The 125364-nt window shown below is 34.2% G+C and overlaps 1 protein-coding gene across 5 annotated transcripts; it reads right to left on the bottom strand.

Annotated features, from left to right (window-relative positions):
- Nucleotides 1-28498: 28498 nt before the first annotated feature.
- LOC142337556 (uncharacterized) lies at nt 28499-95061 on the bottom strand. 5 transcript variants are annotated; one of them, XM_075386866.1, is made up of 14 exons: nt 93421-95061; nt 66587-67347; nt 62702-62985; nt 59528-59567; nt 56172-56350; nt 38749-38904; nt 37511-37601; nt 37137-37296; nt 35007-35288; nt 34479-34685; nt 32022-32172; nt 31348-31723; nt 30861-31094; nt 28499-30555 (listed from the first exon to the last, which is right to left on the bottom strand). In XM_075386866.1, the coding sequence occupies exons 2-14, from the start codon at nt 66609-66611 to the stop codon at nt 29027-29029; spliced, it is 3714 nt and encodes a 1237-aa protein (XP_075242981.1). In that variant the 5' UTR covers nt 66612-67347; nt 93421-95061; the 3' UTR covers nt 28499-29026. The 5 variants fall into 5 exon arrangements, with proteins under 5 accessions (XP_075242981.1, XP_075242984.1, XP_075242982.1 ...); XM_075386869.1 differs by lacking the exon at nt 93421-95061 and adding an exon at nt 89228-89430; XM_075386867.1 differs by lacking the exon at nt 93421-95061 and adding an exon at nt 78434-81127.
- Nucleotides 95062-125364: the final 30303 nt, after the last annotated feature.

The raw sequence follows: 125364 nt of genomic DNA, 5'->3' as shown, positions 1-125364 counted from the left end.
AAAAATTCTACTCAAATCAGAAGAACCCAGTGGAATTTTAAAAACACGCCGCTTTATAGGGCCGTGGACATTTGCCACTATTAAGAATACGAGACAAGACAAACAACAAAATCAAATAACAACAAAAACATTAATAACATGCAAGACTAGATTTCTATTTGTGGAAAAACTGATAACAAAGACTAAAGAGCGTCAGATGAAAACGAAATTAAAGAAATAAACTGTTTCATTGTTCATCACTATATAAAGATATGGAACCTGTCCTTAAGGATACTTGGCAACAAGAAGACCAAAACAAACAACAAAGAGCGACCAATTCATAAATTACGCTCGTAACTTTTAAAAACAATTGATTCTAAAGTAATGAAAACCATTAGATATGAAGTGAAATCATTAAATACGTACATTTGTGATATGACCGTTTCTGTACAACTCCTTAAGATAAGAAATTTGGACATGACATTGTTAAGATTTTTTTCATACGACTACAATAAAAACAGCAAAAACCATTCTCATACCCGTTGTAACCATAATCAATTCGCTATAACCATAATTAACAAACTTTGAAAAACTTAGATGTTCAACTGCGCTTTTTTGCAACGCCAATACGTGATATGTGACATGTAATTAACGAAAATCGGTAATTAACAAAATTAGACAAAAAAAAGTACAGAAGATGCAAACTCAAGAAATATTTACCTTTATTAAAACAATATTTTTCAAAGGCACTGGTTACTTAAATTGTTGAAAACTATATAATTCAAAGTCATGAAAACCATCAGCTATCAATTCAAATCATTAAATTGGATCATATCCTTTCTCCAACTGAAAGTTTGTCAAACGTGTACAAACAGGAATTAATGATACGTTCAACAGCTGGCAACCAAAATCATTCAAAAGACTCACATGTTCGTCCACAAAAGCCATTGAAACCTCTTATTATACAGAAATTTTCATACGACTACAAGAAAAATGCAATTAAACACAAATTGAAGATTATTCGATTGAGTTCTTCTATAAAATAGTGCTGAGGACGTTCAAGCATTAATCCATTCCTTTAAAAAACTTCGTATTCAATTGTGCCTAATGTTTGACAACCAGTAAAGTGATAGGTGACCTATCAAAAATTTGTTAATGTGACATAACCAGAAAAAATGAACATGAAAAACGGTCAATTGTCAAAAAATCAATTTTTTTGCAAAAGTAGCAGTATCGAAGCCAAAAAACAACTTCTTGGAGCGTAAAGCCGCAAAAACGATTGAAATGTAAATAAAACTAGTGGCAGAGCTCTATCATCGGTTGTTTATTTTGAAAACAAGTGATTTCAAAAGTCAAAACGACGAAAAGCTTTCAACTAAAAGAGTAAAAACATTACCTGGAAATAGTTTATGAAATTAATCGGACCCGTCAATATTAAGCCTTGATGTGAAAAGTTCTGTTCTGAAAAGAACATAAAAATGCAATAACATTTTTAGAAAAAAGGACAGTCTTATAATACAATGGAAACTGTTTTTGGATTTATTTTAAAATCCAACGATCAGACCACAACTATCCCGGTTATTACTGTTCGTTCATTAAGAACATGCAAGGGTTCACAATGTAATTGATATAGATAATATTAGAAAAAAAATCAATTTTCAGAGAATAATGATGTTGTTTGTATAATTAACGATTTATTTTTAGCTGAAAACGCCAATATTCCAATCCCAGAAACCTTTCAAAGAAAGCGGAGAAGTGAATTAATCTTCTTTTGCGTTGAAGCTAATTGTGTTAGAAATTTTTTTGTTTTTCGCTTCCGTTAAATTTAAGCAAAATTGACTAAATAAGCTTAATTCTTGCAATTTTCGATGAGAAAAGGCTGATTTTTTGAACTTTGAAGCGAAAATTTCAGCCAAAGACTTAGATAAAAAAATTTCATCAACACTCTTCTATGTTTGGAAAACAAACCCACAACGCTTTTTTTAAACAATTTTAACATTTTTCACCAAAACTGACAAAAATATAAGCAAAAAATTCTGGAAAATGTGAAAAAAATAACGAGAATTCGTCTGATATTCAAAAAACTTTAACTCACTGAAAAAAGCGAAAATAAAAACATTGTTTTAACTTCATATTCTACGCTGGACGGGTTTTCGAATGATATCACTCACAATTCTCTGCGATGATTAGATCGATCGGCCAAAAATTGATTGAACAAAAAAAACCCATTTGAATATATAGCTCCTCTCCCATTAAATTGGGTCGGAACAATAACAAAAACGCGATCGTAGTTTTTTTAAACTGACAATACCATGTAAGTTGCTGGCAAACGTCTATTCTTATTGTTCCGACCCCACTTGTGGGGGGAGGAACTATATACTCAAATGGTTTTTTTGTTCAGTCAATTTTGGCCGATCGATGTATTCATCGCAGAGAAATGTGAGTGGTATCATTAAATAGCTGGTCCAGCGTAGAATTCGAAATTAAAAAGATTTTTTTGATTTTAATTTTGTTTGAGGAGTTATCGAGGATTGAAGTTTTGTGTGAACACGGGGATATTTATTCACTTTTAGTGTGATTTTTCTTCAAATTATGTTTATTTTTTTGAAAATAGTACTTCAAACTTAAATTTCTTGCCAAAACATGAACCAATTTCGTGTTCCTTATAGACTAAAGGCGATAAAATAGACTAGTTCTGGTCTCATAGGGAGCTTCAACATCAAAAAAACTCGAAATCCATTTGAGAGCTCTTTTTTTATAAAACTTTTCTACGTTTTTTTTTTTGCTTTTTTAGGTCACCTAGAGTCAAGTCACTTTTCATATCAAGTTTCTGTTAATGACAAATCTCCTTTACAGTCAAATGAAGCCCAATGAACAAAAAATCGTTTCCAAGGAATTGCTCATGTTTTTTTTTAATTCGACGCTGAGTTTTCGTAATTTTAAATGAAATTTTGAACTTATTTTTGAGGTATTACTAATTTTTTGGAGTCTTATGGAATGGAATCAATGACTAACAGGGCAATATGTTTCGTAATGAGATTTAAGTGGGCATATCGAGTGCATTGAGTGGACAGCTAATGGCTGTTGAGGTTTTAAAAATAATTTTTCGGAAATTTTTTTGAGCATTAACCAATCGTAAACTTATTATCGTGAACTGTAAGTCAGTCTCTGTGATGACAGCATCCTCTTCCGTCCCAATGTAATCAATTTGGATCTATATGACGGTTTTATCTTTTTTGTAAAATGACTTCAATGACACAAGAATTCAAAAAGTTTTTAAAATTTTTTTTGGATACTTCCGTATTATTGGTTACTTTTGAAATCTTAACTTTTTGTAAAATGACTTCAGTGACACAAGAATTCAAAAAGTTCTTAAAATCTTTTTGGATACTTCCGTATTATTAGTTACTTTTGAAATCTTATCACATTATCTTAAAATTGACTGCTACTATTGCCTTCAAGAAGAAATTCAGTGGATCACAGATAAATGTTTTAGAGAAAAGCTTATGGTTTCAAATGGCTTCGACTTTTTGTTCTCGCACTTCTCTACTGAATTTTTGGTTTTTGCCTGATTTTGTTGTTCTTTTGATAGTCATAGGACTTGTTGTGATTTCTTATTGATCACCTAAGCATGACAAACATCCCTATACATACTTCTTTTGAAGCATATTTGAGCGTAATTATTGATATCCGTTGAAATTTATTGAATTTAATGGCTGTTAGGAATTTAAAAATAATTTTTCGAAATTTTTTTGTACATTAACCAATCTTAAAATTTTCCTGAACTTTTAGTCAGTCTCAGTATTGACAGAATCCACTTGTTTCTACTGAAACCAAAAAACAAATTTCGTTGGCGGTTGTTTTTATCTTCTAACTATTGATTAGATGACTTTAATAACACAAGAAATCAAAATTTTTGGATATTTTCGTATTATTGGTTACTTTTGAAGTCTTTTGAACACATTATCCAAATATTCTTCCAATCCAATTGGCTTGGAAAAAACATTCAGTGGATCACAGATAAAAATTTCAGAGAAAAGTTAATGGCTTAAATGTCTTCAAAATATTCTTCTCGCACTTTTCTACTGAATTTTGGTTTTCGCCTGTTTTTGTTGTTGTTTTCATAGTCTTCAGACTTATTGTGACCTCCTAATGATTATCAATGCATGACAAACATCTTTTTGAGCGTAATTTTTGACTTCCGTTTAAAGCTTTTGAGGTTAATGGCTGTTAAGACTTTAAAAATAGTTTTTCGAAATTTTTTTGGAATATTAACCAATTATGAACTGTCAGTCAGTCTCAGTTATTTTGGAATCCCTTTTTTTCTAATGCAGCCAAAAATAATCTGGTTAGCGGTTTTGTCTTCTACCTATTAGTTTTAACACTTCAATGCCGCTCTTTTTCATATATTTTTTAAAATTTTTGGGTACTTTTTCTTAGTTGTGGATCCTTTAGAAATCTTATCACATTATTCTAATACTGATAGCTCCCATTGGTTTAGTGAAGACCTTCAATGGATCATATATAAAGTTTTCATTGAATTAACAACAGTGATTTAAATTGCATCGACACTGTCTTCTGGCACTTTTCTTTTGAAATTTTGGTTGTTGCCTGTCTTTGTTGTTGTTTTCATCTTCAATAACTTGTTGAAAGGTCTTCTTGACTAAATATGAATGGCCAACAAACTTGTTGTCCCATGGAGGCATAATTTAGCGTATTTAGTGGATTCCGTTGAAAGCTAATGAAACTCAAGGCGTTGATACTACGAGTTTTGTCAAAAATTTCGTGGTTCTAATGCATTTGTTCATATTTGATTTTTTGAAACTATATTGATATAAAAGAGGAATCCCATTGCTGTTAAAAATTTAATTGAACATAGAATAGTTTTTAGAGAAAAGTTCATTTTTTATTTTCTTTGACACTTTTCTCGCTCAATTTTTTTCTTTAGGCAGCCGTAAATTGCTGGCAAGTCTCTTAAGCTTGTAATTGAGGGTTGAATTAATGATGTGACCCGAATCAGTTAGTCAGTTGATAGCCTTTAGTCTAAAGGTTTATGATATACTTTTTCAAACATTTTTCAAACTTTTCAGTTTTTGTTGTTCTTTTCGTCAAATTGTAACTTATTTTCATCAATGAGAGGTCACATCCCATTTCTTGTATTCCAAAAAATAACATATCAACCGATATTATTTGTCACCGATGCTTTGTTTGTTGGACAAAATGTGTTTTTATAAACGTTTTTTGAGTAGCCACTTTTTGCGCTTCTTTTTCTCTTCTTTCCGAACAATCGCGTAGTATCAGATCCCAATGGTTTACAAATGTGGACTTAATTAATCACTCAGTATGATTCTTATAAACTTAATTAATCACTCAGTATGATTCCTGCAGCTGAAAAAGTAGAAATAAGAATTGAATTAAAAATACCTAATATTCAGATAATAGCCTATGATTTTAATGGTAGCAATAGTTTGTGTTTTCAAAAATCGTTTCTAATTTTTTAGGTTTTTCTTTAGTTCGTTTCTAAGGCTTAAACTACCCAAAGAGAAGGCCTTTTGGTTTTTTAGTAACTTTTTAGTGATTTATCAAGGATTATTTAATTAAAAGCTAAAGATTTTTAAGGATTTTGAAATTTCTTGATTTAAAAAATGTTGATTAATTTTTGAATTTCGCCTCATTGATCATTCTTTTTGTTGACTTGTAACATAGTCTCATTCAGAAAACTTTCCATCCGCTTTTTTGTTAGGAAAAATTAAATTTGGGTAGTTACGGTTTTATCTGACTGCATTTTGACGTTGTTACAATGTGCTTTTAAATTTAGAAGTTCATTTATTGCCGTGAAGTTTTTGTTTTTGCTAATTTTTTTGGTTGTTTTTCTTGTCTCGTAGTCTCTTTAAGGTCACATCTCATTGGCGCTGTAATAAGGCATGGCATTATGTAATTTAATTAGTAGATATGTTGTGTAACGATTGTTTTAATCTCAAACATCTGTTTATGTTATTTCTTCATTTGTTTGACAATTAAGTCAAAAACGTAGATGAGCTCGGGTCGGAACATCTTGTGCGAACGCACATTAACGAGCCGCCTTGTTTTTTATCTATCGAAATAATTGCTGTTCGTTTGCAGAATTAAAGCCAAACTTTTTTTTTCACAATGCTCGGAGAAGCTTTGATCGCATTGGTAGCATTCAGCAGTAAATTATGCTATTTCTTAGGGAAATTATCAGTCAATGGGAGAATTATTTTTCAAATATTGTCTTTGTTTTTCATATATCATCTATATTAACACGGCTGCCCACTTGTTTTTGCTCTTTGGCTCTGAATACGTATGTATTGAATACTTTTTAAATGAGAAAAAAAATTATTCCAAAATATGGGTCTTCAGATATTGGTTAATAAGCGACTTGTAAGCAAATTGACGGAAAATTTTATACTTTCCACTATATTATGGTATGACCAAAAAAACTTGGTCTTCTTAGCCCTGAGCTTGAACCAAGTCCGTAAACCAAAATCAAGACGAAACGCCCACAAATGTAAATGATAGTTTTGTGGAAGAAGGTTATATAGCGGCATTCGTTAATCGCTATTTCAATTCGTTCAAGTAATGGAAAATATATAGACAGCCGGCTTTTTTCTTCTGTTAAAACTACTCAATGTTTGTTCCAGCATCGTTTTAAAAAAAGAAAAAAATGTCCTGTGACTCCCTGTTGAATGAATATTTGATTTAGAAACTCACAAAAAGAAAACTATAAGACTAATTGTTCTGAAGGGATGAAGGGAAATTTGAGTAAGTAAAAGTATCTGAAGATGAGAAAAAGCAAAAGTTATGGAAATTTGGTGTACATTTACTTCTATTTGAAAAACTGAGAAAAAATGTTTTCAGTTGGGGTGGTTATTTCAGATCGTGAACCCCGAATTGAACTATTTGCCAAAAAACCTGAAATAACCAAACAAAAGACCGGCGTTTAATTTTGCATTGTTTATTTTTTTTATTTTTTTAACCAATTGAGTTAATATTCTCTCGACTGTTGAAAAATTAATTAACATACTCTGAGAGTTTTTTAAGCAGATGGAAATTAAACTGAAGACGTTTATATTTCAAAAAATTGTTCTAGCTTAGAAAGAGGCCTACCGAGAGATTTGTAGTTATTTAATGGTTGTTACAAGTGAAAGTTATATTTGTCAAAATTTCCAAAAATTTGAGCTTTTTGATTAAAAAGACTGATCAAGTAATTTAATATCATCAATAAAACGCATCAGTTGCAACTGTTTTGATTGTCGGAATTGGCTTGAGCAGCATGTTTGAAGCTGTTCGATGTAAACTTTCAATTTTTAGGGCGAACGGATAAAAAAATTAAAATCTTCTTTCCGAAAATTGAGGTGAAACATAAATTGTTTCAATTTTCAATTAAAATTGCGTTTAGTTATGAACTTGCTAAATTGGCCAATTTGACGGTCGTTTCATATATGCAATGTTATAGCGTTCAAAACTGCTATAAAAAAGCAATTCTAGCTAACAAAGCTTGGGCAATTTTTAAAGATTTGCAGTAAGTTATAACAATCCCTTCACTTCAACAAACCTACATGTGACCACCAGTATTTGAACTTACGCCAGTTTATTTAAAAAATGGCAGAAAAAATTTGGGATAACATCATTGTATGCATTTTTGGGAGTTTTTTCCCAAGAATTTTTAGAAATTGACATTTAAGCATTTACCACCCAAAACGAAGGATTTATTGGTAAACCACAACAATTCCTTAAAACTACTGATTTGAATAAAATCAATTTCAAATTCATTGTTCGTAATTTTAATGCGCAGTTAGAAATTGGCAGCAGAGTCTCGAGAAACATTTCAGAAAGACATTTTTGTCAAGTGCGTCGATTTTTTGTTAAGTGAATTTTCTAATTCACCAAGTTTTGTAAGGATCATGTTTTTATTTTTATATGTTGAAATATCTGTTTACACGCAAACTGTTATAATGGAAATGAATTTTCACTATCATTCAAAAATCAGTGTTCAAATATGGTTAATTAAACTATGCGAAAGATACAAAGAGGCATTTTTATATTCGACCCATAGAATAATTTTTGTTTTTTGAACTCCAAGTTTGTGGATGTTTTACTTACGCTACTATACAATTTCATCACAATAAATTGTTATTTGGTCAATATTCAATTCTTTTTGAAAACTGAGGTTCCATTTCTAAATTCTAAAAATTTTATTGGTGAACATTGTATAATAGGATCACGACCTTGTTTAATTGCACTGTTGAGAATATGAGTTTTGTATAAACTAAAATGAAATGCAATTCTCTTAACTTTGTTTACATTTGAGGGGTTGAAAACTTATGTGGTAACTCAGATTAGTGATCATCCTTGTTCATATGTTGAACAGAAACTAAACCAAAGTATAAGTAACCCAACGAAAAAGCAATCCGAGTGTAATCTTATGTAACAGTTATGTAGTAATTTTCAGAAATAATAAATTGCCAACCGTTACAAACAAGACTGCACATAGTATTTGCAAAGCTTTTTTGCAGTGCAACAAAGAAACAAACATACGCCATTTTTTCACATAGATCTAGTGATTTCGAGCCAAGTGGACCGTTGTCCATGGCCATGCCTCTCATTCGCTGTGGGATGTAATCCGGAAGCTGCGAGTCGTTTATCGCAGCAGTTGCGCCCAACGGCCGAGCAGGGACAAACTAAAATACGGCTTTCTGAAACATTTTTTTGGCTTACTTGACCTCTGTTTTCAAATTCCGCTTGTCTACTTGTCTGATTGTTTGACCGTTTTTTGTTCATCTATGAACTCGTTAAGTGAAAATAAAAAGAACGTAACAAACACTTAAAACATAGACAAAAGCATAAAACAAATTTTTTTGGAAATAAAAACCGGAAATTTACTACTCAACTCCATCGCCAATTATTTTTTAGCATATGACCTTATCCTATTCAGAGCATGATTACCGATCACATATTTCGTCTTATTTTTTTCAGTGATGTTAAATTTTTCATGGAAAGTTTTTCAGTTGTCAAATTCGAAAATGAACAGTTGGCCAATTTCATTCTGGATGAGACACTTATCTGATTGGCAAACGCTATTTTTTCTGACAGCTCTAAAGGAAAGAAACAGTTTTTCATTGCACTGAGTTTCTAACAAATTTTTGAATCATTGTCTCATACTCGGAACGCTTTAAATTCAACTAAAACTCCCGTAGAGACGAAGATTCTCAACATTTACCTGCTCTGCTTTTCTAAAGTCCTCCAAAATATCAGAGCAACCTAAACTTAACTAACTAAATATTGATTCATAAGAAATAAAAATAGATAAGTAAATATAATTTGTCTTCAAAGGACCCAAAACTTTGCAGCAATAGTTTATCATACTTTTTCAAATCCGATAACTACTTTGCAAAATTTTTTTCAGGGATGCTGACAAAAAACTTCAAATCAAAGGGAACCAAAAAAGCTGCAAGATCTACAAATCGACATTGCCTAGTTCGAGCAACAATCAGAATTTTGACTGTCTGATAAAGCGACTCTGAAAATTTTCATTAAGACAAACTTAAATTTTATTAACAGGTGTCTGAATCTTATCAGCAACAAGGCGGCTCGGTAATGTGCGATGGCACATAAAGTTCCGACCCCGCCCATCCACAATTTTGGCATAATTGTCTAGCAAATGAGGAACAGATAGAAAAACCCAAAAATTATTTTTTGCGAAAAGTCTTTTTCAAAAAATTCTGTATGAACGATAAGATAGCCTCCAAAGCAAATAACTCAGTGGAGTTAAAAATTGATGCATTAGCTTGATGTAATATGTCAATATTAAGAAAGCGAGTCAAGATGAACGTCAAAAACAAACAACAACAACAGCAACAAACATTATTTACATCAAAAAATTTTTTTCCCTCTTAAAAACTAAATTTAATAACAAAGTCAACATACCGTCAGATAAACCTAAAACTAAACAAAAATAACTAATAAATCACCAGAAACCATATGCGACCAGTCCATAAAAAGGTTTGGTAACAATTATACAAAAAAGAACAAAAACATTAAAGTGAAAAATATAACTTATTTTTTTGAAACAGTTAACTTCAAAGTAATAAATACCATTAGGAATCAATTAACATTACCACAAATTTACAATTACCACTGTTTCTAGAGAAGGGCATTAGGACCTGTCCTTATTCATTTTTTAAAGCGGCTAAAATGAACAAGAAAAAAAACAAACAAAATTTCAATTGAAACTTGCCAGAAAACGCTGCCAAAACCCTCGAGCCATATTTTGTCCCTCAAAATATATTCGATTGCGCCTTCATCAAACAGCTATAAAGTAGTACGTGGCCATTCATTAGTAAGACTAGGTAACAAGTAGACAAAAAAGCGAAGTGCTAAAGTATGAAATAATTTCAATTTTTTTTTCGAATAAAAATTACATTCAATGTCATAAAAGGCATTAATTACAAACAGAACTATTTGAATAGAGTCGTTTATTCAACAAAAGGAAGCCCTCGAGACCTGCAGTTACCCAGAATATTTCTCGCATCTACAAAAAGAATGTCAAATAAGACAAAAATCAAATTAATTTACATTTTTGTGAAAAACCGGTGTCGAAGCCACTAAGGTCATAACAAATTCATTAAAAAAAAAATTTTGGGACACCAATCCCTTTTATTCCCTTGACACCCATAATTTCATATTTGACCTGTAATTAAATAACGAGATTAGCTAACAAAAAGAAACATAAAGAGAACAAAATTGCGAAGTTAAAAAGTTTTTTTTTTAATTTTGGAAAACGATTGTTTTCAAAGTCATGAAAGCCATCAGCTATTTACTAATATCAGAATATCGGTTCTTCTATTCTTCCACGAAAAGCCAATGAAAGTTATCACTATGCAGGAAATTTCATACGACCGAAACGACAAAGTATAAATGACAGTTAAAAACAAAATTAAAAAATTCAATTGATTTCTTCAAGAAAGAGGCGTCGAGGCCGTTAAAACGATTATGTATATCATTCAGGATTTCAATATGTTCAATTGTGCTTTATTTTTAACGCTAATAATGTGACAAGAGAACTGTCAATAATGTGATAATGTGACAAAATTCGGAAACGTGAAAAACTGGCAAATATCGAAACAAACAAAAATCTGAAATCTTGTAGTATCAAAGCCAGAAAACAATAACTTCAGGCTTAAAACTGCAACCGAGAAGAAATGTTAAATCAGTAGAAAGAAGAAGCATTCTTTTTTTGCAGACACTAAGCTGGAAGTTGAACAAATTAAGAAAAAAATAGAGGAAAACTTAATTAAGCCATTATTTATTGAAAAGTCAATTATTTTTAAAAGAAACGACCATAAACTTTCAAGTTAAAATTTAAATGGATTAGCTTGGAGCTTTTTAGTAAGCAAACTGGTTGGACCTATCACTCCTGAGCATTGATTCGATATGTTCTGTTTTTTATTTTTAAAGAAAGGGTCCTTTTTTTAAAAAAAAAAGACCGACTGATTCCACCCCGATTTCTTTGGGTGGTAGCAGTCCAAGAATGGCCCAAAACAAGCCCTGCTATTGCTTATTGTCCGTTAGGAACATTTGATTTTCGAATGATGCAGATATAGATAATTTGTTAGTTGAAAACTCAAAATAAGTTCTGCATTTTTGATAATCAACGAGCAAAGTTAGCAAAAAAAGGCAAAGTTTTAACTACAGAGCACTCTCAGCGTACTCTGAAGTAGAAATAGCCCCCCTCTGAGTCTACAAAGATTGTATGAGTGTTGTTTGGAGGTGTACTGCCGGCAAACTTAATCAAAACGGACTAAAGTAGCTTATTTCGTGCTGTTTTTGTTGAAAAAGGCTAAATTTTGAAATATTTATCCACATTTTTTGACCAAAAAAATTAAATCAAAACAATGAACAATGCTTGTTCGTCTTCAAAAATAAAATCAACGACACTATTCTTAAAAATTATAACAAATTTTAGCAAAATTGACGAAAATTTAGGCAAAAATTCCGGAAAATGTGAATAAAAACAACGGGAATTCACTCTACTTCTCTGAAGTTCTCAGAAGAAATTCAAAATAAGAAAAGCCGAGAAGATTTTTTATATTTAAAAATAAAATCAACAACAAGTTTTTAAAAAATGTTGACAAATTTTAGCAAAATTGGCGAAATTTTGGTCAAAAATTAGCGAAAATTCCGTAAAATGTGAATAAAAATCAACGGAATTCACACTATTTTCACAAAACTTTAAACCTCGATAACTCCCTGTAGAAAACGAAAATTAAAAAAATCTTTTTAATTCCATATTCTACGCTGGACGAGCTTTCTAATGATACCACTCTCAACTCTCTACGATGAATGTATCGATCGGCGAAAATTCACTGAACAAAAAAAAAAAAACCCATTTGAGTATATAGTTCCTCCCCCCTCAAGAGGGTCGGAACAATTAGTACCAATGAAACGACCGATTAACTGATGTGGCGATTGAAGTAATTAGGACCACATCAGTTTATATTGCAGAAGTGCACTCTCCTTATAGAATTATTTTGTTAGAACGTTTTGATACTTTTTTCTGCGGTAAAATTAGACAGACACTCAACGAAAATCTAAGTTCATTAGTAACAAAGGAATTAAACTCTTATGTGATAACTTGTTGAAGTTAAGAATTTGTGAACAAATTTTGTGTCAAGTGTCAATTTAGGCCACACAGAACGAAGCCTGGTCCCTCCATTAACAAAAATACAACTGCGAAAAATACTATTCAAAAATCTGCAGAAATATAACCCAGTCTAAGTCAGTGAAATGAGATCACCCTGTTAGATGGGTGCAATTTTGACAATAGTGCTACCAATATCTTGCGTAGCCGGAAATATTTATCTATCTCTACCAGACAGAACCCAAATGAGCTCCAAGTCAGAAATTCCAAAACGCGTTTTTTAAAGCCTGTGGTCAAAAAAGGTGGTCAAAAAAAGCATCAACAGTATTGAGAAGGAGTGAAATAAGTGAGGATTACGCCTGCATTTGAGCCTGAGAGGTCATATCATTGGCATACGTTGGACTACAGTTCCCTCTTTCTCATTTTCTATGGCACATATTTTCTGGCAATTTTGGTTTATTTGACTCATATCACCAGCTTAGTTTTGACTTTTCCTCAGACCAAATTGGTTCCAAAAACCCAAAATCTGTTTATCGCCACACTTCGCGTTTCGAGAAATCACAATCAAATCAAGTGTAATAGCAAAGGTTATCTCTCGAGAAGATTTTCCTTTGAAATGAAGAATGATAGTGCAATACAAGAAGAAAAATTCCTGCAGACAGAAATCTAATACGTGATAATATTTAGAAATCTAATAGAAAGAAGTCTAACGCATAGGAATCTCAATCGTTGACATTCCCGGCACCTCAGTTCCAAAAAACAACAGCCGTCTATCTAAAACATTTAGTACAAAAATCTGAGAACAGCAAAGTGTCGATCAGTCCGAAACAGCTGGAGCTTCTTTTTTTCAGTTGCTTTATTTTTTCTAGCAAATTATTTTTTTAAACTACTGATGTCAAATTTTTACAAAAAAAGTTATGTTCAAAAAATGTCTCAATAATTGCATTCAATTGGGTGTAAATACGTTCAAAAACGTCCAAAACTTCAAAACCTATATGCATGAAAGCATGACAAAAACCAATTGTTACAAAGAATGCCTCAGAAAGAGCAGTGGCCATTCTGTGTTCTACAACTCACGGAGAACGTCGCAAATTGATCAGAAAAAATTCTACTATAGAGCTAAAAGCAGCGAGACTCCTTTGTTGTCATAAGAGTGGAGCACTAAATAATAAATAGAGCTACATAAAGACAGACTACAAACGACACAAATACATCATTGCATCAGCAAAAAAAATCACCAGAACAACGTCACCAAGAGTAACAAGAGGCCTACTAGAGCTTAAAAAGTCTGTGTTCAAATTCAAAAAACGGCCCACGTGTCTGTCAATTACTCCCGCAAAACGGATCCTGCTTCGTCAAAAAAAGTCTAATTTGCTTAGTTAACTTCTTTAGTCATTTTTTAGCCTAAGACTGAACGAATACTTTAAAATTCCGGTACTGCAATATAAGAGACAATAACACAACCTTTTTTTATGAAACCAAGAAACATTTTGAGCCACAGATTATGTCATCGACGACCCATAGTAGAGTAGTCCTTAACGTTGTTTTGCTTCTCAATCCCGCCGATGTCAGTCAAGTTGAAATAGTAAAAACTAGAAAACTTCTCATCTAAGCGTTTCGGCACAAAACTGCCGGCAAGTTCTGAACTTTGTGGCCTGGTATCAGCGCAAAATTTCTTATGTACGTTTTAAACGTTCAGACTCGAGAAAACGGACCAATCAATGCAAACAGTTTTCCGCTGGCGTACAAACATATGTAAGCAAAGAACTGAAAATGAACTGGGTATATCCCAGGGCCAGTTGTAATAGCATAGTTTCTACAAAATTGGATTTAGCAGTTATCTTTGCAAAGCCAAGCTTCAAAAAACCAAAATTACGTGGGAAAGTTTTCTAGGTTTTCAGATGGTCGCACTGACAAAAACTAATCTTCCGTTTACAACCGGAACCCGTCCTGCAATTAATGGTAACCCAACTTACTTGCCCAAATAAATGTTTGAAACACCCTGTTGAACAAATATTCTTGAGAACATCTTTTCTGTCTATGTCAAAAAACTTTAGCGTTTTACAACAACTAAATCACGTGTGGCAGGCTGGAACTTTAATTAGCGAATAACAAAATAACATAAAAATTATTGAAATTAACTATTATAAGCCTGACCACTAATATTTTTTTTAAAAAAGCATGTCTCCAAACTCCTAGTTAACAAAAAAAATGAAGTTTTGCGCAGTTCGCGGTGACATTTTCTGATCGACAAAAATTACAACTTTTGTAAACTGGTACATATAAAATAAATGGCACTCATTTTGCGCAATTTTCATTGTTGATTATCCCTGTGTGTGTGTACTAATTTTTCGGAATACATATATCTCAAAGAAACAACGTTTAAGCACTTATGTCGATATCGTTCAATTCATTTGATGTGAAAATTTCTTTTTATCGTTTTTACTGGTCAGTAGGGTTTCACTTTTTTTTCTAGCGCTTTCCACAGTTTTCAATGCAAAGGGCCGTCCAATTAATCGATGAATGGTTCATACGCAAGCCAATCCAGTAGCTACTCCACTTAAGCCTTCGAAGTGCTCCGCAGTATTAAGCTTCTTTACGGGATGTTTGTTTTTTTTGACATTACTAGTTATTATCTGTCTTGCATGTTATGAATATTGATCGATGAGATTTCTGCCGTATCTATTGTTTCTTTTTGAATTTTGCTCATGTTTTTGTTGAAGAACTAATGTTCCCATCGGTTGTCTTATTTTCTGTCTTCGCTCAATTTTACCTCCTGGGTGCTTTGACATTTTTTCCTATACCCGTCTTGCCTTCAAAGCAGTTTTCTAGAGTAAAGAAGAATTTTTCCCATAGACATGTTTATTGCTCCAAGTATTTTGAATTACTTTTTTTGCTCTATTTTTCTTCAGTATTTCTGAAATGTGTGCTTTTGCTCGTCAAAAAGCGTTTATGTCGCTTATAAGGAAATGTAAAAAAATGATCCAACATAAATCATCGGTTTTTAAGAATTGTCATATTTTAAAGTGGCATGTTTGGCGCGCTTCCAATGTATTTTTACTTTACGAAGATCTTTTAAGAGTTTTTTGTTAATGGTTAGACGTCTATGATTTATAGCACCGCGTTAAATCTCAACAATATAGGATTACATTGAAGATATTTTTTTATGCCACTACGCTTCCCTGGATGTTTACTTTTGCTCTTTTGGTTTTTCGACCAGGTTTATTTGTAATCATTTTGTTTGTCGGCAATTTTTTGTTAAGCATCTCGAATCGACCACAATGTGAAGCGTAAAATACTTCTATAAATGCATTCAAGATTCATGTTGGATTTGGAATCTTGCGTTTATTGCTGAGTCGCAAACTATTTTGTGGGATCTTTTTCGTAGACTAATAATATACAAGGCAGAAAGAGCATAAGTATACTATCGTTCCATAACTTTTTGCTGGGAATCAATTTCCCAGTCACTTTAATACTTTTCCATATTATCTTAGCTTCCCTTAATATACTCTTTTGTTTATCAGAAACTGAGCACAAATATACAGATTATTTGAATTGCCGTCATTTTTAATCATAAAAGAAATAGGTGAAATAATATCAAATCATACAGTGGAGCTTAATAAAAACCTCCACTGTTTGATTTGGATTTTTTCACTACTTCTTTTATGATTAAAAATGACGGCAATTCAAATTTTCAGTATTCTTTTTGCTCAATTTTGGACAAACAAAAGACCAAATAAAGTGAAGCTAAGATAATGTGGAAAAATAGTAAAGTGACTGGGAAATTGATTCCCAGCAAAAAAATTATGGATTGAAAGTTTACTTATGTTCTCTCCGACTTGTATTTTTTTAGTCTCAGAAAAAATTCAGGCGAAATTGTTTGCGGCTCAGCAATGAACGCAAGATTCCAAATCCAACATGACTCTCGAATTCATTTATAGAAGTTTTTTACGCTTCACATTGCGGTCAGTTCGAGATGCTTGACAAAAAATTGCCGACGAAAAGATTGAAAGATTGATGACAAATAAACCAGGCCGAAACAAACTGAGAGTCAAATAGATTCTACATAAAATTGCCTGCAACATAGAGATAAAAGAGCCTTCTATATCCAAACCATAGAGTCAACTCAACACCGTAGGAAACCGATTTGAGCAAAAGAGGCAGCTGAAATAGATTATGACCGTTTAATGTCCGATTGAAAAAGGTCTGCAAAAGTCTGCAAAACTTTATAAAAATATCTATTCAGTTGTAGCGTCCTTACCTAAAACATTACCAAAGATACTCGTTTTTGAAAGAATTCGGGACCATCTCAAGATATAGCTCAAGTTTGCACTCAGTAATGATCAGAATGTAATTTTACCTTGTGGGGCAAAAACCGGAAGAGCAAAAGTAAACACCCAGGGAAGCATAGTTGCATTGTGTAAGAGTGTAATTTTTTATTTGTCCACCCTAAATTACACTCTTTGCAAAGATTGTAAAGAAAGTGGAGAAAAGAGTTTAAATACAGTGTTTTTTTTTCAAAATTACACTCTTACCCTCTTTTCCCTTATAAATAGGAGTGGAACACGTATTACACCCTAATCCCCGCTGATTAGAGGCAGATTAGGTGTGAAAACTCGGCCCGGGATGGCACCATCAATGAAGTATACTCATACGTTTTTTATTGGCTTAATTTTTTTTACGATGTTTGAGAGACTTTCAAAAATAGTTGGTTATTGTTAATGATCATAATGTTTGACTGACACACATTTTAAGAGTAGTTTCATTTCTAATCAAGAATCAAATGATTATGTCTTCAAAATGACCCGAGTGTGTTGTTCCATTTCAGCTGTCCATCCTTCTGTTGTTACATCTTAAATTATGTGTTCTTGAATTACTTATCTTTCTTTTAATTTCAGTGATTAATGTAGTGAAATTTTCACTTTTAGAAAAGCTGCTTTGGGTTTTCCTTTTGTCTTCACATATTTATCTGACTTCTTTAAAGGTTTTCTGAATAGTTCAGTTTAAATTTTGCGAAACAATTTGTTGCTGAAAAAAATGATTTTAAGTGCTAGTTGTTCTCAATGCTACTAAATTTTTAATGGTTTCTAATTCTGATATTCATGTGATAATGCCTGTCTCTTCAAAATTTTGTCTGATTAGTTCAATTTCACTAGTACAAAAGTGGATTTGTCTAGTTTCAACTTGTATAAATAGTTTGGTCCCTTCGTAATCGCAGCGGAACAGCATTAGACTACTGTAGCCTGTTCTCAGCTACCCCTTTTCTTATTATAACCCACATTTCAGACTGTTCTTTTTTATGAGCAGCATTGTTCTTTTTGGTTACTTTGACCACTTTTTTGCGTCTGAAACTTTGACGTGTTGCCATCATTGCATCCATTACATCATGTATGTTGGTTTACATAGTTTTTGTCTGCACTTAAAGATCATTTTTACCCCTTTGTTAATATGGGGGCAATCAAAATATCATCTAGGAAAATGTGTGAGTGAAAACTGTGTTAAAGTTTTATGTTTGTTTTAAAATTTGTGAGTAGCATTTTGGTATTCCGCTTAATTGTCTTTTAGCCCTTAGAATCCTGTTAAAAACTGTGTATTCCTGTTGCATTTCTACCTACACTGTTGAAGTTGCAGTGTGTGCTAATGTCTTCGACTAGTTGCAGTTGGCAATACGTTTTTTGGTTATATGGAGCGGAAACCTTTCGCAATTGGAATTTTTTTTACGTAAGCTTTGGTCTGGATTCTTAAATCCTTTGCAAGTGTCTTGGATTGGATCTGACTGATTGTTAGGGCAATTGGTCATATGAAATGTTCGTCTGAATATTTTTATCTGAATTTTCTGAATATTCTGAATGTCTATTCTGAATAATCTGACTTTATTTAGGAAGCCGGGTCTGTATGTCTGACGCATTTTTTGCGACTCGTTCTTCTGGGTTATGGGAATCGTTTTTCGATTCTTGAAACGCTTTCAAATTTTGTTTCCCGTTGGGAGCGAAAGCAATAGTTACTGGCCTTTTCAGTTCCTTAACCCTGCATATGAATCTGGTTATTCTGATTGAGAGGAGAAACTTTTGGATTGTTTTCCCCTTAATTTTTGATCTATCGATTTTACTTTTTTATTGCGCATTTATTTGTTCCAACTCTTACTGATAGTTCCTCTTCATTTTGTGTGCCTTTATACTCTTGATTGCCTGACATACTATTTGCTGTCCCATTGGATGTCTCTTTCAGTGGATATGTTGTTTATCAATTGTTGTTTTTCTATTATTGGTCTCTTTTAGTTTTTCTTCTGTTTACTGTCTCTACTTCATTTCTATGGATATCTATTTTTCATTTCCATTCGACATCTTTGATACAGATTCAGATATTCAATCAGCTTATAGTGGACATCGTGAAGCCCTCCAAAAAACTGTCAGATTCGCGTAGTTAAACTTGTGTTTTTTCTCTCTCAGTTATTTTCACTTAGATTTCAATATTGCGAAAAGTCTTGATCAAGTTCGAGACGCCAGGATTTGATGCGTACGAAGGCACTGTTTACAGTAAATCTCAGATGTTTCATTGCAAAACATTCTTTTATTTTGCTTTCCTCTTAATGTGCCGTGGTTTCTTTTCTTTATCTTATTATTTTTTGAAACCAGTATAAGATCACTACTAAGAAGATCTTTGAATATCCTTTTAATCAACAAGAGTCCGATTGTTTTTTTGTTTCGTGGCATTGATTGTAATAAATTGGATAACAGAGTTAAATTTTATTTTTTAAGATTCTGCATTCAGACAACTAATTAGTAAAATTGAGTGCGTTAGACAACTTTGATATTTTCAACAATTGTAATTTGCTCTTGCTGCATAAGCTTTCAGTCCAATTTTTCTTAAAAAATTGCTGCTCATTTTAATATTATATATCTTTGTCCTTATTCTGTTTTTTAAACGGATGTGGAGCATTTGTGATTTTCAAAAATTTGTGAAATCAGAAAAACTTGAAAAGATAGGCGTAGGCGTAGCTTTTCTCAAGCAATTTAGTTTTCAAATATGCTTACTCGAGAAACGGTTAATTTTTAAAAACCGTTTGTTGGGCATGTTATCGTTCAACTCACTCTGTTCACTGTATTTATACAACAAAAATAATAGATAAACCAATTCTCTTCTATTAGAAAAACATATCACGAGATTAACCAAACGATATCACGAGAATAACCGATCTTTTTTTAAAAATATATATCACTTCAATGCCACGGGAACAACCAAAAAATAGACTTGCTGTAGTTTCTATTAAAAAATGCTTCTGCTAAATTAGTTTTTACGCAATTGTTGAAAAAAATAAATGCATTTGTCTGCATTGAACTCTTAGACGTAAAAAGCAAGACGAATTTTTACAGTGGTGGAATAAAGAAGATTTATGTGGCCGTTAACTAACAATTGAAAAAATTATTGCTATAGTTTTTGAAGAATAAACTGGTCAATTGTATATTAATTCTGCGGAATATCCTCAGGTATTGTCGTAAAAAAAGTTTATTTCTCATTTTTCGTCATTTTTCAATCTCTTTAAAATTAATTTATCGTCATTTTTCAATCTCTTTAAAATTAAAATCAGTTATTGGGGCACAAATATATGTCAGATTGTTGCAGCAAAAGGTAGCCGAGATACTTTCTCAGAAAAATTTAAAATATTCAGAACGGTTTGGACGAAAAACACAAAACGAAAGAAAAATCAAACACATTTTTTCAACCGAGATCCAAAAATGAATCAACGTTTTCTTTGTGAAGTTCAGTTTTCAGCCAAAAAATTGACAGTAATGGGAATGCTTCCACTCTCTGAAACCAAAATAAATAATGCCGAATCAAATTATGTTCACAATTTTGTTGCAAATGTTACCTACTACAATTTTTATTATGGTTAAAAATGTTTCATAAAAAATCTCAACTAACGAAAAGAGGTTGTTTCCCGCAATTTGATTTTTACTTGACATCGTACACTGGATAAGTTTTATTGACCAACGTCTGTTCTTATTAAATTATCTCATTTGACATAAACATGTGTTTTGATGTCAGTACTTATTTTCTGAGCAAAAAACGTTTTCTCAATTGCTTTTTTAATCGTTATTTGCAAAAATTTTAACAACTGTCATTTTTTGTCGAAATAAACAATCTTTATGGCAAAATACGAAATGTTGTTTGGCAAAATTTTTGCTTATTCTGTAGATATTTAGTGCTTGCAAAAAATTTGAAGCCAACCGTTTGGTGTGTGATTGTATTGGATGTCTGTACATTATTAGTATTCTGTATTCTTCTAAAATATTCTGCACGTCTGTCTGTATACGTTCTTTACCTGATTAACAAACATCCATACAAAAGCTTCTATAAGTTTTATATCGCAGGATAAATACTTGTTGTTTAACATTATAAAGTCTTGTATGGTTTTTTTAAAATTTTGCTCTTGTCATTTGTAGCCTGGATTTTGTAGTAATATGCACAAGGCGAAGGCTCGTATGATCCTGTGCGTGGTGCATAGCGATCCCAGGTTTGCATTCGGAGGCTTGCAAAGATTTTTTCACTGCATACTCTATGATTTTGCTGAAAATTTTGTCTTAGCTATGAATTCTTAACAAATTCCACAAAAATGGCAAATATTTTATAACTCAAGTAAGAAAAGAGGGAATGAAAAACCTGAGCTTTCAGATGCACCAAAAACACCTGTGTAGCATTCCTTACAATTTCATTATCTATTTCCGCTGATCGTTGAAGTTTGTTAACTACATAAATCTATATTTTTTGTACGAATGACCAGTTAGTTTGATTTTGTATTATCAGCCCCTCAGAAATTTAGGAATGAAATAGACATCTTTCAAAATGTTAAAATGTTTAATTTCATTTTGATTGAAACCGTACTGTGTACTTTTCACAAGAAGCTCAATGTGGTCAGAAACTTTATTAAACTTGACCTTAGAAGTGTCAATTATTTTATTTATTAACCTATGTTTTTGTTGCTTTGTGCTGATAATTTAAAGCCAATTCAAAAACATGCTGAAGAAAGCAGCACAAACAACTGCTTTTCACCGCGCCTTTATTTCAGTGGAGTGTTTTCAAAACAATCTATTTGTAGCCAAGATATTTAGTTTAAGAAAATCAGAATAACTCCAATTGAAGCAAGTTTTATATATTGATCCCAATTATGAACTGAAATGGTTTGAATCATTATTATTGAACCATGGAATCACTTGTGAATGTTATAAAAATTTCAAGTACTGATGAACATTTAGCAAAGTATCAAGAAATTAACATGGACAGAAAAATTAATCAAGTAACTAACTTGGAACATATTAGCAAATTCGACAACAATTCTGAGGCAAACTCAAATTACGACAGAAAATTTTGAGAAAATTTTGAGATTTAGAGTTATACAAGAAAGATTCAACCCGGCAACGAACTTCACAGAGTTGAGGAAAAGGCTGCAGAACTTTCATGAGAGCACGGTGCAGAGACACAAGGGACAAAGTGGTTCAGTGGCACTGGCAGTGAAGCGTGACTTCAAGAAGGGACCCAGGAAAGGAAACTGCTTTGTGTGTGGGATCCCTGGACACTTTGTCCAGGACTGCCGGAAGAAGGAGACAGCACAATGCAGCAAGTGTGGTGAGAAGGGTCACCCAGACAGGGCATGCAAGAGACAAAGAGATGGACGCAAACATGAGTCAGTGGCAATGGGTCCAACATTGGCTACACCAGACGAGGAATGCTGGGCATCTCTTACCCAGTGGAAGACAGCAGGCATGCTAGTGGACAGTGGTTGTACGGATCACATAGTGACGAACATCGATGCGTTTCTGGACTTTGTGCCCATTCAATCAGTGGTCAGAAATCCCAACGGAGAGGCTTCCAGAGTGGTGGGCAGAGGCTGTGTGAGGATCAGCATACCCTCAAACAAAAGGGAATTCCAATGCGAACTCAAAAATGTTCTGTGTGTGCCGGACTATTCCTCAAACCTCGTATCAGTCTCAAGATGCACGGAGTGGGGACATAGCTTCAATTTCGAGAGAGGAAACAGCTGCATGAAACTCCAGAAGGGAACTCGGGTAAAACTAACACAAGAAAATAATTTGTTTTACTTACCCTGCAGCGTTCTAGAATTCAAGATGAGTTCCAACAGCGTGAAACTTGACAGTGCAAGGAAGTGGCACAGACTATTGGGTCATTTGAATCAAGCGGATGTGGTCAGGAATGCACCAGAGACAGTGGGGGAACTCGATGATGTATGCAATGTGTGTGCATTGGCCAAGATCACAAAGACTCCAGTACCAAGAGCGGCAGAGACCCAAGCAGAAGAGAAGCTGGAGAGGGTGTTCACAGACGTGATGGGACCTTTCAGAGTAGAGTCACTGTCAGGGTTCCGGTTCTGCATTGTGTTTGCAGACCAGTACACGAAGTTTGTGTTTGCGGACCTGCTTAAGGCAAAGAGTGAAGCACTGGTCAGCCTGAAGAAATTTGTTCTGTGTGGGGACGCCCAAGAAGCTGAGGCAAGACAATGCGAAGGAGTTTCTCTCAGAGCAGTTCAAGACGTACTGCTTAGATGCAGGCATTCTACAGGAAAAGACCATACCAGAGATGCCACAACAGAATGGGTTAGCTGAGAGGTGCAACAGGACACTGCTGGAGATGGCAAGATTTTTTTCTCATTGACTCATGACCTCCCAAGATGATGTGGGGAGCAGAAATTCTTCACGCAGCAAGGATCAGAAACTTGGTTGTGAGACGAGGAGAAGAAAAATGCCCAGCAGAGCTGATGAGAGGTGTAAAACCTAAGCTTCCAATTAGTAAATTATCTATTTTTGGTTGCATAGTCTTCATGAGGAAGAGGGACAGAGAAGTCAGCAAACTTGAACCCAAGGCACTGGAAGGAAAGTTTGTGGGTTACACTGAAGGAGAAAACGGATACCTGGTGTACATACCCAACACACGCAAGGTGATGGCAGTTCGAGATGTGATCATCAATTAGTCTGAAGTGGGCTCAATCCCTGACAACAAAGAAACGGCTGACCTACTAGATGATGGGTTGGAACTGGGAATCTGGCACCCAGATGACGGTCATCAAGACGATGACAACAGAAAACGACAGGACACATCTACTGCAATAAAGGAGGAGTGGCATGACGCAGGGAGCGTGAAAACTCAAGAAACAACACTGAGACAAGAGGCCTCGGATGTTGGAGAAACAGCACTAGATGAAGGATCTACTGCAACAAGAGGGAGTCACAGAGACTCAGATTCACTGGAAGACAGTGACACAGAAGACTTCTCACAGTTAGAGACGTTTGGCTTCAATGAAGTTGCACTGGAACACGCGGACAGAACAGAGCCCAGACGAGGGACACGAGCAAGGAATGTTCCGCAATTTTTTGGAGAAGTCAGGACCCATCTTGCTGTGACTGAGGGCGACTATATGGAACCCAAAACAGTCTACGAAGCCAAGCAAGGTGACGATTGGGACCAGTGGCACCGGGCAATGAAGGACGAGGTCAAGGCACTCCAAGACAACGAGACTTGGAACCTAGTGAGACCACCCACAGACAGGGACGTCATACCGGGCAAATGGGTCTACAAAGTGAAATTGGGACCCAGTGGTCAAGTGGACAAAAACAAAGCGCGCTATGTGGCGAAAAGCTTCAAACAAGTGGAAGGACTGGACTACTTTGAGACTTTTGCGCCTACCTGTAAGCCGGAGACATTCAGGACTCTACTTCAGCTATCAGCGAAGCAGGGCCATGTGATGCACCAATTTGATGTCAAGACTGCTTTGCTGCACTCACCAATCGAGAAAGAAGTGTATCTGGAACAGCCACAGGAGTTTGTAAAACGCGGATCAGATGGGGAGAAGTTAGTATGTCGACTAAATAAATCAATTTATGGTTTGAAACAGGCTGCTAACAACCGGTACAAAGAGCTGGCAAACTTCCTACTGAGACAGGGGTTCACCAGAAGCAGGAACGATCACTGCTTGTTTGCAAGATCAGAGGCAGAGGATCACACCTTCATCTTGGTATGGGTTGACGACATCATAGTAGCATCAAGAAGTATGACAGTGGTCTCTGATGTCAAGAAGGCACTAGAAGCAACCTTTCACATGGAAGACAGAGGGAGACTACACTGGTTTCTGGGTCTAAGAATCAGACGAGAAGAGGGCAAATTCACAGTCGACCAAGAACGCTACATAGAAACAATGCTTGAGAGGTTTCAAATGGATCAAAGCAAACCCTCAAGAACTCCAGCTGATTTGAATTTGAAACTTCAGACAACACAGAACGGAGACAAAGAAGTGAACCAGAGGATCTACAGAAGCTTGGTTGGATCACTTCTGTATCTGGCCAAACAGACGAGGCCAGACATCATGTTCACATTCAACATTCTGTCCAGACACATGAATGCACCTACCAATCAACACTGGATGTGCGGAAAACGACTTCTGCGATATCTTCAAGGTTCAAAAGGCTTAAAACTTACTTACACAAAACAGGCTAGCTATGATTTAGTGGGGGAAAGTGATGCAGACTGGTTTGGAGACGTGAACGACAGAAAATCAACAACGGGCTAATACTTCAAGCTCAACGGACGTGGCGCAGCACTCAGCTGGGGTGTCAAGAAGCAGGCCACAGTTGCTCTTTCTTCATCAGAAGCAGAAAATCAGGGCATGGCAGCAGCAGTTCAGGAAGCACTCTACCTGAAACAACTTCTAGATGATTTTGGCATCTAACAGAAACGTCCAATAGCAATTGGAGAGGACAACCAAAGTTGTATCAGACTTTGCCAAAACCCAGTCATGCACAAGAAGAGCAAGCACATCGAGACAAAGTTCCACTTCATTCGTGACAAGACGGAGGATGGGACTATTTCAATTCATTACGTTCCTACAGACAAAATGGCAGCGGACATCTTCACAAAGTCCTTAACCGTTTCCAAAGTGGAAACATTCAGAGCAGTTTTGATGGGAACAGACTCTACGCAATCAGCTCAAGTCTGAGTGGGGGTGTTAGAATATCGATCAAACTATAGTCTTAAACTTAGTGAGAATTGGAAAGAAAGTTTGACTTACCAGATTAGAAAGACAAGCAATATGACTTCGATCAAAGAAATTATATAAATGAATCGTCAATAAATGGTGCTGAGAATCAATATTCGGTTCAAATTGGTGAATCTAGATAACTATTATTAGAGTTAGATTAAGTGATGTAAAATCTTCCCAGCATGTATTAAATGATGATGATATCTCCGCAAGTGTGAATGAATTCTTAGAAAAATGCAAATGCCTTCCATTTACGGTTCCCTTTGCGACTGATTTGCAGAAGCAAACCATATTGGGTAACTTTTGCGACCCCCACTATAAATCAAGGTGCTAAGATTAGTTTTGTATCTTGACTTTTTCGCACTGATAATGGGTATATATACAGCTGATTTTTGAGTCCTTTTTCATCCCCAAATTCAAATCACAATCTTAATCTAATAATCAGATCTCTCTTGTAAATCTCTAAATTCTACTGTAAAATATCATTTTGTTATTCTCTCATTTTTGAGAAATTAATTCTTTTACTTAGTTAAAAACGCTTGTTATTCCGCTTGCGAAAGTCCAGCAAAGACCCAACAAAGATAAAGTCATAAAACTTATGCGAACTCACATTAAATTTGTTTGGGGTTTTCCACAAAACATTACAACATTAAACATCAATGACACTGTGCTTGCAACATATAGTACAATTTAGTCAAGAAAAAGGGAAAAAGGCTGCTCAAAGTTTAATAGCTCTTATAGAAAACAGGTTTCTTATCATTTATCTTGATAATTAAAAGAAGGCCAAAAAGACAAAAATGAAATCAGTGTATGCAAATTTTTTTTACCTTGTACCGGATTCGATGAAACTTTCATACAGACATTTAGACATACAGACTAATAGACTTGGTTTCAAAATGGAACCGATGCTCTACAACGAAAGCAATTGCTTTCGCATTGTTCGTCCTAACTATTTCGATTGTGAAAAGAGCATACCAAGTAGCCTTTTACACCCTTCATGCATTCGTTTTTTCATGATTTTACTGTTCTCTTGTGAATGAAATTCCCGTTTTAGTTTCCAAGTGTCGATTTTTAATTCAAAATGGTTTTTTGCAAATTAAGATTAGGCTGGAATAAGATCCGAACGCAGTGAATAGATGCCGTTACTTATGGCAACTCATGTTTATTGTTTTTTACTGCTAGAAAAAGAAATTAAAATGAACAAAAACACTTGCCCAAAACATCATTATACTAAAATCTTTTGTATCGAAGTTGTTTTTTCGAACAGTATTTCTAAAATTTAAATTTTCTCGCTTCAATGATCTATGACATTTTCTTGGGTTTTATCGAGGGTTTATGAACAATAATTAATCAATTATGCCAGATCTCTTTTCTTGTTCAAGATTTAAAGAGTTTCTTTTAGTACTGAAAGTCAATACGCAGATAGCTTCAATTTGAAAACATATTTGCTGGTCTGCGATGCCCTCAAAAATTCGAGCGTCTGAACAAAAAAGTGAATTGTTGTGACAAATTTGTGATAATTCATTCTTAAACTAGGTTTTGTCTCAATTAAAACTAGTCAACTACGAATAAGGGAAGTAAAACAACGTCAGGGAACTGATCATGATTCGTCGCAATAACTAGCCAGTCATTTCCGATTAAAATTGGTCCCTCAATGAGACAAGACAATCGGAGTCAAGGCAGCTTCACGATAAATTTTGTGTCTGGCAATGAATATATTTTACTTTACATTTGTTGATCGGAACTAATTTCTTTCATTTCTGAAAAGACGAATTTGAGAAAAGCTAAATTTTGCAAAAGAGTTGAAATATTTTGAAGAGTCAAATATTATATCTATGAAACAAAATTGAAAGTATTGGTTATAACCAAAATTGTAAATTAGAAACAAAAAGAATCGACGCGATTAATCTGTTTATCGTCACACAGATAAAATATATCAATCACCAGAATTATCAACTGAATTAATTTCATCAAGTTTCTCAAATCATAACTAAATATAGATTCTCCAAACTTAATTTTAGCGCTCATATCACGGGCGTTTAACATGTAGAATATTATTGTTGGCCTTTTTGTCCAAGGGTAACAGCAATCGGTTTGGAGTTGCTAACGACAGATAAATGGGACCTGTTTCCTTTTCTCCACCGTTACAAACTCATTCATTATCAATACTCCTGTAAAATTGTTTACTTTTTCAACTCTAATGAAATGACTGGTCAAATGTTATATGATGTTGCTATATTCTTCAGAATCTGAGGCAACATTCGAGACATTTCAGGGAATGCTCCAAAATGTTGCACTTTTGATCTCGTGAGTGCAAAATTTGCAAAATTATTTGGATCTATTACACCCATTGTTTTCTTAAACCTCCCACTTAAGAAATTATAGCACGTTACTGTGTAAAAAATAGCACGAGCGCCTGATGGAGTAAAATTTATATGCCCGCCATGCTGGGGGAGGGGGTAGAATAGATCTAATTGATTTTTGAATAGATCCTATAGAAAAAAACTACCGTTGTTTCTGGAGTAAATGCTGGCAGAAATTAAACCACAGAAGTACAGTTGTTTGTTAACAGACATTTGAGAAACAAATTAAGTTTTTTCACGGTGGAGGAAAGAAAACAGGTGGGATAAATTTAGTAATGGACATTTGTTGATGGGTTGGCTAAAGTAAATTATCACCACTGAATAGTAACCTAGCTAACAAACTCGGACAGCAGCCATATACAAATCTTATCCATTAATAACCCCCCACCCCCGCCAAACTTGGCCACATATTTTATACACTCTTTAATCAAATGTGCAATATTGTAACATTAAGTAATCTTCTAGCGCGGTTTTGCATAAGATAGCGAGTGGGGGCGGGGGGATGGGGGCACTAACGGAGATAAGACCCGACAGCAGAAAGCAGCGGCGGCATTTTAATGGATCAATTAAGTTGTAGGAATGTGTGTTTAATAAGACAAGAAGCGGCCAATCACACCGGAAAGACAGAAATGGGGCAGTAAAATTGCACATTTGGTGAGAACAACTTCCAGCCACAAAATCCCTTACCCTCGCCTTTTCTTCCCATTTTATTAGGACGGCAAGGTCAAAATTTTTGCGACATCTGGTCTCTAGTAAAAGGGGATCCAAAGATACATTGAAATGTCTGCACCAATTGTTTGAAATCAAGTTCTTAGGAACTAAATCGCAGGCAGAACAATCTTAAGAGAGGAGCTATCGTGAACTGTTTCTTGTTCGCAAAAATGAGCAACCACGTATAATAAAGCACTGTCCACTTTCAAATCAGTTGAGCAGTTTTATCATTCTAAATATTGGGGAAATTTAATTCGAAATTGTTCCTCAGCTTTGAGACGCAGTTGCGGGTGAGGAGCTGGTCAGTGCGATTGAAGCCATTGCGTCTTTCGGATCCTTAAACGCTGGGAATGAGGCGCCGGGGAATCCAGCAGGGTTGAAAAAGGGATTGAAGGGAATTGAGGGAGCTGTTACGGTTCCATTAGCCGCACCCGACGCAGCAGCGAACAAGGATCCCGCCGAGAAGAGAGATCCTGCCGCGGCAGCTGCTAGAGTGGGTTGGAGGGGACTGAAGGGGGAGTTTGGGGTGGTACTGTTTGATACCGAAGTGAGAGCACTCGTATTAAATGGCGAGAAGGGAAACGGAATGTGACCTGCGGTGGTTTTGAGCGAACTCGAGATGCTATTGGCTGCCGGGTTTGATGACGCAATACTGGCCAGTTCTGACGTCATTGCAAGGGACGAGGGAGGCGTCGGAGCGACATTTGATGATTCCGAGGAATTATTCTGCGATTTGGGCGATCGTTTTATTGCACCGAGGGAGGAAATGTTATTATTTATGTTATTCAACGTCGAAGCCGGATGCAAATCCAATAGAGGTGATAATGCATTGATATCTTTCGTTGACCCCGTCGGAGATTGTATGGGCAATGCAGCCGCTAACTCGAATGGTGAAATAGACGAATTTTGCTTGACTCCGTTGGTTAAAAAGGCCGCCGTCACCGGGGCTCGAACCGCCGCAGCTGCTAGGGATGCAGGCGAGTTGGTTTTGTCCTCGATGTTGTGAGATGTGAAAGATGAGTTGTTGATATGGTTATTGTTGAGATGAGAGATAATTTGACCCTGTAGCGATAAAGGCAGCTTGTTAGCAGCAGAGGCTAACGAGCAATTGGTTCCAGTATTACTACCCGATGAACCGGCATTGCTAAGTGACTCCTTGCCACTTCCGGACGTTGCAGCACCGGATACGTCAACATGGCTCTGATAACTGGTACCTCGTCCATGATCTGATCCCGCTTCACTCGCAGCCTCGATTCCGTTGGAATTCACTTCAATATCATTGGGCACATCACTGTTTGTTGGCTCATGCTTAACGATCGCATTTTTGTCGCGTGTTTCGGAGACCAAACTAGAGACAGCTTGAGAAGCTATCGAGTGTGAGACATTACCCGGGTGGTTTTCGGACCTTGGCTTTTTACTCGGAGCTGGGTAGTCATTCACAACTTGTGCCATGTTTCTCGATTCGCTCAAGAGCGAGCTCACTAGTTCGTTTTTGATGGCCGCCATTGAATCAGTGTTGAAACCCGGCGACTCGTCTTCGCTACTAGTTCGGGTGTTCCTCGCATCAACTGGGAACTTGATACTTTTTGGTGTGACCAGACCGGAAGCATTTTTCTTTTCCTTGCTGTTCGGTGGAGTTGTGTTTGAACCGGAGTTCCCACCAGACCCAGATGTAGTCGAGGAGGGTTCATCGTTACCAGTGAACACTGAGCACTTCTTCTTGCGTCGGCAGTGTTTGCACCACGACTCTTGTTGCTCCAGACCAAATCTGGCACGGCATTTCTTCGAAGCGGATTCTAGAATGATCAAGTGACTTACATTTTGTGACCCCAAAATTCCTTTTAAAATGATTAAGTAGTGCATCCCACCAAATCAAATTTAACTTATCCAAATGGGACAATTGATAAAGAAATTTGAAGGTCATGAGAACATAACTCCGCCTATTCTCTGAAAACAATCAGATATGATATGTTGAACGCTTATTTCATCATACTAAAAACCTCAGTCTGAACTAAAACGGAGCTAATTTGCATAACCAGAGCTTCGTAATTCCAAAGTTTTTAATTCAATTGAAAAGCATAACAGAAAAGGTCCAACATACCAGGTGTGTGCTCAATGTTGTCCGAGGTTCCGCCCCCACTGGGGTTGTTAGAGTCACTGGAACTGGAAACGAGAGACTTAACAGAGTGAACAGACGTTGATTTAGCACCACCACTCCCCCCTCCCAAAACACCCCCACTGCCTCCTGGTACTGATACCTCGCCAGATTGTTGACCTTCGTGACCTCCCAGCACTCCACTACCCCCAGATCCTCCAGGCAGGCCTCCGGGTAAACCTGAAGCGATTACTTCACAATGCACAAAAAATAACATCTCATTGAAATTTAACCAATCTTGGCTTAGATAATGGAAATCAATTATTGCTTGCATCTAGTTATTCCCAGTAAATTTTATTGAGCGTCTCGTTAATTAACTACTAAACTCTCTACAATAAAACTGAAAGCTGAAAATTCTAATATTTGAGACTTACTTTACACCCGTAAAGAAGAAAATTATAAATTTGACCGCCTCTCTATTACACAGACATACCTCTGGATCCATTGTGGGACGGATGATGCGGCATCAACCCTGGAATCATTCCGTGTCCGTGAGGTGGAAGGTGGCCCCCTCCCTGTATGAACACATCCGCCTGCTGGTCGTCTGTCAGACCCGCCAAGTTCTCCATCCTCAAGAATCCATTCGGAAGTCGTCCCGAGGGATCTGGCATCCCCATGGGGAACCCATCGTCCGGAGGCATTCCGTCGTTAGGAAAACCGGACAGACTTCGTTTCCTTCGCTTTCGGTGTTTACTCGTGGCGTAGTTGTCTCTAGCAGACCAGGCAGGGTGCAAACGTTGATGGGCGAGGCGTTCGTTTTTGGCCATTTCATAGTATCTATTCTGTTCGGTTTTCTCTAATTGGTGCCACTAAATTCAAATACAAAACAATCATAAATTGGAACAAAACGAGATACCAAAACACAATATTGACAAATTTTGAAACGCGCCACAAACCATGAACTCCCTATAGTTTCAACAAATTTAACTTGCATTTTGAATTAAAAATGTTATTTCAAAAACAGTTTCATAGCCATTGCCAGACGTCTGCTTCCAAGATGGTATAGTTTTTGGTTTTAATGTAAAGATTATGTAAAGATCGGTTATAGATTGTCATTATCTATTCATACAGGGGAGGAGTGAGTGAAGTAGTGGCAGTTGCCTTTACCTTTCTGCCCAGAATCTGGTTAATGGCTGCCGATTCCTTCAGAGTGGACTCTTGCATCACCTTCTCTCTGTTCTCCTTCATGAAGAGCATGAATGCATTCAGGGGTTTCTTCACATACGGCTTCGCAGGTTTCGGTGGCTTTTCTTTTATGCTGAAACGTTTAAAAATATTCGTTCTCTTTTTATAATATTTTTCTCTTGTTCTGTTCAGTTTTTAGGCGACTAGCAAATATTTTGAAGTTTTCTGAAATTCCAAAATGTCTATCTGTTTTGTAGTTTCATTAACCGAACCTTCGAAATAAACAATTCAGCTGGCAAGATATGATGCTCACTAAAAAATAGTGGAACTGTCAAATTTTTGTCTAAAATGATAAACTTTTATTCCCCAGTTAATTTGCCTATTTATGTGGTTTAAGTTTTATTGAGGTAAGAGTATGAAGGAATAATCCACTGAAAGAAAGATGAGAGTATAATGGACTTGAAAACATACATTCTTACTTTTAAAGGAATTTGGTTTTTTACAAGATACAGAGAATGAATTGCATCCGCCATTAAAACCAATATTAGGTGATTTTCGAAGGTTAGGTTTGAATCAATTTGTACTCTTAGATAACGACAATATAACTTTTGTAACGAGATCAAAAAATGATTTTGTAACACTTCGCGTTGCCAACAATTTTCTGTTCCCTTAATTGTACACCGGGCAGTTTCCAGTGATTTAGTTAAATTATCGCAGTTCAGTTAACCAGAACATTTACAAGATTGTATTAAACCTCATATTCTATCAACCCTGAAGGTAATTAATACGTGGTTTCTAATTGGTAGACTGGTTTCAATTAAATCCTAATTGAGTTCAAATGACGTCAGAAATTAATTTGCACAAAAATGTACAGCTAAGCAAAAACAAAATGCCGAAAATACTGTCACTAAAATGACTAGCAGGAGTGAGTTGATTGCAACAATTTTCATTTTAGAGCAATTAAACACGATTTAGCGTAATCGGAGCGAGGTGAACTCTTCAGGCAGTAACCAACTGCGTATCTTTACCATTTGCTATAAAATAAATGAAACTAAAATAGCCTCAGAAAAATTTAAAATGTCGAACACAATTTGTCGCAAAAAATTAAGATATACAAAACGCCCATCCCAGAAGTTTTCAATTTCATTCGAAAAGTTCAGACCCACATTTTTCTTTTGTTCAAACTCAAAATTTTCAGTAAAATAAACTTCAGTTCAGCGCTTTATCTGCCGTCAAGTACAGTACAGTATTTTATCTGTCGGCTTTATTATTTATTACCAATTTTCTAAATGTCACATTATTCAACTTTGAACAATTTGTGAATTTCCGCTTGAATAAAATTGAAATCTTTAATGAAATCAATCACAGCTGACGAAATGCCATCATTTCGTTCACGTGTTTTGATCACTCGCCCAAGATAGAAATTTCCCATTGTGTTCCAAAAGAGGCCTTCCCTTTTATCCGGCAGTTGTTGTGTAAGAATGAATAATTGATCACTAGGTGTAGTAATAAAACTACAAAGTAGGCCGGACTTTGCTTTCCGATTACTTTAAAACGGCTCTAAACAAAACGGCAACTAAGGTGTTCACCAAAGCGTATAAAAGAGCAATTCTTTCAACCTCATTTTTTACGTTTCCTTCAAAAACAAAAAGAAATCGAACTCTCCACGTGCCATCTATCAATGAACTCTTTTCAAAATTAAGGAATTTTAAAAAAAACTCTAGATTTTTGTTAATGACCATGTTTTTCTTTTGTATTAAGTTTGTGTCTTTCCCATTATAGCCTCCCACCCTACCCCACCACCGAACCCCCCCCCCCCTCTCTCTCTCCTTAGCTTAGTGGTCATATAGCTTATAGTCCCCATTACCGCAAATATACCATAGTGACGGTAATTTCGTTCGGAGGGAGCTAGAATGGCAAATACCCTATAGTTTAAAGACCCATGTCAGATATCTCAACAAACTTATTTTATTTTTGACCCATGAAAGCTAATAATGATTAGAGAACCATCAGAAGTGCAGCAACCTTAATAAAATTGAGGCGCAAAAAAAAGAATCAGGATATTTTTAAAAGCACTAATTTAAACGGATACTAAAAGAGTCGATTGGTTATGAAACCAACGCCTATTAAGGTCAATCGCACAAGCTGAATACGGTCATTCAATGTTGATACATAACAATGATATGAATAATAAGGCAGCGGTACAATATCCAAAATTTAGCTAGGAGATATCCAAAATAAAAAGGAGATCAACGATTTAGTAGATTTAATGGAGCAATTTGAAGACGCGATTGTCTCTTTATTAAATTACTCTTATCGGGAGACGAAGTGATGTTGAGTGATACTATTAACTGGTTTAATGAATGAAAACAAAAAATTCATAATTAATTAAATGCATTGACGTGTAAAATATTCAGTAAAATCAGTTTCGGTCCTCACCTGTGTTGAGGGTGGTGATTCTGATCACCCATTTCTCCCCCACCACCCGGAGCACTACCGGAACTCCTCAGACCCTCAGGACCCTGGCTAGGGTGACCCAAAAGTGAACCTGGTGGACCACCATGAGGGGGCAGTCCAGCACCCGCAGTGTGTTCCGGTGTTCCAAATCCAGCACCGCCAGCTCCTCGTGCAAAAGCCGGATTCGTTCTAAAACAAAGTTAAGCGCTAGAATTCGTGTTGTTGAAAGCTGAAATTCTTCTTGTTCAAAGCTGAAATTGGTCTTTTTCTAGTTGAAATATTTAAGTTGAAATATTTAAAATTTTCCTAAGCATTAACTAACAGTCACTATAATAGTAAACAACGATTAAATTGTTCTAACATAGAATTAAAAAAACTGGATTGTGAAATATAAGAGTGAAAAAAGTGTGTGACCCTCATTTTCCCGCAAATGTTTTGAAAAGATAACAAGATGCGTCAGATATCTCGTCATTACGGCCCATCGAGTGAAATCAATGTTTTTCATATTACCTTGATAAATCTCCGGCCGAGACAGCAGCCAGTAACTGATGATATGGGTTGGAGGCAGCCGCTGCGGCAGCAGATGACCCACCGGCACCACCCGGACCAGCCGCATGACGCCCTCCCGTGAACATGTGAGCCGCGAACATGGCCAAAGGGGAACTGCTACTGGAGGCGCTAACTGGACCTCCGGCCCCCTGTAGGGGGTTCAGGTTGGCTAAACTATTTGGCGACAGTCCAGGCGGAGGTGCCAGGGGTAGTCGGGGGTTCTGGGGCGAAACTACTGCGGCCCTGAAATCACATTGAACACATTAGAAAAGCATTTAAAATTGCAAATCGTCGTGGTTGTCTTTAATTTAGATTTTAATTAACTTTAGACATTACGCTTCATTTCTTACACCCTTCGTTTTCAGTACTGCATTTCCAAAAAAGTTTTTTGAATTTGTGGTCAAAACTGATTATTATGCTAGCTGGCACATGTGTTCAGATTTTCAATCAAAAATACTAAAACATTAAATCTCCAGATAGTTGATCAAAAATGTTTAAAAAGTTGGCAGAACTTTTTCTATTTCCGTTCTATTTCTTTCTTACAAAACCATACACAGTGAACTCTGCAGCGGCGTTTTAACCCTATGAGCCTGCAAAGATTCAAACGTTCATTACATTTCATGCGTCAAAGCAACCAAAAAATATATAAAAATCGATCATGGTTTGAAAGTGAATAAAGTAAAGCGGGGAGGCATTAAAAATTTGTTTTTGTTAGTTTGTGTATAAAGATGGTTCAAGTTGGTGCTCAACTTTCGCTTGCTTTGAACGCGGGTCACTTAAATAGAGTGAATTACCAATATGATTGATGCAAAAGAGTCGAGATAGATCGTGCCAAAAACGCACAAGAGCGTAAACTTGTGCTGTCCAAATCTCGATATCATCGATTGTCGTGCTGTTAATTAACTTACGATAGATAGGCGGATATTGCTGTTAAATCAACTTTGATTCGAAAACTCTCACTGGCCAAGTGAAGCAGAAAATCAAACAGAGCTGTTTGCAAACACGGCCGCTTTAGTCAAAATACATCAAATTTAAAATAACTTGCGCCAATCTATAACAACAATTACTCAAGCCATAAAACAAACTATGCGAAAAATTCACTCGAGTAAAATAGCTAATTATCATCTAAACCAGATCTATAACATGGCCGCGTAGTTTCATTTAAAAACATTTAACTTGAAAAAAAATTCTAGAAAAAATATTTGTAAAAAACGTTTTTTTTAACAACGCGGTGTTTCAAGTATCTTATAACTTTGTCATAAGCAAAGTTAAGAGATAGTTGAAGTTACGAGAGGTTGGCCCGATCAGTTATTAATTACAGCGCAGTATTTGTAATAACATATAAACCAGGTACGAAGTGAAGCAATTAACTTTTCAAGCTTTTGTTCAACCGACCATCTCACAACAATTGGGTATGCTTTTCTTAATTAATTTTTTAGCTGATTAGATAAAGTGCGCTGATATATTCGCCGATCAACAGATAAGTGCGTTATCATGAGGCAACCTTCTTTCAATATTGTTTTATGGTAATTCATAATTACTTAAATAGTTTTTACGATTCACTGATTCGAAAGGCAAACAAGATTCCAAATAATTACTCTCAAATCTGAACATCAGGCAAACAATTTAAAATATAAAGCTCGTGATGTCCTCAAAAATATATGGAAGTAGGTTTAAAAAAATGAACTGATTAAGAGATCAGGACTGAAAGAACCGATCGTCTATAAATCCATTCCCAATTGTTTTAATTTTTCTTTAAAAAAACAGAAAAAGCAAAAACAATACTCGGAAAAATACGACGTGAGCAAACGGGTAACGCATAAACCTTCATTTCTTAGGTCAAATGTGGACTACATGGTTATAGGAAATTTAACTAATGTCAAAATGTGCAAACCCAATTTTTAAAACTTAATTTCAATCAGGCAAAATTTTGCTCAGACAAAAAACGGTCTGGAAGGGAAGTAGAGCCAGGAGTGTCCTTTACCAATTGCTTCACACTTCATTCGAAAGCAATCAAACAATAATCGGATTAGAGTGCAGATTTGTAACGTCGGTCTATTTGCAAAATGGCTTGTCATAACAATTACTAACCAGTTGGATAGTGCGGCTGATACGGCGGCAGTGTTGTAAGTTGCACTTGATGTCATTTGGTGGGGAGAGGAGGAGGAGGAAGATGAGGACGAGGGTTGCTGGGCAGCTGATGCCCCAGATATCGATGTCGGATGAGGGGCACCATTGGTCAATGCAGCACCTGAAAACACACCACTTGCAAGTCACTTTCACAAAATTTACAATTTATCGGAAAATAATACTTTACTAGGTCTGGTAATTTTAATAACCTCTACAGCCTAACAGAAGGTGTGATTGATCATAAAAACTGTATACGATTATAAAGGGAGTATATATGTTTTGTTCCACCTGAGAACCGAAAAAGTTCCCAAGATTAATGTATTTAGTTTTGTCACCTTTTGGATCGAGTGCTCCGGCGGCTGTGGGTGGAGGAGGCGGAATTTGAAGTCCAGGGATGCCAGAAAATGGACTGTATAATTTGCTAGCCTGAAACAAGCACAACATTCATTAAAAAGTATAGAATGAGTCCACAGATGCAAAACGTGATTTAACACAGTGCTGTACAAGCCGGTTTAAGTGCGACATATAATAACATCTAAGTTGCAATTCATTGTGCAATTTTACGAATTTTGAGATACTTTTTAAACTTCCTTTTTAAAAAAACCATTTTAAATCAAAATACTTTTGTAAACATTTTGTTTGAATTTGTCAAAGCAGAACAAAATCCTACTTTATAAGAATCTTATAAGGAGACGACGGCTTTGCGCAATATATTCAAAAACCTGCTAAAAACATTTCATGTTTAGTGTCTTTTTAATTTAATGCAAAACAACTCATTCAAACTGTTTAAACCTTTAATTACACAGCACGTAATAACTACATACAAAAGTAGGCAAAATTCTACAAAAAATATACTTTTCAAAGCTGTTAATTAAATAAAATATCCTATCTACGAAGCTTTGCCTTTGAACATATCAGATAACGTGATCTCGAGATAAGAAAACCCCGAATTTGGGTACGCATTAGCAGACAAAAAGTAAATTATTTCAAACAAATTTTGAATGACGTTTTAATCACGTGCGGGTTCCTGTGAAATCTCTAGAAACGTTGATAAAAATCAAGACTTCGGTCACAAATTTACTGAAACATTTTATCTACCTACAACAATTTCTTAAACACGATTTGCATCATCTATTCGCGCAATCCTATTTTTGAAGCAACGCCATTACTATGTTACCGACAAAAACCAACTTAAAATTAAAAGCCAACCCCCCTCATTGTATATTTTTTTTTCAGAAAAATGCCGCAAGATTAAGAGGGCAAAAAAAATCAAACCATTTATTGTTCTGGAACATCTTTTATTGCAATATTCGGATGAAAAAACTTGTCGTTTCTTATAAAAACTAGTAAGAGGCTACATAAAAAATAGCCCGTAATTGAGGACCAATATAATTTTCAGGCCATGCCATAATGGCAAGGAACCGAGAAATCAACAGTGCATTAACAACTTTATTTTGCAGTGCAACAAATACAGCACAATTAAGTTAGGAGAATGATAAGTGTGCAATGCTCAATTTCATTTCTCTCAATCGCCTAGCAGCGATTTCGGCCAATTGACCATGTCTCGGTTTACCTCTAAATGAGCAGCAGCTAAAAGCATTTGACTGCTGGCAGCTCGGGCGGCCGAGGCAACAGCCGGGAACGCGCTTCCGGGGGAGGAAGTCGGGGGGATAGGATTACCCCCGGATGCAGAACCCGGGTGATTAGATCCAGCACCAGCAAAGCCCAGCTGTAAATGTCACAATAATTATTCACGGAGAAATTTGAAAAAAAAACTCTTCTGACTCGTTAAAACCGGGAGGAATAATTTGCTGATTTATATCAGATTCAAAAACATGGTATGTTATTCAGCACATATTAACCATAACTTTGATGCTCAAAGTGAGTTTTGAGCTCAACTATTATATATTCATATTTTATACTGGTAAAAAAAAACCACAGGAAAAATTGCGACCTAATTGAGATTCGAACTCTTCGTGACTTTCTCGAATGTATTTTACGAGTATTTTCAATAAATTATCCAGTGAAATATCTTCGAGAAACTGCATGCAAATAAAAATTTATTGGCATTTATTTGCGAATGGATCGACAGTAGCACAGTAGGGTTGTTAGTCCTGACATCTGAAATCCATAATCTTTGAAATAAACTCATTTATTCAACCAAAATATGACCTTTATTTTTAAACTATTTTCTAAGTGAGTACCATTTAAATGCAGTCCTCCATATTCATGAGTTTGGAAACAAGTGTGAAGTCAAATTCATTGACTAACAACAACTTCCAGATCACGAGGAGATCAGCGCAACTTGGACCGTCCTTGTAAACAAATTGTTTACAAATTGTCTGGCGGTATATTTGAAGCCCATATTATAATTTTGTTCAAAATGCACACTACAGTTCATCAAAGCACAACGTATGATCACAAAATGTTTACAAATTTGTAACTTCATGACTTTTGCAAACAACTAATCCTTATGACGTAGGAGGTAGAACTAATAAACAATAAACCTATTAGTGTCAGGTTTCAAAGCAATTAACTGATTAGCTAAATTACCTGCAAGTGGCAAAATTTGAATTTCAAAAGCAGTTTTCTATAGTTCAAGTGTCTATTTCGTCAGTCAGAAATGTCCATTAAAATGTTTAAAAAGATTTAGCAGCCGAATACGTTTTTAAAAAGGAGATTTAGGCGCAATTTGCATGTAAATTTGCGTCCCGTTTGAGGAAAAACAAGAGATAATAGTCTTTCGTGCTTACGTAGTGAGAAAATAAAGCATTTAAAAATTAGACTTTCAAATTTAAATAGCTGCTTGACTTGTCAATTGAAATAATGACGTAACACTTCAAAAGGAACAAAAACTATTTCACTACTTTTTGATGTTTCAGTCATGAGCAACTTGAACTCTTTGTAGATTCCATTCAGAACAAAGTTAAAATGTCAAGAGAAATTCTATGATTATCGAATCAATACTGCTATTTTAAACTTATACTGTAAAATACAACAAAAAGCTTTGTTTTATCTCCGCCGGAAAAATTCATTTTCCATATTAATTAAAACCCCCCTCCAGCCCCTCTTCCCCCAGAAATTTAGTTCTGAAGTATAGGTTCAGTTTGGAATAGGTCACTTTATTTTACGGTATTCACAGCCCAAAATTTTACGTTATTAATAAAGACACTAAAATTTATCTTGTGACTTTAAGAGGATTTCGTTAAAGCATAAAAGATACTCGTGAGAACGGGAAAAATTTCAGCGAGCAATGTGTGGAAAATGTGATTTCCATTGACTCATGGAAGTAAATGTTTGGCCGGAAAACAGTTCATTTATTCCAGGAATGCTATGGGGGTAGGGGTGGGGGAGCACTTCGTCTGAGGGGGTGTTTTGAATGAAGTCTTTCATATCAAAAGATTACTCGAGTTAATCACTCAAACACACTGAAAAGAGCTCCCTTGTCAAAAACAAACTGGAATTGTTGAGCAGGTTGCTCAAGTGATTGGGTAACAAAAGAGAGCTAATTCAAGTTGAATAAGACCCTCTGCTGGTAAAAAGAAGATAATACCCATAAAATATTCAAATAGCCACGTCTGCTCCTGCTGGCTCTTAAGTGGTGCACGCTTATTTCCTACTTTAGTAGCTGTTGTTTTCCTTTGTAATTTTAATCTGAGTAACTTGATTGTTATACTCAATTCACAAACAATCAGTTCCTTTCATTCTACAAGCACTCGTAAGATGGTTGAGAGAATGTCCAAGATCGGATTGATCGGCAGAGATGGCTTTTGATAAATAATACCAAGTTAAACAGATGTTGGCGAAACAAAAGCCACGCCTCTTAACTAGACTGATAGCTTCATTCAATGACCAACATACATCCCCTTCTATAGCTGTCAATCACAACTCAGCTCTGTTTGCAGGAACCGGCTCCAAAACCAAATCTGGGAGACCGTATTTGCTTTAAACTTCACCAAATCCATCCTACGACAATGCTGGACATCATATTATTTTTGCATGGAAATATATTACCACTTTATGCAACTGATGCCAGAAAAGAATAAACAAACATAACACTGATTCCAACAACTTTGCGCTAACTTTTCAAATTCGTGTTTTTAATTTAATATTGACTTTATTTAAGGGATGGCTCTAAAATTTCATTAGATTTCAGCTAAAATTCAATCTACAGAAAACAAATATCTACATAAAATTAGCAAAACAATAGAAGTAAACGAAGAAGTGATGGCAAAGATTCTGATTGTATTCGGCAATCTATCAAGTTGTTATTTTGTTCAAATAAAACTTTGATAGCTTAGTATAATTGCAGTTCAAACAACTGAAAGAAAAACAACCTCCGATAACTCTAAAATAATCAGAACTTTGTGTTTAATTTTTTGTCTTGTCCAAAGCTGAACGTGAAGAGCTTTCCTCTGACGAATTTTGTAAAAAAAAAAAACAGTGCTCTCCCACGCCTATGTTTAGAATATGAGGTTCCCAATTTACAGTAGACCTCCAATTGGGGCAATAGAAAGGCAATTTGAAAACAAAATCAGCCAATTGTGATTCAAGTTCAAATAAACCGACCAACTTCAGATGAATTGCTCTTTCGAACGACAGGGGGTGTAGCTTAGAAATTTTATGGGGGTAAAAAAATTCCGACCTCATAGGGGTTCGAACAGAACCAACGTCCACCACGACTGCAGTCTGACATCTTTACCGCTAAGCTATACCTACTTTGATACTCAATCGCTTTTATTTTAGCAACTAACTTCAATTGAGATCAATTAAATGAGAGCAATTGAGATTACACAAAAATTAAAGTCAAGCGCAAAAAGTCACTTGAAAGCGAAGAATGTTCTAGAATAAAAGTACAAAAACGGTCAACAAAAATTTTGAATAGAAAAGACATACATGTTTACAGTAAATTCTTCAAACTTCATTGGAGAGCAATTAAAAAACCTTCACCGAATGCGCTCAAAATTTCAAGACAAACATTTAATGTAAACTATAAATGATCAAACAATGCTAATTGACGTTTTCTGGAGTTGAAACAAAACTTGATACATAAAAATGACGCGACTAAGTCGATTAAAACAACATCGATGAGAAGTTTAACTGAAATCATTGGCATTCTGAAGAGACAAAAACAAAATATGAAAAAAGTGCGTCAGCTACCGCAATTCTCAGGAGCCTGGTAAAACACATTTGTTTTTTTTTCGATTGCTATCATCTTTCACTGATCGTAAACGAAATTGAACGAAAAATATTATTCAAAAATAGCCCAACAAAAATATTGTGAACACAAACTAGGCGTATTTCGAAACAAGAAAAAGAAAAACATTAAAACTAATCTTCATAATTTCAATTAAAACGCAGTATGATTCAAAATAATGCTGCAAAGATTCAACAATTTATCATGTTGCTTTTCTTGACAGACAGAAATTGCTTTTAAAACCTTAGATTACCAAAATTACATAATTAAACGAGCAATCCAAGAGACACACCTAGAACGGGCAAAAACTATTCTCAATCGTATTTGAACAATCTTAGGTCCACGGTACATCAAAGTATTTTTTAAGTTTCGTTTTCAGTTTTTCTAGTTATTTTAAAGCATTTTGACTGCACCCAGTGATCAGCCCGATACATTGAAAGTGAAAATTGAGCAATCCTTTGTTTGTGACCTCGCTAAACTACATGCAAAATTTTCTTTTCTAAACATCTGCTTTTTAACCCCACGCAGAACTGAGTAAGCATTTGAGAAAATCTTAGCATTGAATTGAAATAGAAGTGTCCAAACAAAAAGATTGAGTCGTGTCAACAAACAAATCACCGAATGGGGCCCAATTGAAAACATCAACGCTCAAACTGATTCGCACAGTTCAGTCCATTGTTGTTTCAAACTCATGCAAACGTATCTCGAAAAAAGAACCGGCCGCAGATTTTTTAGGATTTCCTTCATAACACATTGTTAAATAACCTTCTTTATTTATCTATTTTATTAATCTAACGGAGCTTAGATAGCGAGATTCAATTTATCAAACAAAGCCTTTCTTAGGAGACAAAAGATGATGTTTAATTCTCCTCTCGCATTTTGTATCCTCGATTTGTTGTGGAGCTAGCTACCATGTTCTTCTGTTCATTGGTGTTCATTGATGGTTTATGAACGTAATTGCGTGAATAAAATTGTAGGAGTTGTGTTGGTGTGCATTTTTATATTGAATATTAGTGAGCGTGTGTTTAGCAGGATTCAAATAATTGTTTTTCAATTTGATCAGTCTGCAATGTGAATTAGTCGCCGGCAGGCCGCGTGTTCTAACTAGCAATACTCTAATGTGTATGTTTGTTTGTATGCTCTCTGTTGCCGTTTTTATCAGGCAACGGATTTGTTTAGCAGTTCTGGGAGTGAAATGATCAGAAATCTCCGCCTGTTTTTCGTAAGCAATTTAACTTGTTCACACATGCTGCTCTTTCATCATCAAATATTCTCATAATTCCCATCTTTTATTCAAACATTACCACTTTTATATAGAGTTGCGCATTCGATATAAAAACCACAGTGCGCGCGTGATACTCTCTCTCATCATAAACAATAGCTACCATTCAGCCGAACGCTCTCACAGCAGAATATTTTCCTTAGTGTTAAAAAAAATTGAACAATTCAAACTTCAAAAAATATTCAAAATTAAAAAAAAGTTATACGACAATATAATAAGCAATAAAAATTCCATAACGGTATTTCAGAAAAATAATTCATCTTTTGACAGGCGGAAGATTAATGATCGGACGCTGGGACACGATTTTTAGGATAACACATTTTTAGGGACACATTCGACCAAAACAAAAATTTCCAAAAGAGTAACAAAATCTCAAGAGTAAATACAATTATTTATCAGAAACATCAAAAGGAACATGGATACACCACAATATGCCAATTTGAGTCAAATTTCTGAAGCACCAAGAATTTTCGGTTACGTGAGACGGAATATAACTTTCGGAAGTGCGAGTTAAAATTCTCCGGGAAAAGTTGAGGGGGGAAAGTGGCGGTACGTAAAAAAGTGATAGTAAATATCGGGGATAGAGGGAGCGGTAGGCAGGTAGCCTGCTGAAATCTTTATCTTTATACCGCCTTTGATTCATTAAATATTCATCCCAATCTATAATAAGAGATACTAAATAGCCACAAATTATATGAGCCCCCTACTATATTATATAATGCTCATCTTGATTTCCCTTACTCATACCTTCCTAAGCTAGCCCTTACTGAGCATCAAAGAAGGAATTTAAAAAAACGAAACGAAATAGCAGCAAATTTCACCCGATAAAACAAACTTTTTTACTAAAAAAATTAAAAAAACGGAAAAGGAAAATATACATTATTACGAAAAAACCAAACTGCTTCATAAGAATTAATTTTAAAAATCTGTTTCCAAGTGAAGTTCAAATCAATGAAAGGTGAAAAATAATTGATACATAAAAATCTGACTAAACAAAAAATACGATCAAATAATCACTAATTTCACTAATTTATAGAGAAAACTACAAAAGCTCAAAGACATTTCAGCACATTTAAAACCATGATTAAAAGTTGGATGTCTGATTAAAAAACCAATTTTCTTTTAAATACCTTTCGAAAATCGAATTCCTTCAACTTATTTTTTCTTCAACAAAACTGTCGGTGTAGTTTTGCAAAAAAAAAGCCCAACCAACATACAAAAGCAATTTAAAAAGAAAATGCTGAATATACTTTTTGGTGCGTAGCAAAATTGCGGTAGAGAGAAAGAGACAAGTATGATTTGCAGCCTAGCCATAATGTCTGAGTTGGTTTGACTAGTTGACGGGTGAAAAAAGCCGGAGCGAAACAAAAAATCAAAAGGCCACATCAAATGTCGGTGGTAACTGGCTACGGTTGACTGGATCGCCTTCAAAGGTGGCAAAAATGACCCTTCATAAAGACGTGATGGCATTCGGCTATAAAGTCCATCTTAAAACCTGATGATATTGCTGCGCTTGTCATCTGGTAGTAAGCAGGGGAAAAGGACAAAGTCGTAAAAGTGCCACGCATTGCGTAAAAGTGTCACTATCAATAACAATTACAACTTGTCGCTTTGTAGTCATACCTCACATTTCCCAAATACATTCAACAACCAAATTACGTTTTGCATATTTCATTGACTTGATTTGGCTTTTGAGTTCAAGTAGAGACCATTATAACATCGAGCAAAAGGAAGTCCGTTTTTGAGAAATCAAACAAGAGGTTACCGGTAAGGAGTTATTTTTCGGACAAAGAAAACTTTATTGTGAATTCTACAAATAAAGACCACAAAACGCAAAAATATGAAATTATCATTTCATGCTCAAATCCAGTCTCAGACACTGATCTCTTTCGAGTAATATTGCCTTAAAGTATCTATCTTGGGCGAGCTCTTTCATTTCACGTGAAATTAGCTTTCTGATTTTAGATTCAATACGTGGCTTCTGATATCAATTAAGTGAGTAAGATAAACCATGAATGCCCAAATAACTTATTACCACAAATAACAAGAAAATTATCGATGAAATGCGGTAAAAATTGATCTCCTTCAGACAAATTCAGCAGATGATTGACAAGAAAAAGTCGCGTGCAGAGATGATCGTAATATGAATCTAGGAAAACAGTGAATTATGAAAACTAAGAGAGGCAGGACATATCATGCATCACAACACAAAAACGGTTAAACTAATTACTTGACAAACAATATTTCTACAATAACAACAACTCTTGACAGTTAACAAAGTATATGACCCTACATACGCGAGAAAAAAAAGACTAAGAAAGCAGAAAATAACATCAATATCACAAAGTTTTCATTTATGATTGGCTAGAAGGCAGATGGGAACTGTCATTATTAAGACATTTAAAACACCAACATATTGCGAGCGTATAAGTCATATAAAAACCATACTCCGACCGTTGCAACAGTTGAGATAACAGTTGAGAAATTGATTTAGGAACCATTAGAAAACCAATCAAACCTGCCATTATTGAAAAAATACATGCCAACAAAAGCACAACAGATAAGCAAAAAAACTAATCTTTCATAGATAATTCATGATGATAAATTCATATAGACAATAGGCTAAAAACAGAACACTTATGGGTTTCAATTATTCCTCCCAAGATATAAACCATAAACCACCATCAACTGGAAACACTAAACAGCTTTTTAGAGGCCTCAATAGAACATTAGAGTGACCCCTCATGATTAAGACTATATAAAGACTATAAAAACTTGGGCAAAACAAAAAAACACAAAAATTTTGTGAACACTATTGTTTCAATGCTATAAAATCATTATCTGCCCATTATTCGATTCAAACAAAAAATCAATGCTAGATTACAACACGTTTACCAACCTTGGTAAATTTGCAAGCAAATAATAACAAAGACAGAAGTAAAATTGCCGCAAGAGAAAATCTTTGACAAAAAAAAATTCCACCCATCGACTTCTAACGCTTCACTTCAAAGGGAAATTGAAAAAGTTTGCTCTCCAAAATCTAGTAAAACGGTATCTTTGTTCACTTTTCCGGCTTGAACAAAATCACTGTTCAAACTTGACTATTCATTGACAAAAAAAGTAGGAAAAATGTGCAGATCATGAAAGTGAAGACGGCACCCAATGCAATAATTTTCTTTTGGATTGTAGAAAACTACAATGAGACCTTTAATAGTGTCGCGACTGTTGACATTAAGTAACTGTTCCAATTATTAAACAAAAAACAAAAATAGAGCAAAAGTGAACAAAATTATGTTGAATGGATTTAAATTTTATAGGAACATTTTCAAAAGGGCAAAGACGAATAGCTTTGCCAGATATAAGATAAATAAACACTGAAATGGTTCATGGTTCAACCTAGCAAGCTTCAGGGCAGCGCTCTTTAGAAGGGTTTTCAGTTTTACCCAAAATAACTGAACATATTTCTCTTTTCTTGAAAAAAGTAAATTATCAAATAATTAGCCAAAACTCCGTGTCACTTTAAAAACTGACAACAATAACAATTTTGATCAATTTCTTTCAATTTATTTAGCTTTCAATTTATTTTAACTAAATCAAATTAAAAATTTCAGCAAAAAATAAAAATAGAGAAAATCAGCCGATGTTCAACAAAACTCAAACCTAGGTAACTCTCCGAAAATATCCAACTTCAAAAAACTTTTATTTAATTATTCTACGATGGCTCTACGATAAATATATCAATTGGCCAAAATAGACTGATCACAAAAAACCCAGTTGACCATATAGTTCCCCCTTTGTAGGAAATTTCTCAGAAAAATTCGAAAATCATTTTGAAAATGTTGTTATTTCTATATTACAAAAATGCCGGCAATAAAGTTATTTTATTTTTATGGAACATTTTTGCCAATACCTGGTATTTCCCATAAAATCAGAAATTTTAGCAGAATTATATTTTAATTGCGGAAAACGTAAAAAAACTAATTAAAATCTATCGAAGTTAGAAACTTGAGAACCTGATAACCTCAAAAGTAAGAAACCAAAAATCCTCCATACCTAATAATCTAATCAGCGGTTGACGGGCGTTTTAATAATTTCAGCACAGACTTTAATCAGATTGTTTAGATGATCATTATTGAATAAATACACTCCCTCCCCATCACAAAAGACTCGCTACAAAAATTATTTGACTGTTATTTTTAAGACCTTGTAAATCCTCATATCGAGCATTTTGCAGCTATGAAAAGAAATATATCTGAAACTGATCTATACCACGCCACCAAAGCAAAAAATTGTATGCCTCAATATGATTTATAGCAAGATTACTGAACTAAAAATAGTATGAACACAGTTTATGATGACAACAAATATATGTGGCTCGTGTGAGATCAAAAAAGAATCTTTGGATCAGAGAAACATCAAAGATTATAAAACCACTGATTGAGCAAACAATTCACATCTTGAAAAACGTCAATTCACAAAAACCAGTCGACAAAATCGATTAAAGCATCCTCCAATATCCTGAAATCATAAGAGCGATTCAATCGATAGACAAATAAACCGAAAATAAAACAGCTTTCTATTTTCACACGAACAAATTCTTGTTTCGTAAGTTAGCGTGAACAAATTAACGAGCTCTTTTTATTTCGAATTAATAACGGTCTGTTTATAGCCATGAAAGAATTTACTTCAGTCGTAACATTTAAATATAATCATTTTGTATGTATATTATCATCGCCTTTTGGCATCATAAACGTTTTGTATAATTTTTTGAACATCGAGCGAGCCAAATTAAAGCTCAAAATAATCATAATCAGAAAAAAATATTAATGTCTTAGCCCAAACACGTTTTTTTTTTGCAAATTTCTGCCGTTTTGTCATTCTTCTAGTAGTTACATTTGCTTCTTCGAGCCAGTCATCTTTCCAATATCATATTATCTAATTAAAAAAATCACTGACAAGCACCAAGGCAATAAATTGTTTAAACATTGAAAATTTTTTGATATATCTCGGTCCAATTTTGTCAGACTTATAAAGCTGAGCAAGCGAGTGAGTGAGTGAGTGTGTTTGTGAATGACAGCAGACGTTTGTTTGAATGCAACATGACTGTAATAGAATATAGTATTTAAGCACAGCTTGTGCTGTTTTTGAACTATGGCAAATGAAAGCCATTAATTGTAACTCGTGTCACTTTTTTTCATACTTCAATGCTCCTTTGAAATTCAAGTTGATTTGCACAGACAAACAGACCGATCCGAGAGAATCACAGACAAAGAACTTCAAGAGCTGAAAAATCCACCAAACAAGCACTACCCTCTAAAAGTACTCGATACAGTTCTAGTGTCATCTAATTCTCACAACTCATACACACAAACTTCAATCGCACCATTTTCACGGCCACTAACTTACGCCTTCGCTTCTCAAATTATGATTTCGAAACAAATCAAAAATTCCGAGCCACCCCCCCCCCCACTCCCCATTTTAAATTTCGATCCCTTTCTCGCTCTTCAAAACAATACTTGCAGTTTGATTTATAAAATCTACATTAAAAAACCTTTGAATCCATTTACCAATTCACCATTGACCGCCTTCATTTCATAAATATCTGTATATACGAGGAACAGATATTGCATAATGAAATTGACACATAACATCGGAAAATAATAACCATGCTTGCTCTTAAGATCTCGAAAATCAGGTCAGTTTTTGAAGTTTACCACAAAATATTTGAACTTTTTTACAATGTTTACTCAAAGTTGGACTTGAACAATAATTCCGACCACGCATCACAAATTGACAACTGTTTTAAAATAGTTCGTGACCCAAATATTTCGACAAAAATTTCAGAAGTTGTGGCTTAGCTATACTTTCAAAATAGTGGCCTGATAACTAGGATAACTAATTTTTCCAAGCTCGGTTAAAAGAAACGCGAAAGCCTCTATGTTTTCCAAAAAAAATCAACAAAGATCAATCGCGCACAATTTCGAAAGCTTCTATGCGTAAAAATTATGCGTAACTTTAACTAACAAGTACGACTAGGAGGCATAAAAGATGTACAACCCCAGGATGGGATAGCTCCGAAACTCTGTCGAAATTTGAAATCACTAAAAATTTAATCGCCACATATTTTGAAAATTTGCCTTTTTTGAGACTGTTGATTTCGTGCATGTTGTAAACCTGATGACATTGATCATGAAAGCTGGCCATAATCTGCACGGCTTAATATGCGAAGAAATTCTACATATTAAACTGTTCTCAGCAATTCCCTAGCCATAAATCGTGAATCAATATGACTGATAGATCAAATAATTTGTTCAGATAAATTAATTTTGGCAAGGTAAGTCTTTTGATTGTTGTCAGCAAAATTGATTGATAAGGCACATGGTTTGATCATTTGCAGAGTATCAGTCCAAAATCCCATCTTAAAATATTGGAAGCTCTCCCCTCTCTTTCTCTACCTCTCACTCAAATTCAAAGCTCAAACACAAGTCGACAAACATTAAAGTCGCTGTCGCTTCGCATTTTACACCTAGCTGATCGTTGTTATTAGCCGAAAGAAACACAAGTACGCCAAATACTTAAAGACTACCAAAAACAACAACAACACCAAAAAAAGACCCCAAGTTCAAAAACTTGCAAACAAAATGGAGTCGAGAGAAAAAAGAGTAGTTCAATATAGGTTGGATAACGGGTCTAAACGGCATCAAACTCGTACGATCTGTTCCAAGCTCAATAAATTTAGCAAAAACACCAAAGCTCTATAACGAACAAACACTCAGTATGTTTATGGAAATATTACTTTTGTATCATGTGACTCATGAGTATTCATTTCCTCATTGAGGCCTTTTGAGTATGAAATAATTTTTTCGACCAAATTTTGTTTATGTTAAGGTGAAGATAATTCGACCCAAAGCCAGCCCACACTGCAAATCTTTAGTTAATACAAGTTATCATAACCCCCAAGTTAACAAAATTTAATACTAAGTTAAATATTCAAACTTCAGTAGTAAAGCGACTTTGATTTGATAACTGGAATTAATCGTGGCATAACAGCTTAAGATAATCAAGACATTTAAGATATCAAAAAGGTTTTAGCCACTATCAAAACAAACTGAGCCAGAATTTAACCGAAGAAATGTCAACTAGGTTTAAAGATTAAAGAGTTTTTGAAATGATTTAACTGATCAAATCTCAACTGTTCAACATAGACCAGAATGTCAATCACAGAACAGCATGTCAAATCCCTCCTCTATGAAACTTTGAATTACTTCACGTCATACAGACACAATATATTGTTACTCGTTCACAATTCAACAAACCAATAAATTCATTCAACTTGTGAATGCGTTTGCGGCTTCAAATATAATACCAGAATAATTTGAAAAAAATTTCTGATCTGATTTTGGCTTCGCCCAGTTTTAACCCATCCAGAGTTCTAAAAGGGGTTTAAAGTAAACTTATCACAGAATTTTGGTTGTTTCAAGGCTGCTAATTTTTAGCTTTCGATTGTATATTAATTTCAATTTAACCGTCACTTACGATTTCAATTATTTCCGACTTTTCATAACGAAAGTTGCCATGTGCGGATTATAACCCTTGTAATATAGAGAATAGAAACATCATGATTCAGTACTAAATTACTATGTTACAATAATTCCATATACTATGGTTGGTTCTGAGAAGACATTTGAAAAATGGGATTATGAGAAATTCACATTCAAAGAGCAAAATGTTAGCGAATTCAAAAAATTAGTTAACCATTGAACTAGTGCCATAACACTAGTCTGCTTTCGTCAGAATGTCGGTCAAGATCTCCAAGTAAATCGAAGCTCCCGGCTCATTGAATCTAATGAAAATGGTAAAAACAATAAATTTCATAGCCAAAATTGAAATTTTGGCTGCAAAACCTGACAAAACATAGATAAAAATGTGTTTCAAATTTTATTTAAAATGCAATTTCACGATATCAACTTAGGTTTTGACCGCACAACGTTGAAGAGGGACTGACTCCATACAAGCCGATCTAATTTTTCTTCACTCATTCCTTGGCCGATCGATGTACCGCTGGGGGGGGGGGGGGGGGGGGGTGGTTTCATCAAAATTGAAAAGGTTGAGAAATTATATCGATCAGTGAAGCTTTGATTTATCATCGATTGATAACGTCAAATGGTTCATTTTTTAAAGCCGCAAAACATTACGAATAGAATCAACATTAATAAGAGATGACCAATCTACTTCTTGATATCAGAAGTTTTAGTCCAGACGGGCAACTTAATGTTTCGAGTTGATCAAAATTACACCAAATGCAAGAACACTCGCTGTATGTGAACACGTGGATGAAGAATGTATTCATATATACTGCTTAGAGGCAAACATAAATTCTGCTAATTGTTTGCAGTTGAACAACTTATCTGTCTGTATTTTCAAAACAATCAGAACAAATTTGTAAGGCTCACAAAATTTTATGACTTAATCAGAAACTTTCAATTTTGGCCATCTTAAATTGCCAGAAAAAAAGCAGCTAGTTTCTGAAAAATTGAAAGTTTATTTAAGTGGAATATTTTCCCATTGCCGTAAATCTGACAAAAATGTTTGCTTTAATGAGGATTGCAGCGCATTTAAAGTACCCCCCATTTAATGACTCTCTCATTTTCCCGCCCTCCGCGGGCAAATTGCTCTCTTTAACTGCCTACCCAGAGGGATAACACAAACAATGAGGCGCTTTGTATCCCCGACTGAAGGGGCCTTTCACGAATACTCGTCAATTAAGATATCAAAAATGAGGATAAATCTCGATTCTTAGAAGAACAATTTGTACAAATTTACCACACCTCAACACCACCAGAAAGCGGTTAAAATTTAAAAGACGCCGATAATTACTACCGCTTCTAATCCCAATTTAACAAACATTTGGTATCGTCTCCATCTCAAAACTAAAAACGTTAAAAAATCTTTTTTTTAAAATATATATCGACCGAAGAGAAAACTGGTCATCCCTGATACGAAAAAAAATCTCCTGCATCGCTCAAACTATATGTTAGATTAGCATATATGTTGCTGCCACATCATGCTTAAACTTGATCAATATTTAAAGCAACACCTTAATTTTCCAGCACTTTAAAAGTAACTACCAATATTTAGTTTTAAAATGCTCATCGAACTTTTTTTAGAAAATAGAGCTCTCTTCGTAGAATTTTTCCCCAATGTTCGGCAAAATATTTGCCTGAGTTGAGAACCATTTTTGACAAAAAATAGACCACATTAATGTCAAGTAAAAAAAAATCAATCCTGAATAAAAATGTCAATGTTTCGCGAGCCTTTCTCTCATTTTGTCAAAACGGTCAACAATTTTGTTTGTTGCTCTTAGGCGCTAGAAAAAAATTAATCAGAAAATGATGAAAAGGTGAATTCTGTTCAATGGTTTTAATTAGCAAAGTACAATTATTTCAAAGCAATTTTTGCCTGCTTATAAACAACCAAATTTCAATGGATTTCAATTTAACGACAGATTAAATGTAGGAAACATTTTTTTGCAAATGGTGAAGGAACAACTCTACACAAGAACGTTTATTCAAATGTATTTCACGCCAAATAATTAAAAACTCAATTTTATTAAAGCGCGCGCTCATTTCTATCGGAAATCGCAATTTTGGACACAATAACAAGCTTGTTTTCAAAAGGAAATTCCCTACCCAATTTTTCCGACTCAACTAAGTAACCGTTTAATTTTTTTGTTTTGTTCATCGTTTTTGAAATAACTAAACTACCATTTAAAAAGAATTTCAGACAAAAACGCGAGTTCAAACAAAGTGAAATTGCGCAAATTTTTACCTAGTTATTATGCGAACAAATAAAAGCCTTTGAAATTGAACAAAGCGAAAAACCAAATTTGGGTTTATAAGTTTAGGTAATGAGCACAAAAAGGGAGGCCCCCAAATAAACCCGAAAAAGAGCAAACAAAAAAGCTGCACGCCTTTTGTGTTTTGTATAAAGCCTACTAAACAATTTTTCAAAGGGAAGAAATCAAAGAATTTATTTTTCCTTCTGGTTAACTAATCCAATTAATTATATTTATAACCAACGAGACTTGAGTAGTTATATATTTTACTAGTACCATAAATGAGCCAAATTCAAGCATGCCACACCAATTTCAAATCAATAAAATGCCGACGAAAGTGACAATTTTTTACCAGGAATCTTATGCAACCCAAAAGTCGACGAAGACATTTTAAGAGAAACAAACACATATTTCTAGCAATTTAAATGGACAAGTATTTTCACAGGATCAAAATGTTTGATGAATTTCAGGTTTTAAGTTCCAACAAGAAAAACAGATTTATTTTGTCCACACGGGTAACTTGAGTTAAGAGACCAAAGTTTGATCTTGTGCACATAACTGTGGAAGAAAAAAACTTGAAAGGTCAAAGACACACATTTTTAAAATCTAAATTAAAACAAAAGTGGCACAATTTTGGAATAGAATGAGCTTGAACTGTTCCATTATTAAATAAATAGACCCTCCCCCCTCCCCTCCCCCTCACGATGAACTTTTGATCATTCCCCCGATTTCCGCCCTTATCGCCTGTATTTAATCAGCTCGCGTGAAATACCTTGCCTAGTATTTGATTGACTTGGCCCAGAGACTTGATCGCGGAAGCCAATCGTCTTTTGTTTAAAAATAAATTCCATTTTTCAAACAAATTCCCTTTTTATCACCAGTGTAAACTTTGATTTTACGATATGCTTGCAAATTTTTATGGCAAATTTATCTTTTATATGGACTAAAATGCCGTAATGTAGTCGCTTTTCAGATTAACAGGCATATTAACAGAGTCAAGTTTTCAAAACGAATTTCCTATCATTACGTCAATTTAGCATCTAGCTGTCTGTTTTGTTTTAGTTGTAAATAATTCCAACAAATTCATTAGCCCGACAATTTTTGGTGTTTTCAAGATAGGAAATAGACAATAAGATCTTATTGATCTGTTCTAATCAAGTTGAACTCTCGTATTCTTTTACACCACTGTCCCAACCCCCTCCCCGGAAAAATTATTCCTATTTTGGTATATTTACTGTATCGGGGGGTTTATACCTTCTGGCCTCTTGAAGCACGGAGGCTGTAATGTGAAAAAGACGAAATCTCCACAAAATTTCAATATTTCAATTAAATATCAAAAGCTTTTTTAAGAACTTCATAAACTGAGCACGGGTAAGCTTTGTCAAAAATTATAATGTATGAAAGAGGTTGATTATATCTTTTACTTCGTACTTATTAGATTGTGAAACCTTTACAATGCAACTAATCCGACTCTCTGAAAACTCTTAAAAATCACTTTAATAATTTAATAAGACTAGCATAAAAAAGACTTGCGGTAATCATAATATCCGACAGACTTGTTTTCAATGATTCTCGAGAAAAAATAAAGTCTGGCTTTTTCTTTAAACCAAGCAGTCCCCCCCCCCCTCTCAAATCACCTCACCCACCCACCAAAGTTTAAGAAATAAAAATCAGCTACAACATTATAACTCGACTACTAGTGTCAAAATCAATTTTATTCACATAACCCTACTTTGTATTAGCAAAAATACGTAAAGCTTTTTTCTCTATCAGCGGGACAATTATCAAATGACAACTTCCGAATCCCCCAATTTTTAAACAGCCGCGCCATTAACTGCACAAAATGTTAAGTGTGGGCTTGAGAAAAACATCAATTGTTACACAAATTGCCCATTTGATTCATCACGCTTCGCCGAGTTTTGTCAAGAGCGGCGCGTGAACAACCTCTTGGGCTAAAATGTCGATAGAAAACCCCGCCTTGGCCACTCAAAAGAGGACTTGAGCCTAGCCATCAAACGGGCATTCTGAGAGGACCTTTTAAAGCCATACATAGCAATGGTAGAGCTGTGGTATTGTGGTATTTGTCACTTCATTTTTTGCCCATTCACTGCTTTTTTCGCTAGATTTCAGTCGAAAACGCATAACAGATCAGATTATATCTTAGATAAACAATTTAGCTATTTGAACTGGCAACGGGAATTTGTAACCAACAAAAAAGTTTTAAAAAATGAGTCTGGAATACATTTATTTGGATGATGTCTTTTTTGCGGTTCAAATTTATGAGGAAAAAATGTTGCAATTGGGTTGTAGTTAACGTTTGTTGTAATAAATATACATACAAGTCACAATATGACTATTTCTATTGCATAATTTGAAAATTTTAAAGAAATTGATTTAAAAAATTTAAATAAAATGATTTAAAAATTTTAGATAATTTGAAAATTACACTATAATAACTGATCCAAGAGATTTTGGAAAAATATGGCAAACCAACCGTTGATAGTGTTTTTTTATTATTTTCATGAGGTAGCGGATACCATTACAGCTCAAATTTTCAATGAAGCCCAGCAATTACATTACATATACTATACTGAAGTTATAAAATTTTAGTTCATATGGCCATATTCCATGGCCATGAGGGAAGGTGGAGTACTTCAATTGTGCATAATAATCAAGACTTACAGCCAGGTGTGGATATGGTAGTAGGGGTGGGGGCAATGTCCCATATGGGCTGAAATGGTGAGCCAGACCCCCCATTGAGAGGGCACTTGAAGCTGCCACGGGTGACGTCCCATTCACAGCAGTCGCCGCAGCAGCCAAAGAGTTCAACCCTGATAGCGTAGCTGCGTCAAATCCACCAACTGAAAACAGATCACTCAAATAATTACTCAACTCAATTCTAGTTTTGACTTTCAAAATTGAATTTTTACTCATAATTCTTGTCGCTATTTTAGGTCAATGAACGCCGGCTGCAAATCTTAGATCACTGTTTTTTGAATTAATTGAAATGTATCAAGTCTTACAAAAATACAATGGAAATGTTATTTTCGACTTCTAATTCAACTTCTGCTATGTTCACAAACGCAATTTACTTTGAAATAAAATAATTTTGATTGCTCAATACTTTTCAAAAACATGAAAATTCAATCGCAGGATTCACGGTAACTTCCATTTAAATTTCGGTTAAAGTTAACAACTTCAAAAACTATTTTAAGTTTGTGCACTATGAAAGTTAATACTCCGTTCTCAAAACCCAATTGTGGTGGAAACCCTAAATTTTGTTCAATTTAACATGTTTTTCTCGCTTCGAACCTTGTTCAAATGAAAGCGACAAGTAGCAAGGTAAAACTATGTAAACACATTTCCGCTTAATTACCCGGTTGCTATTTGAAGAGTCAATTAAACTTATCCCAAGTTCATTTCAAAACAATAAATCCAATCCCCCCAATTCAATCTCGAATCTTGACGCGGGATTTATCACCAGCTGGGCCGCTGCATGTATTAGCCCAGCGCCCACCACAAATCACTTGATTCGTAAGTTATATTAATATTATTCACGCTCTCCCTCTACGTCGGGATAATCCTCGGTCTATTAGTCGTAAATGCTAATAGATTTACAAACAGCGAATTATAAACTTGTTCGCAACTTTGCCAAAAACTAACCTTAATAACACTAGCCTTGATCAAATAGTAGGCGGTTCGAGTTATTTGATCCTGCATATTCTACTCATGCCTTCTTTTGAAAAAAAAACACTTGTTATTATTTCGAATGTAGATTGATTTAACCCAAATTCATTTAAAACTTACTGCATTTCAATTTTCAAAGCTGCTGATGCCGCAAAAAGAATTGTAAGCATTGTTTAAACGTTAAAGTCTTATTAGCAGAGCCAGATATCAACTTGAAAATTGACAACTATTAAAATTGACAACTTGATGTCAGCACTTGAATCCGCAATTTTGGTTGATATCGCTACTAAATAATTATCCCGAATATAACTATTCCGATTAACCTAGGTTCTCCTCATATAAATCTTTATAAGCTTAAAATGACCGAATTGATACCAAAAAATTTTGACCCATAAAACAAAAAAATCGAAGCATTTAAACTGAACGCAGTTTCCGCTTTGAATTTCCGAAGCATGAACGAATGATCGCAACAAAAACAACAATGGGGATGGTAAAATTGGTGCATGTGGAAATATATTACAAGATTACGGACGGAAATCGACCAGTCATAGCCGAAATAGTTTAGCAGCTGTTTGAATAACAACAGAAATGTCCGAATGTGCTACCAGAAAACCACTTTAGAAAACAACAGCTTTAAATTTTTTTTGAAAAAATAATTCACATCTTTTGTTGTTCTGATTTTAACTATTCAGAATTTGACCAACTCTTAGTTTTCAATTATATCAATTCGACAATAATTAAATGTCTTCCTTAGTTGGTTAAACTTTTTCGATTTCCTTTAACGGAAACATGTAAAATTACAAAACGAACTTTTAAAAGTTTAAAAAATTACAATAATGACAAGGGAAGAGAAAAAAAATCGCAAAAACTAGATAGATGTTTTTTTAATTAAAAAATATTGGCAATTTTAATAATGTACTGACAATTTTAAAGTTAAAATAAATTGATCCACGCTCCAAATTATTTCTTTTTTCCTTTTTGCTTCAAATTTTCCAAGCAACACACCGTCTTCAATCTGGGATAAAAACTGTAGTTTAATAAAAAAAATCAAAAGTAGCCTCTAAGGGCAACAAAATGATGTTTCTCTTTTTCTCCATGATGCCTAAATATCAAGTGAAAGTTTGACTGAGGAAAAAAGAAAAAGCAGGCCTCACATATATATTTCCCCATTTTTAGAAAAATGTTGGAACAATTATAAGATCTAAGCTAATGGAAAAATACTCCAGCCAAAATACGTGAAATTAGATAGCTTTGGAGTTTTAAAATATTTTACTCATTAAGAACAGTAAAGTTGTTAAAATGACCTCCCTATCGCCAAAGCCGATTTTGGGGAAACTCGGAGAATACTAAATAAAAGAGAACTAATTCGCATTGATTTTCATTGCCATGCTTAAAAATCTTAAAGTAAATCTTAGTTTTTGATGCATTTCAAATGACTGATCTCTCTCAACTTTAGATTATAAATTATAAAGAACCAGTTGGCAAACTGGGTATTTTCCTAAAATCGGTAGACTTTTCTGACACCCACGCAATCTTTTCACCTATTGTGACCAGTACTATCATAGCATGTGCAATTTGAAAGACTTTTTGTAACCATAAATTACTTTGCGGTGATAACATGACATGCTCCATTTTGAGATGTACAGACAAATTGAAACAAGATTGGAACATAAAATATGTTCGATTTTGACAGGTTGTAAAGTTTCAGCATACAAAATGTTCCACTTGACAGGTTATGAACAAATCGAAATGCAAACCAAAACCAGTCAACCGCTATAAGCCGAAACAGGATTAAAGCAGCTTGAAGTTTAATGACCCATCGATTAAATGCCCATATCTTAACCAACCTGTGGGTACTAAATTAAAGTATCGTTTGTTTGGCTTTTGCTGAATGCAAATTTGAATTCGCCATGACAGATAACGCTTCAAATTCGTATATTAAACAAACTTACAATGAAACAACTAAACTATAACCCCAATCGTCAAGTGAATGAGAAAGTTTATTTCAGTAAATCATAATCGTAGAATATTATTTTCGCAATATAGCTTGGTATATGACTTAGAATAGCTTGGTACATGAATTGGAAGTAAATCAGTCATCTATAAGAATTCGTATAAAACTTCTTTTAAGCGTTTTTTTTTTCAGATTTGCGAGTTTTTTTTCAGCTGTGCGTCAATCAAATACCTAAGAAATACTTTAAACTTCTGTATTTAAATAAACGGTGGCCGCTGATTTCAAATAAATTGTTTATGGCTAACGGGTACCATTTACACAATCCATTAGCAAATCGATTTTTTTTTCGATGAGAACTCGAAAAAATTGATTGATTGATAGATTTTAAGAAACTTACGTCGCAGACTTTTGAGGTCCAGTCCATTTGTAGGTTGACCCTGAAACAAGAACACAGTAGCAATAGTTACTGAAGTAATTCAAAAAGAAGATCGATAGCACGAGTTTCAAGTGGGGTTAAAATATAAAAACTCTGTAATTACCAAAAAAATAATTAAAATCAAACCCAGTGTGAAAATTTCCTTCATGTTTGTAAAGCTGACCGAACTAGTTTATCAAACCTTTTTGAATAAATATGATCCAGTTTACAAATTCTCTGATACTCAGGTGCATAATGGAACAATTGCCAGAAAATGTGAAAATTATCGCGAGCTGAATTAAGTTGAAGCAATTCAAAGACGTTTTAGAAATCATTTATTATAACATAAGAAATTTTTATACATTTCTTTCGTTTTCAGGTGAATTTCGTCATGTGCATGCATTATTAAGGCATAATATTGAATGAGCCAACTCAGCTGCGCAAAGTTTCTTTTTGGCTACAGTTAATTAAATAAATCTTCACTACTTCAGCTCTAGTCCTAGTTCGTTAACTAGCTCTATATACCCTACCCTCAATTAGCCCTGGGCTAAAAAAGTATAAGATCGAGAAAATGAGAACTAGCAAGATGGGGCTTCTTTCATTACAATCATAACAGCCCAGTTCTGGATTATAATCAAATTTGTTCACAAGAGTAAATTTGCCCGATCAGGGCTGAGCTGAGCCCGAAATGGCCCCGGGTCAAAAAGGCAATCAGTGGCTTTATTGTCTTACATCGGGGGTCGGGCAGTGTGAAATTATTGGGTAGATTAAAAGATAAATTCAAAGCTCAAAGTCAAATTTCCCCACGAAGCTTGCCAATCATAATTAGGGGTCTTAATCTATTTTTACAGCGACAAAGACGATGAAAAACACCATCGATTGCACCATTGGCGCCATATTGATTTAATGCGCATACTATTATTGTTCAACAACTGATTGAATTTAGATGCAAATTTGGTGAAAACATACTCAGCACCAAAAAAAACCTATTTCAGGGGGTAAAACTACGGTAGTTTCATTTTATTTTTCCTTATTCAATTGTGAACAAATTTTCAATCTTAGTCTGTGTGATCAAACTAATGAGTGTTTTTGCATTGTAATGACATGCTTATCTTAGCTAGTACTATCAAAATATTCAATTGAGTCAATAAGTATATTTTGAAAAATCAATTATGGTTGGCTATAATGTAACTCGTTAAATGGAGAAAAATGTAAAGTTTATAATTACAATAAAAATTGCGTCATCGTAGCATACACTAGCGTCAGCGCACACAAATGATAAAGATCCAGCTTTATCGGCAACTCAAAAACTTTTGGTTAGAAAGATAAGATTTGAAAACACTGGATCAAGTTAAAAAAGCTATTTACTTTAAAAGTTGTTTTACGATAAGAATTTTTTGGTTCATTAAGTTCTTATTTTTGTTTAAACAAACACCTTTTTTATCTGTTGTGAAATCTAACCATTTTCCACGTTTTCAGATGCTTTTTGCCAACAGGACAAATTAATGGAAGACCAAAGAAATTGATCTACTAACAATAATTAATCTTATATTCAGAAGGTTCAACAGGGAAAATTATCCACTGAAAACTGAGAAAACGACAATTGAATAAATAAAATTTAATATCAGTACGTACAAATTGGAACTTTCAAGTACTAACGAGGAGCGCAAAATTATAACTTGAACAAAATAAGTGAATCCTGGAGCCAATTTTTTTCCACAAGTGGCGGCTCCTGGAAAGGAATTCAAATCTTGACGTTCCTAGAAATGAAAATTGCACAAAATATCTAGTGCAGTATAAAAAGCACCCAGAGAGCAAAGTTCCTCCCACTATGGAACAAGGCTGAAGCAAGAAATCTCAAAAAGTATGAAAACACACCTAGTAAAAAAATGATTGCATTTTTATCTCAGCACACTAATTAAGACGAGCGAAAGTGTTCATGATTACCAATAGAAGTTACTTTTCCGAAAAAATCTACCAAAAAAAGATACCAGCGAAGTTTTTTTTAGCTTATTCTGTATTAATTGTTTGAAGCCATTGATTCCCAATTTCGACAATACAGAATATCAATTAAAAATACGGTAAACTATTTTTAATATTTTTGGCGGATTTATTATTTTAATGCTGCTCATTTCCTTTTCCTTAACAAACATTTGCGATCAATTTCAGAAACCTGAATTTGTTATATATTATTTTTAAAAAGTTACTAAATTAGAATTGTTTCAGGTTAAAAAAAGGATACACATTGACTTTGAATAAGACTATGAAGCGATGCGAGCTACTCTGAAAAATACAGAAATAACTAACCTAATTTGATATTTTAGGCGTCAAAAATGACTCATTTCCTATTTCAATTGTTCTTAAGTCTCTCGAGAAAACAATCAAAAACTCATGATAGCAACGTAACTACAAAAGCAAAATTCATTTTCTATGCTAGCGCCTAAAAACATTTCATAACCCACATACCGGAAAAATAATATGAACAAATTTATGGGGTGTGAATAGTTTTGGATTAGTTTTATGGTGGACAGTTAAAGATAAAACTCACCGACTAAGAAGTTTTATGGTTTTCTTACGCTACCTTGACTAAATAATAGGTTCTTTTCCATCATAACCCCTCCCCAATCTAAAGAGGTAAAACATTATGTCCTGATAGTCCTCCGATGTTTATAACGTGCCAGAATTGAATAATGGTTAGTAAAGCGTGACACCATTTCAAACTCAATCGAGCACGATTTACTCGTATAGCGTGAATATTTCGTAAAATTGAAGACCCCGTCGGATTGCAATGTTTTCAATGAATTTCAATGAAAAATTCGGATTCACGTGTTAACAGTAGCGTAGAAAGAAAGATATTGCCAATTTTCTGAAGAAAACTTTACCCAAACTAAGTTTTTCATTTGGAACTAATATCCGACCTGAGGAAGAATATACCTATCTATTATGAGCACATCTGTGTTATAGCATGTATTAATTGTAAGGGCTAGTTCCACCTCTAATCAGTTCACTTAAACCATTACTAAGGCACGAATAAAACAGTGTGAGCAAGAATAGGAAATAATTACTGTCATGTCTACGCTCTTAAGCATTTCTATCTTAGTGAGATCATCGACATGACGGCTATTTAATAAAATTTGGAAAACTATGCTGACTTACATCTGAATTATCGCTGGACGAAGACACACTGTTTGCTATTGTCTCCCTTAACAAACTGTTTTTAATGTCAGCCATGATGTCACTGTTCGCCAACAGCCCACCTCCAAGACCCAGTCCCACGGAGCCCAACTGGTCCATTTCGCCCTCATTTTCACCCTCATCTCCGTAAGTGACAACTTCGTCACTGGCTCCCTGATCTTCGGAAGGGTCCACGACTCCACTACCGGTCACTGGGTCGCTTCCAGAAGCTGTGGCAGTTCCGGATGTTGTACTGGCACTGGTTGCTAAAACATTATAATCAATTTACAATTTTGTGTGTTTTTCATGCACCTTAATATATAAAGAAAAAAAGAACTAAGATAAATACACAGCAACAAAAAAATCGTCAATCTTAGATAAATTAAACAAATTAAAGAATAATGTTAACACCCTCTAACCCGAGAGGACAGACTATGAGGCCCTAGGAGCTACAAAACGCTCACCCTGAACACACAAGATTCGACAAGAATGGATTTTTTTTGAATTTTTGAAATTTTCACAATTTCTCACACCTGTTAAGAATACACCTAAATATTAGAACAAAAAAATTACTTGCCGATAAGAGTCAGCAATATATACAAAAACTCTCACAAAAAACATCTTTGAAGATCCAGTTAGTTTAAAAAAAGTTCCTTGTTTGAGAATTTTGAAATGTTCACCGAGAAAATCTGAAATATCTAAATTATTAACGAATATCCGAAAAAAAACATTTGCCAAAATCATTGAAACCAGCAACTTTTTTATTGGCCTTGTTATACATTTTTGGGGAAAAAACGTGGGATCACATTTTTACGACACAGAGAGCAATGGTGATCTAGAAAATCGTTGACTTCTACTTTTAGGATATATGTCTTAGAAGAAGCCAAATGCCGAACTTGAAAAGAAGTGTTCAGATCAATATGCTGAGCCAACCAGACACAGATCTTAGAGTGCTTCTTGTTCATTCGTTATTCTGAAAAAGAGAAAAAAAGTGCAGATATGAAAAAATTTTCGCTAAGCGAAAGAACCTTTTTTGATAACGTGCGGTTTTTCCAAAGTCGTTTTTTTTTTAGTTTTGACTCAACTTTAAAATATGCAGCATTAGACAGCAATTTCGAAAATCTGACAATAATATTAGACTTCTAGGCCCACATTTGCTCAAACTCTGCCATTTCAACACGTTGGACGCCTTTTCAGCAAATTTTGTAAACTATTTCTTTTCATAGCATCTGTGGAGTTTTTGGTTTGAAATAAAGTACTTAAGTGGTCTTTCGATTTGATAGATTTTAATTTTGGGTTGTGTTTGTTACAGCCCACCTTCGTCTCTGTCTTCAGCTTCCGTCCTTTTTTTGAATTTAAGCATTTGTAATCTCCTTTCTTGTCCAATATTTTGATCTAGAGCAATTGGATAACTATTGTTAGTAAATTGAGTTTAAATAAGAGTTTATTGGAATAAACTGTACAGATTTGTAAATTCTTTCCGGTTTTTTTTCTTTTTTTGCCTTTTCTGGTTGTTGACAAGCTTTTTATTTCTGATAGGCATTGCGTAGTTCGCTGATCGAGCAGAAAAATTTTTAAGGTTCCAAAGAATCATTGGCAAGAGGTAGCAATTGAAATTTTAGGAAATTCTTTTTTTCTATTTGCATTTTTTTGTTCTCTTTCCCTTTCTCTTTCCTCGTTTTTCTCTGTATGTACTGTTCTCATTTTTTAATATCAGATGATGGACGTTTAATGGATGATGACTGAGCGTCTTGCAAGTTGTTTTCCCAATAGTTGTCTCGGATTCGCAACCTGTGAAGAAACTTTATCAGATGTTTTTTTCAGATATCAATTTTGGCTTTTCTTATGTTTTTTAAGCTATGTTTCCACACGACTATTAGATTAAATGGTGGGTTCATTTTAATTATTGACCAGTTGGCTGTAGGCTAAGCGAATGTCTACTTCGAGTCGGTTCCGGAGTTTTGCGGCAAAGTATTTTTTGAAATGTGAGCGAGCAGAAGAACCGAAGTTCGGGAGTCAATAAAGTGTTAAAAAGTTATTTTAGAAAAAAAATTTGAAAAGCTGAGAAAACAGAATGGTTTTTGTTCATACCAGCTTATGAAGCACAGCAAAAAAAAATTTTATGCGCGACTTTTTCGGCTGTTTTCTAACTAATTTTTTATAGAGTCCAAAAGGTTATTTCAAATTAAAGATCATGCTATTCGGTCGTTTTTATAGCTTTGTGAATATTTTTGATAAAGGAGTTTATCGCTAATTTGCATCTTTTTCATCTATTTTGCCAATTTTTAGGCTATTTTAGCGATATTTTACCACATGCATTCTTCTATTACATTTATTGTTAACTGGTTTGAAGCCCAACGCTCTGATAGCCTCTGATACGAACTTAATAGTTTGTTTTGTTTCAAAGTTTTAAAATTGGTTATAAATTTTCTCCGTTTTCAAACCCCTTTTTTTCGTAGTTATAGAAGTTTGTGCGCTTATTTTGGCTGCCGCTTAATATTGTGCGCTTAATATTGTGAGAGAAGTTCTATAGTCTCGATTGCTGAAATAAAGTTTTCCGGTTACGTGTGTACTTATACAATTCATAAAAGTTTTGAATTTTCCTAACTTTTTAGGTTACTTTACTTTTTGGCCAATTTCTTTTGTTATGTGTGAAGATTATTATTTTTTATATGTGTTATATATTATGTGTTATTTTTTATGCTTTCATGCAGTCTGGCAGTAAATACTGATTATTTTAGAGGCTAATTTTTTGGCCAAGACGAATTTGAGTCGTTACCGGAAATCTTCCGTCTGTTTTTTCATTTTTTAAAATCTACAGATGGTAGATTTCCAATGGGGAAAAGAGAAAGTTCTCTCCCTGATTCACAACCAAACAAAATTTCGGGTACTCATTCAAGATATATCTTAGCAATTATCCCCGTTATCATACAAATAATATATCTTATATCGCATAATCATACAGGAATCATATTAAACTCAGGAGCAAAAACTATTCATTTTTATTCCAGGAAGAAGCCTTCCTGGAAATTTTTTTCTAATAATACATGGTCTATGACGCCTGAAACATTGATAGTTGCCGAGAACTCTCCATAAATTTATCTGAGTACGTAAAATACTATTTTGCCAACATAGTTCGCACAGATGCTGATGTGCCCTAATTTGATGATGTAATAGTTTATTACAATATATGTAATAAAGAAGTCTAAATCCGATACTGGCAACTCAACTTTGCTATCATTATATTGCATGTAAAGCTACTTTGGCGCGTCAATAAATGATGACGCAGAATCGCATCACTGATTCCTCAATTGTGAAATTAGAAAAACGTACTTAGCGAACTAAGTTTTATGATTGTTTGGTAATCATATTAGGATTATGATTTCCTGGTAATTATACAAGAAAAGTTACAAGCTATTATATCATACGTGATCCTTATATGGCTACTAGGAAATGTCTACCCGGACGTATTTCAAAGATTATAGCGTCTGTTTAACGAAGACCCTAAAGTTAATTAAATAGTTCCAAAACAGTTAGGCAGCTTTTAACTCAGGATATAGTGCAACTAAATTTAACATTTATTATATCATTTAACTTTTTAATCGGCCCGGCTCATTTGCAAAATAATTTAAAAGTTTCGACTTAATTACAAATTGTTTCTACTTCAAATTTAGAAGTTTTCACCCCAAAATCCTCGCCATTTGGTATCCAGTATTGAAATCCCAAATTAAATAAAACGCTGAGAATAAAGCCTTCAAACATCTATATGTTAGTCATCACTATTGAATCTCTGCAAACAGTAATTGGTTCATACCACCGCCCTCTTTATTGTTTGTATTTGGTTTCAATCTTTATGAAATAACTAACCTGATGCTGCTTCTGAAGACGGCATCTTGTTTGTTCAAGCTGTTTTGGTCGCCACCTTCTTCCTATTCAGTAAGAATAAAAGCCTATTTCGACTAGTGTGTCAGCAATTGTTCGTTTTGCCAAGTAACAAATGCAAAGTAAACAAACAATCCAAAGTTTGCAGAATATATCGTGGTTTAAATTAAAGGAATTAATAAAAAACAATAACGTCTGACTGTTGACGTAAGATGTAAGTTTCGCGCCGAGTGCGATTGGTCGGAGATTAAGGCGAAATATTGGCGCGAATTAGATTGGAACCCAAGCCAATAATTAAGGCTTTGGAAGAGATTAATATTGTTCGGCGTGAGAAAGATAACAAGTAAAGATGTAAACCGCAAGTTGTCTCAGAGACTACTTGAATGCATTCACCCTTTTAGGGTGTGTAAATAATGAGAACATAAAAATACGAAACTACAATTATAAACAATTTAGATCAATTAAGCATAAGAATTGTTGGGATGACATTAAGTTTCTCTAACCAGACATTAAGTTATAACAAGCGTCATCTCAATCTATTTATAACCTGATCTGATAATATCAAAACCGATCAAGGGAATCAACTATTTAATAATTAACCAATTTCAAATCCGGTAATTTGCGCCCCCTTCAGAAGGGTTCAGCAATCTTTGTTCCATTCAAGAATCCAGTGTAGGCGTGAACAGAGATTGCCTTCGATCTTGTTTTCACAGTGCAGAGGTCATTGACCGAAACTGCTTCACACCCTAAAAGCAAACGTGAACAAAGTTGAAAGCGGTCTTTGCAGCAGTGAAGATCAAAGGAGCGCCAGACAGACAGATTACGATTAACTGTCTGGCACTTTGAACAGATTACGTAATGTCACAATCAATTCACGTATATTACGTAACACACGTAGAGGCGCAGTATAATTTTTCAGTGAACAAAATGAAATGTATAAACGCAGGTTTCAAGTTGTAATCAATTTCTCCCTTTATAAAATGCAAAGTTGAGGTTCAGCAGCTGAAATGGGACCGCTTTTTACTATTTTATCAAAACAAGTATTTATTTGGAAAGCGGAAAATGAAATTAAGAAGAGAAAACGAAAAATGAATGATTGATTGTGAAGGATAAATGTGCTAGGAATTTTTCAGCTGAAAAAAGCGCTCGTTTTTAATAGCACAAAATTAAACGCCAAATAATTGGTCGATAAAAATTCTCCAATTTGCCAATTGCAAAAATAACATTGAAAAAGCTAGCGCGTATGGAAAACAGCGTATTTATTTGAATATTTTCAATATGTTGAGAAAATCAGAAACGTTAAGTATTGTTAATATCTTGAGGCATATTAAGATATATTTCCATTTGCAGCCTCGACTTGAAAGCCAAATTAACTGTTAAACAAATTTTTAAACTTTGAATATTAAAGAATGTGAAATTTCACAATGTAACAACGGTGTTGTCGCTGTTAATACTGTTGTGGCTGTTATTGTTGTTGTTGTTATAACCTAAGTTAAAGATAGGGTTTATAACATTTAAACAATTGAGCTTGTCGTTATTTTCAGGAAGACCGTTCAACGGAGTAGAAATCAAGGGAATGTTATTATTGATAGGGGTAGTTACCTCGGTTGAAAAAAAACAAGAGCAAAATGCGTGGATGAAAGGGAAAAGGCGGGAAAATAAAAAGTAAAAGGGGGGCTGGGATAACTTGAGAGATTAAGGGAGGGATAGTTAATCATGGATATAGCTAGACTTGAGAATTGCACCCAACACCACCACCACCCCACTACCCGGCAGTAGTAGTATTAGTAGTATGAGCAGTCCAAGAACAACAACAACAACAATAACAGCGACACAAGTGCGGCGGTGGGAACGAATTTAAACAGAAGAAGGGGAAATGTGAAATAAAAAGCATTTTGAAGTTGTAAAATGACAGGACGCGTAAGTGGTGAATAATTTGTCGCTACTACACAAGTGGGGGCTAACTTCACCTCTACTGTTGGATTGGTTGGGCTAACTTTAACTTGTGTAAAGTAAAATGCCTCGCCTCTTTGTTTTTACTACTTTCGTGGTTATTGCGGCCCGTAATTATAGACATATCTGAGCAGGCTAAGATATATTATAAGTTATATAACTTTTACTAGTAATAATAGCCCGCTGACGATCTCATAACCAGCGGGCCGTATGCCGCCTCTATCCCATTTTATCCCACTTTTCCTTCCGTTCATACTTTTCTTTCCCACTTTGCCAAATAATTTCAACCTGCCTTGCTTTGTATTTTGTTTTGTTGTATAGCTAAACCCGCAACTTGTAGTTGTGAAATGTTTACTCACGGGGCGCGTTATTTCTCCATTTCAGCCCAAGAACAGGAGGAGGAGGAGAAAGCAGAATGGCGCTCTGAAATTTGAGCTTAATTTCGGGCCGCAATCGGTGAATATTAAATAGCCCGTGGTATGATTTCGAAATAGGCCGAATATTTCACGCGGCTGAAATAGGCTGCGTATTATTCCGCAATAACTGTCTGCAGTCGAGGAAAGGCAAGTGGGAGGTTTACCTGTCTCGATCAGAGCTGTCTTGTGTCGGTGAGATAAGCGGTTAGTGAAAGAATAAAGGGAAAGCACAAATGAAATAAAAGCGGCCAAAATTGCTGAAAGACAGAAAGAAAGAAAGAGAGAATTCAGAAGCAGTGCCGACCGACCGCTTTCAGATTGACAAGGGCACAAAAAGAGCAAAAAGGTTTAAGAAGGAACACTAGCACTTGTAGCCAAATCAACACACACAGAGACCAACAAGTGTCACTTTAAATCGACAGCACCTCCAGCCGATTGCTAACCAGAGTCCGAAAAAAAACAATCTTGTAAGAATCTTTTTTTTGTCTGCGGAAGCTGTTTCTCCTTTTCACCCCTATTCAATTTCCATCCCCTGTCATTAGTTTCAATCCCGATTTAATTCTTTATGTAATAGGTAGAATTAATATTCAAAGTTCAGGATATGTAGGGTTTGGGAAAGGATTTTGGGGTGAAAAGTTTGTAGGGATAACTGGCTGAAATGATGTAGGTGTGAAAAGATCTGATACTAAAAAAAGTTTTAAATGAAATGCGGCTAGTAATAGAACCGATTGCCAACTATTATTCACCACTACTATTATTCAATTATCCTCAAAATTGTGGATCCTCCTTTCAAATTATACCTAGTAGATTATATACCTAGTTATTAGTAATAACATAGTCAACTTAAGAAAGTAAAAATAAGCTTTAAATATACCTTTCTGAAAATTTATCAATACAGAAAGTTGCCAACTCAAAACTAAATTTACCATGTTTACGTCGTAATCAACTTTAATTAGTAAAAAAAAGTAAAAAAAAATATTGAAAATTTAGCAGAACTAGAAAAAGGCATGTAGACGACAGAACTGTCAACACGCTTCAGCAAATGTCACAAAGTAAGCTGCTGGAAATCACAAAAATTTGTGCGAAGTATTGAAAAACGCAAAACTGACGTAAAAATTACTGCGCAAAGAAAAAGTTTCGATTTTTTTCTAATCCTCACTTTTAATTTGAAAAAAAAACTACATGTAGATATCTACTGTTGAGAGGTGGGAGTGTTTGAACAACAAAAAACTGAATTTGATGCAAACAATTCTGATGGTGAGAACTTAGTTCATCGTTAACATGGTCATCGTTTTTTGCTGATTAAACAAAATACATAATCTCCCGGCAAAAATTAATTTAGCGATTAATTAATTGATTTAATCGGGATACTGACTAAGCTGAGAAAACTTAACGCCCTCGCATTTCATCAGCATAATCTTGCTTTCCGAACAAAATTAAATGATTTCTTGTAATTCACAGAAGCAAAAGTTGATCATTTTGCAGTCATATTTAATAACCTTACATGGCCCAAAATACGCCGTGAAAAATCCTATATATAGAAAAATTCTTATGTAAATTTAATCTTAACTTTATTTAGTGTGTAGGAGCTTGAAATGACTGTTGTTAAGAATTCCATGGCCAGTTTTACAAGCGCTACCAAAACTTAGAATTGTAGCATTTAACCTCAACCAATGAAAAATGAGATTCAAATTTTCTGTTAATTGTGTTAAATCGATCAAAGCAGCCAACACTGAAAATGCAATTAAAAGAAAAAAATGAATAAGGGTAAGAGCAGTTAACAGTTCGTTTTCAATCGCTTTAGTAAAACATTGAATGTGATTTGTAAGGTTAAAGTTGAATTGAATGGTTCCCATGCTTGAGGTGGGATTTAAACCCTGAAAAGGAATGAGAATTACCAATTATGATTCACACAGAGATTCATTTGCCCAAATGCTGTTTTTATCACTAACAAAAAATCACTATCACCTTCATTATCTACGAGAATCACGAGCAAAATCAAGATTTTTCTGAAACAATTCCATCCGGGAGATTATGTGATTAGTTGGATGAGGTTCAATAAAATTGTTAACAACTTCGTTTACTCATTTAAAATTGTTAGTAATGAATATGACCGAAGTTTATAACACCAGAGTTGTTCCATCCTATGCAAAACATGATGGTAGAAGGCTTAAGTACAAGACGTCAGTCAGATCTTTTGTATCAGGCAGTTTTATTTTTCCAAAGGCTCCTCCAATACCTAATTTGGGGCGAAATGCGAAATGCGAATCGCGTTTAAAAAGGAAACTCCTATTTTGATGAAAATGCCGGAATCTAAAGAAGTAAGAAGTCAATAATAAAAAAGCAGCTGTTTAAAAAATCCAAAAAACACCAAACTTTACATGCACGTTTGGATCCATGGTACTGATAAATAAAAACAAACAACCGGAAGACTGCAGAATCGACTCTACGTTGACTTAGAACAAAGACAACTACTTACTTGATTTAAAAAATGCACTCATTAAGGTACTTACTTTAAAAACCAGCGAAGCAAAGTGAAGAGTAAAAAGCGCGTTCTAAAATCTGATTTAAAAAATAAAAAAGCTACATATCGAGAGTAACCGAAGAAAATCAAAATTGAAACCTTTCTCTTCAAACAAATAATGCTAAGCATACGATAAACAAATCAACAAAGTTTAAGAATGAACCATTTTTTTTAAAAAGTCAATATCTGATAAAAATTTTTTTCGAAAAGTATGAGGTTCTAAAAACTATTCTCAGAAGTCCTTACGATTACCATACTGATACAGGGACTGCCAATAGAATAGACAACGACAAAAAGGTGAGCTGCAACTTAAAAAGAAACCCGAAAATGCAAGAAAGCAAAAAACGATGTGAAACGAAAACGAATTTCTTCAGTGAAAAGTGGCCCATCTAAAATTCAAGCAAATCGCCTCTAGTAACACAAAAAAATCAAACAATTATACGAGCACAAGTATCTTGAGAAAAACTAGAGGACAACAATAAAAACAGCTAAAAAATCCTTCACATAGAAAAAAATGGCAGTATATCTAACCAAACTAAAATAGTAAATTAAATTTAAAAAGGTAAAAACTCCCAAAACGCACATTTGAATATTAAAATGAGCGAGACAATATTTTTTTTTTATCAAAAACAGTTAGAGCTACAATACTGAAAAAATGCTTTGAAGAGCCCTATTGAAAAAAAATTTAAACTTTTGTTTCAAATATTTTTCGTAATCGATACCGATGTCAACCTACATCAAAACTTGATCCGAACAAAAATTTTCAGCATAGGTTCTAAGAGATATTGAATCAGGGCACTACGGCCCTTGTCATAACCTAATTGAAATTTAACTCAATACTTTCAAATTATTGTTCCTCACTGTTTCAAGAAAAAAAAATTAAAGCTGAATTGCCGATATTCAATCCCAAACCCTTATCTTTTTTTGGAACAATTTCATCAAAGCCTTGACAAAACATTGTACTAAAATTTATATAAATAGATTGAGTTTTTAAAAAAAACCTTAAAGATCGACGATAAAAACCGAAAAACTTATCGAGAACGGAATTCACACCCATCAATTAAGAGGCTAGTAGTCTTGACACAAATCTGCGCTCAGTCACTCAAAAATCTAGATACAAGATGATGATTGTTATAAGCTTGTTCAAAAATAAAGCTCTAATCCCTAGCAATTTTCTTTCCAAATAACGCTCAGAAAACGAAAAGTTATGCACTCCTAAGAATAACATCTGAATCACTAAACGACCTTTATCTATGTTGTCTAGTTTTTTTAGACCATTACAATTCAGTTGAAGAAAGTTGTGTGTGTTGTCGGGAGTGCGGAAATTTTGCCTTGTATTTGCTTCTATTATTTTGCACCAGGAACAGCGCTTACAGTCGAATTTGTTGTTCCATTGCTCTATGGACTGTAAGTTGGTGCAATTCAGGTGTAACCATCCTCGGCGGCAGCACCAGACGCCGTATCGATTTCAGTTGTTACGGCGACAAATAGCACGAGGCGAGGGGCGGGGTTTGTGGGACCTGTGGGAAAGACCAGTAGATGTAGCCAAATGGATGGACTTGATACCATCAGTCCTACACGACCACACTGCACAGAATAATCAGCCTTCTTATCCCCTTCCCCCAATGTTGACGATACCCCTCCTGGCCTCCCTAAACCGCGGACCGGATGTTATTCACCACGGCGCAGACGTAGAAACATCGCCGCTCCAGAAGCAAGTTGTGGTTAGTCAGTCACACTACTACTAATTTACCTATTTTTATTATTATACAAATGCAACTAGTGTACGAGTTAAAAACGGCAATAAGCGCCAGTATCCCGCAACAATTAACTGCGAATTGCAGCTCTGTGCGACAGCTACCACAACAGCAACCTTTATCTATGCCTGCTGCAGTTATTCAAGCAAAACGTAAGCCAGAATACAAAAATCGCTTGAAAATATTGAAAAGTAAATAGAAAGTTCAAAAATATCCCAGAACTCATTTCTATGGCATGAAACGTGATCACAATCTCTCAATTACATTCCTGAGAGTCACACATTGCAATTGCCATTGCAAGCAGAAAACAAAACAAAATACGAAAAAGCTTTTATAAGAAATATTGTAACTGACTCAATTTATTATTTCTCTAACTCTCGACTAATTTCGTTTACAAAAACCGATGCTAAACAGTATTTGAGCCCACACAATTGTAATAAAAACGGCCATAAAGGAGCACATCTGACAGACTAGTTACTACTACACATAACACATCATGAATAAACTGAAAGCTAGCACCTCATTTTTTTTGAAATAGTTTGAAGCAAACTAACAGAACACGAGTTTAAGTTTAAAAAAGTAGTGGTTTTCTTGTGTATATTATCGATAATTGTCCATATTGTTTCTGCCTAACTTGAATTTAAAATCCAACATTTAAGTTGATCAAAAATTTTGAAACAAACGAAAACCATTAAAAACATTTACAATATCACTATCTGTGTTCAAGTTGAAGTCAAAAACACAAAAATTTGCATATGTAATAGATGTTGTAAACGTCGGTCTTCAAATAGCAAATTTTAAGAGCAGTTGAGAAATGTAAACAAAAAAAATGAGGCCAAATTTTGCTTTCTATACAAAAGTTTATCAACTTACTATCCGATAAGATATTTTGAGGTTACGCGCTCGACATCAACAAACTACCATAAAAAAAAGAAACTAGCCTATTAAAGAATAATAATAATGAAGAACATATATTGAAAAATAAAGCTTAAACAGAGGACATTTCATTCAAATTCTTGCGAAAGAATTTTAAAAAATTTTCTGAATGTCACTTTAACCGCGCGTCTCTTTGTCATAAGTTAATTGTGAATCAAAAATTTAAAAAAACTTTAGAAATGAGTAAATGGAATTTATCTCTTGACTGGAATACAAAAAATGAAAGGGATTTATCGAAAAAAACAAGAATCAAAATTTGAAAAGAAAACTAAAAACAGAAAGAGGAAAGACATCAGAAAATAGAGCAATAGAGAAAATAGAGCAATTAGTACAAAGTGCTTTCGCACGCATTCCAGACAAATAACAAGGAAAGAAAACATAAAATTGACGCAATTTTTTAGCTACTTTCAAAGCTTTAGCAGGATAGCATGGTATTCAAGTAAATTTGAAGTTGGTGTCCATTTGTTGAGTTACTCCAATTAGTAAAAATGCTGGCCCAAATCTTGTTCAACGTTTAATCTATTATTTGTTCTAAATGTTTACCTTCCAGAAAAACTCATCTAGTCGAAATATTGTGAAGAACTTGATTTGAGATTTTTCACAACAAGGAGAAAACTCGCGTTTGCACATAATGTTCCGATCCCGCTTATCCTGTTTTTGACTTATTGTTTACCCTCTGAGGAAGAGATAGAAAGCTTTCGAAAATTCGCATATTGTTCAACAAACCACTAAAAAAGTAAAGTATTGCCGCGTTAGAGAACCAATGAAACTTGCCATTAGCGAGACAGCGAATCAAGAAAAAGTTAAAAGTCAAATAAAAAACCAACATCAATTACACAAAAAGCCAGATGTTGATATTTATGAAAAGGCAACAACAGAATCAAAATGGCGTCGCATCAAGTGAAACCAAAACAAAACAAATTAACCTGCCTGTACTGCACTATAAAAGATATGACACCTGTCCTTGACGAGACTCCGTAACAATTCAACAAAAACAGCACAAAGGGCATAGTTCAAAAGTAAGTTTCCATTTTTCAAAACCATTATTTCTTAAGTGATTAAAACGTTTAGGTGTCAACTTAAAACATTAATTATAGCTTTTGAAGTATAGTTGAGGGAACAACAGAGACGTGTTCATTTATACTTTTCGAAAAAGCAATTGAGATATGTAACTTTCCAAAATATGTCATAAAACTACGAAAAGAACAACAAAAACACGCAAAATTTAAAAAAATAAACAATTTAGCAAACGACAAGTCCCGGCCGTTAAAACCATAAGCAATTCACTGAAGCCATGAAATAGGTTTTAACAACAAACTTACCTCCTCATTAGAGTTATGTCGAGGTGAGGAAATAATAAAACCTCAAAACGGGCCGATATCCAAATATCGCAATTTTTAATGAAAATTCGTAATATCAAAGTCAAAAACCATTAGTTGATAAAGAAAGCGTTTTGAAAATTGAATTTAGGCTAGCTAGCAAAAAGATGCGCAATATATATCGGGAAACAAAGCTTCATATTGGCAGCATTAAGATAAAAAGTGTCAAAGTCTGTTAATCATTAAAAAACAAAAATTTTCAAAAATTCCAAAAATCATAAAACTTCAGCTAAAACAGATCAACTTGCAACTCCCTAGGAAAACAATGGCGCTGTTTATAAGTAAGACTAAGTCATAAGACAACAAAAAACCAAATATAGACATGAACTCATACTTCACAAACCGTTCTACGAAACCACAGTATTGAAGCTTTGTAAACTATGAAACAGTTTATTGAAGCCATTAAAACTATTATTGACTGGAAACATTCTAAATTTTGACTTGAGTTTCGTTCGATTATTAGTAGCTCCTCTTGATAAAAGCCTCTGTAAAAAAACAAGGAAATAACAGTACCAAAAACACATAAACATTTTTATGGAAACATGTTTTCATCAAACACCTTAAGACAACAGAGAAATCATATTGATTGGTTCAGCAACAAATAATGATTGGTTCAGCAACAACCTGATGAAAACTGTCAATGATTAGCTTAAGTAACATGATTTCAAAAACAAGAACAAAAAAAGAGAGATAAAACCTGCAGCTACAAAATGAAACCATGAATTTGGTTCATTTTTACATCCAACAGAAAGTACTGAGATCTTTCAGTATCGAGAATATATTCAAAAACTATTAGAAGAGAGACAAACACGGGTAAAAAAAAATTTAAGAAATTTTCACAAGCCAACGGTAACACAACCGTCAAAACGTTAAAATATTTACCAACAACATTCAATATGTGCCATTGCGCATTCTTTAAATGCCAATTGGACTTTTGAAATCGCAACGTTTCATTGAAAACTCATATTACCAAGGCCAAAAAACCATTAGTTGAAAACAAAACCAATATAGAAAGAGAAACTTTTCCACACCAAATAGAGGATTGAACTGACTTTATTGAGACTTAACTACAAGTTGACAAAAGTAAGATACAAAAATAGGCAAAGTTCAAAATTTTACATATTTTCCAAAAACAAATATATACAATGTCAAGAGAGCCATAAGATAACAACTGAAAACATGGCTTTGTTTTACTAGTGCCAACTAAAGAAGCCAGTTGGTGTTTTCCAGATACTGAGATTTCACGAGACTACAAAACGTATAGCAAAGGCAGGCAGGAATTCAATTTAAGTTGACAAAAACAAGTTGTCAAAGCCATAAAAACAGAGCTCGTCCTAAAAACCTGTATATATTATGTCCACTGGATCTCAGTTTTATGTAAATGGATTTTGCTTTAACTGAATCTTGAAATGCAATCATTGTTGTCAGTAATTAACCCAAGAAAAACAAAAATTGCGAAAATATTTCGAAATATAGATTGCGCCCGCCTCAATACAATTCGAATATTTTTGATCGAAAAAAACCTTGAACAGAACAATACAAGTCCTGATATAGCTGCGCATCCAACTTAAATAGCTGATTGCTCCAAACATTTGCGAAATAGATAATTATACAAGAAAAAAATTTCAATGTGCCAAAAATAATTGATGAATTTTTGATACTTACCGATCTAATTCAGCGAAAAACTGGCAATATTTTAATTCAAGAAGACTATTACAGGGAGAAAAAGTAAAAATGGCTATCTTCTCGAGTTAAAAAGACTGTGTCAGTAGTTTTCGGGCCTCCACTTACGGCACTTTTAACAAAGTGGGCCTAAAAAGCATATTTGGAGGCAGTTTTTGATGAAAAAGCCCGAAATCCAAAAGTCCGAAATTCCAATAATTTGTGCTAAAGAAACTTGGATCAAACCGTTAAGCAACCCTACTCTATCATAAAAGTAAAATCAATCCCACTGTTTTTGTAAATTCAAAAAAATTTTTTGCAAAATTTGCGAAAAAATGTGAGCAAAAACAACGGCAATCAGTCGAATGTGAACAAAACATTAAACCTCCATAACTCCTTTGAAAAAACGAAATTATAAAAATCTTTTTAATTCCATATTCTACGCTGGTCTTTTAATAATACCACCCACAGCTCGATCGGCCAAAATTGACTGAACAAAAAAACCATTTCAGTATATAGTTCTTCCCTCCCACTAAAGAGGGGTCGGAACAATAATAGTTATTATTTTTAAACATAAACAATTTTAAGATTTGCTATTAGACTGAATGATCTTATGGTATCTCCGAGACGATAATTCACACTTAACTTTTGGACTGATTTCAACATTCCTGATAAAACTTTCCTGCTTCAACGTTCCACGTCTTTTTTTGTTCTGTTACTTTGTACAGTTTATGCCTAAAAACGGCAGAATTACATTTAATTTATTGAAAGATAGTTTTACAAATTGTTTGATTGTTTTTTCACATGTATTGTTTTTTTTACAGGCTGAATTAAGAAAATCGAATGTTGATGGCGAGAAAAATGTCTATAGATTAAGAAGAGAGGAGAGATGGAGATGAGAGAAGGAGGGTAGGCTTTTTGAGTAAGTTGGTTATGGTGCATGAGTTTGAAAAAAAATCTACCATCAGTGCTTAATAGGTACAAAAACGATAGAATAGCTTTACTGAATACTTTTGATAAGAAAATTTGATCACGCAAATTTTTTACATACCTTTTCCATAAATTTCCTGCGTATAAATTTTGTAACAAAAATCACTAAAATTGCAAACCAGTGGAAGTGGAAAATGACAAATTTGTTTGAAGTCAATCAAATGGTAAAAACTGAAAGAAGATGAGATTGATAGGTTATTGAAGCTAAAACCCACCTGCAGGTAGAAAACACGATTGCAACTGAGGGCTGCTTGACTTAATTAGTTATAACTTATTAATATATATAACTTAGTTATAACTAATTATTTATAAAGCATTGTTTGATCTGGTTTCGTTTTCCATATAAACAAAAGCTTTCCCGGGAGGAGAGAGAGAGAGAGAGCGACGTAAGGACGTAAAAGCAGGAATTTAGATTGAGGGTTGTTGGCATTTTGGTACAGGTAATGTTGGGAAAGGTAGGAAAAGGGGGGTGGTTTTGGTGACTGTCGGCACGTGCCAATGAAAGTAATGACATTCAATCCAATTTCAAATCAAAGCAAAGCGATTTCCATAATACTACTACTACATATACACACATGCATACATTTATATAAGATATATAGATTGATAGATTTGTGCCCCCTGTTGAGAACAGAACACGTTATAGTTGAAAAGCATTAAAAGTAACAGCATTGGGGGAGATTTGTGTAGCAGTAATACGGGGTAACGTGCGGCACGCGGGTAGATATTGGACAGTCTTCGGGAAAAGAGACAAGGTGAGGGGGTGGGTGGGGAGCAGGGATGGGTGGGTTAGAAATAGGGGAGGGGGTTGAATTGTGATTTGGGGGCGAGGGTCGGAGGAAATTGGGGCATAAATAGACAGCTAGAAGATAAAATGGATAATATAAGCAGAGATTGATAGACGTTGCAATTGAAATTGCCCTAGTTGTTTAGCGGTTGCTGCTCTTGTTGCTGTAGCTAGTTAAGCTACTGCTGCGGCATTTTGGAGAGAAGAAACAAACTGCTAAATACGCAATAGATGAAAGTAGTAAATCGATAGAATATATTTTGAGAGATAGCGAAATAGAGACTGGCAAAGGTGAAATTCCCGCCGCCCCCGTATGATATGCGCCAGCTTCCAGCGTTTGCACTGGATGGAAATTAGGCCGCCAATCAAAGTAATCAGGTCAGCGCGCAACAGGTAAGAATATTATAAAAAAAACTAAAGCTTTCGTCGAAAATTTCTATAATTTGGAAATAATGGCATTGGATCGAGAGCAAAATTGAAGTTCCGATTTAAATGGTGATGAAGAATGTCTTTAACAAGGCCAAGACCAACAATTGAACCAATTTAAATAAATGAAATCGGTACATTTTTAGAGAGATCATAGATCTCTAAAGTTGATTGATCTCAACGGTCCAATTTTTTCTCGAACTTCAGTATTCAATTCTAAATTCAATTGTCGTTTTGTAAATTTGAAAGTTCGACAAATTGTTAAATTAAGTCTTCATGCAAGTCTTTTGCCAAATTTCAATAAATGATGATGAATTAAAATTGAATCTTGTATATGTTTGTTTTTGCCAATTTGAAGTTTTAAAAGAAACCTCTTCTTGGCTTTAAAAGTCACAATTAATAGTTATGAAGAATAATCTCATGGCCAATTAGATGTACTCGATCAAAGCTTTTTTTTTCAGTAACAACAGCAGCTGTGGCAAAAAAATACTATAATTAATAAAGTAATCTTTAAGAATGTTTCAAATCGATCGGTCATTCAAATATGTTTAGTTGGAGTGTATGGTTAAGCTTGAAGCAGAGACCATTTTGGGTAAATGAAAATCCAAATGAAAACAGTTTGGGCGCTTTTAACAAGTCTTAATCAAAACCCGAAACACATAGAAACGGATAAAACAAATCCAGGGCGGCGTTCCTTCCCCTCAACTTGAAAGAGTAAATAAAGGAGAGTCTAGCCGACTGTGTTTTAAATAAGGCAACGTGAGCCTGCGTGTGTGCGTTAACTAGTACTAACTCAAATAACTAATAGTAGTAGCACTAGTCATATTGGAATAAGTGGGAAGCACTAGAATGTTATTGTTTAGCTGTGATAGGCGGGGTGGGGTGCAGTAGGAAGGGGAAGGGGGGCTGGGTCGGGCTATTTCACAAGTCATAGTGGGAATAGCTTTATAGTGCTCCACAAGCGGCGAGGATTTATGATAAAATGTTGGAAGTTAACTGTGAACGTGTGTTATGTTTATATGTGTATGTACTATAGTACACGCTCTTAAGGCACACACATACACGTATACATACATACACGTAAATACTGTTACTTATGGAAGTATGGGAATACAGTAGTAGTAAAGAGTGGGAGAGAGTATTAGAATTAGTATTAGTAGTAGTGGTGGTATTGGAAGTATTGGCATTAATAGTAATAGTGTTTAGTTGTATATGGAGATCAAAGGGAATCTAAATGCAAAATGCCTCCCCCTCCGTTTGAAGTGTCGGGATAAACAGATAGCAATATAGGATACATACAACAAAGCACAAGAGGGAGAAAGAAAAGAGAAGCAACACAAGGCTACCAAGCACCTCGCTCCTCACATATGCACTTTTTCACTCTTTTTCTCCCTCTCTCTGTCTCGGTCGTGCTCTCTTATTTAGTCGCTCATTAATGACCGATCGTTCGCAAGGCCGATCGAACTATTAAGAACTGGCTCGATATGTCGACCTGTATGCAGAACCTTGGTTACGATGACATGGTGCATCGCTGATGCAACCCATTTCGAATTATTAGAACATTTTTAAGCCTCAGAGTTTTTTTTGCAATGATAAATCGGGGACTTCATTTAAATTCAACGACATTTCTTATCGTTGGACGACTTCTTTTTTAGTTATTCTTAAGTTCTGATGGTTTTCATCATTAAGCTGACGTTTTAAAAGAAACTTATGCCAAGGAAACGTTAAAAAACATCAGAACTTAAAAATAATCCAAGAAAAAACGTCGAACGTTTAGAAATGTTTTCACCTCACAAAGAAACAATCATTTTCAATAAATTAAGAAACAGAAATTAAAGCAGAGAGCCTACCAAGGTTTTTCTCATCATCATTGTCAATTTTAGAGATTTTTTGAAATCAATTTTAAATAATTTTCCGTCTCGAGATCTATACACTGGGGAAAATGGGAAAAATACTTTAAGCTGTCAAAAACTCAGAAAAGGTGTTCTCGTTTCGAAGCTGGGTTTTCGGTTCCAGGAAAACAGATACAGGGCCTAAAAGCAAGCCAATATCAGAACTGGGCATGTATAATTGCAAGTCTATTCTGGTATTTCAAAACTGGGCAGGTCTAATCATCATCATCATCGTCGTTTGTTTATACACTTCTTTCTTCAGACTCAGAAGTGTACTGTTCCGTATTAAGAGTAAAAATGTTCACGGAAAAGAAATGTTTTTAAAGCTATTTGAACTGATCAACTCCATTCTGTTCTCTGATCCACTTGGGGAGTTTGTTCCACAAGACAGCACCTTGGTAATCAAAAGCATCTCGTCCAAGTTTTGAAGACCTTTTGGGTACAACCAATACCACTCCATTCCGGGAAGTTTTTGCTCGTTTTTCAAACACTTCTAAATAGTCTGTAATCAGATCTTTGTGAAAAAGGCTTTTGTATACAAACGGAAGTATTTTAAAACGAATTCTCATGTAAATCGGCAGCCAATGAAGGTCATGAAGGTGAATTGATACAGAGCACTAAGGATGTAGCCGATAAACAAATCTACACGCCCGATTTTGGACCTTCTGGAGAATGGACAATTTTTTCATGCCAAGTCCGTTAAGGATCGAATTGCAGTAGTCTAGGTGACTCATGATTAAGCATCTAACCAGCACTGTGCGTGTTTCGAAATCAACAAAATTTCGAAGGGAATGGAGTATTCGGAGGTAGTAAAAGCAGTTTTTGGCAACAGTTTTTACTTGCTTATCCATGTGAAGGTGTTTATCAACTGTAACGCCAAGGCATTTCAGGGATTTAGATAGCTTTACATCGACGTCTCCGACTTTTATGGAGCTGATACTTACGCTTGAAATGAGAATGGCTTCTGTTTTACTTTCGTTAACCTGTAGGCCAGCATTCGCGAACCAGGATAAAACTTTTTGAATGGTAAGTTCAACGGAATTTGCATTGAAGATGTGTTTTGAAGAGCATTCAAAGTAGAGGAGGGTATCATCAGCATATAGTTGATAATTTACTTTAACTTCTTTGAGTAGGTCACACAACGGTGTAAGATAGACGCTGAAGAGCATAGGCCCAAGAATGGAACCCTGAGGAACACCAGAATCGAGAAGTGCTGGTTTTGAGATTGAATCGTTGACTAAAACAAGTTGTTTTCTTCCCAAGAGATAAGACTGAAGCCACTTTATGGCTGTATACCTTATGCCAAAACGATCTTCACAAATATGTAAGAGAACTTCGTGGTTCAGGGTATCAAAAGCCGCTTGCAAGTCAAGAGCCACTGTAAAAACAAACGAACGTTTATAAATCATCTTTCGTGTGTTCATGAAAGTATGCAATAAAGCAGTTTCTGTGGAGAAAGTTGCACGCAAGCCTGAACCAGTTTCCTAAACAATTTTGAGTAAAAATTTTGAACTTCGAGAAGTTTTGTAATTTCGGCTTTTATTTCCAGGTTTATTTGCCGGCTAAAATGGTTGATCTGATCAGAAACCTCACTCGGCCCAACTATCAATACCAAGTCATTGAGGAAAAAGCGTGCTCACTGGCTGATGTTTTGCAAGGTAAAAGTTTATTTCAAGACATTTCCAACGAGCTAATTCCCTTTTCAATAGGTTCAGTATTTCCTTAAATATTGAAGATTTAATAATCTATGCTTCGGAAAACGGGGACATGATTCAGGCTCGATCGCCGATGCCCTTTTGTGGAGTTGATTTTTTGGGCTCAGAAATTGATATGAAAGTTTCCTAAATAACTTAATAGAGCTGAACTAGCTGCGTACTAATATCACTGAAAAATTCGTGATCGAGCCAAATTTAACCTGTATGCACATAGGTCAAGCTGCTTTGGCTTGGCCTTTGCCTGTATCCACATGCATCGACTTGGCCGTTATTTTGTACAACATTATTTTAAATAAAGAATCATAAACATCGTTTTAAATCCTATTTTATGACAGTTTTAATGAGACCGTTGCCGCTTCGATTTCTTCAATATTTTTGGCTACCATCAAAGATTTAGGTTTTACACTTCGCCTACCGCTCGATCCTTTAAAAAAATTTGCTGCTCCAACATATTGGTCTGCAATCATTTGTGGGTAAGTTTCATATGTGTCTTTTAACTAACTTTAGAAGTCGGAACTAGTTGCGTACCAATTTTACTCCAAAATTTGCTAACTAGCAGAAGGTAAAATTTGCTTTTGCCCCGGTGGGCTTTGGCTCAATATGAGGGTTAACCATGAACTTTTGCGCATGGTTATTTTCAAGAATTGACCATGTCCTGTGGTCGAGGACACCGGGAAATGACACCCAACAATCTGGTAACGACACAAACGGTGAGCAGAAAAAAACTGAAATTTTTTGAACAAAACTTGTGGGTAAAGCTTTGAAAAAAAGGAGGGTAAGAAAGGTTTTTTTGGATGCCATAAATTGATCATTCGGATGCCTTTTTATTCATTTTGCGTTGCATTTTATCTTTTTGTATATTGAAAATCTAACTCTGATATTGATTTTTCTCCAAGGATAAGGTAGGTCTCTAGGCTCGAATGAGCTTCTGAGACGCTTTAGGGCTATTTCTCAGACAATTTTTTGGCTAATTTTTGCCCTTTTTCGGACCTATTTATGGCAACTTTTAGTCTTATTTTCAAATTTTCCGGACCTGTCTCTGGCTATTTTGAGACGTCCTTTAGACTTATCAGAGACCTGCAAGTCGAAATGCAACTCTTGGACAAGACATGTAAATCTAAGTGCAAGTCTTAGCCCAGACTTGCATTTTGAGTTGCACGACTTTCATTTCGACATCAAAGTCTTCGTGAAGACTTGGATTTCGATTTGCGCGTCTGGACCAAGACTTGCATTTATAAGTGCACGTTGTGACAAGATTTGTCTTTAGACTGTAAAGTCTAGCAAGTGACATGATCAGAGCTCTGAATCACTACAGTCCAATTATATTAAGCGCAGTACTGAGCTGGATATGTTTTTGGTCAATTTAAATTCTAGTAAAAAAGACAAATTCTATTAAAGGAACGTGTATTTAGAGGTATAATTTGGGTAATCTTCAAACGCATTTTAACATTTTCAATTTTTTTAAACTGAGGTCTGCTGCTTGAGAAAAATATGGATCTATTCTGGTTCGGCCCCCCCAGCTTAGTGGGCTTATATTTTTTACGCCCCCAGGCGCACTTGGTATTTTTTTACATAGTAACGTGCTATATATCAACTTATAATTTATAACTGGGGGGCGTAAAACACACTGGGGGCCGAAACAGAATATATCCAAAAATATTTATTACAGAGACTTAGACAGCCGGTTGTATACTCTTGGATGTTTTGCCAATAAATGTGCGTAGTTTTTTAAACGAGAATTTTTATTCTGTACGTATGTTTCTGTTTACCAAAAAAAAATAATTCACTCTTACTGTTTTTCTAATGAATTTTGTGTTAAAACTTTACATACTGAATCTCAGCAAATTTTTGTCTATTAATTCGCTAGCTGATCCCAGAAATTTTCAGAATAAAATATTTTCCGCCGGCTGGCATAATGACTGAAATCTTTCAGATAAAAAGTGAACTTAGCGCGTGCTACATTAATCGAAATGACAGTGCCGTAAATTGAAAGATACATAATTTCATCATCCAAACATTACATAAACAAACAGTTTACAACTTCGTATTTAGACTTTTTTGTTCAAATTTTCTTCTAAAATGTAAGACATATTAGTGAGATTGCCAAGAAATAAATTTTCGGATCTTTTCCGTTTGTCCCCCCCCCCCCAGTACGTTATGCTCCCCCCAGTGACAGAGCACGTGTCATTACATAGTAAATCATTATGTAAAAATATTGCACGTGCGTCTGGGGGTTGCAAATAATATGCACCCACTAAGCTGGGGGGGGGGGGCAAAAACGGAAAAGATCCAAATTTTCTTACGAAAACTGATTCCTTTCACAAAGAAGCAACGATACCTTGCCAAACAACTAATTTTGTGGAGTTGGAAGTTCCAAAATCAAGAGAGAAGCCACAACGTGGTAATACCTACAGCATTCAATCACTCTCGGAACAATAATAACTATTTTCTTCTGCAAATGGTTTTAGACTCTGAAGCTGATTAAAAGTTTATACGAACAGTTTTTCATCTCCCAAAGTGACAAAAGTGATCAAAAATTTATGAATAGGAAGATTAATAAAGAAAACTAGCAGCCTGAATCATTACATCCAGTGAATGTCTTTGATTTAAAAAGCTAATTACTTTTACTATTTTCATCAAAATAGTAAAAAAAAAAATTGGAATAACATGGAGTATTGCGATGCTTTTTCGTAAGAAATGGAAGGCAACTCATCGATACGCTTTCTCTCAAAAAGTATACAAGAACTGCCTACCCGGGTTGACCAAACTTATATATAAGTATACATAAGTTATACATAAGTTATACATAAGTATACATAAGTTTGTCTCAAAAAGTATCGAAGTAATTCTATTACTTTTTATCACAAACACCAGATAAAGATCGCCACGGAATTCAAACTGGTTAGTTAAAAATTGATGTATATCACGTATGCATTTATTATAGCAAATGATCAAAAGTTTGACACATTAACAATGAAAGCTGCTCAAAATCTTAATTTTAAAACCCTACATCTTTAGCGCATAAGCAATTTTTGAATAATTAATTTCATCCTTAATAACTAAATTCTTGTGTCTTCTGCAAATTGATACTTCGGACAATTGAGGCAATAGATGACGTAACAGTTGACTGAAACAAAGACTGAGAAGTGGAATGAAAAGCTGGGAAGTGAGGGGAGGGCACAATGGCAAAATGGAAGAAGAGCTAAACAATAACAGAACAAACACGTGAAACAAAGAGCGAAGAGATTGAATAAATTCTGTGGTGTGCACCAGCACAAATAAGTTCTAGGGTGAAGCAAAAAATTGGGAAAATAGGACAAAAGTCAGTTTGGAAATTGTCTCCATTAACCGAAAAATATGATACATAAATAAAAACAAAAAGGCAAATTTTTCCGAAAAAAATCTTACGAAATATAATTTTTGAAGAGAACGAGAAAAACTAAAGTGCGCCCTTTTAGGACCGTTTCTGCTTTTAAAAGATTAATTTGGAATTTGCACTTATTCGCCGAAAAAATAAACTCTAAAACCAGAAAAAAATTGAGCTCGGCCAGATATGTAAAACAGTAGACAAAAACAAGCAAAAAAATCTTCAAGTTACAACAAATAGGTTACGTGACTTTCCGGAGATCGCTTTTAAAAGATGAAAATTTCGGCTAAGAACTCTAGTCGGCTAAACAATGATCACCCAGAAGTTAAAGAGGCGGAAAGGGAAAAGACACATAAAAGAGAACATCAACGCCAAACACACAAGAGTGAACAAGTAAGTTGTTATTTATTTTTATTTGTCTCCTTTTATCGTGTTTATTTCCCAAACTCAAGCAGCAACGTAAACGAATAAAGAGGCTCTGCTTTATTCTGCTGAATAATAAGAGTAATTGCAGGTCACTAATTCGAAGCGCACTGAAGCGGAACCGAACCGCCGCCCACAAAGCAAAAATGTGATAAAAGTTGGCCCTCCTTTTCGCTCGATAAAAGATTGCGTTTTTACATGCAGAAACGACCAAAATATTCTATTTTATTATATCTCTAGCTCAATCTTAGTACAAATATTTACGCACAGAACAATTTGAAAAAAGACAGTTTTGCCTATTCGTCGTCTGACCGTCTTCAAGTTTGACCATTGATACCAGATCTGAAAATCTGAAGAAAAATTTGAAGAATAATCAGGATTTCAATCAACATTTTAATGGGCGAATAGCAATAAAAACTGGACCAAACATTTGTCCTCGTAGATCCGAGGTCCAAAAATTGGAAAAATTTTCAAATTAAATTTTTTTCTCACAGATGCTTTAAAAAGCCAATGCTGAAAATACTTCGGCGACAAAATTTAATACATCAAGCATTATTCTAACAATGAGTTTTGAAACGACTAGTAAAAAGAAATCTTACAACAACTTTCAACACCCAACTGGTAAATTCCCATTAATTGGATTGCTATTTGAATTATCATAATGGCGCTGAAGGTTTCTACAACTACAAATGGAGAAAAAAAACTGCAGAAAAGAAACAAAATTAAATAATTAAATGGAAACCAAAAATTGGCATGGAAACCAGAAAAATTTGAAAACTGTTAGCAAAACAGAAAGGAAAAAAGATTCTCTGTCAAAAAACGGTCAATTTAAATTAGCTTCCTTTAGAATCATCTTAAAACCATTCTGCTGAAAAATTCTCGAAACAACTGATTGGTAATTAAAATTGAACTTGAAGTTATCCAAAAAAGTTGGCAATCAAAAGCATTTGCAATTTTAGATACGTTTACCGTGAACCAAGTGCATATTTTTGCTTGCTCTTTTTTGGTGACTATGGCCACTTTTTTTGCGCCTGAAACTTTCACGTGGTACCATCATTGCGGCCAACATTGGTCAAGCTATGGTCAACCTGAAGCTATGGTTAAGTAAGAGCTCATCCTCACGCAGACAGCTTCATGGAGGCAGAGGATTGAACTCTCAATCATTGGTGTGTGAATCGAACACCTTACCTCTCGGCTGTCACGCAAAAGCATTCAACAAAATTTAAAAAAGACAAAAATAATTTTTCAAAAACTTTGCTTCAGTTTTTCTTCGCAAGGCAAAAAAGTAAAAGGTTCTTTGATCATCAACTCCCTTTTTCATGAAGTTCCCATTGATACCTTTTTATCAATCAGACAAAAACATCAGTTGGCTACAATAGAGCTAATGCGTTTAAATGCATAGATTCTACAAATTTTGGAAATGAGAATCTTAATTTTTTTCAAGAAGTGAAATTTGAGAATCTGGACAAATATTCAGTAGATAATTCAGAAAAACATTTAGTTAAAAAATGCACAACTTCTGAGTCTCATTTCTACAGTAAGGAACGCAAAAAACCTAATAAATCAAACTTATACAATTTCAAAACAGCAAAATTTGTCATTGAATGCTTTTTTGTCAAAATTTTGCTATCTTTGAAAAAGATATAACATAATTGACTGACACTATACCTAACACAGAAAAAAATAACAAAAATTGATACTTTTTTAAAAAAAATTCTACAAAACTGCATTCATAAAACACTTGTCACTATAGGATAGAACGCTCCAACAAAACATCACTCCAGCAAAAATTTATTTCAGTTAGATAACAATTTCTGTATTTCATCAAATCATTGCGAGAAGATGAAAATGGATAGAAATCCGATCCTTATATTACTTATTTAGTTGGAACACGACCTTATTTCAATATGCTCAACATAGAGTTCGGAATACAATTTGGGATTAATTGCATAACGTCGCATTATGGTCTAATTTTTCTTTCGAACGAGTTCAACGGCCATTGAGGATTAAAAAGCACCTCGGACCCACATAGGGACCCATTTTGAGATATTTGCAAGAGGCCTGAAAAATTGAGTAGATTGAAAACTGGCTTTTCATTTCTGTTTGCAGTCCTATAGCAGGATTGCAGAAAATATCTTTGCACCTTCACAGATCTTGCTACTCTGAAAATATGTGTGAGATCAACAAGTGCTCGTAGATCATAGTGAGATCAACAATTTCTGGTAGATCATAGACATGGGGCATATATATTCAGACAAACCGTTATGAACCAATACTGAAAAGCACCTAAATAACACAACCCATGTCACCTTGATTGATTATTACGCCTGAACAGCTACTGGGGAAAAGTTCGCAATAATTGAGTACTTGATATTATAACTTCTCAAAAGTTACCTTACCTGTGTAAATGCTGATAATATCAATGCTTCAATTTTAGTATAATCGCCAAAAACTGATTTTGTATATGAACAGGGAATCTTTCAACTGTTTCTGAACAAACTAAGCACAAATAAATTTTTCAAGCCTTTAAACAATTTTTCGTACAGTAATCAAACCAAATATTTTGCGTAAACAGCTTTTGTTTATTGCAACAAAGAGGCAATCAGCTAATGACACTTTGTTAGAGTGAGAGGTATGAAAATTGGCAACTGGCCGAGTGTGACCAAAATAATGGTCCAGACAGGTACTGGCGACAGGCAGAATTAAACATATTGCTTTGATTTGCTCGGGTTACCTCATCAACTTGTGAGCTATATTGAGAGGGGGCTATAAGAACCCAATAGCCTAGCAACCCATCACAATAAACGAAGCTTCAATTTTTGAGATAAATAATTTTGCAAACAATAAAAACTAGCGTCAGATAAAGAAAAGTAGTGAACAAAAATTGGGGAAGAAATTTGTGCTGATAAATATGTGTGTATGTATGTGTGTGTGTGTGTGTGTGTGTGTGTTAGAAATGAGAAGAGAAAAGTCAAATACAATAAGAGAAGCATTCAATTAGGATAAAAGCAATTCAGAGTCTAGAACAATGCCGTATTGCAAAGACAAAAACAGAAATAAGGCAGGGTAGCAAAAGCGCTACTTGTCGGCCTATTGTGCAAAGTGCGCAATAACATGGGGGCGGTCTAAGGGGCCGGCTTCTATTGACTTTCACCCCCAGAAAAAAGTGGGCTAAAAGTGAAAAGCTATTTACTTGCTTTGTTTACCACCCTGTTTGTGCCCGGTCTCGACTTAATTCTGATCCCCACATGTTAAGTGGAATGACCACTTTTGAAATTTAGGGTGGGCAAAGGCACCAATGCACAGGGATTAATTGGAAACACTTGAAAGCGTTTGTTTGTTTGTTTGTTTGCCCACCAAGCAAATACACTTGCTACTCCCTCAACCCCCCCCCCTACATCATCCCAAAGAGAACCCAACTCAACCCTATTGAGCCCTGCCCAAGCCTGAAAGAGAGAATTAAAAAAGGCGGCCAATTGATGAGATAGAGAGAAGCAAAAATGTCACCAAGTTCGATTTCAATCTTCTCAAAAGATTATTATTAATACTCAGTTACTTCGCATACAGAGAAACAGAGAAACTAAATTGGAGAAAATTTATATTTCCGAATTTATAATCAATCGAACACTATAAAATAATCTATGTCAAGTTGATTTTAGTCCCAGTTTCAATTTTTAGCGTATAATCAGCTCAAACTTTTCACCGCAAAGATTTAATCTGATTTACGTGTATATGCAAGTTTTTTTTGAAAAAAGTAGCGGACACCCTTGTTCGCTAGATTGTCATCACTTGTGGTTACCACAGAGTTGTAATTTTTAAAGAGTCTAAGGGCCGAAAATTATGACCCACGTTTGGGCGCATAAATTCCGAACGTTTAGAACAAACAAATTTAAATAGCTTTAGAAAAAATGGACCCTGCCGACAATACAGCAATTTAAAAGGTTTCTGTGTGTAAGTAGGGATATTAGTTGTTGCTAACAAGGAACTTAAGTTGATTTTATGTAGACTGTACCATCTGTTTGAAAATGAAAAAAAAAACTATTCGAGGTGACGGTCAAAAAAAATACAGAAAGCTACAATTGACAGTTCTGTAATCAAAAATATTTCTCCTTTTTAACACGTATATGTTTAACTCAACAAATTGAGTACTTTGCCAATTTTATTCGGCAATTAAAATGAGTTTCCACAAGCAACAAAAATATTTCGCTATTTCTGTCTATCTTCGATGAACTCTCTATCTTTGATATTAGCCTAAGACTAGTTCAGGAGAATTGAAATGGTTTCTATAGTAGAAACACGGATCTTTTTAATGCTTCATTCATATGCGTTAAAAGATACTATATAAAAGTGAGTAAGTTCATATGGAGCTGGGAAGTAGAGCCGACCAGGAGCAGAGCCGAACGAAAAGAAATGAGAATCAAAGTCAAATGCTTAAATTCGATTGGACAAGTAATCTGATCGGTTTAAATCAAAGTACAACAAACGTACTAAATGCCGAATTAATTAGCTGTCGTCGCTTGATTCTCTATAATGTGCACTCAGGATGCGCTCCACCAGGCCTCGGTGTGGCGGCAACCCCTGTTTCATATTTGTGATTGCGGTGGTAGGTTATGTCGACGGATAGAACTTCGTTACGCTATTTTGCCAGTAAATTTTTTTAAAAAAGATACTGAAACGAAGTCTGTGAAGAAACATCAATTTTTAAAAAATAATAATTTAAAACATTTTCTCCATTTTTTCTTCGCGAGGCGAAAAAATAAAAGCTCTTTAATAATTCGCTCTTTTTTCATGAAGTTTTCATTGATACCTTCTCGGCAAAAGACATCAGCTGGTTACAATATAACTAAAACTTATAAATGCATAGATTATGGAAATTTTGAAAATAAGAATCCTAGGTATTTTTCAAAAATTAATAAAATTTGAGAATTCCGAAACATATTCAGTTGAAAATTTACAAAAATATTTTGTTAAAAATTTAAAATTCTGTAAAAATTGCTGGAAAGTAATTCTTTCAAAATTAATCAGACTCAGTATCTCTCAAGTATGCCTCTAAATTAATGACTTTAAGATCAATCAGTCAGAGCACAGGAAATATTCGACTCTAAATCTCATTTTACGACAATCTACTCTGCGCCCGTTCGGTTCTAACCGCGTCATCCAATTTACATATAAATGCATAAGCAAAACGAAAATATCAAAAACTAGCAGGGCGAATGTTTCAAACTGAAACGTGTATGAAATAAACATGTTGCATATGATGTAAGCATTAATAAAATTTTTGCATTGCAATATTTTTGGACTTATAGGCTACTTTACCGTCTGTAGTTTCGTCATTATTTTGAGAAAACCATTCTAAAAGTGCCTTCAATCAAGCGTCTTGCAATGAAATGTAAATAGTCTATTTGTTATTGCAATAGTTTTTGAAGTTGCAAAATTTAACGTCATAGCGCTGTCGGCGCTAGCAGAAAGGATACAAAAAAAAACTAAATTAGTTAACAAGCAGAGTTTTCCGAAACTCACAATGGCTGAAATGTTATCGAATACTTCTCAGATCGGATCTTTCCGTTATTTCCCCCCACGCTTTTTTTAGGAAAAATCCGCTTTTACAAAATACAATAACCGGAAACTTTTGCGATGTTATTGGCTACAAAAATGGTTCAATTGCTTTAATTTTTTAATGTAAATGATTAAAAACCCTTACATCGTTGATATAGACCATTAGTTATCAAACACCATTCAGAACCAAATACAACAAAAAACAATTGTAATTTTTTTTGTGATGCAAATTAAAAATGTATATATTTCGATTGCTGTTGATATCTTCGATTTGGTCAAGGAGTCAAGGTACAACAGACAACGCCAGATATGATGAGCAGAGCTTTTTCTCTGTAGAACTTTCAGCGGAAGTGTTTGGTGGTTTCTCCTCGACCTTTTGAAGAAACTCGAAAGCGATCGGCTGTATTATCAGTAAATCATAGCTGTTAATTTGAGGGATTATCGGTGGTCTGCAATCTACGTCAAACGTAATTACCATACGGTCATAGCCAATTATAACGGCTAGGGTTTAACGATCAAACAGCAATTTTATGACAAATTTTTGGTTTTGAAATATCCACGAATTTCAGCATGTGAAATTATACGACCTTCTCTCATAAGCTACATTTCGAGAAGTAAAAATTACCCATAATTGAAACATGGTATAAATAAAGTAGAGTTGAAAATAAGATTAAGTTAGTGGAACTGAAAAAATTGCCATCATCCATCCCACCCCCTCCCACCTGACCTCAGCTTTCTCTCACATTTAGCTTCAGCGGATACAGCTAACTGAAGGCCATGGTAAAACGGAAAACGCGCCCAATTACAAAGGAACAAAAATTTATTTTCAATTATGAGCGATAAACGCCGTGAAATCAAAACATTGTAGACGCAAACGAACTTATATAGTAATTTCTCGAAATCATAAACCCAAAAATTTTTATCTGCTTGTCGCAAAATAATTTAATAGTTGCAAGCTTTGCTCACAGAAAAGTTTAAGGAACAATTTATTACTACAAGCGGTATCAAAACGTATGTAAAATTAAACTCTACTAACCTTCGAAAGAGACTGTTTTTTCATAAATAATCAGCTACAAATTGTTTAGGTTGGTGAAAGCTGGAGTCGAGTAACATCAGAGAATGAATCGGCAACGATGCGTGGAACTTGAGAAATCATTATTAATCAGTTAAGTTCTTTACTGTAATAACGAGCACAAATGTATAACTGGGTAAAGAGGGTTTCCTTCTTGCTTTCTCTCAGCTCACTTTATATCACCATGTTGTAACACAAAATATAACTGTGCCAGCCGACTTTGCTTTATAATTTATGCCAGCCTACTTAATCAATTGTGTTTTTCGCTTAACGCGCTTTCACAATTATTCGCAACTTTGTACAATGTAGTGATCATGATGGAATAAACACCCTAAACAAATTCCATGCTGCGAAAATAATAACTTTACCCAAGTTGAAAAAGTTATTAATTAATTATCATCTACCTTGTCCGTAAGTGTAAATCGAATATTGTAGGGCAAAGTTTCCTCAAATAAATCTCTGGATTACCTAAAAGAATCAAATATTTTTAAAGTTTATTCAAAACTGCATTTAAAGCTTTAATTAAATTACAAAAATGGCAGTGTTAAAAAGTAATAAAATTGGGCAATGTGTAAGAGCTAGCTAGTTGTTAAACAGGAAAACCTAGAATTTTCCAGGTTTGTAAATTGGAGCAAAAGGAAATTTATATAAATGTGTAGCCACCAAGTTTAACCAGCCAGTGAAGCTAGTTAGTAGTGAAGTTTATAGCAAGGAATGTGTTAGTTAAACTTACTTATTGTCTAGTCATGAAACCAAATATATATCAATCGCTACAATGAAGCCAAGTTTTAACTAAGCGAACAAGAATAACAACACAAGTTGAGTTTGAGACTTGCGTAGTTGTTGAAAATTGTAGTTGCAGTGAGAGATGGTTTGGAAATTTATCTCTCTAACCAAAGTTAGTTAGTTGAGCGAATATTATAATAACTGAAAGTAGCCAACCACACTGGAGATAGAGCAGGCGAATGTTAGTGGATGATTCTGCTGAGTGAGTTCGTAGTTATAAATTATATGCTTGGTTAGTAAGTTGTAATATTCAGAGATTGAAACCAAATCTAGAGCAGAGAAGAAAGAAGGAGAATAATAATATTGAGAATGAAAGTTACTACAGTATGAATGATACGCAAGTTACAAGTGTATAGTAACTTAAACAGCGGTGGTAAAATATTATAAACTAAATAAAATGCTTGTTTTGTTGCCTTGCCTCTTTTCTTGCAAGTAAAATTAAGACTTATACAGAATTAAAACGACTATAAAGAGAAAGAAAAAATAATGCCGCCGTTGACGATTTTATTTTGTGAGCGTGTGAGTGTTGTGTTAAAATGCTAAGTATTGAAAACAAGTACAGGAGCAATACAAACGCATTTATATTAAATCATGTTTGAAAATTCTCAATATTAACATTTTTACTTTAACTACTACTTTTTCACTTTATCTCACTCCCGCACAGTCAAAGTGCAATAAATAAATTGTCTCGACAAAATCAAATTGAGCTCAAAAATATTGCGCCTTTGTCGCAGACTAGCCTATAAATGCAATAAAAAACAAATGAAAAAATATAGAAAATATTGTAAAAATGGCCTTTGTTGACTGATAAAATTAGGGAATAAACAACAATTCCATCAATTAGATATTGGAGGTCGAACAAATAACAAATGCATTTAAGGAAAGATGAGAAATATTAAATATGTTCTTGTTATAGTAAAAGGGGCGGAGGGGGGGGGGGGTGGTTGTTATTGCTTGGGATGTATTAAATAGTATTTGAGATACAGAGTAAAAAATAAATTGAATGATATTGAATAATGCATGTATACAATAATACAGGATTGTATAATTTTATACGCGGCCTAAGCGTTATATACGCATCATATATGTGCGTGTTATGTTTATACATACATGCGTGTATTTGTGAATATGTGTATGTGTATTTTAGAAACATCCCCTAACCGACACTTAACACACATCAAAGCAAAATGGCCGCCGCCGTCAAGTTAAACAAATCACAGAGATAATTTGATTGACAACAACACCGGAGGCGGGCCATGACGCTTGCGTTTGTTTTCATTATGAAAAACTGATCAAATTTTTGGTAACCGAACAGTTACATATTGCACTGTTACCCCTATACAACCCCCCCCCCCCCCCCCCCGTACAGTTAGGTTTCATTGTTATTAAATAAATTATGAATGAATCGAGGGTAAACTGATCTTTCCACTTGTTTACTTCAAGTGCTTTCCGCTCTCCACTGTTAGTGTTTTGATCCTACATCACATTTCATAAGAGGATTTCTTGAGAGGATTTTTAGAGAGGATTTCTCAGCTCTCAGCAGTTCATTGTCGAGACAAACAATAGATTTCTTGCTAAGTTGTAGCACCGATATATATTTCCAACTTACAGTATAATTTTTGTGAATTTTGAAGAATAGTTTCATTTTTGACAATTTTGAGTTGTTCTTAGATCTTTGTACCGCCAAAATAAAGTCATATTTGCTTAAAGAACTGCTATTTAGCTTAATAATAAGACCACTTTCTTCATTTTTTAAGAAAAAAAAGCAACGATTTCCAAACAACTCAAGAGAGGTAGAGTAAATTTTTCGTATCATCTAATCAGTTTATAAGAAAAGTTTATAACTTTTAAAGGAAAAAAACAACTTGGGAGCAATTTTTCAATATATAGGTAACAGTGAAAATGTTTCTGCATAACTCAAGTTAACTGTAAACCTACAATTTTCCAATAACCCATTTGTATTAGAAATTCAAATAGAAATGCGAGTTAGCAAATCTAACACTCGTCAAGTCTTCTAAGCTACAAATTATCAATACACTCCGAGATGTATCAAGTTGTCCAGCAAAATATCCAGACGTTTGGAATAAGTAACGTTACGAAGTAACTTTATAAAGCTAACTAAAAACTATCGTAACGACATTAAATAAATTTGAGTTTGTGAGTTTTTAAAATTTTTTGAATCAATGATTACACGCATATTTTTCCTCATTTAGCGTCCTGAGGTCAAAAGGGAGAAGAGAACTTCAAGCAGACCTAACACTTGGGTTTGTTTTATATTTTTTCTTGGCAATTTTCTGCACACCATCATAAACAGAAGATTTATGAAGAGAAATTTAAAAACTACAATGTATTTATCAAAACCATAGCAGTTAAGATTGGAATTGATCTGCACAAAATATTTCAGGTAACTATAATTTAAAGCAACCGAAAGTTATCGGTCAAATACGAAGCCGAAAATGGGCAAGCCAATTGAACATGAAATCAACGATAATAGCATTGAGTTACAATTCTGGCTTTAATTTTGAAGAGCACTCACCAAAGATCTAAGATCTGCTATTTGAATAAATACTGCTCTGAAGCACTTAAATTTTTGACAAGTGGAGTATTTGTGAAGACGAAGTGGTGATTCCTTCAATAGTAAAGCATTAGACAAATAAGTTTCCTTTTTTGTCATGTCACTATGGACAAATTTCGTGGCGTGCGTTGCGTTTCAACAATTTTAATGTTTTTGCAGTATTTCACGTTCCCAAATCAATGTCTCTACTAGTTACTTGAAAAACAGCTAGTTTTAAAATAAGTATTTATAAATCAACAGATTGGAATCCTGTGAGAAACGGAACTTCTTTCTTATCTTACAGTCTTGCTTTGTAAAAGCATTTGAAAACTCGCCTGGAATCCCCTATTAGGGCATCTTTTTGGTAATAAAAACCGTGTATACGAAAATTTTGAATCTGACTATCGTTTTTATCTCCTTTTTGTGCGTGACAGGTTGTACGATTACAACACAAACGACTGGAGCCTTGTTTCCGACTTAGGCCTTGGATTTGTGCTGAACTGATTTAATTTTATCACGGATTTCTTGAGAAGATTTTTAAAGAGGATTCCTCAGCTCTCAGTATTCCATTATCAATACAAACAATAGATTTTTTGTGAAGCTATAACCCCGATATATGTTTCCTACTTACCGTATAATTTTTGGAAATTTTTAAGAATTGTTTCAATTTTGACAGCTTTGAGATGTTCTTTTATCTATGTACAGCTGAAATAAAATTTTATTTTCTTAAAGAACTGCAATTTAGCTAAATTATAAGCCCACTTTTAGTCATTTTTTAAGGAAAAATGCAATTATTACCAAACAGTACAAAAGAAGTAGAGTAAATTTTTCTTATCATCTAAACAATTTAATAAATGCCGAATAAGAAAACTTTTATAAGAAAAACTTCTTTCTAGCTTTTTTCAGTAGTTAACAGTGAAAATGTTCCGGCATAAACGCAATTTGACTGTAGTCCTACAAATGTCCAATAACCCATTTGTATTAGAAATTCAATTAGAAATGCGGATGAACAAATTTAACACTCGTCAAGTTTTTCTATGTTACAAATTAACAATTCACTCGGAGATGTACCAATTTGTCCAACAAAATAACTAGACGTTTGGAATAAGTTAAGTCGCAATGAAATTTTTTACAGCTAACTAAAAATATCGTAAACAATTTAAATAATTTTGAGCGTGTCAGTTTTTGAAAATATGGAAAATCAATGATTATTCACATATTTCTCCACATTTAGAATCCTGAGGTCAAAAGGGAGAAAAAAATCAAGCAGCCCCAAAACAAGGATTTGTTTTGCAATTTTTCTCTGCAATTTTTTTGGCATTGTTCTGCACACCATCGACAATGTTTTTTGGCTATTTTTCTCAGCAATGTTCTGCACACCGTCATAAACAAGAAATTATTGACGAGAAACCTAAAAACTGCAAACTTTTATCAAAACCAAAGCAGAAAAGACAGGAATTTATCTGCTAAGAATATTTCCGGTAATTTTGTTTAAAGCAACAGGAAGTTATCAGTCAATTACGCAGCACAAAATGGGTAAGTCAATTCAACATGAACTGAACGATAATAGCTTTGAGTTACAGTTTTGATTTTTTTGATGAAAACTCGCCAAAATTTTGATTTTGATATTTGAATAAAGGCTGCTATGAAACACGTTAGACAAAAAGTTTTATATTTCGTCATGTCACGATGGAGCTCAAATTTCGTGGAGTGCTTTGCGTTTCAACATTTTTTTTAATCTTTTTGCGTTAATTCACGTTCACAAATCAATGTCCCTTCTATTTTAGCTGAAACACAGCTAGCTTTAAAATTAGTATTTATAACTCAACAGATTGTAAACCTGTGAGAAACGGAACTTCTTTCTGATTTTACAGTTTTGGTATGTAATTGGCTTTAAAAAACTCGCCTCGAATCGCTTTTTAGGAAAACAATCCTGGGCAAGTGTTTCCTGGTAATAGAAACGGTTTTAAAAAATTTTGACTTTGACTATTTTTTTTATCTCTCCTTTATTCGGGGCGATTTGTACAATTACCAAAAAACCACTGAAGCCTTGTTTCCGTGTGAAGTTTTAGATCAGTGCTGAACTGGCTTTTTCCTTAATACAGAGAAATCACGCGAGATTAGCTTGAAAAGCACTTTTGTGGTAGAGCTCAACAGCTGTGTTTGTTGGGGGCTCTCTTAACTTGTTCGCACTACAATGAAGGGGTGTCTATTAGCTTAACATCACGCACATATGAAATTTTTTGATACGTTTGGAAAATCTATGTCTTGGGAGGAAGTTTGGTTATACATCTTATTAATTTTTGTATGCGAAACTTGCAATTACTTTATTTTACATCTTTTACACCTTTTTATCTGCTCCATGCAGAAAAAAATCGTCATGTTACGTTTTGAAAGCTGGCAAGATAATTATTTTCATATTTGAACCTGAAAATAGTCACGCTTCAGTTGAGAAATCGAGGGCACTACTCCCTTGAAAAGACTCCTAACTGTTTTTTAAGCAGACTTTAAGAGGAGAGGTTCCCGAGCCATGAAGATCAGATTATTAGCGTAGAGAACAACTGGGCGCCAAATTTTTTAGGAGTTGAGTATCGTTTGCTTCAGGTATAACAAAAGCTCTTGTTGTGACACAGCAGAGAATGGAGCCCACACTTCGTGGCGTTTGTTGAGTTTCAGCAATTTAATATTTTTGCTAAATTTCACATTGCAGAAACCAATTTTCCTGATTTTTCAGCTGAAATGCAGCTTGCTTTAAAACTAGTATTTATAATTTAGCAGAAAGGAATCCTGTAAAGAACGGAAATTCTTTCTGATCTTACACATTTGGTGTGTAGGTGCATTTTAGAAATCGCCTCGTATAATTTATTTGGAAAAAAATCCTGGGCACGTTTTTTTCCTGATAATAAAAACGGTGTAACGGAAAATTTGACTTTGACTATCGCTTTTATCTCCCTTTTGTGCGTGGCGTGTTGTACAATTACAACGCAAACTACTAAAACTTTGTTTCCTAGTGAAGTTTCGGATCTTTGCTGGACTGTTTTATCCTTATCACAATGAATTCAAGCGATAGGAGCTGGAAGAGCGATATTCGTGAAAGAGCTCAATGTCAGGGTTTATTGGCGGCTATCTTAACTTATCTGGACAACAATTAAGGCCTGATTATAAGCTGACCATCAAGCTCATGTGGCAACTTTTAATACCTTTCAAAAATCTATTACTCAAAAGCAAGTTTGGTTTTAATTCGCATTAGTTTTTATAGGTGAAACTGGCAATTTCATTTATTTATATCATTTACCATTTGTTTTATGTCTGCTCCTTGCAATACAAATCGTCATGTTACGTTTTGAAAGCTGACAACTTAATTTTTTATTCGTGTATTAAGACCGACAACAGTCACGCTTCTGTTGAGAATTTAAGGGCAATACTCCTTTGAAAGATATCACAAATGTTTTGTGAGCTTACTATAAGAGGAAAAAATCCTGAGCCATAAAGACCAGATTATTACCGTAGAGAACAACTGGGCTCCAAATTGTTGAAGAGTTGAGTACCGTTTGCTCCATAACTAACAAAATCTCTTGTTGTGACACATGAGAGAATGGAGCCCACACTTCGTGGCGTTCGTTGAGTTTAAGCAGTTTAATGTTTTTGCCATATTTCACATTGCAAAACCAGTTTATCTGCTATTTTTGCCGAAATACAGTTTGCGTTAAAATTAGGATTTATAATTCAACAGATCGGAATCTTGAAGGAAATGGAACTTCTTTCTGATCTTAAAGTTTTGGTGTGTAGGTGCATTTAAGAACTTAACTCGATTGGTTTTTTAGGAAGAGAATCCTGGGCACGTTTTTCCTGATAATAAAAGCAGTGAAATTGGAGTTTATAACTCTGACTATCGTTTTACAATTACAACACAAACCACTGCAGCCTTGTTTCCGACTGAATCTTTAGATCTGTGATGAACTGATTTAACTTTATCACGGATTTCTTGAGAAGACTTTTAGAGATTTTTCAGTTCTCAGCGGTTGATAGTCGAGACAAACAACAGATTTCTTGCTAAGTTAGAGCATCTATCTATGTTTTAAGTTTAGTGTTTAATTTTCAGGAATTTTGAAAAGTAGTTTCATATATGACAATTTTGGGTTGTTCTTTGATCTTTATACCTCAAAAACAAAATCTTATTTGCTTAAGGAACCCCAGTTTAGCTTAATTATAAGACCACTTTATTCACTTTTTAAGAAAATAATGCAACAATTACCAAACAATTCAAAGGAAATAGAGTTAATTTTTCGTATTATCTAATCAATTTAATAAATGAAATTTAATCGAACAAATTTAATAAAAACTAAACTATTATATGAAAAACTACTTTGGAGCATTTTTAAATATATAGGTTACAGTGAAACCATACCTTCATGAACTCATGTTGACTACAAACCTACAATTGTCCAATGACCCATTTGTATTAGATATTCAATTAGAAAAGCGGATAAACAAATTTAACACTCGTCAAGTTTTTCTATGTTACAAATTATCAATCCACTCCGAGATGTATCAATTTGTCCAACAAAATAACTAGACGTTTGGAATAAGTTAAGTCAGAATGAAATTTTTTACAGCTATTTAAAAATATTATAACCAATTTAAAAAATTTTGAGTGTGTCAGTTTTTGAAAATTTATAAAATCAATGATTATTCACATATTTCTCCACATTTAGAGTCCTGAGGTCAAAAGGGAGAACAAAAATCAAGCAGCACCAAAACATGGGTTTATTTTGCATTTTTTCTCTGCAATTTGTTTTGGCATTGTTGTGCACACCATCGACAATGTTTTTTGGCTATTTTTCTCAGCAATGTTCTGCACACCGTCATAAACAAAAAATTTTGACGAGAAACCTAAAAACTACAAACTATTATCAAAACAATAGCAGTCAAGATAGGAAATTATCTGCTAAGAACATTTCAGGCAAGTTTATTGAAAGCAACAGGAAATTATCAGTCAATTACGCAGCACAAAATGGGTAAGACAGTTCAACATAAACTGAACGATACTAGCTTTGAGTTACAGTTTTGATTTTTTCTTAGAAGAAAACTCACCAAACTTTTGATATTTGAATAAATGCTGCTATGAAACACCTTAGACAAAAAATTTTTATTTTTCGTCATGTCAAGATGGAGCTCAAATTTCGTGGCGTGTTTTGCGTTTCAACAATTTTTATCTTTTTGCATTAATTCACGTTCACAAATCAATGTCCCTTCTATTTTAGCTGAAATACAGCTAGCTTTAAAATTAGTATTTATAACTCAACAGATTGGAAACCTGTGAGAAACAGAACTTCTTTTTGATCTTACAGTTTTGGTATGTAATTGCCTTTAAAAAACTCGCCTCGGATCGCTTTTTAGGAAAACAATCCTGGGCAAGTGTTTCCTGGTAATAGAAACGGTTTAAAAAAATTTTGACTTTGACTATTGTTTTTATCTCTCCTTCATTCGAGGCGATTTGTCCAATTACCAAAAAAAACAACTGAAGCCTTGTTTCCGTGTGAAGTTTTAGATCAGTGCTGAACTGGTTTACCCTTATCACAGAGAAATCACGCGAGATCAGCTTCAAAAAAAATTTTGTGGTAGAGCTCAATAGTTGTGTTTGTTGTGGGCTCTCTTAACTTGTTCGCACTACATTGAAGGGGTGTCTATTAGCTTAACATCACGCACATATGAAATTTTTTGATACGTTTGGAAAATCTATGTCTTGGGAGGAAGTTTGGTTATACATCTTATTAATTTTTGTATGCGAAACTTGCAATTACTTTATTTTACATCTTTGCACTTTTTTATCTGCTCCATGCAGAAAAAAATCGTCATGCTACGTTTTGAAAGCTGCCAAGAGAATTTTTTTCATGTATTAAACCTGACAATAGTCACGCTTCTGTTGAGAAATCGAGGGCACTACTCCCTTGAAAAGACTCATAATTTTTTTAAGCAGACTTTAAGAGGAGAGATTCCCGAGCCATGAAGATCAGATTATTCGCGTAGAGAACAGCTGGGCTCCGAATTTGTTAAGAGTTGAGCATCGTTTGCTTCATGTCTAACAAAAGCTCTTGTTGTGACACAGCACACACTTCGTGGCGTTTGTTGAGTTTCAGCAATTTAATATTTTTGCTATATTAAGGGCAATACTCCTTTGAAAGATATCATAATTGTTTTGTGAGCTTACCTTAAGAGGAAAAAATCCTGAGCCATAAAGACCAGATTATTAGCGTAGAGAACAACTGGGCTCCAAATTGTTGAAGAGTTGAGTACCGTTTGCTCCATGTCTAACAAAAGCTCTTGTTGTGACACAGCAGAGAATGGAGCACACACTTCGTGGCGTTTGTTGAGTTTCAGCAATTTAATATTTTTGCTATATTAAGGGCAATACTCCTTTGAAAGATATCATAATTGTTTTGTGAGCTTACCTTAAGAGGAAAAAATCCTGTGCCATAAAGACCAGATTATTAGCGTAGAGAACAACTGGGCTCCAAATTGTTGAAGAGTTGAGTACCGTTTGCTCCATGTCTAACAAAATCACTTGTTGTGACACAGCAGAGAATGGAGCCCACACTTCGTGGCGTTCGTTGAGTTTAAGCAGTTTAATGTTTTTGCCCTATTTCACATTGCAAAACCAGTTTATCTGCTATTTTTGCCGAAATACAGTTTGCGTTAAAATTAGGATTTATAATTCAACAGATCGGAATCTTGAAGGAAATGGAACTTCTTTCTGATCTTAAAGTTTTGTGTGTAGGTGCATTTAACAACTTAACTCGATTGGATTATTAGGAAGAGAATCCTGGGCACGTTTTTTCCTGATAATATAGCAGTGAAAATGGAGTCTTTAACTCTGAATATCGTTTTACAATTACAACACAAACCACTGCGTCCTTGTTTCTGACTGAATCTTTAGATCTGAGTTGAACTGATTTAACTTTATCACGGATTTCTTGAGAAGATTTTTTAGCTCTCAGCGGTTTATAGTCAAGACGAACAACAGATTTGTTTCTAAGTTAGAGCACCGACATATGTTTCAAAATTAGTGTTTAATTTTCAGGAATTTTGAAAAGTAGTTTCATATATGACAAATTTGGGTTGTTCCTCGATCTTTTTACCTCAAAATAAAATTTTATTTGTTTAAGGAACCCAAGTTTAGCTTAATTATAAGACCACTTCATTCACTTTTTAAGAAAAGAATGCAACAATTACCAAACAATTCAAAGGAAATAGAGTTATTTTTATGGTATCATCTAATCAATTTAATGAATGAAATTTAATCGAACAAATTTAATGAAAACTAAACTATTATATGAAAAACAATATTGGAGAATTTTGAAATATATAGGAAACAGTGAAACCATACCTTCGTGAACTCATGTTGACTAAAAACCTACAATTGTCAAATGACCCATTTGTATTAGCAATTCAATTAGAAAAGCGAGTGAACGAATTTTAGCACTCGTCATTTTTTCCTATGCCACAAATTATCAATCCACTCCGAGATGTAACAATTTGTCCAACAAAATAACTAGACTTTTAGATAAGTTAAGTCACAAAGAAACTTTATATAGCTAACCAAAATTATCGTAAGCAATTTAAATAATATTGAGTGTGTCAGTTTTTGAAAATTTGTAAAATCAATGATTATTCACATATTTCTCCTCATTTAGAGTCCTGAGGTCATAAGGGAGAAAAATTATTCAAGCAGCCTCAAATTTTGGATTTATTTTAAATTATTTCTCTGCAATTTTGTTGGCAGTGTTCTGCACACCATCGACAATGTTTCTTGGCAATTTTTTTCAGCAATGTTTTGCACACCGTCATAAACAAAAAATTTTGACGAGAAACCTAAAAACTACAAACTATTATCAAAACAATAGCAGTCAAGATAGGAAATTATCTGCAAAGAAAATTTTAGGTAAGTTTATAGTAGCAGAAAGTTATCAGTCAATTACGCAGCACAAAATGGATAAGTCAATTCAACATGAACTGAACGATAGTAGCTTTGAGTTACAGTTTTGGTTTTATTTTGAAGAAAACTCACCAAACTATTGATATTTGAATAAATGCTGCTCTGAAGCACTTAAATTTGAGACAAGGGGAGTGTTTGTTAGGACGGAGTGATGTTTCATTCAATAGTGTCCTCAGAAATTTGTTAGACAAAAAAGTTTAGTATTTCGTCATGTCACAATGGAGCTCAAATTTTGTGGCGTGCTTTGCGTTTCAACAACTTTTATCTCTTTGCATTAATTCGCATTCACAAATAAAGGTCCCTACTATTTTAGCTGAAATATAGCTAGCTTTAAAATAAGCATTTATAACTCAACAGATTGGAAACCTGTGAGAAACGGAACTTCTTTCTGATCTTACAGTTTTGGTGTGTAATTGCTATTAAGAAACTCGCCTCGAATCGCTTTTTAGGAAAACAATCCTGGGCAAATGTTTCCTGGTAATAGAAACGGTAACGGTGTAAAAATTTTTTGACATTGACTATTGTTTTTATCTCTCCTTTATTTGAGGCGATTTGTACAATTACTACAAAAACCACTGAAGTTTTCTTTCCGTTGGAAAATTTAGATCAGTGCTGAACTGGTTTACCCTTATCACCGAGAAATCACCTGAGATCAGCTTGAAAAGCAATTTTGTGGTGGAGCTCAATAGCTGGGTTTGTTGGGGGCTCTCTTAACTTATTCGCACTACAATGAAGGGGTGTCTATTAGCTTAACATCACGGACATATAGAATTTTCTCATAGGTTTGGAAAATCTGTGACTTGGGAGGAATTTTGGTTATACATCGCACTAATTTTTTAGGTGAAACTTGCAATTACTTTATTTTATATCTTTTACACTTTTTTATCTGCTCCATGCAGAAAAAAGTTGTCATGTTACGTTTTGAAAGCTGACAACATAATTTTTTCATATATTTCAACCGACAACAGTCATGCTTCTGTTGAGAATTTAAGGGTAAAACATCTTTGAAAAATATCAGAACAGTTTTGTAAGCAGACCTTGAGAGGAAAAATCCTGAGCCATGAAGACCAGATTATTAGCGTAGAGAACAACTGGGCTCCAGGACTTTGAAAATTTAAGTAGCGTTTGCTTCATGTCCAATAAAAGCTCTTTTTATGACACATCAGAGAATGGTGCCCACACTTCGTGGCGTTTGTTGAGTTTCAGCAATTTAATGTTTTTGCTATATTTCACATTGCAAAGCCAAATTTCCTAATGTTTCAGCTGAAAAACAACTTAGTCTTAAATTAAGATTTATAAATCAAGAGATCGGAATCTTGAAAGAAACTCTGACTATCGTTTTACAATTACAACACAAACCACTGCAGCCTTGTTTCTGACTGAATCATTAGATCTGTGTTGAACTGATTTAACTTTATCACGGATTTCTTGAGAAGATTTTTAGAGAAGATTTCTCAGCTCTCAGCGGTTTATATTCGAGACAAACAATAAATTTCTTGCTAAGTTAAAGCACCGATGCATATTTCAAATTTACTTTTTAATTTTCAAGAATTTTGAAAAATAGTTTCATATATGACAATTTTGTTTTGTTCATTGATCTTTTTACCGCAAAAATGAAATCTTACTTGTTTAAGAAACCCCAGTTACCCTTTATTATAGGAACACTTTAATCAATTTTCAAGAAAAAAATGCAACAATTAACAAACAATTCAAAGGAAATAGAGTTATTTTTTGTATCATCTAATCAATTTATTAAATGAAATTTAAATTAACAAATTTAATAAAAACAAAAGTATTATATCAAAATCAATTTTGGAGCATTTTTAAATATATAGGTAACAGTGAAACCATACCTTCATGAACTCAGGTTGACTATAAACCTACAATTGTTCAATGACCCATTTGTATTAGAAAGTCAATTAGAAATGGGAGTGAACAATTCTAACAATTGCCAACTCATTTCTAAGCTACAAGCTGTCAATCCATTCCAAAATGTATTTAGTTGTGCAGCGAAATAACTGAAATTTTTGAAAATGCAACGTTACAGAATAACAATCTACAGTTAACTAAAAACGATGAAAACGATATTAAATAAATTTGAGTGTTTCAAATTTTTTTAAAATTTTTTCAAAATCAATGATTATTCACATATTTCTCCTCATTTAGAGTCCTGAGGTCATAAGGGAAAAAAATTATCCAAGCAGCCCCAAATTTTGGATTTATTTTAAATTTTTTCTCTGCAATTTTGTTGGCAGTGTTCTGCACACCATCGACAATGTTTCTTGGCAATTTTTTTCAGCAATGTTTTGCACACCGTCATAAACAAAAAATTTTGACGAGAAACCTAAAAACTACAAACTATTATCAAAACAATAGCAGTCAAGACAGGAAATTATCTGCAAAGAAAATTTTAGGTAAGTTTATAGTAGCAGAAAGTTATCAGTCAATTACGCAGCACAAAATGGATAAGTCAATTCAACATGAACTGAACGATAGTAGCTTTGAGTTACAGTTTTGGTTTTATTTTGAAGAAAACTCACCAAACTATTGATATTTGAATAAATGCTGCTCTGAAGCACTTAAATTTGAGACAAGGGGAGTGTTTGTTAGGACGGAGTGATGTTTCATTCAATAGTGTCCTCAGAAATTTGTTAGACAAAAAAGTTTAGTATTTCGTCATGTCACAATGGAGCTCAAATTTTGTGGCGTGCTTTGCGTTTCAACAACTTTTATCTCTTTGCATTAATTCGCATTCACAAATAAAGGTCCCTACTATTTTAGCTGAAATATAGCTAGCTTTAAAATTAGCATTTATAACTCAACAGATTGGAAACCTGTGAGAAACGGAACTTATTTCTGATCTTACAGTTTTGGTGTGTAATTGCCATTAAGAAACTCGCCTCAAATCGCTTTTTAGGAAAACAATCCTGGGCAAATGTTTCCTGGTAATAGAAACGGTAACGAAGTAAAAATTTTTTGATATTGACTATTGTTTTTATCTCTCCTTTATTTGAGGCGATTTGTACAATTACTACAAAAACCACTGAAGTTTTCTTTCCGTTGGAAAATTTAGATCAGTGCTGAACTGGTTTACCCTTATCACCGAGAAATCACCTGAGATCAGCTTGAAAAGCAATTTTGTGGTGGAGCTCAATAGCTGGGTTTGTTGGGGGCTCTCTTAACTTATTCGCACTACAATGAAGGGGTGTCTATTAGCTTAACATCACGGACATATAGAATTTTCTCATAGGTTTGGAAAATCTGTGACTTGGGAGGAATTTTGGTTATACATCGCACTAATTTTTTAGGCGAAACTTGCAATTACTTTATTTTATATCTTTTACACTTTTTTATCTGCTCCATGCAGAAAAAAGTTGTCATGTTACGTTTTGAAAGCCGACAACATAATTTTTTCATATATTTCAACCGACAACAGTCATGCTTCTGTTGAGAATTTAAGGGTAAAACATCTTTGAAAAATATCAGAACAGTTTTGTAAGCAGACCTTGAGAGGAAAAATCCTGAGCCATGAAGACCAGATTATTAGCGTAGAGAACAACTGGGCTCCAGGACTTTGAAAATTTAAGTAGCGTTTGCTTCATGTCCAATAAAAGCTCTTTTTATGACACAGCAGAGAATGGTGCCCACACTTCGTGGCGTTTGTTGAGTTTCAGCAATTTAATGTTTTTGCTATATTTCACATTGCAAAGCCAAATTTCCTAATGTTTCAGCTGAAAAACAACTTGGTCTTAAATTAAGATTTATAAATCAAGAGATCGGAATCTTGAAAGAATCTCTGACTATCGTTTTACAATTACAACACAAACCACTGCAGCCTTGTTTCTGACTGAATCATTAGATCTGTGTTGAACTGATTTAACTTTATCACGGATTTCTTGAGAAGATTTTTAGAGAAGATTTCTCAGCTCTCTGCGGTTTATATTCGAGACAAACAATAAATTTCTTGCTAAGTTAAAGCACCGATGCATATTTCAAATTTACTTTTTAATTTTCAAGAATTTTGAAAAATAGTTTCATATATGACAATTTTGTTTTGTTCATTGATCTTTTTACCGCAAAAATGAAATCTTACTTGTTTAAGAAACCCCAGTTACCCTTTATTATAGGAACACTTTAATCACTTTTCAAGAAAAAAATGCAACAATTAACAAACAATTCAAAGGAAATAGAGTTATTTTTTGTATCATCTAATCAATTTATTAAATGAAATTTAAATTAACAAATTTAATAAAAACAAAAGTATTATATCAAAATCAATTTTGGAGCATTTTTAAATATATAGGTAACAGTGAAACCATACCTTCATGAACTCAGGTTGACTATAAACCTACAATTGTTCAATGACCCATTTGTATTAGAAAGTCAATTAGAAATGGGATTGAACAATTCTAACAATTGCCAACTCATTTCTAAGCTACAAGCTGTCAATCCATTCCAAAATGTATTTAGTTGTGCAGCGAAATAACTGAAATTTTTGAAAATGCAACGTTACAGAATAACAATCTACAGTTAACTAAAAACGATGAAAACGATATTAAATAAATTTGAGTGTTTCAAATTTTTTTAAAATTTTTTCAAAATCAATGATTATTCACATATTTCTCCTCATTTAGAGTCCTGAGGTCATAAGGGAAAAAAATTATCCAAGCAGCCCCAAATTTTGGATTTATTTTAAATTTTTTCTCTGCAATTTTGTTGGCAGTGTTCTGCACACCATCGACAATGTTTCTTGGCAATTTTTTTCAGCAATGTTTTGCACACCGTCATAAACAAAAAATTTTGACGAGAAACCTAAAAACTACAAACTATTATCAAAACAATAGCAGTCAAGACAGGAAATTATCTGCAAAGAAAATTTTAGGTAAGTTTATAGTAGCAGAAAGTTATCAGTCAATTACGCAGCACAAAATGGATAAGTCAATTCAACATGAACTGAACGATAATAGCTTTGAGTTACAGTTTTGGTTTTATTTTGAAGAAAACTCAACAAACTATTGATATTTGAAAAAATGCTGCTCTGAAGCACTTAAATTTGAGACAAGGGGAGTGTTTGTTAGGACGGAGTGATGTTTCATTCAATAGTGTCCTCAGAAATTTGTTAGACAAAAAAGTTTATTATTTCGTCATGTCACAATGGAGCTCAAATTTTGTGGCGTGCTTTGCGTTTCAACAATTTTTATCTCTTTGCATTAATTCGCATTCACAAATCAAGGTCCCTACTATTTTAGCTGAAATATAGCTAGCTTTAAAATTAGCATTTATAACTCAACAGATTGGAAACCTGTGAGAAACGGAACTTATTTCTGATCTTACAGTTTTGGTGTGTAATTGCCATTAAGAAACTCGCCTCAAATCGCTTTTTAGGAAAACAATCCTGGGCAAATGTTTCCTGGTAATAGAAACGGTAACGAAGTAAAAATTTTTTGATATTGAATATTGTTTTTATCTCTCCTTTATTTGAGGCGATTTGTACAATTACTACAAAAACCACTGAAGTTTTCTTTCCGTTGGAAAATTTAGATCAGTGCTGAACTGGTTTACCCTTATCACCGAGAAATCACCTGAGATCAGCTTGAAAAGCAATTTTGTGGTGGAGCTCAATAGCTGGGTTTGTTGGGGGCTCTCTTAACTTATTCGCACTACAATGAAGGGGTGTCTATTAGCTTAACATCACGGACATATAGAATTTTCTCATAGGTTTGGAAAATCTGTGACTTGGGAGGAATTTTGGTTATACATCGCACTAATTTTTTAGGTGAAACTTGCAATTACTTTATTTTATATCTTTTACACTTTTTTATCTGCTCCATGCAGAAAAAAGTTGTCATGTTACGTTTTGAAAGCTGACAACATAATTTTTTCATATATTTCAACCGACAACAGTCATGCTTCTGTTGAGAATTTAAGGGTAAAACATCTTTGAAAAATATCAGAAAAGTTTTGTAAGCAGACCTTGAGAGGAAAAATCCTGAGCCATGAAGACCAGATTATTAGCGTAGAGAACAACTGGGCTCCAGGACTTTGAAAATTTGAGTAGCGTTTGCTTCATGTCCAATAAAAGCTCTTTTTATGACACAGCAGAGAATGGAGCCCACACTTCGTGGCGTTTGTTGAGTTTCAGCAATTTAATGTTTTCGCTATATTTCACATTGCAAAGCCAAATTTCCTAATGTTTCAGCTGAAAAACGACTTGTTCTTAAATTAAGATTTATAAATCAAGAGATCGGAATCTTGAAAGAAACTCTGACTATCGTTTTACAATTACAACACAAACCACTGCAGCCTTGTTTCTGACTGAATCATTAGATCTGTGTTGAACTGATTTAACTTTATCACGGATTTCTTGAGAAGATTTTTAGAGAAGATTTCTCAGCTCTCAGCGGTTTATATTCGAGACAAACAATAAATTTCTTGCTAAGTTAAAGCACCGATGCATATTTCAAATTTACTTTTTAATTATCAAGAATTTTGAAAAATAGTTTCATATATGACAATTTTGTTTTGTTCATTGATCTTTTTACCGCAAAAATGAAATCTTACTTGTTTAAGGAACCCCAGTTACCTTTTATTATAAGACCACTTTAATCACTTTTCAAGAAAAAAATGCAACAATTAACAAACAATTCAAAGGAAATAGAGCTATTTTTTTGTATCATCTAATCATTTTATTAAATGAAATTTAAATTAACAAATTTAATAAAAACAAAAGTATTATATCAAAATCAATTTTGGAGCATTTTTAAATATATAGGTAACAGTGAAACCATACCTTCATGAACTCAGGTTGACTATAAACCAACAATTGTTCAATGACCCATTTGTATTAGAAAGTCAATTAGAAATGGGAGTGAACAATTCTAACAATTGCCAACTCATTTCTAAGCTACAAGCTGTCAATCCATTCCAAAATGTATTTAGTTTTGCAGCGAAATAACTGAAATTTTGGAAAATGTAACGTTACAGAATAACAATCTACAGTTAACTAAATACGATGAAAACGATATTAAATAAATTTGAATGTTTCAAATTTTTTTAAAATTTTTTCAAAATCAATGAAATTTCACATTTTTTTCCTCATTTACAGTCCTGAGGTTAAAAGGAGAAAAGAACTTCAAGCAGACCCGAAACTTGGTTTTATTTTGCATTTTTTCACTGCCATCTTCTGCACACAATCATAAACCAGAAGGTTAAGACGAAAAACTTAAAAATTACATACTTAGGGTTACGGTCTTCGTCTGCTCTTGAGCAACACTCACCAAATTTTGCTGTTTGAAAAAAGACAGCTCAGATCTAATCAACTTTGAACTGAAACACTTATCTTTGTGACAAGTGGTGAACTTTTGAAGACGGAGTGATGTTGCCTTCAATAGTGTCCTCATAAAAACATTATGCAAAAAATTTTGATTTGTTATGTCACGATGGAGCTCAAATTTTGTTACGTGCGCTGCGTTTCAACAATTTTTTTGTTTTTGGCAATATTTCACTTTCCAAAACCAATGTTCCTTTTTTTTAGCTGAAAAAAAGCTATTTTTTAATTTCGTATGTATAAATCAACAGATCGGAATCCTGTAAGAAACGGAACTTCCTTCTGATCTCACAGTCTTGGTGTGTAGATGCATTTAAGAACTTAACTCGTTTGGCTTATTAGGCAAAGAACCCTGGGCAGAATTTTTCCTGATAATAAAAACAGTGTAATTGGATTTTTGAACTCTGACTATCGTTTTCAATTCCCTTTTATGCATTGCGAGTTGTACAAGTACAACACAAACTTCTGGATTTGTGTTGAACTGACTTAATTTATCACTGTTTTCTTGAGAATATTTTTAGGGAAAACTTCTCAGCTCTCAGCAGTTTATTGTCGAGTCAAACAATAAATTTCTCCCAAAGTTAGAGCAGCGATATATGTTTCAAGTTTGCTGTATAATTTTCAGGAATTTTGAAAAATAGTTTCATTAATGACAATTTTTGGGTTTTTCCTTGATCTTTTTACCGCCTAAATAAGGTCTTATTTGTTTAAGGAACCCGAATTTATCTTAATTATAAGACCACTTTATTCTTTTTTAAAGAAAATAATGCAACAATTACCAAAGAAATCAATGGAGATAGTTATTTTTTCGTATCATCTAATCAATTTATTAAAAAAAATTAATCTAACAAATTTAATAAAAACAGAATTTTTATATGAAAAACAACTTTGAAGCTTTTTTTTAACATATAGATAACAATGAAAACATTCCTTCATGAGTTCAATTTGACTAAAAACCTACATTTGTCCGAAAACCCATTTGTATTATAAATGCAAATAGAAATGTGAGTAAACAAAACTAAAAATCGACAATTCATTTCAAAGCTACAAGCTATCAATCCATTCCGAGATGTATTAATTGGTCCAGAAAAATAACTACATTTTTGGATTAAGTAACGCTACAAAGTAACTTTATACAGCTAACTAAAAACTATCGTAACGGTATTTAATAAACTTGAGTGTTTCAGTTCTTTTTAAATTGTGAAATCAATGATTATTCAATTTTTGTCTCATTTAGAGTTCTGAGGTAAAAAGGAGAAAAAAACTTCAAGCAGACCCAAGATTTGGGTTTATTTTGCATTTTTTCACGGCCATCATCTGCACACAATCATAAACCAGAAGTTTAATATGAGAAACTTAAAAATTACATACTTAGGGTTACGGTTTTGTTCTAACTTTGAAGAACATGCACCAAACTTTTGCTGTTTGAAAATAAATTGCTCAGATCTAATCACTTTTGATCTGAAACACTCAACTTTGTAACAAGTGGTCAACTTTTGAAGGCGGAGTGCTGTTGTCTGCAATAGTGTCCTCAAAAAAACAATAGACAAAAAGTTTCGTATTTCTTATGTCAGGGTGGAGCTCAAACTTTGCTACGTGCGCTGAATTTCAACAGTTTAAATGTTTTTGGCAATATTTTACTTTCAATGTTCCATTTTATTTTAGCTGAAAAAAAGCTATTTTTTAAATTAGTGTATATATTTCAACAGATCGGTATCCTGTAAGAAACGGAACTTCCTTCTGAAAGAAATTGCCTCGAATGGCTTATTGGGAAAAGAAAACTGGTGCACGTTTTTCCTGATAATACAATTAGTGTAATTGGATTTTTTTAACTCTGAGTATAGTTTTTAATTCCCTTTTATGCATCACAAAATGTACAATTGCAACACAAACCACTGCAGCATTGTTTCCGACTGAAACTCAGAATCTGTGTTGAACTGATTTAACTTTATCAAGGACTTCTTGAGAGGATTTTAAGAGAAGACTTCTCAGCCCTTAGCAGTTTATAGTCGAAAAAAAACAATAAATTTCTTGTTAAGTTAGAGCACCGATATATATCACAAATTTACTGTATAATTGACAGGAATTGTGACAAATAATTTCATATATGACAATTTTGAATTGTTCTTTGATCTTTGTACCGCCAAAATAAAGCCTTATTTGTTTAAAGGACCCCAGTTTAGCTTAATTATATGACCACTTTATTCACCGTTGGAAAAAAAAGCAACAATTACCAAACAACTCAAAGGAGATAGAGCTATTTTTTCGTATCATCTAATCAATTTAACAAAACAAATTAAATATAACAAATTCATTAAAAACAAAACTATTATATGAAAAACAACTTCGGAGCATTTTCAATTATATAGGTAACAGTGAAAACATTCATGCATGAAGTCAAGTTGACAATAAACCTACAATTGTCAAATAACCGATTGGTATTAGCAATTCAAATAGAAAAGCACGTAGACAAATCTAACAATCGAAAAATCATTTCTGTACTACAAGCTATCAATCCATTCCGAGATGTATTAAACTGTCCGACAAATTAGCTAAATTTTTGGAATAAGTAACGTTACAAATTTAACTAAAAACTGTCGTAACGACATTAAATAAATCTGAGGGTTTCAGTTTTTTTAAAAATTTGTGAAATCAATGATTATTCACATGTTTTTCCTCAGTTAGAGGCCTGAGGTGAATAGAAGAAAAAAACTTCAACCATCCCCAAGTTTTGGCTTTATTTTGCATTTTTTCACTGCCATCTTCTGCACACAATCATAAACCAGAAGTTAATGACGAGAAACTTAAAAATTATAAATTTAGGGTTAAGGTCTTGGTCTAACTTTGAACAACACTCACCAAACTTTCGCTGTTTGAAAAAAGACTGCTCAGATCTAATCAACTCTGATCTGGTGAATTTTTGAAGACGGAGTGATGTTGCCTTCAATAGTGTCCTCACAAAATATTAGACAAAAAGTTTCGTTTTTGTCATGTAACGATGGAGCTCAAACTTTGTTAAGTGCGCTGAGTTGCAACAGTTTTAATGTTTTTGGCAATATTTTACTTTCCCAAACCAATGTTGCTTTTTATTTTAGCTGAAAAAATGCTATTTTTTAATTTCGTATGTATAAATCAACAGATCGGAATCCTGTAAAAAACGGAACTTCCTTCTGATCTCACAGTCTTGTTGTATAGATGCATTTAAAAACTTGCCGCGAATATCTTATTGGGAAAAGAATCCCGGGCATGATTTTTTTGATAAAAACAGAGTAACTGGATTTTTTGACTCTGACTATCGTTTTTAACCAATTTAACTTTATCACGAATTTATTGAGACGACTTTTAGAAAGCATTTCTGAGCTCTCAGCAGTTAATTTTCAATGCAAACAAGGGATTTTTTGGTAAATTAGAACACCGATATATGTTTCAAATTTACAGTATAATTGATAGGAATTTTGAAAAATGGTTTCATAGTTGACATTTTTGAGTTGTTCTTTGATATTTTTAACGCCAAATTAAACTCTTATTTGCTTAATGAACTGCAATTTAGTTAAATTTTGAGCCCATTTTTTTGTTTTTTTTTTTAAAAAAAAATGCAACAATTTCCAGCCAAGAAACATCCCCTAACCAACACTTAACACATATCAAACCAAAATGGCCTCGCCGTCAAGTTAAACAAATCACAGAGATAATTTGATTGACAACAACGCCGGAGGCGAGCCATGACGCTTGCGTTTGTTTTCATTAAGAAAAAACTGATACAATTTTTGGTAACCGAACAGTTACATATTGCACTGTTACCCCTATACAGCTCCCCTCCTCCCCCCACATAGTTAGGTTCCATTGTTGTTGAATAAATTATGAATGAATCAAGGGTAAACTGATCTTTCCACTTAATTACTTTAAGTGCTTTCCGCTTTCCACTGTTAGTGTTTTGATCCTACATCACATTTCATAAGAGGATTATTTGAGAGGATTTTTAGAGAGGATTTCTCAGTTCTCAGCAGTTCATTGTCGAGACAAACAATAGATTTCTTGCTAAGTTGTAGCACCGATATATATTTCCAACTTACAGTATAATTTTTGTGAATTTTGAAGAATAGTTTCATTTTTGACAATTTTGAGTTGTTCTTAGATCTTTGTACCGCCAAAATAAAGTCATATTTGCTTAAAGAACTGCTATTTAGCTTAAAAATAAGACCACTTTCTTCATTTTTAAGAAAAAAAAGCAACGATTTCCAAACAACTCAAAAGAGGTAGAGTAGTTTTTTCGTATCATCAAATCAGTTTAATAAAAGCCGAATAGCAAAATTTTTGTAAGAAAGAACATTTTTTGAGCATTTTTCAATATATAGTCTACAGTGAAATTGTTCATCTATAAAGTCAAGTTGACTAAAACATACAATTTTGCAATCACCCATTTGTAATAGAAATGCAAATATCAATGCGAGTAAACAAATCTAACACTCTTCAAGTCTCTTCTTAGCTACAGTTTATCAACCCGTTCCGAGATATATAACAAGTTGTCCAGCAGAATAACTAATATTTTGGAATAAATAACGTGACTTTATATAGCTAACTGAAAACTTTCGTAACGACATTAAATCAATTTGGGGGTGTCAACTTTTTTAAATCAAATTTGTGAAATCAATGATTTTTCACATATTTCTCATCATCTGGACCCTGAGGTCAAAAGGTAGAAAAAACCTCAAGCAGATCAAAGTTTGGGTTAATTTTGCAATTTTTCTCGCCAGTTTCTGCACACAATCTTTAAAGAAAAAGATATGACAAAAAAACCTAAAAATTACACACTTTTGTCAAAACCATAGCAGTTGAGATAGGAATTGATCTGCCCAGAATATTTTAGGTCAGTGTAATTGAACCAACAGAAAGGTATCAGTCAATTACGTAGCGCAAAAGTGGTAAAACAATTGAACAAAAGCTGACCGATAATAGCTTTGAGTAACGGTTTTGGGCTTAATTTTGAAGAACACTTACCAAACGTTTGCTGTTCGAATAACGACTGCTGAGATCTGAAACGATTAATTTTCTAATAACTGGAGTATTTTTGAAGACGGAATGACGTTTCCTTCAACGATGTCCTCAGAAAAGGCTTAGGTAGAAAGTTTCATTTTTTGTTATGCCACGATAGAGCTCAAATTTTTTGACGTGCGCTGAGTTTCAACAATTTTAATGTTTTTGAAATATTACATGTTACCAAACTAATGTCCCTACTATGTTACCCGAATTTCAGGTACTATTAAAATTTATATCAATAATTCAGCAGATCGGAATCCTGTAAGAAACGGAACTTCTTTCTGGTTTTCCCGTCTTGGTGTGTAGGTTCATTTAAAAACTGGCCTCGGATGGCTTATTAGGAAAATAATATGGGGCACTTTTTTCCTTATAATAAAATCGTTGTAAACAGCTTTTTTTACTCTGACTATTTTTTTAATCTCCTTTTTGTGATTGGCGAGTTGTACTATTACAACACGAAGCACTGAAGTTCTGTTTCCGAGTGAAAATTTGGATCTGTGCTGAACTGATCTGCACTTATCACAGAAATATCAAGCTAGATCAGCTAAAAGAGCATTTTTCGTGGTAGAGATCAATGTTTGAGTCTATTGGGGGCTCGCTTAAATCATTCGAACTACAATTGAGGGGAGCCTATTAGCTTACCATCAAGCTAATATGGCAATTTTTAATACATTTGGAAAAATTATGACTCGGGCGGAAGATTGGTTATACATTACATTAATTTTTATCGGTGAAGCTGGCGGCGATTTCCTTATTTTGTCTAATTGACAGTTTGTTTTCTATCCGCTCCTTGTAATAGTAATCGTCACGTTACTTTTTGAAAGTTGTTAACCTAGTTTTTTCTTATGATAAAACTGACAACATTCAAGCTTCTGTTGAGAACCAAAAGCAAAACTTCTTTGAAACGACTCATAAATTTTTGTAAGCAGATGTTAAGAGTAGAGAATCCCAGGCAATGAAGACCAGATTATTTGCGTGGAGAACATCTGGACTCCAACACTTCGAGCAGTTCAAATGCTTTCCGCTTTCCACTGTTAGTTTTTTGACCCTATATCACATTTCATAAGAGGATTTCTTGAGAGGATTTTTAGAGAGGATTTCTCAGCTCTCAGCAGTTCATTGTCGAGACAAACAATAGATTTCTTGCTAAATTGTAGCACCGAGATATATTTCCAACTTACAGTATAATTTTTGTGAATTTTGAAGAATAGTTTCATTTTTGACAATTTTGAGTTGTTCTTAGATCTTTGTACCGCCAAAATAAAGTCATATTTGCTTAAAGAACTGCTATTTAGCTTAATAATAAGACCACTTTCTTCATTTTTTAAGAAAAAAAAGCAACGATTTCCAAACAACTCAAAAGTGGTAGAGTAGTTTTTTCGTATCATCAAATCAGTTTAATAAAAGCCGAATAGCAAATTTTTTGTAAGAAAGAACATTTTTTGAGCATTTTTCAATATATAGTCTACAGTGAAATTGTTCATCTATAAAGTCAAGTTGACTAAAACATACAATTTTGCAATCACCCATTTGTAATAGAAATGCAAATATCAATGCGAGTAAACAAATCTAACACTCTTCAAGTCTCTTCTTAGCTACAGTTTATCAACCCGTTCCGAGATATATAACAAGTTGTCCAGCAGAATAACTAATATTTTGGAATAAATAACGTGACTTTATATAGCTAACTGAAAGCTTTCGTAACGACATTAAATCAATTTGGGGGTGTCAACTTTTTTAAATCAAATTTGTGAAATCAATGATTTTTCACATATTTCTCATCATCTGGACCCTGAGGTTAAAAGGTAGAAAAAACCTCAAGCAGATCAAAGTTTGGGTTAATTTTGCAATTTTTTTGGCCAGTTTCTGCACACAATCTTTAAAGAAAAAGATATGACAAAAAAACCAAAAATTGCACACTTTTGTCAAAACCATAGCAGTTGAGATAGGAATTGATCTGCCCAGAATATTTTAGGTCAGTGTAATTGAACCAACAGAAAGATATCAGTCAATTACGTAGCGCAAAAGTGGTAAAACAATTGAACAAAAGCTGACCGATAATAGCTTTGAGTAGCGGTTTTGGGCTTAATCTTGAAGAACACTTACCAAACGTTTGCTGTTCGAATAACGACTGCTGAGATCTGAAACGATTAATTTTCTAATAACTGGAGTATTTTTGAAGACGGAATGACGTTTCCTTCAATGATGTCCTCAGAAAAGGTTTAGGTAGAAAGTTTCATTTTTTGTTATGCCACGATAGAGCTCAAATTTTTTGACGTGCGCTGAGTTTCAACAATTTTAATGTTTTTGAAATATTACATGTTCCCAAACTAATGTCCCTACTATGTTACCCGAATTTCAGGTACTATTAATACTTATATCAATAATTCAGCAGATCGGAATCCTGTAAGAAACGGAACTTCTTTCTGGTTTTCCCGTCTTGGTGTGTAGGTTCATTTAAAAACTGGCCTCGGATGGCTTATTAGGAAAATAATATGGGGCACTTTTTTCCTTATAATAAAAACGTTGTAAACAGCTTTTTTTGACTCTGACTATTTTTTAATCTCCTTTTTGTGATTGGCGAGTTGTACTATTACAACACGAAGCACTGAAGTTCTGTTTCCGAGTAAAAATTTGGATCTGTGCTGAACTGATCTTCGCTTATCACAGAAATATCAAGCGAGATCAGCTAAAAGAGCATTTTTCGTGGTAGAGATCAATGTTTGAGTTTATTGGGGGCTCACTTAAATCATTCGGACTACAATTGAGGGGAGCCTATTAGCTTACCATCAAGCTAATATGGCAATTTTTAATACATTTGGAAAAACTATGACTCGGGCGGAAGTTTGGTTATACATTACATTAATTTTTATCGGTGAAGCTGGCGATTTCCTTATTTTATATAATTGACAGTTTGTTTTCTATCCGCTCCTTGTAATGATAATCGTCACGTTACTTTTTGAAAGTTGCTATTTTAGTTTTTTTCTTATGATAAAACTGACAACATTCAAGCTTCTGTTGAGAACCAAAAGCGAGTCTTCTTTGAAACGACTCATAACTTTGTAAGCAGATGTTAAGAGTAGAGAATCCCAGGCCATGAAGACCAGATTGTTTGCGTAGAGAACATCTGGACTCCAACACTTCGAGCAGTTGAGCACCGGTCACCTCATGTCTCACGCAAAAATTTTTTGAGACACAGCAGAGAATGGAGCTCAAACTTCGTGGCGTGCGTTGAGTTTCAACAATTTTAATGTTTTCGCAATGTGTCACATTTGCAAACCAATGTTGCTTTCATTTTGGCTAAAATTCAGATTGATCTAAAGTTAGTGTGTATAATTCAACAGATCGAAATCCCGTAAAAAACAAAATTCTTTCTGATCTTTCAGTCTTTTTGTGTAGTTGCATTTAAAAAATCGCCTCGAATGGCTTATTAGGAAAACAATCCAGGATACGTGTTTTCGTATTAATAAAAATATTGAAAACAGAATTTGTTTTACTCTGAATAAAGTTTTTATCTCCATTTTCTGCATGGCGAATTGTGGAATTACAACAAAAACTACTGAAGCCTTGTTTCCAAGTGAAGCAGTAAATCTGTGTTGAACTGAATTACCCTTATCACAGAGAAATCAAGCGAGATCAACTAAAAGACTTTCATTCGTGCAAGATAACAAATTCAGGGTTTATGGGGGGCTCTCTGAATTTTTTTGGACAACAGTGAAGGGCTGACTATTCGTTTACCATCAAGATCATGTGGAAACTTTTGATACTTTTGAAAATACTACAATTCGGTAGGAACTTTGGTTACACATTGCATTACCTTTTTTAGAAAAAACCGACAATTTCTATTATTCACAAAATTGACAGCTTGTTTTTAAATCTGCTCCTTGCATTGAAAATTGTCATGTTACTTTTTGGAAGCTGACAACATAATTTTTTTCATATATTGAAACTGACAACAGTCAGGATTCTGTTGAGAATTTAAGGGCAATAATCCTTTGAAAGAGCTCATAAGACTGTGTACCGCTAAACTAATGTCTTATTTGCCTAACAAATGGCAATTTAGCTCAATTATATGCCCATTTTAGTTGTCTTCAGGAAAAAATGACACAGTTGAAAAGTGACAAAATGAAACAATTCAAAAGAAGTAGAGTAAATTTTTCGTATCATCTAATCAATTTAGTAAAAGCCGAATAACAAAGTTTTATAAAAGATAAACTTTGTAGCATTTTTCAATGTATAGGTAACAGTGAAGATGTTCCTGCATAAACTCAAGTTGACTGTAAACCTACAGTTTTTCAATAACCCATTTAAATTAGAAGTTCGAATAGAAATGCAATTAAACAAATCTAACACTCGTCAAGTCTTTCCTAATCTCAAAAATTTCAATACATTCCGTTATGTATCAAGTTGTATAGGAAAACAAATAAAATTTTGGAAAAAGTAACATTACAATATATCTTTTTGCAGCTAAAAACTATCGTAACGATATTTAAAAAAAATTGAAAATGTCAGTTTTTTAAAAATTTTGCAAACCAATGATTACTCAAAAAAGTTTCCTCAATAAGAGCGTGAGGTTAAAAGAGAGAAGAAAACTTCCAGCAGAACAAAAACTTGGGTTCGTTTTAATGCATTTTTGTGGGCAACTTTGTGCATACCACCATAAACAAGACATTTATAATGAGAATTTTAAGATGGGAATTGATCCGCTCAGAATACTTCAAGTATGTTAACTTAAATTAAAAGAAAATTATCAGTCAGCTTCCCAGCTCAAAGTGGGTAAAACCATTTAACATGAACTGAACGATAATTATTTTGAGTTAAATTTTTGGTCTCAATTTTGAAGAACACTCACAACACTTTTGCTCTTTGAAAATGATTTTTCAGATCTAATCAACATTTATCTGAAACACTTAAGTTTGTGAAATGTGGATTACTTATGAAGACGATTTGATGTTTCTTTAATATTGTCCCCAGAAAGGCATTAGAAAAACACTTTCATTTTTTGTCATGTCACGATGGAGCTCAAATTTCGTGTCGCGCGTCAAGTTTAAGCAATTTTAATATTTCTGCAATATTTCACATTCCCTGACCAATGTCTTTACTATTTTAGCTCAAGTAAATATAGCTTTGAAATTAGTGTGCATAATTCAACATAATGGAATCCTGTAGGAAACTGGACTTCTTTTTGATCTTGCAGTCTTTGTGTATGTAATTTAAAATTTGCCTTGAATGAATTATTAGGAAAACAATCTTAGGCACGTTTTTCTTGATAAAAAAACGTTGTAAACGGATTTTTTAAAACTAACTATCGTTTTTTTCTCCCTTTTGTGTAGGGCGAACTATATATCTTTTTGCAGCTAAAAACTAACGTAACGATATTTAAAAAAATTGAAAATGTCAGTTTTTTAATAATTTTGCAAACCAATGATTACTCAAAAATGTTTCCTCAATAAGAGCGTGAGGTTAAAAGAGAGAAGAAAACTGCCAGCAGAACAAAAACTTGGGTTCGTTTTGCTGAATTTTTTTGTGGGCAACTTCGTGCATACCACCATAAACAAGACATTTATGATGAGAATTTTAAGATGGGAATTGATCCGCTCAGAATACTTCAAGTATGTTAACTTAGATTAAAAGAAAATTATCAGTCAGCTACCCAGCTCAAAGTGGGTAAAACCATTTAATATGAACTGAACGATAATTATTTTGAGTTAAATTTTTGGTCTCAATTTTGAAGAACACTCACAAGACTTTTGCTCTTTGAAAATGATTTCTCAGATCTAATCAACATTTTTCTGAAACACTTAATTTTGTGAAACGTGGAATACTTATGAGGACGATTTGATGTTTCTTTAATATTGTCCCCATAAAAGCATTAGAAAAACACTTTCATTTTTGTCATGTCACGATGGAGCTAAAATTTCGTGTCGCGCGTCAAGTTTAAGCAATTTTAATATTTCTGCAATATTTCACATTCCCAGGCCAATGTCCTTACTATTTTAGCTCAAGTAAATATAGCTTTGAAATTAGTATGCATAATTCAACATAATGGAATCCTGTAGGAAACTGGACTTCTTTTTGATCTTACAGTCTTTGTGTATGTAATTTAAAATTTGCCTTGAATGAATTATTAGGAAAACAATTTTAGGCACGTTTTTCCTGATAAAAAAATGTTGTAAACGGAGTTTTTAAATCTAACTATCGTTTTTTTCTCCCTTTTGTGTAGGGCGAATTGTACAATTACAACAAAAACAACTGATGCTTTTGTTCCCAAGTGAATATTCGGATCTGTGCTGAACTGATTTACCCTTATCATAGAGAAATCAAACAATATCAGCTAGAAGAACAATTTTTGTGGTAAAAATCAATGTCTAGGGTTCATTGGGGGCTCTCTGAACTTTCTGGACTACAATAAAGGGCTGACTTTTAGCTTACTATCAAGCTCATGTGGCAACTTTTGATACCTTTGAAAAATCTACAACTTGGGAGGAATTTTGGTTACACATTGCATTACTTTATACAGACAGAACTGGCAATTCCAATTTTTCACACAATTGACAGTTTGTTTCTCAATCTGCTTGATGCAATGAAAATCGTTATGTTGCTTTTTGAAAGCTGACAACATAATTTGTTTCAGATTATGAAACTGACAATTGTCAGGCTTCTGTTGAAAATTTAAGGGCAATAGTCTTTTGAAACGACTAATGAATCTTTGTATTGCCCAATAAGTGTCTTATTTGTTTCAGCAGCAGCAATTTAGCTCAATTATTTAGCCCATTTTTGGTCTTTTTTCAGAAAAAGCAACATTTACTAAACAATTCAAAACATTGGAAGTAAATTTTTTGTATCATAAAACCAATTTGATAAAAAAACGAATAGCAAAATTTTACATGAAGAAACAACATTGTAGCGTTTTTTAATATATATGTAACAGTGAAAATGTTCCTGCATAAACTCAATTTGGCTGTAAACATACAGTTGTCCGATAACCCATTTGAAATGGAGGCTCTCCAGCAAAATAACTAGGTTTTCGGAAAAAGTAACATTAGAATGTACATTTTTGCTGCTAACAAAATACTATCCTAACGATATTGAATAAATTGAAGCTCCTCAGTTTTCAAAATTTTTGAAATCAAAGGTTACCCACTTTTTTTCCCTCATTTAATGTCCTGAGGTCAAAACGGAAAAAAATCAAACAGACTTAAAACTTGGGTTTACTTTGCATATTTTCTCGTCAATTTTCTGCACAAAAACGTAAACAGGAGAAATCAAGCGAGGTCAGGTAGAAAACCATTCTTCGTAGTAGAACTTAATGTCTGGTTTTATTCGGGGCTCGCTTAATTTATTCGGGCTACAATGAAGGGACGACTATAAGCTTACCATAAAGCTCATTTGCAATTTTTGATACCTTTAGAAAATCTATATTTCGGGAGGACTTTAATTATACATTGCCAAAAATTTTTATATGCGAGAATTGCAGTCTCATTGTTTTATTTAATTGACAGTTTGTTTTTTTTCTATTTGCTTCTTGCAATACAAATTGTTCATGTTATGTTTTTAAAGCTGACAAAAAAGTTTTTTCGTATATTAAAAATGAGAACACTCAAGCTTCTGTTAAGAATTTAAGGGCAATGCTCCCTTGAGGGACTCAAAAATATTTTGTAAGCAGACTTCAAGACTAAAGAATCCCAAGCCAAGAAGATCAGATTGTTGGCGTTGCGACCATCTGGGCTCCAACACATTGAAGAGTTGAATACCGTTCGCCTAATTTCTAACTAAAACTTTTTTCGTGACACAGTAGAGAATGGAGCTCACTTTTTCTGGCGAGCGTTGAGTTTCATCAATTTTATTGCCTTTGCAATATTCCACTTTCCCATGCCGAAGTTCCTACTGTTTTAGCTGAAATACAGCTAGCTTCACAATTAGAAATTATAATTCAACAAACTGGAAACCTGTAAGAATTGAAACTTCTTTCTGATCTTACAGTCTTTGTGTGTAGCCGCATTTAAAACCTCTTTTTGAATGGCATATTAGGAAAAGAATCCGGGGCACGTTTTTTTCTGATAATAAAAACGATTTAATTTGATTTTTTGACTCTGGCTATCGTTCGTATCTACCTTTTGTGCATGGCGAGTTTACAAGTACATCACAAAGCACTGAAGCGTTGTTTCCAAGTGAAGCTCTGGATCGGTGCTGAACTGATTTACCCTT

Source organism: Convolutriloba macropyga, chromosome 4 (assembly GCF_964194025.1).
Source record: "Convolutriloba macropyga chromosome 4, txConMacr16.3, whole genome shotgun sequence".
In the NCBI taxonomy this organism is placed as follows: Eukaryota; Metazoa; Xenacoelomorpha; order Acoela; family Convolutidae; genus Convolutriloba; species Convolutriloba macropyga.
Note: the sequence above shows the minus strand (reverse complement) of the source record. Positions and strands in the feature narration are given on the sequence as shown.

Excerpts from the sequence above, each read along its gene's own strand:
- LOC142337556 (XM_075386866.1), bottom strand. The coding sequence starts at position 66,611 with ATGCCGTCTTCAGAAGCAGCATCAG. Across the intron at positions 32,173-34,478 it reads AATCACCACCCTCAACACAG|CATAAAAGAAAAGCCACCGA; the intron begins GTGAGGACCGAA and ends TAAACGTTTCAG. Across the intron at positions 30,556-30,860 it reads CAACATTGAGCACACACCTG|AATCCGCTTCGAAGAAATGC; the intron begins GTATGTTGGACC and ends TGATCATTCTAG.